General features: G+C 40.1%; 3 protein-coding genes and 1 long non-coding RNA gene across 23 annotated transcripts; all 4 read right to left on the bottom strand.

The window, feature by feature from the left end:
- Window positions 1–48,764: 48,764 nt before the first annotated feature.
- Window positions 48,765–51,818, bottom strand: LOC118242425 (uncharacterized). The gene is made up of 4 exons (XM_081698037.1): window positions 51,611–51,818; window positions 51,464–51,519; window positions 50,565–51,376; window positions 48,765–49,172 (listed from the first exon to the last, which is right to left on the bottom strand). The coding sequence occupies exons 1-4, from the start codon at window positions 51,628–51,630 to the stop codon at window positions 48,765–48,767; spliced, it is 1,296 nt and encodes a 431-aa protein (XP_081554163.1). The 5' UTR covers window positions 51,631–51,818.
- Window positions 51,819–55,331: 3,513 nt separating this feature from the next.
- LOC118242396 (uncharacterized) lies at window positions 55,332–125,329 on the bottom strand. Of its 20 annotated transcripts, none has more exons than XM_081697953.1 (21): window positions 125,157–125,329; window positions 123,296–123,385; window positions 122,726–123,082; window positions 121,147–121,248; window positions 120,947–121,042; window positions 119,113–119,205; window positions 118,161–118,235; window positions 116,634–116,765; window positions 115,981–116,070; window positions 114,507–114,575; window positions 113,696–113,788; window positions 112,833–112,916; window positions 112,219–112,257; window positions 112,058–112,096; window positions 72,335–72,373; window positions 67,798–67,890; window positions 67,209–67,307; window positions 63,738–63,756; window positions 63,574–63,631; window positions 63,010–63,078; window positions 60,457–60,976 (listed from the first exon to the last, which is right to left on the bottom strand). In XM_081697953.1, the coding sequence occupies exons 1-20, from the start codon at window positions 125,209–125,211 to the stop codon at window positions 63,013–63,015; spliced, it is 1,788 nt and encodes a 595-aa protein (XP_081554079.1). In that variant the 5' UTR covers window positions 125,212–125,329; the 3' UTR covers window positions 60,457–60,976; window positions 63,010–63,012. The 20 variants fall into 20 exon arrangements, 16 of the variants coding, with proteins under 16 accessions (XP_081554073.1, XP_081554079.1, XP_081554066.1 ...); XM_081697940.1 differs by having other exon boundaries at window positions 123,296–123,640; window positions 125,157–125,328; XM_081697941.1 differs by lacking the exon at window positions 60,457–60,976 and adding an exon at window positions 61,455–61,590 and having other exon boundaries at window positions 123,296–123,640; window positions 125,157–125,328.
- Window positions 72,691–85,576, bottom strand: LOC113569062 (uncharacterized). Its single transcript, XM_081697969.1, has 12 exons — window positions 85,306–85,576; window positions 83,537–83,881; window positions 82,967–83,323; window positions 81,300–81,401; window positions 81,092–81,187; window positions 79,259–79,351; window positions 76,320–76,409; window positions 75,160–75,228; window positions 74,661–74,773; window positions 74,332–74,424; window positions 72,867–73,564; window positions 72,691–72,744 (listed from the first exon to the last, which is right to left on the bottom strand). The coding sequence occupies exons 1-9, from the start codon at window positions 85,358–85,360 to the stop codon at window positions 74,760–74,762; spliced, it is 1,221 nt and encodes a 406-aa protein (XP_081554095.1). The 5' UTR covers window positions 85,361–85,576; the 3' UTR covers window positions 72,691–72,744; window positions 72,867–73,564; window positions 74,332–74,424; window positions 74,661–74,759.
- On the bottom strand, window positions 92,161–92,867 carry LOC145651386 (uncharacterized). The gene is made up of 3 exons (XR_014117310.1): window positions 92,660–92,867; window positions 92,513–92,568; window positions 92,161–92,425 (listed from the first exon to the last, which is right to left on the bottom strand). It is a non-coding gene; the product is annotated as an uncharacterized LOC145651386 (long non-coding RNA).
- Window positions 125,330–144,179: the final 18,850 nt, after the last annotated feature.

Below are 144,179 nucleotides of genomic sequence, written 5' to 3'. Positions count from 1 at the left end.
TTCGGGATCAGGTGTTATTTCCAGCCACACCATGGCCACACCTAATCTCCATTGATCCCCTTGCGTGGGTGGACCAGCCTTTCTACATCCCTTGAAATAGATGTAAGAGATGTATTTTCCATTCTTATTCCATCTCAGAGTGTCCGTAGCGAGTTGCATTTCATAGAGATTGTTCTGTCCGGGCTGATATTTCCTCCCCTCATTAGTCTATATAATAGAAATAGGACAATCCTCTCTTTCAGGCAACCCTCTGCTAGCTACACTAGTTCATTAAATCTTTGGATGGGCTACTTTGAACCATAGCTAAACAGTTCTTTGGGTTGTGCAAAAGTTCTCTCCTCTGATCCCAGTTCTTTCCATTGTTGTTTTGTTTATTATTATTTGATTGATTTATTTTCTCCCTCCATTGTCATATTGTCATTAAAGTTTTCTACATTTATTAATAAAGTTGTTCATCGTGGCAAATATATTTGAAGCAATGGTATTTGGTAACTGCACAAAATATGAACTAATTTAGAAATTAGACTGATACTGTTAATAAACCTTATGTGCTTTACAAATACTAGTTCTTATTTTCTCTATATTTTAGGGTGGTGCCCCCATTCCATAATTCATAGATTATACATTTTTGCTACACTGCCTTAAGTCTGTTACCCAAGTTCCTTGTGAGTATTTTGATCTCTGCTAATGGTTGTGCATTTTGCCCTCTGGTCTGTATTGGTCTCTGCACTTGGCTCCTAGTCTGGCATTGTTACAATTATAAATGATGGGAAATCATATTTTAAAAGGTAAGCTATAATATAAATCAAGTTAGAACAGATGCTGTAGCTACAGAGCATTTAGATGGTATTCACATATAAACATGATGCCAGACTCCTGCCTGCTTCCTGTATCTCCTGTATGAATGTATCTCTTGTAATGTATCTCTTGTAACACATTGCATGTTTCAAATGCAGAGCTGCTTTTATCTATGTGAATTCATGCACTGAATTACTGCAGTTGATTTTCATCTAATAATTGTGTGCTTTTGTACCTAGTGGTTGCTTTCTCAAGGGATTTTTTTTTTTACCTGTGTGGAAATGTGGCATATAAAGGAAACCCAGTAAAGTTGATTAGTCAGGTGTTTACACGCCTCTGATAATGATACTAAAATTCTATCTGCTCACATGTAATCCAAAATAGGGAATCTCCAGCAGAGATATATAATGATGCATTCATATTTAAATACATTCGTGCAGATTATGAGTACATTTAAACAAATTATATTTCCCCCCAAACATACTGAACAGGATTAATTTATAGTTTGCATTGTTACAATTGTCACACCACCTTGATACAACTGTCTTTCACATGTATCATAATTATAATGTCAAATACGCATCCTTTTTATTGAATGTCACAGGTTCCACAACACCTGCACCTCCTCAGTGCTCCACCTCCCTTAAGTACTGACCCACGTCATTAACAACTACATATTAAAACCATGTGCACCATCTCAGCACTGCATAGTATGAACACTCCAGCTAGTGTTGTGACGGCTGAACTCCCTGGTGTATTGAGGGCTGAACTCCCCAGTGTAGTGAGAGCTGAACTCCTTGGTGTTGTGAGGGCTGAACTCCCTGGTGTTTCTCCAAACCCCTCCCTCCAACACTGACCACACCTTAGCCTATATTCTTCTGTGTGCTGTGTGTGAACACTGTTGGCAGGCTGGGAGGACTGCCCCCTTGTAAAGCAGATTCTTGCTTTATCAAAACAGATTTTAGCTGCTCTATGAAGAGCCCAGGAAAGTCCGAGAAACATTAGTTTTCACAGGGCAGCTATTTTAGTGAGAGCTATCAGGCTTCAGATTACATGATTTCTGCTAAGTAAAAAGTAAATGGGAAAAAAAAATCAATGACACAGTAAACACAAAAATACTGTACCAGTAATGTCAAGCTCTGCAAATCCCAGTACAGTCAGAATGAAGAAAAGTACATTATCAAAGATCATTTCCATCTTATCTACAAAAAGGGAAAGACACAGAAATACAGTTTAATTAGAAGTGTATTCATGCATAAAGGTCTGTGAGTCATACCCCATAAAAGTTTACAAGAAAATTCATTGTGTTTTCCCTGGTGTCATGTACTCCTTTGTTTTGATTTCATTCCTGGTTCAGCCCTTTGTGTCAATTTTGTTCCTGCCCTTGATTTACTCCACCTCATTAGTCCTTGTATAATTATACTCCATGTTTAGTGCTCGTGTTCAATGGTCATTGCATGATCATTAATGTTTTATTATGTTTAATTCTATGAATATTGTTTTAAAAACAACACTTTTTAAAAAGTCTGAAACATGCCAAAAATATTTTGGAAAAAAATGGTGCAGTATGCTGGTACATACGACCTCATGCATGCTGGTATGTTACCTCGTGTATGCAGTGCATCTTGGTAAAGTGTTGGTGAAGCAGGCAGAGATGCTCCAGGACAAACACACATCCTTCTAGCAAACACATACTGAAAAACACCACTACTTACCTTTTACAATTTCTCTCCCATCAAAAATGAGAAAAAACGAAAGCAAACTCATGAAAAACATAACTCCTAATCCGATGTCAAATAGCCAGTCTGCAATGACATATTGTAAAACACATTATAAGTGACCTTGAGTCTGTGAAAAGGGCTATATACATTTTTTAAAATTGTATGCATTAGTGGGCTTCATTTAAGATATTTTGAATCAATTTTATTTAGTTTTAAATAAGAAATTGAAAATGTATGACTTTTGCGCTTTAATTATAATTAGTGTACATTAGTGTACAACAACTCTCAGAACCCTCAGCAAGAAGCCACTCCTCCCTCCTTCATTAGATCTACTTTTTCTACCAATCATCCTCACCTGTTTCCCATTTCACCTCATTTAGCTGTGTTTATGCCTTTCTTTAGCCCATGGTGAAGTCATGTTTTCAGTGTTTCAAAGCCCTTTCTGTAGAGATACTCTGTCTGATTATTTACCTCAACTGAGACAAATGGTCATGATGTGCTTACATGAGCTAAAGCCCTTCATGAGGTCAGATAGATATACCAGGCCATTATGTCCTTTAACTCTGATGCTATCATCAGGTGTAAAATGCAATAATGGAGAAATAAGAAAAAAAAAAAATTACTGCTCCAGTACAATGTAGTTTACCACTGTGTTCATACTTCACCTATTTCAGTATTACACACTTATTAACACAATAGTTAATGGCTAATTATTTAGTTGAATTTAAAATTTTATGTATATATAGCACACATATACAAATACATTTATAATCATGTGTATCATTCTCTCTCTGTATGTGTCTGGAAACCTTATGTATTTCACTACAATTTTGTACCTTTCAGCAGTTTTGTAGCAGAGCAAAGTGAATCCGAGTGAGAGCAAATATAAGTGAGCACATATATTTTGCATACAAGTAAAGTAAATCTGAGTGAGAGTGCTGTGTGAATGTTACTCTCGCATTTTAAAAATTTGCTCTCAACTATTGGTAGTAAAATAACGCCACAGCCCAGGAACAAGCTCTGAATACAAGATCAATAGAGGCTGAGATCTACCACACCAGGAAGGACCCCAGATGCAGGCTGTACAAAGATACCCCAAAGACAGTCCAGCACATAACAGCAGGATACAAGATGCTAGCGGGCAGCATGTACATGGAATGCCATAACCAAGTGGCTGACACAGTATACAGAAACATCTTTGCTAAGTGTGGGCTGAAAGTTCTATGTGGGGGAGAATGACCGAGCTGTGGGAGCACAGGGCAACAGACAAACAGCAGAAGTGGAACATAGTGATAGATGTAGCAATCCCAAGTGACAGCAAAATCAGGACCAAGGAACACGAGAAGCTCAAGAAATAGCAAGGGCTGAGAAAAAAGCTGGAAAGGATGAAGGTGAAGACAACAGTGATTCCTGTGATAATCGGAGCACTAGATGTTGTGACCCCAAACTGGGCTAATGGCTCCAGCAGACCCCCAGGAACAACATCTGAGATCTCCATCCAGAAGAGTGCAATCCTGGAAACCATCAAGTTTCCAGGCCTCTGAAGGACAAAGAGACTGCATGGAGGAGGGTGAGTGGGGAATTACTATATATATATATATATATATATATATATATATATATATATATATATATATATATATATATTGATTCAAGCAGCATTTGTCAAGTACAAGTAATAATGCTGATGACAAAATGGATTCGGGTGCATGTTGCTTTTTCTTGGAGCAAGAGTGTTGCAAAAGTGCAGTACTGTTATAGCAGAGTGCTACAACAGCAGAGTGCTACCATAGCTGAGTGCTGTCATAGTGAAGTGCTACCATAACTGAATGCTGTCACAGCGGATTGCTACCATAGTGGATTCAGTGCTTGGAAGTACAGTGGAGAAGCATGGTACACACACTGTATGGAATGGATCAATCAATTTTAGTTATTTAGCACTAACAAACTCAGTAGTTCCTACATGAAGCACTAGCAGTTCATACAGTTTCCTTGCATGGTGCCTGGTAAGTGAGCACCAGTCATTTCAAATCAACCTACACTTCACTGGTAGCAAGTGAAATGAGGCCAGCACTGGGCTAATGTGCTCACTATGCCTGAACCCAGTGATAAGATGAGCAACTGAGTTTTGAATCAGCTGGAGCTTCTTCAATACTCTTTAACTGAGACAGGTAAATATGTAATTACAATAACACAAATGCATGAACCACTCTCTCTATAGCCTATATCAACAGTATGCATGTAATTTTTGCTGTATTCTGCAGTTTGCAAAAAACCCATCCCTGAACAAGTTTCTTTACTGCAATGAAAAACTTAACTAAGAGTCAAAAATTAATTTTCAGAGAAGTCCTGGCATGAGTGGACCAGGACCTGCCTGCATGTCTATTGAAAAAGATCATCTGGACCGTAAATCAGGACCTCTGTGTGGTCCTCATTTAATTTTAAAACATTAAACCCCAGAGCTCCAATATTAATTACATCATTTAAACCCACAGCACTTTACATTCCTCTATACTCAATCTTTATAGTTTTTACTAATAATGAAATACCATACAACTCCTTTACATAACGCAGTTCCAGAAACCACATCACTATTAAAGGAATTATTTAATATGTTATTTATTTCCCTCTTTCCTTTATATTTTCACTGGGCTACACCTATATCAAAGTCTGATCTTTTCTTTAGTACCCCTGGTGGACATTAGTTTCTCAGTACATATTTATGGCTCTGCGAAAAATGTGCTCAGAGGTACATATATCATATTAGACCAGGTTGGCTCTTGGTTGAGTTGCCTGAATAAACTTGACAATGGCATTCAGTGTATTGATTAATTTGATTCTGCTTCTGACACTGTGACATAGTGACAAATTCTTTCTAATGGCTAATTTAAAAGCTTACATTTTATTTCCTGTTGTCAAACCAAAAATTAATCTTCTTAAGTCTTAGGGCATTTTCTCTGTTTTTGAACATTTGTAAAGCTGCTTTGTGTCAACATCTGTTGTAAAAAGCACCATATAAATACATTTTTGATTTTTGATTTAATTGAATATTATGTTAAATGAAGCTAGGATTAAACAGACTAATCTAACATCATTGTTATGCATAAAAGTCTAAACATGACTGTTGTGCTTGTACACAGTGAAAAATAACTATGAATAATTCAAAAGTACTCTAATATAAGAAGAACTGTAGATGAGGTAAATGTATTTTCATAGAAATCTACAGTATTTTTTTTACTTACAAAGAGACTCATATATAGGTGCAGACAATTTGTGTCTCAGCACTAAAGCCAAGATGGAACCTGAAATTGAGAGAATAATAAATTACATTGACACAATCCTTGTTATCACTAAGGTGCTGGTTTGCTTTTATGGATAGTAGTATTATCATTAGAACTTGCAGGGACAAACTGGACAAGACATATCATTCAGTTGGATATTTTTGACTCTTCAGGATGCTTTGTGTTTTGGACTACAAAATTAATTCATAAGAAATAAACCCATCTAACAAAAAGGCATGTGAAGATAAGGAAAAATGACTGCATGTCATACATTAAAATACTGATATATACAGTATAATAACAGAATAATTAAATGAAAATCCTACCTATGAAGAGGATTATAGTCATAATTCCACCTGCAATCAACATGATTCTATTTACTGCAGGCAAATCACATCCCAACATTACATGTGAAAAAAAAAAAAAAAAATTAAAGTCCTCTGCATTAAATGCACTGATTTGTATTGTACTGCACACTGCAGGAAGAAGCATCACTTGCCACCATGCAAGGCAGGGAACTGTGTGGGGCCCCATGCCAGTAAGGAGCCCCCCAAGGGGGCTGACAAACTTTAAGCTACAGCAGCAGCAATGTGCAAAGTTTGCAATATGAATATGAGACCAGAATTATCTTAGGGGACCCAGGAATTTTTGCCACTGACCAGAGGCCCTGGCCAATTTTAGTGCTGTATTGCAACTGTCTGAAAAATGTGCAAACAAACAAAGGATAACACTAATTTATTAACACTAATTTCTTACCATATGTCATAATATTAACAATCCAAATCTGCCTAATTGAGAAATAGACTGCAGTCTGTAAACATTGGACAGTGAAGGTTTTGCACTGTGTTCCCACTCACTGGATTTGAAATGATCCAGCGATGATGAGTTTAATGTGCAGAATATGAGCTTTAATTCAAGGGTGTTTACTCAGTACAAGTACATGAACCCTAGTTGCGCTGTGTACACGTACATGAAGTATACATGTACAATAGTTGTAAGCATACATGTACAATAGTTGTAAGCATACATGTGCAATCGTTGTAAGCATACATGTGCAATCGTTGTGCTCTGTACACATTCATTGAACTCTGAATTAACACCGTGGAGTTCATTCAGTATTTGGTCCTTTCCTTTTCTCTTCTTTTTTCTTTCCTCATTTTATCACTTTGTTGCAGTTTCATCTTCATCCTTCAGGCTTTTTGTGCACTTTTTAAAACTGACCTTCATGTTCTTGAGACTTTCCATTTGTCTGCCTCATGTGGCTAATTAACCTTAGTTAACCCTCTGAGTGTATCCCTCTGAGTGGAGTTAACCTTAGTTAACCCTCTGAGGTTAATTAACCTTAGTTATCTCTCTGAGTGGAGTTAACCTTAGTTAACCCACTGAGGTTAATTAACCTTAGTTATCCCTCTGAGTGGAGTTAAACTTAGTTAACCCACTGAGCTAAATTAACCTTAGTTATCCCTCTGAGTGGAGTTAACCTTAGTTAACCCTCTGAGGTATCCTTCATGTATCCTTTTTCTCAAGCAAATGATTTTGATACACTTATTGTTTTAGTCGTGTCTGTTTGATTCTGATACACCTTCTGTTTTTGTTCTGTCTGATTCTGATACACACAATGTTAAGACTGTGTCTGATTCTGACACACCCAATGTTTTAGTTGTGTGACTGATTGATTCTGATACACAATGTTTTGGCTGCATAACTGATTGAATCTGATACACCTAATGTTTTAACTGTCTGATTCTGATACAACTAGTGTTTTGACCATGATGGTTTTTGTGTTTTCATTCTCTTGATGGCCTACTTATTGGTATTCACACATATTTGATCGTCATGTCGAGACACATCAGTTACAGCATCCAGATGCATTATGACGTTGGCAAGGATGCAGACACGTCTCCAATGAAAAAAGTATTTAATTGCAAAAAAGAAACAAAAACACGAATTAAACACAGCAATGATAAAATATGTATGTAAACACTTGCAAAGCACAGCAGACAATAACTGACAACTAATATATTAGACAAAGGGGTTTATATATACACACTGATTGGGGAGAGAACAAGGAACATGTAAAACAAGAAATGGGCTAACAAGGGCGGCATGGCAACATGTGAGGGAGAGGTACACCCATGCACATAGTAACATGTCAACAGAAACAATTAAACAGAAGCACAAAGCCATGTGGCAAAGATGGATCTGTTATTAACTCATTCTTTTTGTCATTCTCAGGGACCTGAATTAATAATGCTGCATCCAACAGAAAAAAAAAATAAATAAATAAAATGAGCTGTAGTTCAAGCTTTAATCTCAAACCTATTCATTCATTCAATGTGCTAGGTAATAAAAGCAAGCATCTTTCTGTGATCCAAATAGTCTCAGCCTGGCAATATTGTGTAAGTGATAAAACAACATTTTAACAACATGTTAATGTTTTTATATTTTAACACGTAAGATGTTAAAGGAAGCCAATAAATACAGAAAAGAATAGGCCAGAGAACAGAGCCCTAGGGAAAACCCTGCTGTACTGGAACAGAATGAAATTTCTCACCACTGATAAAGACAAACTGAAAATGACTGGAGAGGTAAGACTTGAACCAGTCAAGCGCACTACAACACAGTCCAGTCCACCTTTACCCACAGTCACGTTTGAGAATGGCGGATGATGTCAAAACCAGCACTCAACTCAAGCAATACAAGGATGTTAATTGCCCCTGTGAACATGCTGAAATGAGGACGTCATTCACGACCTGCCACTACAGCTCTTTCAGTACTCAATAGCATCCATATCTTTTCAGTAGAATGCTCTAAAAAAAATCATATCAAATGGGTTTGATTCCTAATTCTGTTCAGGGAATGTACCAGGCACATTTGCATATGTTTTGAGAATGTGGGATTATTTCAAACTTTTAGCAGTTCGTAAATGCTGCCTCAATAGTAGTGTTAAATCTTCATTATGACCAGAACACTGCTCTTTGTTTACTGAACAGTGATGTACTTTTACACTTAATCAATGCAAGGTGCTGTTGTCTGTGTTTATGGCAGCTAGAAATTCCAAGCTTGAAGACAAGGCTGAATAAAGATTCGATATGTATGTGATTTGTAGGATCACAGTATGTTTTGAAGGGACCTTTCCTGTAGAAAGAAAGTAAATATCATAGTGATATGAGGAGCAAAGGATGACAAACACTTCTTTAAAAGTACAGCAGAAACATGATCAGGTATACATATGATTGACCTCATGTTTACTACCAACTTGGAAATAAAATCAATATTAACAACAGTAAATCTTGACAAAAACCAACAACAGAAAAATCACTGACAGTGACACTGTTATTAGATGTGTAGTACCTCATGCAATTGGACTGTAACTCACTCACTTATTCACTTGTGGTCAACAAGCAGTAAATCTTTCACTTGTTGGTGCTACTGGGAAAAAATACAACATGGCTATTATGTCACAGTGGTGCATTATATCAATCCTTGTTTTATGTATTTCCATATCAGGTTTGGGCTTATGGGGCAGAGAATTTTGATGGATATTGAAATGCTCAAAGATATTTAGGTTTGTCCAGTAATATTCACAGGATATTTCACAGTGGTGATCTGTGTGCCTAAATGTAAATGTGGTGAGGTGTCGCTGGTCATCCTATTGTTCTGGGATTCCTATCCAGGTGTTTTATTACAGTTGTAATATTTAGTGGTTGGTAATTAGAACATAAATAGTGATACAGTTTTTTATTACAGTTTTGTTGTTTGAACACAGAACTCAACATGTACTTCAATTAATTTCTCTGAACATATATATGATTGTTACTTTGCAATAAATGTAATAATCATGTTAACCTACCTAAATAAACAACCACCTAGAACACAGGACATTCTAATGCGGTTAGTTTTTTAATTATTTGTTGGATATTCCCTGTAACAATAGAAGAAAATTGGAACATGAAAAAAATTATATATTAATAATATCACAAACAACATTTCATATTGACATACTGTGGTAGCAGGGGCATGGTCAACCATTGTCTGTGGGGCAGAGAGGCAGCCCTATTGAAACAGCAGGTGATTAAAATTGGTGGGGTTAATGCACCTGTGTGGGTATAATACCATCTGTGTGGGATTAATGGCACCTTTGTGGGGTTAATGCCACCTGTGTTTAGGTTGTTGCTACCTGTGAAGGGATAATAGAACCTATGTGGGGATAATGGTAGCAGTAGGGGGGCTTAATGTCTTTTATAAACATTACCTTTTACATTCAGTGCTCTGTAAAAATATTTGGGTTCTCATCCCCTTTATTACTTTTAGGAGCCTCTTCCCCTTACTGAGATGAGTCCTGTATATATCCAACTATGCCCTTACTCTGAGTCAGCCTGAGTCCTGTATATACCCAACTATGCCTTCACTCTGAGTCAGTCTGAGTCCTGTATATACCCATCTCTGCCATCACAAAAAATATGACATGGTCCATTCTTGGTCATATTTTTGTACATGTGGAAAATGCAGTCTATAATCTATTATAAAATGTTAATCAGAGACAGAAAATGCGAAGTGTTTTTTGAAGGGTACTATAAATCTATAGTAAACAGTAAATTACTCTAAATCATATGAAGGTGCTTATGTGAAAACAAAAAAATGTTTTAAACCTAGACATCAGTTAAATTATAATTTAATATAAGAAAATATTTCTTAAAACGTACCTTGAAAACTGTCTATAAATGGAGTAAAATTTAATAGTTGAACAATCCTTAGGAGATTAACTGCAGAACAAACAGCTACCTCATTGAAAAATCCTGAAGTAAAGGCAGAATCAGTTTTATCAGTGGTTATTCACATCTGAAATCAATACAAAAGATACAAAATCTATGGTTTTAAAGTTATCTCACAGCATAACTGTTGACAGGACTGTGTTACAAAACCTCATTAAAAGCACAGTGAATATAGAATATAATTTCTAGATGTGTTTCTAGATGTGTTCATGTGCAGTCATATTTGAGGCTGTTTGAAATTCAGGTGATAGAGATTAAAGACCTAACATATAATACATAAACATTATAAAGATCATATAAAAATGTAATTTGTGTATTATATTAAACTAAAATGTTAAAAATTAAGCATTACTTTAAGAAGTAATGATTAAAAGGGTCAGGATGGGTCCTATACAATACATCTGGTTATAAATCTGAACATACAGGTCATAGTGATTTGAACAGCATTCTGTCTGAAGGACAGAGGTACTCAGTGGCCCTGTGAGATATAAAATATACATGACTTTGGCCTTATCAAGTAATAGCAATACTGGCATGAACAGCTCACTGGCATGATTCATCCACTCTATGAGCAGTTGCAGATGGCCTGACATTTTCCAGCATGGCTGATATCATCAACAATAATATACCAAGTCCTGAGTTTCTAGGGTGCAAGTCCAAGTCAAGTCTCAAATCACATGAACAACAAAAAATGATGAGGTTGCTGGTCGTATAAACTAATGTTCATTCTTGATCATAAAATCATGCAACTTGAAAGCTAATGTCAAATGTATGCTGGTCTGCAAAGACATCTTCTAAATAATTCTCCTTTTATGCAGAAGAGTTCCATAATGCCCTCAAACAAATATCTAATAATAAAGCACTCAGACCTGATGGATTTCCTGTTTTCGAATCATTTATGGACCATATAAGCCCCAGTTTTTATTAAAATGGCAGAGGAAATTAAACAAAATATGTCTATTCTCTCCACTCTTCACAATTTTTATAGGACTATTAGCAGCCATTATTTGCCAAAATACAAATCAAAGGTAATTGGACACAAAACCCACAACACAAAATCTTTATATATGTAGACTATATTTTACTCTTTCTTCAAAACCCCATTTCTGCAATTCATGAAACTATCTAAATAATAGAGGAATGCTTGAAAATATCAAATTATTCAATTAACTGGACCAAATCAACCATCCTACCACTCAATATGAAGATGTCAGTTCAGCAGAAAATACTTTACTATTTGTTGATTGAGACTCAAGTTTTAGCGTGTGGCCAACAATGAATCATTCTAGAATTGTCATCAAAAGCAAGGGTGGACCACATATTCACTGATGCCATTTTGGTTTGGTTATGTTGTAGGTTACATTCATTTTAATATACTGATCTTAGTGAACTCTGGTCATTATTAGCATTGTGCTCATAATCATCACTCTTAAGCATGTTCTCATATCTTTGTTTATTCAATAAACATACCCTTAGTTATAATGCTTGTGATTTAAGATATTCTAATATTTGGTAGACGAGAAATAATCACATTGTTGAACTTACCACTTCTATCAGTTGACACCAAATTAATAATAATTGATAAAATAATTAAAATTAATTTATTTTCCCTGTTAATCAGGCTGGTGCCCCACTTAATCTTATCAATTCTTATTGACAATTTATTAAAGTGTTAAAATTGCTACACCATACTGCAAAAATATTTTTTCTTCATTAATCTATGTGTTGTTAGTGTGTACTGTGTGTGACGGCAGCAGAAAGGAGGGAGTGATAGGCAAGTGAAAGTCGGGAGAGTCTTGACAGCAGTACAAGCAATAAAAGCGTTTAGCAACACAACAAACATTAGAGGCACTTAGTAGCAGCAGCAGGCATAGGTGACTGTCGCCAACAGCAGGTACCTGTGAGTTTCAATAATAGAGGAGAACAAAAGAGGGTGAATGGGAAACAGGTTTAGAGGCAGTAACAAATTGGGTGATTGGGAACATATACACTACGTGTGTGTGTGTGTGTGTGTGTTTGGGGGGTGGTGTCCCTCCTCAGTGCACCGTGACCCTGCAAAGTTCCTGAGGTAACTGAAACAGTGAGAATCTGTGATCATACATCATTTCTATAATACATTATTATTGTGCTAAATAGGTGCTTTAAATATATATAAAATACAAATTTAAAAAGGATAAAAAAGGACGTACAATGAAAAAGGATGTAAAAAGGGCTTTACAATAACATGCTTTGTTACCAAGCTTGTCAAGTCCCTGGGCACATCCATTCAATGAAAATTAATTGGTGCTGGGACTGAAACGGTTGACCAAAGGTTTTGTTTCCATGTATGTCAAGCCTATTGGCATTGAGCAATACAAGACGTATCGGCACTATGGTTTAAAATATACTATGATTAATTAAAAAAAATATATATTTGTCTCATTGGAAAATGTATTTTGATGAAAAAGTAATATAACTTTCAAACAGATTTGCATAAAATGGCAAAAAAGAAAATGCTGCCATCCCAATTCCTATTTAGGCTAAAATACATCTGGATGCCTCTGGTAGTGCTTAAACATTTGTTCCAAAGCAAACATGTGAGCTTAACACTAGCAGCACCATCTTAGCACTGGCAGCACACTGTAAAGAATTTTCTTCTTTCTTGGCCAAGAGTGATATTTTTGGTGTTAAGAAGAAACTAACATTGCTACCAAAACTAGTACCTAACATCACTGGCTGTCTTGACTTGGCATGCCAGCATAAGTCTAGACTGAAATGTGACTAACATTAAAGACATAATTTCAGCATGTAGATGTTGTGATTAACTTGCAGTGAACACTAGGGCTGACAATACTGAACTTAACAATAGCACGGCTGCTAGTTACAATGTCAGTGTATGCTTGATTTTTATACTTTCAGACCATGCAAATGAACACCACCAGGACACACATGCCTAATAAAAACAGCTGCAAGTTCAACTGTCCAAACAAAACTGGTGCATTAAAATATTGTTCACTGTGCACAAAATGACATCAATTGTATATTTATTTATTTTTAAGTTCACAATATTTTAAACTTCAAATTTAGTGTGCCATTTTGAATTCTAGACACTAAAATAGCCAAACCATCTTAGGACAGGGGAAAAATGGTTTAAAATAGTTAAACTGTGTCCATTTTAGAATGTATTGAATATTGAATAAAGTAATTACCCTCAAGTTGTCCCCACAGGATGAGGGCAAAGAACATAACAATGTTTGGACAAAAGACAAGGCCATGCTGTATTTTTATCATGCGGTTATCTGAAGAAGATATGAAGAAGAACTGCATATATGTTCCTTGCAGTGTAAGAAAACATTACCAAAAACATCAACAATATTCAAATGAAGATCTCACTTAACGTCCTCTTTAATACCCAACCATGGTATGCAGATAAGCAGAAGGGAAATTCCACAGAAACAAACCAAAGTACAAAGAAACAGCTCCAGATTGTGGGTGGCAGATAAACCTGTGACAAAAACTCATTATTATTCGTAATTAATTGTTAATTTATACAGAAAATAGCCCCACTGAATATGAGGTCCCATTCACTGTAGGGCCCTGTAAAAACATCACACAATAATGTAAAGTAAATGTACAATAAAATGTTAATAAAGCTAACGTTTAAAGCAATTTAAGAACAAAGAGGTTATTTTGAGGGTGCCCCAATGTCAGCAGCTTCCTTCACCACACCTATGTGTAATTGTTATAATATTTTATAAGCCGTTCCTGTTCTTATGAATGTTGTCGATCATTGATGCTGTTACACTAATTTACTTTAGTTATGGTTAGTGCACTTTTATGTTTGAGATGGAATTCAACATAGAGACTGTGAAACTGAGATGGAAAAGTATCTATGTAAGAATCTATGGAGCAATAGGTGTCCTGTTATTCTGTAGTGCCTGTTCTTACCATGATTAGCACAGGATGTCAAGAAAGCATATGCTTAATTTAGACTAAGCTGAGGCAGCAATAATATATTAAGCCTTAGAAGAAATTGGATGCAACTAAAGGAAACCTGCAGTGAATGTCTAGAGTGCAAGTTGAAGGAAGTGTTGTGTGTGAGAGGGACTATGAGAGGAAGAGAGACAAGAGCCTCAGGGCTCCTGTCCTCACAGAGAACTCCATGTGTAAGACACATTTTTTTCTGCAGAAATAAATGCACTTCACTTGTATGTGGTGTATGTCTGTTTATTCCACATAACTTCTGACTCCCAAAATTCAACAATGTTCAGCTTTGTTTTATTTGTTTCATTAAACTCTTCAGTTGGAGACACAACACACACACAACAACCTTAGATAGGGCACACGCAAGGTGATCATTGCTCAAGTAAGGAAGTAGAATGTCTTTTAATAATTCAAGGAACAGATGGAATGACCATAGACATGACTGGACAAACTGATGGTATTTCTTTTTTACTGTCTCTATCCTCGCAGCACTACATGAACAATTTGACTCTGATCATCTGGTTACACCTTTTGGTGTTTTGAAACAGAGCAGTTTACCAGCTATTCATATTACTAGATTAGCAAATTTGAAAGGTCATATATGCAAAAATGTTTCTTTTAAACAATCTAATATCATATTTTCAGAAACGTCTTTCCATTAGTTTTGTTTATTTTTAAATAGACAAATATGCATTGTCAGGTCCCAGTCCTGTACATCACTGTTATCGTGGAGATGTTCACTTACCCAACTGCAGTACTTCCACAGCTGTGTTAGCTGAGAACGCCTCATGGAGAACTTCACATATATACAGGCCTTTGTCTTCAGTTTGGATGTTCTTCAGTCTAAGTGAGAAATTTCCTTTGTGGATTTCCTCAGCCCTGAAAAGCTCAACTCTGTGTTTATATCTCTCATTAGTTGACTCTTGAATTTCACCCTGTACAAAGAGCAACACTACAATATCTTGATCGATTTTTTTCCATGAGACCTGTTCAAGCTCCTCTGGGGGGATGTGGGAGTGTACAGAGCAGCTCAGAGTGCTGTCGTCCCCCACATATGCAGACACAACATGTCCTCCAGACACAGTTAAATACTCTGAAAGAACAATCATTTGATATATTTCAGTTCAGTACTTAATTTGAAAACCTCAGGTCAAACGGATACATTTCATATTAAATTGAGCAAATTCTAAGAAATATAATGTGACTCTAGAATAAATTAACTAGTGGGATAATGTCTAAAGCACAGTTAAGTCAAAAGTATGATTCACCCACCACTCATCTTTATTTCAATCAAAGTTTCATTAGTTTCCTGGTTTCTGTAAACAACACACTTGTAGACTCCTGTATCCTTAGTGGTCACATCTGTAAGTAACAGTGAGAAGTTTCTATGGGCAATCGCCTCACTAAAGAAATGTGCCATAGTCAGGACACATGACTCATTAAGAGAAATGCAACTTGGAAGTAAAAATAGACCTTTGGACAACTGGTAGCACAAATAGTATTGGACATATTCAAAAAGAGGTATTCTGTCATTTTAGGTGTATAGCCTGTTGTCACTAACACCTTAAACTGCTATGGCTGGGAAATACAGTTTTGTGCTATACTGTCATAACCATAGTTTGTAGGTCTGAAGCACCCCCTTTAGGCCATGAGAGGAGAAATGTCTCATGGCTCACATCCAGGCTCACATCCAGATACTACATTCACTGTATTTACTTCATAAAGACCTGAAAATTGAGTCTGAATATATTGCTTTATATACTAGGTAAGAAATGTTATGTTATTTTAGAGGTGCTATATTTTACTTTACTTCTAAACTCTGAGTCATGTAGGATACCTGCTGTGTTGTGATCTGTGATAACTATGAGGAAATTAGCCAGCCTGTATTAAGTTCAGTCTTTGCCATAAACATTTGCAAATGTGTTTTTAAAATGATTTTCTCTGTTTCATTGTGTCTGTGCTGTAAGCTTAAATTATACTGTCCTGCATAACTATTTTTAGCTCAACTAATTTCATGTAGGCTAATTAATTGCCCATGTAGGTGCAATATGCACAACACATGCGTCTGCAGTTTAGAACTGTGAGAGGTGAAACATAAGAGAGAAGTAAATTAATAATTTTTTTGAGTCAGAAGCCAGGACATTTCCTAGACTCTGTAAATTATTGTTCCAGTAACCATATTCATATATTTCACTATTGGGTTACAAATGCACATTTAGGACTACATCTCAATTTTGCCGCCACAACTGATGATACCTGTCCACAGCCTATTTCTGTAAATTTGATATATGTAAAGGTGCGCTAGGTGTTTTTATTTCATTTTATAAGTAGTACAAACTAACTGCAATATATGAAAAACATTAATTAAAAACATTTTAAATATTTTAGTAATAGCATCAGCACAAGTGCATTCTGTGCCTGAGAAAAGGCACTCTGGACCAGAGTGGATGTTGTTGCTATTGAAGATTGCCCACTTGGCTGCAGGTGCATTGGTCAAGATTGGAGATTTAGGATGTGGCAGCTATGGAGGTGAATGACAATAACATGAATGGACTAGAGTACTTTTAAAAGAAAATACAGTTTTGCTCTTTTAGTTAAAAATTATTAAATGGTAATTTAAAAGAATAATTGTATTAAGCAAGCAAAACTGGTTATCCAGATTACTCCAGTAAACAGGTAATTTATCATTGTAAAAAAACCAAAAAAACAATTTTAGAGTTAATTTTATCAAAGCAGTTTCATTGTTTGAGTCATATTTGGCAATTTAAAATTCTGGCTGTATAATTAATATTTAATTCATCATCTTCTCTAACACTTTTTGTGTGCTATCACAACAGATTAAATTTTTTCAACTTGAAACAGATGGGGTTTACTTGCAAACCAAGTACAGAAATATACACCATGGAGACCATGGAAATATACACCATCTTTTATCCTACATCAAACAAGTTTGATACTCAATAATAAATAAACTAATGAATAAACATATTTTACTGTTACACACTGTACAGATAATTCACTTTACATATAAATATTTCAGAAGCAATATGTTAATTTTATTCTTCAAAATTCAAAGTTGTATAGGTCTAAATATTATTTGCCCCAAATGAAGGTTCAAGGTTCAAATGTTCAAGGTTCAAATCAAGTACTCCAGCTAAATATCAGGTTCTTAAATTGGATAATTAAGATGCATTGGGACTGGAAATACTTGAAACTGCTGTATAATATGACAATGTACACACACACACACACACACACACACACACATCTTTTTTCTTTTTCACATGATAGCACAAGTACAGATTTGTCCAGGTCCTGACACAACAAATTATTGTTTTTATAAAATGAAATGAATCATATAGGCATAATATTTAATATACTGCCAGACAATACAAGAACAATGTGAAAAATTGCTCATTTAATAACTACAAAAACTGTATTGGAATAAGTGCTAGGTAATGTTACCTTAATGTCGCCTGTTGGTAAGTCATGAACTAACCAAAAGAACGAATAGATTACATTGCTGGTTCATAGTTTTTTACCTGGGGAAGTATGAAGAATAACAATATAGTGCTTTCAAGTACAGCGTGAGGAGAGAAATATGATGAGCATTGTGAAAAACATGCTGTCCAAAATTTGGCATTAGTAGTCTTCTGTTACAACTACAACTAACAACTGTCATCAGTAATGACAATGCCAAAAAAAAAAATCCAAACAAAAAAACGCCATGTGTCACCATGGGTAAAAAGCCTACACAATACATAGAAAGGCTAGTGTATGATTGGAATTTTGCATGATTGGATTTTTGGCACTTTCACTCCATTGGTCAGCTGCTTGAAAAGTCATTAGCTATTTTCTCTGGTGAGCTGCAGCAGTGGAAGTTTGACCTCTCTCCACATCAACGCTGATATTCACTCATGGGGAAGGCTTTTCTATAGGATCACTCATCTTTCAGGAGACTGCATTAGAAACATCATCCATTATACACAGCACTTTTAGATGTTATCAACATGTTTTTGATTTCACCACAACAGTCCTATGAATAAAATGGTAAAATATCCTGTTCAACATTCTTCTTACATGCTGCAAATATGACATTCCAGATGCCTTTTAAACATGAGCCTTATTGTCAGTTTTGGACAGTGTGCTTTATATTTTAATACAATAATTATGCCTTTTGTCTATGGTTAACATAAACCATGTGACCACTCTAGCTCCTACTCGGGGAAATATCAACTCTTTTGTCTTACACAGACATACATGTGATATCAACAAAGATCCAAAGTTCCACTACTTCAGTTATTTCTTTCCTTCAACGGCAGAAACATGGAACTCATGCAAATGTAGTCTGTGACACTGTATCATCTGTGTGAGCAGAACCCGGCCCATACACATCCTGGCACTTATCTAGTCTTAACACTTGTAAATAAAGGATTCTGTGGCACAATTTCAGCACCATTAGAACCATTGTGTTAAATGAGGCCCTAGCACGTCTACAACTCTATTTACCATCTGTAGTGGCAGCTTATGAAAAATATTCTAGGTGTGGCTCTTTGTGACATAATCAATTTCAGCAAGCATTCAATCAGTCTTTGACAGATGACATCAACCAAAGTGAATTTTGGGGTTAGTCACCATTTTTAGTCACCTCTAAGATGTTAAAAAAATGTCTGCTTTATCCTGCTTGCCACTTCTTCTTCTTCTTCTTCTTCTTCTTCTTCTTCTTCTTCTTCTTCTTCTTCTTATTCTGTACTGTACATACTTTACTGACATTTTCATAAATTGTATTCTTGATTTTTTCCTTGTCATCATACGCCAAATGAAGTTACCTAGCTTATGGAAACCAAATGTCATGCACATAGGGTAAGGTTTAGTGGTAGTGTGTGTGTGTGTGTGTGTGTGTGTGTGTGTGTGTGTGTGTGTGTGTGTGTGTGTGTGTGTGTGTGTGTGTGTGTGTGTGTGTGTTTTCAAAGTTGACAACTAAATACAAAGTTTGTCTTGGTATGTTTGCTTCTGCTTCTCCAGTTTATTTAATATGAGTTACTTACTTGAAAACTAGTGTTTAAACTAGTGTTTAAAACTAGTGTTTAAACTAGTGTTTACTGTACCGCTCACTGTATGTATACCTCCAAAATGGCGAATCAGTGATGTTACAGACTTCTCACACGTGACAGATAAAACTTAACACAAACTACTAGTGCTCTGTGAAATAGGCTGTAATTATATAATTGGCTTTAAAAACCCAAAGACTAATAATAAATATGCTCAGATAGAAGGTACAGTATGCATTACATTACATTTCAGACTGAGTATTGTTCAGAAACATATACTAGCAAACATGTTAACCAAAAATTAGGAATTTCTAGAGATTCCAATATTGATGGATGGTGTCTTATGCTACATACACAGAAATATAATTGCTATATATGATTTTATGTATGATGTGTAGATTAGTTTGTGGCTTCCAAAAATTAGAGCAACCCTGTGGGAGTTAAGAATTTTAGCTCATGCATCTTTTTATTTTGAAATGTAAAGCTGTTTTTATTAACATTCACAGTGAAAAACAATTGAATATTTTGTTAAATAAAGGAAAGCATTTTTAAACAAATATAAGGCTTGAATTTTAAATGTTAATACTGTTAACTGCCTTACATCATCTTGCTATAAATTTAGTATCAAAAAGAAAGGTCCTACTTACACATTACAACTGCCTAAACTATGTGTAAAGCGATTGATTTTGTCTTAGCACAGTTTGCCAGAACCACCACTAGAACACAGCTAGCTAGCTAACGTTAGCCAACAGTTAGGAAACAAGTTAGGTAGCTAATATTTCAGCAAATGATAGCTAGCTCAGTTCGCCATAACAACCACTAACTTAGCTACCCCCCCCAAAAAAAAAGACTGCTAGAGAATTAGTGTTAGCTAACAATTAACTCACTATCAAGACCCCAAACCTATATTTCACTAGCTTAGTTAGTTCATTGATACATTGGTTCATTAGTACATGAATAGCCAGCCATCTTAGCGAGCGTTTCAGCAACATGTAGTTTCTCCACCAAAGTTCTCTCAATTGGATTTTAAAGAAGGTATCTTATTGAATTTGGGCACAGCTGAAATGCCCTTTCTTGATTAATCAAATTAATCACTGTCAATGTCATATGACTCTGCTCCAACAATGACTGATTCTGCGATAAATGAAGTGCACTGATTGGTTAAATTTATGTCTCTATGTGTGTATCTCGTGTCAGCAATTGGCTGCCTTGCTGCTCTGACTGGACAATATTTCTATGCCCCAGAAGAAACAAGACAAAGCAGGAAGCTAATTTTTCATAATGTAATTTATATTACGTTATTGTGCATTTGTAGCACACTAGAATTTAAAATAAGTAGTTATTGATTATTTTAAATATGTTTATTTTAAAAATGAAAATAATTACCACCAGTGAGGATGGCGCTCTATTGGCCAGCTGCTACTGACCATCTGACTGACTAGATCTTTTTTTATTTTTTGTCAGGATTAATCATCTATAGCCTTACATGAGAAAAGGTAACTATGGTCTGCATGATAAATACACTACAGAAGTCTATAAAATGCGTTTTTACTGTAGTGTCACTGTGACTAAAATTGTGACTATGGGATACATCTTACCTCTGCAAGATCCACTGGCTTTGAGGTAGAGCACAATAAATCTTTTAGTTCTTCTTCATTGTCTTCTTCCTTGTCACCTTCGTTTTTGTCATTTTCTCCTTTGTCTTTCTCTGTGTTTAAGAGGTAATTTGAACTGAGTTGTAAATTATAGATATTTAATATAAACCAGTTATCTTGATGGTAACTACCATACCAAGTACTTTTATATAAAACTTAATTCTAATAGAATTTTCACAAAAATGCATTCTTAAATGAGAAACGTAGCATTCTGTGATAGTTTGGCGCTGTGTTAAGGTGGTGTGTGCTACTAGATGTTATGATGCTCTGTTGCCAACAGTGCTCACTAATACACACCCATCTGAGCCAGCTGTTACAGTGGGGTCCATTAAGTTTCATTAACCTGTAAAACATGCTTTTAAAATAACAGATTTTACAAGCTAGTGGATTTTAGCCCTACTATACTAATGAACAGACAAATGTTAAATCATTAACTGCACTGCATTTTGAACATTTGTCTCCTTGCTATCTGACCATGCCCTACTTCTGTAACCCTGCCCCAATTTAAGTGTAAAATGTTTGTGTGTGTGTGTATATATATATATATATATATATATATATATATATATATATATATATATATATATATATATATATATACACACACACACACACACACATACTACCAGATGTTGAGGGCAGCTATGAGTACCACAGAATCCCCCAGGCAAATGGGAATCATGAAGAGGCCACAAGGAAAGTAGTTACAGCCAAACACCTACCTTAGAAGTCATCTGAATGCGAAAAAAAACAAGAGTCGAGCTATCAACACATATGCCCTGCCAGTCCTCAGTTACCCCACTGGCATAATAAGGTGGCCAAAGGAGGAGATAGAAGCCACTGACATCAAGGCAAGGAATCTCCTCACAATGAACGTAGGGTTTCATCCCAAATCCAGCACTCTGAAACTACACTAAGCAGCAGGAGCACTATTCACGATGAAACAACCAAAATCCAGGAGTACACCAGGAAGATGGCCCCTCAGACAGCAGAAACAAAAGGTGGATGGAAATGAGGAGGTATAGGGACTATCATGGGAGGATAAATCACTGCATGGAATGTACAACCAGCAAATAGTGGATGTGGCTGATATGGAAAAATCCTACCAATGGCTGGAAAAATCTGTATTGAAAGGCAGGACAGAGGCACTTATCATGGCAGCACAGGAGCAAGCTCTGAATACAAGATCAATAAAGGTTGGGATCTACAATACCAGGAAGGACCCCAGATGTAGCGCTGTGTAAAGATGCACCTGAAAAAATCGAGCACATAAACTGCTCCTCTTTTATGTGAAATGCAGCGTCATGTTCTGGAGAAACTTTATTTCAGTACCCCCTCTCTGTAAATTAGGAGCACTCACTCTGCAGTTGTACCTACAGGGCACCAGCCCTAATTTCAGTCAATTCTCCTCAGAAGTTAATTGGCTGGTGGTGACTTCTTCTCTCCATTCTTCTCTACATTTTGTTCCATATTTCCTGTTTTTTTAATGCCTGGATATTTAATGTAACTATGCTACATCTGATGAATCTTATTCATAAGTATTTGCATAGTGCGAACATGTCACTCTAAAAAATATGCAAGATGCTCCAGTCTAGTACAGTACAACTGTTTTCAGAGGATAATAGTGCCAGCAGTAGTGAATTAAAAATTATAGTTGACTGTAAAAATGTAAGAGCGCCTGCTAGGTGCAGCTATAGAGTAGGGTTAGGTAAATTCACTAACTACTACTAATAATAATTAACTTTATAAAATGATCACTCTGTGTACAATGGAAACTTAAGGTCAGTAAAAAAGGTCAACCACTAAACAAATCACAGAAAGATGTCTAAATTATGTGCTGACCAACCATCTACCTCCTATGCAATAGGAAGAGATACACTGAAGAGATATGAACAAAAGTATTGGTACATACCTCTTTATCATGGAATTCAGGTGTTTCATTCAGTCCTATTGCTGTAGGTGTATAAAATCAAGCACCTAGTCTGGATTTACAAGCATTTGTGAAAGAATGGGGAACTTGAGTGTGGTACTGTAATAGGATGCCACCATTGCAAAAAGGTAGCTTGTGAAATTTCTTCCCTCCTAGATATTCCATGATCAACTGTGAGTGGTATTATTGAAAAGTTGAAGTGTTTAGGAACCACAGCAGCTCAGCCATGAAATGGCAGACCACAAGTTACAGATTTTGGTCACTGATTGCTGAGGCGTACAGTGCGTAAAAGTCACTAACACTGCTGATTCAATAACTGCAGCGTTCCAAGTCTCCTCTGGCGTTAACATTAGCACAAAAACTGTGCCAGGAGCTTTGTGGCATGGCCTTTCTTGGCCAAGTACCTGCATGCAAGTCTTACATAACCAAGAACAATGCCAAGTGTTGGATGGAGTGGTGTAAGGCATGCCACCACTGGACTCTGGAGCAGTGGAAAACTGTTCTATGGAGTGAAAAATCACGCTTCTCTGTCTGCCAGTCTGATAGATGAGTCTGGGTTTGGCAAACATTACCTGCCTGACTGCATTGTGCCAACGGTACGGATTGGTGGAGGAGGGATGATGCTATGGGGTGGTTTTTCAGGGGTTGGCCTAAGCCCCTTAGTACCAGTGAAGGGAAATCTTAATGCTTCGGCATACCAAGACATTTTGGACAATTGTATACTTCCAACTATGTGGGAACAGTTTGGGGAAGGCCCTTTTCTGTTCCACTCATGACTGTGCCCCAGTCCACAAAGCATGGTCCATAAAGGTATGGTTGGGTGAGTTTGGTGTGGAGCAACGTGACTGGCCTGCACAGAGCTCTGACCTGAACCCATCAAACAGCTTTGAGATGAACTAGAATGAAGACTGTGAGCAAGGCCCTCTTGACCAACATTAGTGTCTGACCTCACAAATGCTCTTCGGACACTCCAAAATTGTGTAGAAAGCCATCCCAGAATAGTGGAAGCTGTTGTAAAGGGAGTACCAACTCCATATTAATGCCTATGGATTTATAATGGCATGTCATAAGAGCTCCTATAGGTGTAAAGTGTAGGTGTCATAATAGCTTTGTCCATATAGTGAAGATGGGCATATAGCTGGAGATATGTTTATAAAGACATTCAAAAACTGTACCTCTTAATAAAGACCTTAAAAAGGAGCAGGAAGCAGCTGCCTCTTCCTTCACCTTCCTTCACACTGTTTGGAACATTTATACTAAGGAGTATATTCCATAGTAGCCTTGCTTGCCATAGTATCTTCTTGTCATCTTTAAAGTATCATTGGATTATCCTCTGTTGGATTGTCCTTTGTTACCTCATCAGTACATCACAAGCTGCACCCTGCATCTTGTTGAGGGCGAACACACGCAAAGTAAACGCCTGGGATATGAGAACTGACTGAATCAACGTCTAGGGAAGCCATACTAAGAACGAGTAAATAAACAGGCAGCATACATAAATGAATAACATAATACCATAGAAACAAATACAAACTCGAACGAAGGCAACATCAGGTTAACAGGAGAAGGATGAATAGCTCTCTACTGGAGTAAAACAGAAACTAAGGAAAATAAACACAAAGGCATAATTTAACAGAAGAGTATCAGCAAAACATAAAACCTATAAACATGATTAACGATCATAACGGAATACAAGGACAGGGAAATATACTGAACAGGGATACTTATCTAGACAAGCATCTAACTAGACTCAAACAGAGACACTTGTAACAGAACTAAGGGAAAGATCAGAGAGTTCAGAAAAGACAGGAGATTAAGGGAAAACTGGAAAATACTTGTGAATGCGAACAGAGAACATAATCTGAAGCAAAGAGAAGGAGCACAACAGCCTATGGAGGAGAGATTGATGAGCAAACACAAGACTAGAAAGCAAGGCTTAAATATTAACATGAACGAAGACAAACAAGGTGCAGCTGGAGCGAAAGGGCAGAGACAGGGGACCATAGAAACAGACGTTAGCAGGAAAACAAGGAAGTGATTCATGTAGCCAGGGAAACCGGAGATGCGCCGGTATGTGAGCATGACACATCTGCATGTTAATTATTATTTCAGTTCTATATTTCTCAGTGATCTAAATACATTTATTTAAAATTATCTTTATATAATTTTATATAAATATTGTGTTTGCTTATTTTATATTTCATTGCTTGGATTCGTATGCCTTTGGCTTCTCCTCCTGATTTACTGTTTGCTTTCTCCCTTGTTGGTCTGGCTACTATATGTCTCTTGAATATATTTTCCCATGTATAATAGTTCAGTAGGAGTGGCTGCCTTTTTGTTAGGGTGTGGGATTGTCTCTGTTTATGTCAGTGTAGTAATTGAAGTCACTATCTTTTTGTTATCTTAGTTGGATGTCTTTTTGCTTCTTTGGTTTTGTTGTGTTGGCCTAGGCCTCTCCTCAAGCATTTGCAGCAGTTTCTTGTACATTTCTGTATCTGAACACCAAACTTGTAAATACACTTGAATTTTGCCATCATTCTCTTTGTCTGGCTTGCATTTCATTATCTTTTGTTGTTACTGTTATCAATCAAACCCTATGTTATGGGTTCCCAGTCTAGACAGTGTCATAACAAAGGTCCTCTAGAATAATTAGTATCATGTATTAATATACATATAGCATGAGCCTGTCATATTAGTTAAATGACCAAATAAAAACAGTTCTTGGTTGTGAACTCTGCTGGACATTAACAAAGATCCCATATCCTCCTGCACTACTTACTTCTGGTCTGCTTCCCTCAACACCTCTTCAATACCTGATCAGGTCTAATTAGTGGAACACCTGAGTATGATTAGTGAATTCCTGGGTCTTATTACTGAACATCTGGGCCTGCATATTATAAACCCCTTTATCTGATTAGTGGAAACATGAGTATGATTAGTGCAACACTAAGGTGTTACACTAGACACAATAAGGAATTAATGTCTCCTGCAAAACAATCCTATAAATTGTCATAAGAAGTAGAGCTTATGTCTACTAGGCCTTCTGTGATTATTCATGTGTTTTGATGTTTCTGTATAATTGTCTCAGGCTACCTTTTTTTCTGAGGACTCCACCACATAGATTGCAATAATATAGCTGATGGCAAAAACCCATTCAAACGGAAGGAGAATCACTTGCAGATCTTCAATTGTTCGTTTACCATTTCCTAAAATGGAATATAAACAAATGAGAAAAATGTGTCGCTGGAATTGGAGAAAGCACATTCATGATATCATAATAAATTAGCATGAATACATTTTCAATAATATTGATAACTAATTAATTATTCTACTATGATGAAGGTTAATATAACAGATTATTGTTAAAAACTATATTTCCAATGAGTCTGCTGTAAATAAATAAGAAATGTTTAAAATGTACACTAGCTCCAAAAAACAAACAAAAAAACTACTCTGATATATGCACCATACACTGATGCTCAGCAACAAGTATGTTTTTAAAAACATAAGTCCCTTCAGTTTGCTTAAAGGATTTTAAATTTAAAAAAATGAGACAACTGCGTACCAAAGTGCAAAAAAGTAGATCATCAAAGGGACAGGACAGACCAGGAGAAAAAAATAATTGCTTGGTAGTCTGGGATGAGTTTAACACTGGTGCTTGAAATAAAGTACAGGTGTGTGTGATTAAAGTATGAGTGCGTGTGATTGAAGTATAGGTGTATAATTGAAGTACAGGTGTGTGAAGGAAATACAGGTTTCAACATCTTTCACCCAAAGAAATCTGAGAAGCTGAGATTTCTGATTTTTGGAAGGAAAACAAAACTCAGACACACACAAATGAGCTTGTCTGGATTTTGTCAGTGAACACACAGACTGGTTCGTTTGGGTTTTGTCTGTGAACACAGACTGGTTCATCTGGATTTTGCCAGTGAACACCATTTACTTACTTGTTAAAAGGATCAGCTCAGATGATAGTGTTATGGAGTTCATCAAAAAGAGAACTGCTGTTGCACACATACACAGTTTAAATACCAAAGCTGTAATACAAGACCAAAAAAGAGAGGTTCCAAATACAATCCAGAATTTAAAAAAATTAAAAATAAAAAAATGTCTGTCTTCAATCCACAACACTTTTTGAAAAGGATATAGATAGATACTTTATGCATTTTATAGAATATATATACTTTATGCATTTTTAGGACACTCCATTGAATATCTCACTAACAACAATAGAAAATGGTCTACTAATGCAGGTCTTTGTGATAAGCCTAGTTATAAGCCTAAGGGAAGGAGGAAGTTTGTTCCTGGGTCTGTAAGAACAACAAAGCTTATGCGAGAAGAAACTAAGAAGTTTAACTTTAAAAAGCTAATAGCCTCTCACTAAGTCAATAAAAGTCCTAATCTTATTTTATTTTCTAGTTTAATTCCTTAACAAGTGTGTATTCATCTGAAGTCACTCATTAACTTCTGGACACAATAATGGGATTTCTAATTTCAGGTAGACGAGAAATAATAAAACTTGCAACTTTTATGAGTTGAGATCAATATATTCAATAATTAAATAATAATTAAAATGAATAGATTTTCCCTTATGATCTGGGTAGTGCCCCAATTAATCATATCGATTTTGATTACCAATTTATTAATCTGTTCACATTGCTACTTTTAAAAAGCTTAAAAACAGATTTAGAACTGTTGCAGTTGGCCCCTCCCTGGTCCTGTGCTTTATTTTGGCTTTATTTCCTGCTTTTCATTTCCATGTTCTTCTTTGTTTAGTTTTTTTTTTATGTTCTGCCCCCTTGTTTGGTTTCCCTGTCTGTCATTAGTTACACATGTTTCTAGTTCTTGTTTCTAGTCTCCTTGTTAGTCTATATAAGACCTGTGTTTGCTGTGTTTCTCTGCTGGTCATTTGTACCTAGACCATGTCATGTTCAATGTACATTTCCAATGCCTATGTAGTTTGCTTGTTTTCCTAGCCTGTGTCTTTATGTTTATTATCTCTTGTGGATCAAACAGTCTCTGTATTTCAGTTTTGGACTGTTCTACTGACCCTGATCACAGATTTTAAATCTCTTCTCAGTGTTTGCATTCACCTGCCTATTGTTCTACTTTCCAATAACAGTATTGGAAGTATTGGACTAGGAAAATCGAAGCTGACTACTGCCAAACTGTTCATGTTGATTGATAGACTCTATGCAGAGAACTCCATCTGGTGATTTTAGTTCTTTTATATAGAGCAACTCTTGTCACTAGGGTAGTACAGTCTAATAGCGCAGGCATATCTGCGGTGGAAGCACACCTCTTGAAACACTGGGCAAGGGTCATGAGGGACCTTGGGCCCACACAGTGATGTTTTGAGAGTATTTATGTGAACTGCACTTTATAGAACATAGCTGGATCATCACTTTAGTATCACATCAGTCGTGATGAAGTGCTTTGAAAAGCTAGTCAGAGACTTCATCACATCTTCACTGCCAGCCTCCATGGACCCACTGCAGTTTGCATACCGCCACAAACACTCCACTGACGATGCAATTGCACATCTGCTACACACTACACTGACTCACCTGGACGAAGGGGGAGGAAATTATGTTAAAATGCTATTTGTCGACTACAGTTCAGCATTTAACACTATCATCCTCTCCCTACTCACTACTAAGTTGGGGGATCTAGGACTGCATACATCCCTGTGCGACTGGATCTCCAATTTCCTAACAGACAGACCACAATCAGTACGGGTGGGCAACTGCGCCTCATCCACCCTCACCCTCAGCACTGGAGCTCCTCAGGGTTGTGTCCTAAGCCCCCTGCTCTACTCACTGTACACCTACGACTGCACAGCCACTTCCAGCTCCACCATCATTGTTAAGTTTGCTGACGACACCGTTGTCATGGGTCTGATCTCGGAAAATGACGAGAGGGCCTACCTGGAGGAGATTAAACACCTGGAAAACTGGTGCCAGGAAAATAATCTCCTCCTAAACGTCAGTAAGACAAAGGAGCTGATCGTGGATTGCAGCAAGAAGCAGGAGCGGCACTACCAACCTGTGAGGATCAGTGGAACCACGCTGGAGAGAGTAGATAGTTTCAGGTACCTTGGTGTTCACATCTCGCAGGACCTGTCCTGGTCGCGCCATACCAACTCTCTGGCAAAGAAGGCTCGTCAGCGTCTTTACCACCTCAGACGCCTAAGAGACTTCAGACTGCCCTCCAAGGTACTGCGGAACTTCTACACCTGCACTATCGAGAGCATCCTCACGGGGAACATCACAGTCTGGTTTGGGAACAGCACCAAGCAGGACAGACAAGCACTCCAAAGGGTAATGCATTCAGCAGAGCGCATCACTCACACGGAACTTCCTCACCTGCAGACCATCTACTACAAGCAGTGCCAGACCAAGGCCAGGAGGATTGTGAAGGACCCCATCCATCCCAACAATAGACTCTTTTCTCTGTTGAGGTCAGGGAGGCGCTTTCGCTCCCTGAAGACCAAGACAGAGAGGCTGAAGAGGAGCTTCTTCCCACAGGCCATTCGGGCACTGAATCAGGGAAACTGATAAACTGTGGGGCCCACCACCACCATGTAACATAACTGCATATCTGTATATATATATTTATATTCAATTACCTTGTTACACAACAACTGTAGATATGTTATTATACAAAATGGATCTGTACATTCTGTAGAATGTGTTCATATATACACAACCATATACGTTGTACATTGTGTTTATAATCATAATATACATATATTGTACATACATTGTTAATATATTTTGTACATGCATAGAATGTATATATTTATCTTTGCATATATATATTTCACATATAGAGAATATATATATTTCTCTACGCACCCCTGTTTTCTTTTCCTCAGTTTGGACAGAGCACTCTCCACCATTTCACTACGAGTTATACTGTGTATGACTATGTATGTGACGAATAAACCAAACTTGAACTTGAACTCGATTGTTGTGGACATCCTAGTGTAGCTGAGGAGACCTTCATGGAGGCCAGGACTACCAATGTAAACACAACCCTGAGATTTCTCGAGGGATTAGACGTAGAAGTCAGCAATGAATACATTTTAAAACGGTTCTTTTCAAATGGGTGTAAACTTTCTCTCTAATAGGCCAATATTCCATAAACATTTATTGACTATGGGCTACTTAATGGACTATAAGAGTCTGACAGCCTTTGGGGAGTTATGAAACATCATTGGACAATATATGCATACTAGAGAAAATGCATCTTGAAAAAGAAAGTTTTGCATATGTAATACAAAACTGCACACCCAGAGTGAGACATTCACTGTACTGCCAGTCTCCACAGTAACTTCAAGACAGAAGCAACATAGATCCTCAGAATCAATATTTGTAAATGCTAGATTTCTTAGCTACAGCAGGATACTGCTTTCTTTTTAATGGGAAAAACTGTATGAAAAACTGCTGTCACTGTAGAACATTTGGATGCTTTTCACATATAAACATGATGCCAGACACATGCACATTTATAAATGTTATTTCCTATAGAAATCTGAATGTAAACAACTGTTTTATCTCTCATATATATTCGGAGTGAACTACTGCATTGTGTTTTATTTTCCAAATATTGTGAGTTTATACTTCCTGGTTGCTTTACAGAAGCTGTATGAAAAAGAAAAAGTTAGCGTCAAGCGTTTACCAGCAAACCTACAGCTTTGTAGATTAGTGGTAATGCAAGTTACAATTATGATAAATCCCATTCAATTATATCAGAATTATAATCAAACTGTGTTCCCTCCACCCCCCACACAAACCCTACCTTACTACCGTGTGTAAATCAGACAATAGTTGTTGCATGCACTTTCTTTACAGTATACTGCACTAAATATGCATAAGTATTACACTGGCACCATATCCAATACAACATACTGTGTAAGCATTAAGTTTATATTGGACCTTGGTTCAGCTTTAAGTCCATTTCACCATTCGCTCCAACTCAGTATTATTGGAGAGTAAACAGTGAGAAGTCCAGTCGCAAATCAGAGCAAATCAGGTTTTGAATTACACACTGAATCCTGAAGCAAAAGGAAAGGAAAAAGGAGGAAAGGAAAAAAATCAAAACACCACAATAAATTCTGAATGCTGTACCAGTAAACCACCATTCTGTATTTGACAGTAAAATCACAATGAAGAGAAGTACATTCTGGAAGATCAGTCCCGTCTTATCTACAAAGGGAAAGAGACAAACATTTACACCGTTTAACTGACACAGTCATGCAAAGCTGTGTAATTCTATGAGTAATACAATAAAACTGCAAATTTCAATATACAGCATATACCAAGTGTTTGAGAACTTGGCTATATAAATGAATTATTTTAACTATTCAAATTGTGCAAGGCAAGTTTCTTTATTTAGCACATTTTATGCACAGAGCTAATTTTAAAGTGCTTTAAATAAGCCTGAACTGTGTGGCTAAGAACAGTATTTCTTCAGCCTGTGCTGGTTAGCATTCTAAAAGCAGCAGTGTCTGAATTAGCTGCAGGTATATAATGGTGTTTGGGGTTAGGGATAACAGTCTCTGAATAGACTGCAAGTGTCTAATGGTGTTTGAGGAGGCTTGTAAGGAGACCAGTCTGTGGGAAAGCATGAATGACTTAGTCTAGATCCTGTCTGGATATCAAATCACTTCATTTATGTTGTTCACTTCAGTCACACACATCAGTGATGTAAGTGATGTGTGTTCAGATCCATCCTGGATGCTGACTCTCATTACCCACTGAGTGCTCTGATATTTTGCACAAGTCATGTTGAATTGGCATCAGCGGTTGGCCATGAGGTAGGTTTTTGATTGGCTGTTCAATCTAACGTTTACCCAAAATAAGATACTATTGTCATAAGTTGCATAAGGGTTTTTGTTGCATTGTGGCTTGACCTACCAAGGAAGTGTGCTAGGCTAACATATTTTGCTACATGCTGCATGGTTTTGTTGTGCAATTTAGAGAACTGGTGGAACATTTGTCTTTAGTGGTAGCTCAGTGGTTAAGGTGCTTGACTTCTAATCAGAAGGTTATAGGTTCAAGCCTTCTGCCACTGTTGTGTCCCTGAGAAAGGCCCTCAAGCTGATACTCACTCATAATTGTAAGTTGCTTTGGATAAAAGTGTCAGCTAGCTGATGTAAATTTGTCATTACCTTGATGTGATGATATGCAATTTTATGGAAGGAAGGAGCTCAAGAAGAGGAGGAAGTTGCTCACAACTCACTATACTGATTATAAGAAGCCTGTAACTTCAGGAAGCACTCATTTCCTTTTGTGTTATTTTTGTTTTTGCTGGTGCAGAATGTACGTGTGTCATTCATCAGCTGTTTGGTGTGTTTGAGTGTAAATATACACAGGTGATAAGGGCAACAAGGGGCAATGGAAGGTGATCATCAGTCACTAGAAGTTGTTGTTAGTTGATCAGTGTCAGTGTGGTGTGTCCTTGTTCTAATAGTGGAGATCACAGTCAGAGTGTTTGGCAGAGCTGGGTGTTTGGCTGGGAGTTGCTGCTTCCTGGGTTGTTTATACCAGTTATCAGGCTCTTTGCTTTACACACCATAAACCACTACTGCCTCAGTTTGTCTATCTGTGCTGACCTCAGAATGGCTTGAATTATTCTTGTTTGTGCTAGGCAGTCTATCACAGTTGCGCTTTACCAAAAGTGCTTAAAGTATTTGAGAAAATGTTTGAATAAACTACATTTTATCTCATGCTTTATTGTGTATCTTTCCTGGTGTATTATTGGTAATGCAAGAATGCAAGTATCATCTAGTGCAAACACAGCCTTCTAGCAATCATCATACTTAAAAATCCTGTTACATACCTTTTTCCTCTCCTTTCCAGTTAACAATAAGGAAAACTGAAATTAAACTCAAGCCAAAGTGAGATTCTCTTGATAACCGAAAAAGGAATTCTGCAAATTACAATATATTAAGTTATCTCATTAAACCCTGTAGTAAAATATTCAACATTAAAACACGGTATGGTTTTGTGGCCCCTATTTAAATCCCTCTTTGGTTGCAGTGTTGAACAGATCCGAGAGCTGAAGTAATTCTTGACTGGGGATTTACACCTCTGTTGTTGCAGTGTTAAACTGACCTGAGAGCTGTAGCAGTTCCTGACTGCGATTTTGGACTTCTTTTTTTTTTTAAAGATTCTGTTTCAATTTTCTCGCCATTTCCTCCATGTTGGACGTGACTGCAGCTTGTAAACATTGTACCCTGGTGTAAATGACACAGGGGTCATAGGTCACATACTCTTACATGCTCACCATTCACCTTCTCCATCATTTTTGTGTTTTATTGTGGATGGGGGACTTCTGGAAAATGGATTGAAAATGCTACTGAAGCCAAAACACAAGAACGGCGTTTTACAATTTACTTGTGTTGGTGTGGATTAAAACGGCGTTTTCTAATTTACTCATGTTAGTCTGAGCTAAAAGAGCATTTTCCCATTTATGGACGAGGCCTCAAAGCACCATTACAGTTCTAAACGACTCTGGTATGTCCAAGATTCCACACAGAAACCACAGAAGGTAATGCAGCAACAGTCTATTAGTCAGTATCACCATGAGCTTCATAGAGTTCATCCTGGTCTGTAGCCTTCAGAGATTCATGGCCTCTCATGATGTCGAAACTCTCACCAGTTAGGAAGGGTTTGCAAAGAGTGAAGTGTCTCCGGAAACTACAACCTTACTATTACAAGCAGTTTTGTGACTGAAACTTCACTATGGTTCAGTATATGGTATCACGTGCTAGGTCAGAACTGGCAGAGAGTGGAATGTAAGTAACAAATGGTGTGGGAAAACTCACATGGCAAATAATAGAGCCTTGTACTGACAACAAACTGTTTAAAGTCCAGATTTCATATTCTGACATTCTGATGAGGGTTAAATGCTATAGAAAACCAATTATTAAACAACCAAGTCAAAAAACACTCTAGAATCCTTTACAACTATTCAAGAGCCAGAACTTACATCTCTGATCTCATGTTCAAAATCCTTCACTTGCTTAATAGGTTCATTGTCCACACACTCTTTTAAGGAAATCTGAAGTAATTGAACCTTTGCTAAATTGAATAAACTCCTCCTTCACCATTGGCTATGTATCTAAATAATTCAAATTGTCAGTTATCAGACCATATAAAAAAATTGTAACCTTGACCCATGTCAGCTGTCAAACTACAGGCCAATCTCAATGGACATGCTGATGTTCCAGGGTCCCTTCATGCCTGTGGTTCCTTCTGGCTGTATCCTTTTAGCTATGCTGCCATAGCTAGATCTGCCGGAGTTCCTCTTTGCACATTATAGTTCCCTAGTTGACACACTCTCATACCTGGACATGTCTAATAATCTAGTCTCTCTTTCTGCCGAAGTACACCTACACCAGATGTCATGATGTTACTGAGTCTCAACCTATCTCAGCTGCCATGGCTACTCCCACCACCCCCTGATGTCCCCTGCTGTAGCCCACCACAGCTCCATCCCCAGCCAACTACTTCTCCATTGCCCTTGATGGATGTTCATTTGCAGGATGTGTATCGAACATGCCCACTCCAAGGCAACCAGACTAGGACTTCTAGAAAACTGAACTAGACAATAATTGCATGGGTTTTTTTTCATTTTATTATTATTTATTCATTTTTCTCTTTCACTATTTATTCTGCTCCTTATTGTCAATATTGTTAATATTGTGGTGACTGTTGGGCCAGAGGAGGATGGGCCCCCCCTTTTGGGTCTTGGTTCCTCTCAAGGTTTCTTCCTCATGCTCTAGAGAGTTTTTCCTTGCCACCGTCATCCTTGGCTTGCTCACTGGGGGCTTGGACTCGAGCATTTGTAAAGCTGCTTTGTGACCACAAAAGCATAATATAATATAATATAAATAAATTTGACTTTGACTTTTGACTTTGCCAGATTCTCCTCCTGGGCTTCATGATCGAAACAGCAACAGTTTACAGTGGGAGATGCAGTGCTGCTCCATGATAACAGAGAGGATAAGAGATGGACATCAGGAGTGGGGACCAATCAGTGTGGGTTTCTTACACTGTGGTTTTTGGTGCTACAGAGGTATGGCAATGTCATGCCAATCAGTTTAAACCCCATCAGAACCAAACCACCCCTCAAAAACCTATGGATTCAGAGACAGCATTGTCATTTGAAATGGTTGCAGTGCCCTCGATTGCCCAGACATCACTAGTTGTCATTCTGCTCACAACATCTGGAAACACGTCTGGTGTTACACTCACTTACTCCAATTGATCATCATGTGTTATCGGATACCTCCTTAGCAAAAGAAATCATTATCCATTATCGCATTTGAAGAATTAGACACTATGGGACTGCACTATGAATGTTATGGGAAAGTAATGGGCTGTATGTAGTAATGGTAGAGAACCGGTTCTGCTATAAAACCAGTTCTGTTCACCGTTCACATTATGTGTGAGTGCCACCATTATATGTTAATAAACGTTTGTCACTGTCGAGGGAGTCTGTGCATCCTGCTCCGTGCCCTGCGGCTCTCAGCCGTTACAGTTGTGCTTGTAGAATGAGTGAAAGATGACTATGAATGATTCAAATGTACCCTCATAAAGAAAAGGTATAGACAAGATAAATTAATTTTCACAGGAATCTACAGCATTTCATTTTTACTTACCAAGACATTGAAATAGGGTGGGTCATAGGCAATTTGTGTTTCAGTTTTAAAGCCAAGACAAAACCTGAACTTAAGAGAACGATAAATTACATCAACATAGTTGTTGGTATCACTGAAGTACAGGTTTGATTTGACTGTTTATGCACTTAAACAGTAATATTATGACACTTCTAGTCCCTTTGAACTTAATTATCACAGTCTCCCATACTGTACATTCCTTATTAGTGTATCCTCATTTTCACCGTTCAAAATTGTTTTTCTTCTTGCTATATTTTCTGTATCTGTATTTCCAATTTTTTCAGCATTGGACTACGACCCCGACTACGATTATAGGTTTACCATCAATAAATTTGGCACATCTACATGACTGACTGTAATCCGACTCCTCCCAATCCCGCGTTACAGTACCACATTTACTCCCTGATAACTTTTATAGAGCTAACTGGACAAAGGCCAAGGAATTTCTAGTGCTCTAGCCAACATGTTAATTCATGTATATTTCTACTGTTTATATGTGCATAATTAAAAGAACAGCAACAGCTCAGTGAGAAACCATTTAGCTTAAGCCTTTTTACTTGCTGAATGATTGTTTTATATCCTCAGAGGTTTATTAATACAACATAAACCCATATAACCAACAGGCATGTGCAGACAGAGGAAAGAAATATGACCACAGAAAGACCTGACAGGCTACATAAGCAAATAGCATGCTCAAATACTTCATAATAACTTATAACCATGAAAAACCTACTTATAATGATGACTACTGTTATAACCCCAACAACAGGCAGTATGATTTTGCATTCTGCATCCCAGACATGCCAAAGCACTAGAGGAGAAAAAAGGAAAGAAATCATAAATGAAAGTCATTCTACAGTTCTACAATTATACAGATTACTGGTACAGATTATACCTGTTACGAATATATCTGTAACTTATTACAAAGGATTTACTATATTAAAATAACTTAAATAAACTACTTTCAGAAATGCCATCAAGATAATTTTTACTTAAGCTGTATGAAGTCATATGAAACAACTACTGTATCCACAAAAAAGAAACACCATGTGCACATAGAACAAATCCCCTGTTCAGCATATCAGATTGAAGGGTATTTAAATCTATTTTAGCTGAACAATACAGACAATACAGAAGCACAGAATGGTAGCAAAAAAAACATTATAAGTGGGTTCTGCAGTCAAAGGTCTCCATTAATTTCTTATTTTCATTTATTTATTTTTTTTTGCTGCCCTGACATCCAGAGGTTTTATAGACCTCCAAACTTCATATGGCCTTCAGATTAGTTGAATAACAGTGCGTAGAGAGCTTCATGGAATGGGTTTCCATGGGTGAGCAGTTGCATCCAAGCCTTACATCACCAAGCGCAATGCAAAGCGGTGGCATGGAATGCATGGAAAGCATGCCACCACTGGACTCTAGAGCAGTGGTGACATGTTCTCTGAATTTCTCTGAAGACACTTCTCTGTCTGGCAATCTGATGGACAAGTCTGGGTTTTGCAGTTTCCAGGAGAACGGTACTTGTCTGACTGCATTGTGACAAGTGTTAATTAGGTGGAGGGGGGGATTAAGCTGTGGGGATCTTTTTGAGGAGTTGGGCTCATCCCCTTAGTTCCAGTGAAAGGAACTGTTAATGCTTCAGCATACCAAGAGATTTTGGACAGTTTCATGTTCCAAACCTAGTGGGAACAGTTTGGTGATGGTCCCTTCCTGTTCCAACATGACTGTGCACCAGTGCACAAAGCAAGGTCCATAAAGACATGGATGAGCAAGTTTAGTGTGAAAGAACTTGACTGGCCTGCATAGAGTCCTGACCTCAACCTGATAGAACACCAGTAGACTTAGAGTGGAGACTGCGAGCCAGGCCTTCTCGTCCAACAACAGTGTCTAACCTCACAAATGCACTTCTGGAAGAATGGTAAAAAATTCCCTTTAACACAATTCTAAACCTTGTGGAAAGCCTTCCCAGAAGAGTTGAAACTGTTATAGCTGCAAAGGCTGGACATCATATTAAACCTTATGGATTAAGATTGGGAAGTCACTCAAAGTCATATGTGTGCGAAGGCAGACGAGCGAATACTTTTGGCTATATATATATATTGCCAAAAGTATTCTTTAAGAATACTTTTTTGGCTCTTTAAAAAAGCCTGTAATGACCATTTAATGGACGTAAAACAAACCAGTGTAGACCTTGTCAAGATAGGTGGCATTGTGTTTTTATGGAATTTATCTGACACGGTAACACTCATTTGTTTTGTCAGTAGGGGTGTGTGTGTGTGTGTGTGTGTGTGTGTGTGTGTGTGTGTGTATATATATATACATAAATGTAGTACTCATGTAGTCCTACCTGAATAAATAACGAGGAGCATCAAAGGACCTTCTACTACCGTTGACAGTTTAATTCCTGAAATAAAAAAAGAAAATTAATTCCACCTCTTTTAGATCACAGGCACCCTGGCATCCTGCTGTAGAGTTTCTGTTCATGGGTCTCTCATTCAATGCGAGCCATTCAGGCTCTGAGACAATAGAGCAGCCCCACACCATTATACTCGCTCCATCACGCTTCACACCATTATACTCCCTACATCATGGAGTGGCTCCAAGTATAATGCTGTGTACTTTTACCAAAAAGTTACATTTGTCTTTCATCCGTCCCCAGAATATGGCACCAGTAGTGATGTGAAACATCTGGTTTGCCTTTAACAAGCTAGATGACAGTAATGTTTTTAGAGAGCAGTGGATTCTTCTGTTGTAATCACCTACTGGTTATTGTTTTTATTCAGTGTGATTCTGCTGTGAAGTGCTGGAAACCAAAATCTCACGTTTTTTATGCCTAGGCAAATTTAGCTCTTGATTGATTGATTGAATTTATGGGAATAATATTACATATAACACTGCAGCACAGCCATTATACTAAAAATCACTAAGGATTTAAACACAGTGAAGCCCTAAAGCTTATTTCTATTGTTGTGGAGCACAAAACAGCAATACAATATGTAACAGCCAGACAACAGGCTTAACCATTTGTGTTTGGAACTTTAAAAATATCTAAATCCTATGCCATATATTTCTCATAATTCTATACATTATAACTCATGAACAGATAATAAACTCATCAGCCAATATGAGCAAACAGTTTTCATGGCTCCTGCTTTATTGGATGTAAATACCAGCAGAGAAACAGGAGACTTTATCTAAAAGACTCCAGTGGGCCAGACACTTATGGGGGCATACCTATGAGACAGGGGCCAGACATCTATGAGACAGGGGGCCAGACACCTATGGGGGGGGGGGGGGGGGGAGACATCTATAAGAAATGGCTGAGGAGCATAGCTATTCATCAAAACTGTAGTCATTCTGTTGAGCTACCTTAACTGAGAACCTCTAACATCTTAGTTATGGCCCTCGGTGTGCAGTGTGCATACCTTTAGAAGTGAATGGAGAATAATACCCGAGTCGAAGAATCCTCATCAGATTAACAACTGAACAAACAGCTACTTCACCAAAAAATCCTGAAGCAAATTAAAATCAATTTTAAGTCAATATAAAGTCAGTATAAAGATATAAGCATTTGCAATGAGCTTTGAAAGCACTGAGACAGTTTAGCTGCTCATATGCTTCTGAAGTCAAAACCTTATTAAAAGACACAGTGATTGATTCTTGAGCTGCAAACTGCTGGCGTTAATTTAACTGTAATTTTTTAAAGTGTGTTCAGATGTGCTCATGTGCTGTTATAGTGAAGCTGAAGATGACTGGAAGAATGAACCTTAAGATGCTTTCCTAATACAGAAAGCCACACAAGTATGGTAAATGTAATGTGGGTACCATGGTACCATCTACTCAGTTTATATTCTTTACATATAACTGAGGTGCATTCAGCCCTGACTAGTAGCAGCACTTTAAACTCAATTCTGTAACTATTTGGAAGCCAGTATAAACATTTCAGGACTGGGGAAATATGCTCTCTCCTTTTAGTTTTAGTTAAAACTCTAGCAACAGTATTCTAAATGAGCTGTAGATGGGTAATGACCTTTTGGGCAGTCCAGTTAAAAGGCCATTATAGTAGTTCACCCCCAAAGATTAAAAGTGTGGATGAGCTTCTCTGGACATCAGATTCTTAATTCTGGTCATATTTTTTAAAGATGATCAAAGGCTATTTTGATGATGTCTTAGATGGGACTAATGAATGTGAGGTCTGAGTATATTAGAATGCCAAGATTTCAGACTTGGTCTTTGGTTTTTAAAGCTTGAGAACTGAGATGTTCTCTAATCCAAATTTTCGTCTCCTTGTTGCCAAACACAACAATCTTGGTTTTGTCGTTATTTTGTTGTAGGAAAAGTACATTTTATCCAGCAAATTTTGCCTATATTAATTGACATTTGTATATATTTATGGACATTTGTAAATACTGGAGGGTATATAGGAAAATGTTTTGTTTAATATATATTATTTTTATTGTACTATATATTGTTTCATTAACCACTAGCCATCAGTTTTATAGTTGTGTTCTATATGCTGTATTTTCTGCAAGCTAGCTAGATATCTCTCCCCTGTCACATAATAGCTACCAATTGGGGAGGATGCAGTAAGCTTCCTCCAAGATACGTGAAGCCCGGCACCACGTCTTCACAAGCTGCTGCCTTTACTGCAACATAGCAGCTGAACACACTCGAAGGAGAGTGCTAACTGCTCTCATCAGCAAGCACCTGCAAACAGACATCCCTGATTGGCTAATTTCACTGTGACTGACAGGAGACAGAGTTATGCCATCCCTCCCACCAGAGTTCAGTGTCGGTTCTACTCCAGAAGGTTGTAGCACAATGAAGGCTCAAACCAGCATCGCCATGACAATGGGCCAAACGCCAGTGTATCTTTAATTAGACAAATATACTATGTCAGGCCTCAGTCCTATACATCCCTGTTACCATAAAGATGTTCACTTACCCAGCTATAGTACTTCCACAGTTGTGTTAGCTGATAACGCCCCATGGAGAACTTCACATATATAGAGGCCTTTATCTTCAATATGGATGTTCTTCAGTCTAAATGAGAAGTTTCCTTTGTGGATTTCCTCAGGTTTGAAGATCTCCACTCGGTCTCTGTATTTCTCATGGGTCGACTCTGGTTTAATCTGACCCCTTACAAAGAGCAACACTAATATTTTGATCCATTTTTTTTCCATGAGACCTGTTCCATCTCTTCTGGGTGGATGTGGGAGTGTACAGAGCAGTTTAAAGTGGTGTCCTTCCCCACATATGGAAACACAACATGTCCTCCAGACACAGTCAGATACTCTGAAAAGAAAATCATTTGAAATATTGGTGTGCAGAACTTCATTTTAAAATTCAAGTCATATAATTTCATAATCCATCATTATTAATCAGCTATATAAATCTAGAATCAATTTAAGAAGTGCAATAAAGCATAATCAAATCAAAATTCTTTCCACAAAATGTTTAAACTATATGAAAAAAATAATTCACCCACCACTCATCTTTATTTCATTCAAAGTTTCATTAGAGTTGTAAAGGAAATACTATGTGCTTCAGTGATTCACATACATTCAGCAGTATCCTGTTCCCTAGCAAAAATGTTTATGTAAGCAAAGAACTTTAAGGGAGTGAGACAATAGATCAGATAAGCAGGAAAATGTCTCTCGTTTTATTGCCTGCAACTGCTTTATTGCTTGCAATTAAGAGATGACACTCAAGCAGATTGTTACCAGCCGGCCTGAAAGAGATAAGCAATGCTTAAAGCTGATTGGTGTATGAGCCATAGCAACAAGAGGCAGGAAGTCCGTGATTGGTCAAGGCATACAGTTAGACTTGTATATCAAGCAATGCTCTGTATGACTCGGGGCTTCTCGTGGTAGTGAGCCCCACACTCTGTGGAATCTTTCTTTTCTATTAAAACCTTTTTTACTTATCATCCACATCTAACTCCCCGTTTCATTGAATTTCCACCACAGACTCCTGCTTCCACAGTAGACTCCTGTATCCTTAGTGGTCACATCTGTTAGTAAGAGAGAGAAGTTTCCATGGCCGATCTCCTCAGTAAAGAAATGTGCCCTATCACGGTAAGCCTGGTCCTGAAACTCTGGTCAACTCTCTCCATCTTGGAACAAATGCGCTAAAGTTTCTGAGTCTGTTCTTCTCCACTCCACTTCCAGCTCTTCCACTGGTATGGGAGTTTGAACATAACAGGGCAGCATCACAGATCCTCCAGGCTGGACAGCCAGAGGACCAGAGGGGCCCAACACATGGAGTCCTAAAATAAATGAACATAAAAGCAAGGTTGATAATGTTCCATTTAAAATATTTATAAACAACCATGCTTCAAGTCAATTGCTGCATGCATTTTAACGTGGGCGCTAAAGGCTCAAATGTTAGCATTTACATCCCGGACACTAACAACCCTCCAGTTTACAGCGCAGTTACCAGCCAGAATCTAAAATAAACTAACAAAAAGGATAATGTTTAAAGCTTACCATCACAGATGACAACCACTGACAGAGCAATGCAAATGATCAGGATTGTCTTCATGTTTGGGACGCTTTCTGTCCGTTTGAATGGTGAAAGCTTTTACTTTCACTTTCCTACAAATAAGAATAATGTGTGACAGTGGATCAGATGTGGATTTTCCTTGAAAGTACCGAACTATTGAACAACTCGTGAAACATCATGTGAAAAACATTGAGAAATGTTACCCAGTTTGCTTGAATGTGCGAATAATAGACAGAACCCCAGCTGACCATTAAGTACACAGCACCCTTCACCATAAGCGTCAACAGTGTGGCAGATATCCAAAGGAAGAATGTGACTGGCTGTCTCAATCTTATTTTCTGAGAAAAATGATCTGGAGTTCTACCATTTTGCAGGCTGTTATGCTAGATACAGTGGTGCAGAAGTAGCCCAATAGTTCAGTAGGGTGTTTTTTTTTTTTTTGGTCTTATTGTTTATCTAAACACTTCAATGCATTCATTCATATTGCCATGTTATTAAATGTGCAACATCTTTAAAAGCTGTTAATACAGTAAAGGAAAGGATACCAAACACAATTTAAAATAAATTGTATCAAAAGTCTGAATTATGTGTGTCCCACAGTCAAGAAAACATGTGGTTTTGCATTCTTGTGTTCTCCTTTCCCTACTCTCTCTTTCTTAAAGTGATCTGTCTCTGTTCCCCATCTCCATGTTAATGTGATCTCTCTCTCTCTCTCTCTCTCTCTCTCTCTCTCTCTTTCTCTCTCTATTTATCTCTCTCTCTCTTTCTTCTTCGTCAATGTGGCCACGCCCTCCCTGTGTCTTACACCTGCTCCTCATTGTGTCATTATGTGTATAGAAGTCTGTTGTTTACGTGTTTCTGTTGTCAGTTTGACTCCATTAGTGTATGTGTCTGAATGTGAACGTTACATGTAAAATAAACGTATGCTTATGTTCAACGCGACTCATCCCTGCATCCTGCTTAGTCTAAGATAAGATGTTAGTTTTTTTTAAAAGCATCAGTCTAGTATGAAATAATTACCTGGTATGTTTGTTGGGGGGTCCGTGGTCTGGGGGATCTGGGGTTGTTGGGTAGAGATTCCTAGCGCTGTCTCTTGGGTCTGTTTTTCTCTCTTGGGTCTAACTCTTGTCTTTAATGCTTTGAGTGGCACGGTCTCCACTTTGGAGGTCGCTCAGGCCTTTGCCGTAGTTTCCCCAGGGCTTGGGATTCCTCTGGCCCCTTTTTTCCCACTGGCCTCTTTATAGAGATTTACTGGCTTGTTAATAGAGTCACACTGTGTTGAAACAAACCTTTTTCCCCTCACACAACCCACCTTGCAAGAACTTGTGTAAATCACCCAGCAGTTGTTACATACTTTTAAAGTATACTGTACTATTGAAATATGTGTCAGCATAGTACAATATCAACAATACAACAGAATGTGTCAGCATAAAGCTTGTACTAGACATGTATTTGGTTTTAAGCTTTGGACAAAAGTGTCTGCCAAATCAATACATTTAAATATAAGAAGGAGTCATACCATTTCACTTTCTTGCACATTCAATGCAGCTTGGTATTTTAGGAGAAAGTAAAGAGTGAGAAAAAAAGACAGTAGGGACAATTAAGTATATGGATGTAGAGTTGATCTCCCCATCTCTGCTGGAGATCCTGAGAAACATGGGATCTTAAGAAGTGGTGTAATAGTGGTGTCCTGCCATTCAAAATACATGCAGATGTAAAATGAAGGATCTGACAGCTATCTTGGGACAGAGATGCATATGATACAGCATATGTAATATACAGGACGATTTTAGAACTTCTGTTTGGACAGTATTATTGCCCCCAGCAAAAATGAAAATTGTATTAGTGTGGCACTAAAGTTTCTTTCCTTAGAAAAAAAAGCTGTTTTTACCCCGACGTTGTCATCAGGAACACTAGGACACAGGTAGGTTTGGGTCCAAATGCAAAAGGCTTTAATGCATTCACAATACCGATAGGGACTGTATGAGGGGTTTGTAGGATCAGCATTAGTAACCAGGAGATCACGATGCAGAGAGTAGTCAGTCAAATCCAGGGTCAGAACCAGTAGGCAGAGTCCAGAGTGAACTGAAGAGCTAGGAGCGAGGTGTAGTCTGGGGAGGAAACAGAGATCAGCAGCCAGAAAAATCAGTAGGAAAAGAGAATGCTTGGTATGCATACTATTATGGCAATACATCATGAAGAGGTTTCAAGTTTCAAAGTTTCAAAGTTTTATTTGTTGCATATATAGTCATACATGGTATAACTGGCAGTGAAATGCTTTTTGTGACTACTCTGTCCGAGCTGAGGGGATACAGGGATACAGGGATAAATACAGTATATGTATAATATAATATGTATATATATATATATATATATATATATATATACACAATGTACAATGTAAAATGCAAGGGGCTTAGAACACAATCCTGAGGAGCTCCAGTGCTGAGGGTGAGGGTGAATGAGGCACAGTTGCCCACCTGTACTGATTGTGGTCTGTCTGTTAGGAAGTTAGAGATCCAGTCACACAGGGATGGATGCAGTCCTAGATTGTCCAACTTAGTAGTGAGTCTGGAGGAGATGATGGTGTTAAATGCTGAACTGTACTCAACAAACAGCATTTTAACATAATTACCCCTCCTTTTGTTCAGGTGGGTCAGAGTGGTGTAGAGCAGATGTGTAATTGTGGAGCAGTTGTGACGGTATGCAAACTGCAGTGTGTCCATGGAGGCTGGTGGTGAAGAGGTGATGAAGTCACTGACTAACTTTTCGAAGCACTTCATCATGACCGATGTGAGGGCAACAGGGCGCTAGTCATTGAGGCTGGAAGGTTGAGGTTTCTTCAGGACAGGGTCGATGGTGAATCGCTTGAAGCCGGATGGGACGATACCGAGCGTCAGGAGAGAGTTTGAAGATGTCAGTGAATACCGGGGCTAGCTGGTCTGTGCAGGCTTTGAGGACACTACCGCAGATGCCATCCGGTCCCGCTGCCTTCCTGGTATTCACTCTTTTGAACACTCTCCTCACATCACTCTCCATGATGATGAGAGGGCGCTGGCCTATGGTGGGCTCTGTGCATGCGCCGTTGGCTGTGCCAAGAGCACCATTAGTGTTGTTAGCGCTAGTGCTGCTAGCATGACCGCTGCTCGATGTAGCCTCAAAGTGAGCGAAGAATGTTTTTAGCTCGTTCGCCAGAGACTCATCCGCACTCATCAGTCTGGAGGCTCCTGTAGTCCATGATCGTCCGCAGTCCCTGCCACGGGCATCTAAAGTCACTCTGCTGGAACTGTGACTCTAGTTTCCTCCCGTAGCGCCGCTTCGCCTCTCTCACCACCCTGCGCACTCCGTATGCCACAGACTTGTATTCATCCATGTTCCTGCTGACGATTCCCACGTTGTAGGCAGCAGTGCAAGAGTTTTTGTCCACCCAGGGTTTCTGTTTGGGAATCATCTTGATGGATCGTGTCGTCCACCAGTTTCCCAATGAACCCTACTACTGCCTACATAAACTCGCTGACATCATCAGTGCTGCACCAGAAAATGTCCCAGTCCACATCATCCAGAGCATCCTGCAGAGCAGCCACCGATTGGTCTGTCCAGTGCATGACCTCCCTCTGAACCGGAGTTTCCCATTTCTGCCTTTGTTTATATTTTGGTATGAGGAAGATGGCCGCAGGGTCCGATTTACCAAATGGTGGATGAGCTATTCATAACAGAACCCCCCGCGACAGGTGCATCCACAGATGGCCGAGAAAAAACTAGCCTCGGCCTACCCCGGCCTCTGGGACTTGGACAGTATGTTCCCTGAAGGAAGCCATGATTGTTCCTCTGGTTCATACCCCTCTCAATCAATTAGGTATTACAATTGACCCATACGCCTGTGAGAATCCAGGATCTCACTTTAAATAGGAAGCAGGAGGATTGACAAGAGCAGAGCCTGTAGAGAAAGGGCTATATTGAACTGGTTTTAGCAAGGAGACATGGAAGGTCAGAATGATACAATGTAACCGGGGGCTTATTTTACTGCAAGAAGACCCTGATCTCATGTTACATGTAGATACTCATACTCGCTGACCTGTATGGAACGCAGCTGTGGGGCGTCAGCGGCAGTTTGCAAACATTTGTGGGACAGGATGGTTCAGTTTAATTGAACAGTTGCCACTTTCCAGTTCTTGGCTCTGTTGTTGAACTAGTGTTGAACAAGTTGTTGAACTAGTGACATGCCAGAGCAGGGATGTCAGTAGAGGTGTCATCCCATGGGAAGAAGGCTGGCTGAAACACACTGAAAAGGAGTTATTTGTGTGGATGAGTACTTTAGTGAATTACGTGCATATTCTGCCCAAGGGAGCTATTGAGACCAGTTAGAATGAGTAGTACACTAGTTGCCTGAGGAATCATCCTAATTCCTGGTTTGTCCTCTATGCTGCTCTGTTGGACTGGGGATGATGACCTAAGGAAAGGTCTTGATGTGTCTCATGACGAGTCTCTCGAAGCACTTCATGATAATGGATGTGAGTGCGATGGGACGGTAGTAATTGAAACACGACAGCATGGGTTTCTTAGGCACGGGGACGATGGTGGTAGTCTTGAAGCATATTGGGACCACGGCACAGCTCAGAGAGATATTGAAGATGTCTGTCAGGACATCTGCAAGCTGGTCAGTACATTCTCTGAGCACATGACCCGGGATGTTGTCTGGTCCAGCAGCTTTCTGTGGGTTAACTCCACGCACATCAGCCTCACATCAGCCGCAGTCAGGCAGAGCACCTGGTCATTTTGCAGAGGGATGCATAGAAGTCATTCAGTGCATCTGGGAGGGTGACATCACTGTCACAGGAAGGTGATGTTTTCTTGTAGTCAGTAATGGCCTGGATGCCCTCCCACATGCGCCGTGTGTCACCAGTGTCTTTGAGGTGTCCATGGATCCTCTGTGCATGTGCACGCTTTGCTTCCCTGATCGCACGTGACAGTTTGGGTTCTCAGTAGCATGCACACCTCAGCAGTCATCCATGGCTTCTGGTTGGGGCGTGTGGTGATGGTCCTGGAGACAGTAACATTATCAATGCACTTGCTGATGTAGATAGTGGATGCTGTTTACAGTAAGCAGCTCATGCTCGAGTTGAGCCTTATAGGAATTTACTAAAGAGGTCCTCTATTACACTGCAGTTTGGGGATTCATATTTTGCAGACACGCTCGTATGAACAGGTTCCTGTCTGTCTCAGAGGTTGATCCAAGGCCCACCCGCTCAGCCCAGTCCTTAGTAAAACAGGAGAAAAGCCCCGAGCACAGCTCATCAGGCCCATATCTCTCCAAGAGGCCTGCACTTTAAGTAGGAATTGCCTCAGCAACTGAAAAGGTGTCAACGTTAGTGTGCCATTGCTATTCATATTTGGGAGGGTGTCATTGCTAACCAACTCCTCCTCAGTAAACCTGGGCTTTAAATATATCAGAACAGTCCAAAAATCAGGTTGTTAATTGAGCATATTTGGTGCCTTCCTCCAACACATCCAAAATTAGTCTGCATGAAGATTAGTCTGATCAGGTAAACTGTCACAAATATTTTTAATATCAGTCATGTTAGGAGGCATAACTACACACTCTCACCCAGCATCATGAATAGAGCAGAAATATTCATGGGGGGCTGGAGCCATGGTCCAAAGTCTCACCCTGCTGTCAAGAGATGTGGTTAGGATAGAGGGCTGGTGTGGGCTTGCCACCCACACCTCATCCAGAAGCCCCCCTCTCAGCTTCCTGATTTAGCTCTGATGCATCCATGGCCTTTGGCACAGAAACACACAAACCAACTTGATTTCTTCTAAATGCTATTTATTCTTTGAGAGTCTTTGTTGAGACTGGGGTTAACTGAAAATGAAGCCAAGAACACCATTGCTGGACCATAAAAGAGCTTGTGAAAACTGTGCTAGAAAAATGCCCATCAAATAAAGAATCATGGATCTCAGCAGAGAAGTTGTGGCATGGCTTGTTGCCACACCCGAAGAACCACTGCTTTCATCACCTTGCAAAGCTAGATTGAATTAATGCTGACCCTTGTGCTCCTTCAGACTGCAAGTAACCCATACAAATGAAGCAGGCAATATTACAAATACTTTATTCAAGTAACAAAACCAGAACCATTTTGAGAAAGACCATTACACTCAGTATCCCATTTAGACTGCATCAAACAGCCTCAAATTGGAACAGACGCTAGTGGTTTTACATTTGCCTCCAATAAGGAATCCTTGTCCCACCCACTGGAGTACATGCTTAAGAGCCCTTTGTCAATCCATATGCTGGATGAGGTTTGATCAACCTGTAAAACCCAAGTATAAAACATTGGATTTGTGAGGAGATTGACCTTCTGCATCTAGGATTGGGCAGCCTGTACTGAAAGCTGTTAGTGGCTGGAGAACTGGCCTTTTGAGACATCATGGGAATTCAGAGGTCCAGGAAACCGTTGCCTTTCATGTGCACCACCCCCTTCTGCCCGACGACTAGTAGAGGTCACACCAGAAGCCCACATTTGGGAACGGGCAGCCAGTCCGAACGGCTGAACCTTACTCGAGAAACGGGCAGCCTGTCCTGACCCCTGGACGGTGCTCAACAAACGGGCAGCTTGTCCTGATGCTTGGAAGTTGGGTACAACATGAGAATCCAGATATCCAGGAAACCGGTGGCTTGAACGTGCATCATTCCCTTCAGACTCACGATTGGTAGAGGTCACACCAGAAGCCCACATTTGGGAACGGGCAGCCTGTCCCAAAGCTTGGACAGGCCTTGAGGAGTGGCCAGCCTGTCCAGACACCTGGATGGGGCACAATGAAGGGGCAGTGGACAAATCATGGGAATATAGATTTCCAGAACCGCTTCTGGTCTTACATGGAACCATCCCATCAGATTCATGGATTGTGGAAACCAAACCAGGAGGCCACAAGCGGGATAATGTATTCTGATCTGAGGGCTGGTGGGGGCTGCCGGGGTGGCCTGCCTGGCCCGAGGGCTGGTGGGGGCTGCCGGGGTGGCCTGCCTGGCCCGAGGGCTGGTGGGGGCTGCCGGGGTGGCCTGCCTGGCCCGAGGGCTGGTGGGGGCTGCCGGGGTGGCCTGCCTGGCCCGAGGGCTGGTGGGGGCTGCCGGGGTGGCCTGCCTGGCCCGAGGGCTGGTGGGGGCTGCCGGGGTGGCCTGCCTGGCCCGAGGGCTGGTGGGGGCTGCCGGGGTGGCCTGCCTGGCCCGAGGGCTGGTGGGGGCTGCCGGGGTGGCCTGCCTGGCCCGAGGGCTGGTGGGGGCTGCCGGGGTGGCCTGCCTGGCCCGAGGGCTGGTGGGGGCTGCCGGGGTGGCCTGCCTGGCCCGAGGGCTGGTGGGGGCTGCCGGGGTGGCCTGCCTGGCCCGAGGGCTGGTGGGGGCTGCCGGGGTGGCCTGCCTGGCCCGAGGGCTGGTGGGGGCTGCCGGGGTGGCCTGCCTGGCCCGAGGGCTGGTGGGGGCTGCCGGGGTGGCCTGCCTGGCCCGAGGGCTGGTGGGGGCTGCCGGGGTGGCCTGCCTGGCCCGAGGGCTGGTGGGGGCTGCCGGGGTGGCCTGCCTGGCCCGAGGGCTGGTGGGGGCTGCCGGGGTGGCCTGCCTGGCCCGAGGGCTGGTGGGGGCTGCCGGGGTGGCCTGCCTGGCCCGAGGGCTGGTGGGGGCTGCCGGGGTGGCCTGCCTGGCCCGAGGGCTGGTAGGGGCTGCCGGGGTGGCCTGCCTGGCCCGAGGGCTGGTAGGGGCTGCCGGGGTGGCCTGCCTGGCCCGAGGGCTGGTAGGGGCTGCCGGGGTGGCCTGCCTGGCCCGAGGGCTGGTAGGGGCTGCCGGGGTGGCCTGCCTGGCCCGAGGGCTGGTAGGGGCTGCCGGGGTGGCCTGCCTGGCCCGAGGGCTGGTAGGGGCTGCCGGGGTGGCCTGCCTGGCCCGAGGGCTGGTAGGGGCTGCCGGGGTGGCCTGCCTGGCCCGAGGGCTGGTAGGGGCTGCCGGGGTGGCCTGCCTGGCCCGAGGGCTGGTAGGGGCTGCCGGGGTGGCCTGCCTGGCCCGAGGGCTGGTAGGGGCTGCCGGGGTGGCCTGCCTGGCCCGAGGGCTGGTAGGGGCTGCCGGGGTGGCCTGCCTGGCCCGAGGGCTGGTAGGGGCTGCCGGGGTGGCCTGCCTGGCCCGAGGGCTGGTAGGGGCTGCCGGGGTGGCCTGCCTGGCCCGAGGGCTGGTAGGGGCTGCCGGGGTGGCCTGCCTGGCCCGAGGGCTGGTAGGGGCTGCCGGGGTGGCCTGCCTGGCCCGAGGGCTGGTAGGGGCTGCCGGGGTGGCCTGCCTGGCCCGAGGGCTGGTAGGGGCTGCCGGGGTGGCCTGCCTGGCCCTCTTGGGAATCTAGATGTCCATAACGGCTACGGCTTTTACATGCTTCATGCTGGCCAGGTTGAGGGCTTGTGGACGTTACACCAGAACCCCACAGCTGGGATTCCTGAGACCACACTGCACTCTGGAGGCTGGATGTTTGCCCTTTCTTTGACAGCTGAAAAGGAGTGGTCCCATACAGGTGCCTGCTGCTACTTTGTTGAGCCCCCCTAGCAATCTGCTGCCTGTCAGAAGTGTATGGACTTCGAAATCCTTGAGCACTGGAATCGGTGTCTACACCATCAGAAGACCCATGGTACAAACGTCCTTGTGGAAAAAGGCGACTGGACAGAGGAGTATTTAATGCAACATTGCCACCAGTGTGTTCATGGGAAGAGGGACCCTGCAACTGGGTTTGGGTTACAGTTTCAGGAAGCTTCTGACCACTTTGGAGAACCGACTGGTAATATCCTGCTGTCCCAATTTCAGTCAGGTCTTCTGAAAAACCCTTTCCACTGCTGGAAGCCCACCTTGACTTGGCAGCTTCGTTCTCACTAGATTCTAGGCCTTGCTGCAAAAACGGGGAGCTACTTTCCATGGATGCAACACTAGAAGGCAAGTCTCCCATATCAGTAGCATTTCCAGGCTGACCTAAAGGATTTTCATTCCACACTTGCAGGACAAAGGAGAAAAAGCAAGGTTACATTCAGAACATTTGAGCAAGCACAAGAGAACCAATATCTTTCTCCAGTCTCATACCTCTATATCCCTCTGCATCTTTTACTAATAATAGTGCAGTGAGAAGTAACCAAAACCTACAAGACAAAAGAGCATTTGTTCATGAAGATAACTCCCTGTCAGTGTCAGACAAAATACCAGCACAAATGATCCACACCATATGTTTACCTCCTGCTCCACCACATCATGCCTCTAGACAGGATGACCCCAAACCCAGGGTGTAACAGCACCTTTGTCTCTCTCTGAGACTCACAGGCAAACAGATGCTTCCCTTCCTGCTTGTGTTCCTCTTAAGCCTCTCATTAAAGTTAACCTGATAAGGATCACCTGGTCAAACTCTTTTCAGCTGTTATATAAGCAGTTACAGGAACTGAGGCATGACCGACGCTGAAAAAAAAAAAAAAAATAGTTGGTGATAGTAAAGTATAACTGTGACATTGGTTTAGTACCAGAGACTGATTGTAGAAGAGTTAATGTGCAATTAATTTGTTTGTTTGTTGTATGGGTAACTGTGTGCCAATTTCACTTCTCTTTGTTTATGGCTGGTGAGTATTTTATTTTGCCAAATGTCCTTTACTAAGCTTATCATCCAAATTTTCTACAGTTCTATATTTGTTTGTTTGAAGAGTTTGGTGCTATTGCCTGTCTTTTTGCACATCTTGATTATAGTTGTATATAATTGTAAATTATAGTAACATTTTTATATCTATCTAGGTTTCTCAAGAAATTCTGGACAAAGCCACTTTTATGGATTCACTGCCTCTGTAAAAAAACCAAAAACAAACAAAAAAAACCCAACTATTAAAAACCATTCAGAATTCTAATTTGTGGGTAAACCAAGAGTGAATCCTCAATCCTGTAGTCATATGAAATGCACTGGTGAAAAATATTTAAGATTGCTTGACTGTGTGGAAATGGTACATTAGCAAATGAAAGTAATCAAAAATGTTGAAACGATGTATAACTCTTTATAATTTGAATCACATCATTAATAAATCTTCTGCATGCAGTTTTAAGAACATTCTCATTCCAGATTTGACTGCCATTCTGAAATTTGGCTTTAGTTTAGCTCAAGGAAACTTGCTGCATAGTAGGTTAGCTTCACAGTGTATGTTGCAGTAGCAACTATCCTACACTTTTGCTGAGCGAAAGGACCAGTTTACATGCTCTTGATCTCATTTAGTAATTCACTGAAATAAACAATTTTAAACTTGGGGGGAATTAATTTTTTTTTTCTTTTTTAGAACTTCTTAACTCGCCCAGCTCTGTGATGAAGACCTGTGTATTTCTCTTCTGAATTACATTTCAAAAGGCGGATCACATGACTGGTACTTTGCAACAGCTCTTGACATCCACTTCTCAACTTGCTCCTTTACCTATTTTTATTCAAAGTCTCATTTTGTGATTCAAACGTTCCATGAACTCAATTTTTAATTTGAACGATAACTATACTTAAAGTGACCAGTACTTCAGGTTCGATCTCCTCAGGTTACCCTCCGTCCTCTGTAGCCGCATCAATCCGGGGAAGTCGAGAGACACTGACACCAGTGTGAATCAAGAGAGTTCCACTTTATTGAGGAAAGCACAAAGTATACATGTGTCCTATATGTACTATCTAATCTACAGGATGATGGGGGCGGGGGGGAAGTCAGACATGTTCTAAGAGTCTATGTAGAAAGCAAAGAAGCAAGGCTAATACAGATTAGATGTTCACTGCATGAACAAGCAGGAGCTGTCCCTGTACCAGCCATTAGCTACTCCTGTGCTTAGAGAGAAAAGGAGGGGTAAAGGAGACAAGAGGAGGGAGCGGATGATCTCGGGAGACCGTCAAGCCGTCATGGCTGATGAGCAGAGACCTTGTGTTGGGTGCCTGAAGACAGAAAGGCTCCAGTGTCTAACACTCCCCCTTTGATTCCAAGAGGAATCATATATCAGTATATAGACTTTGCTCATACACAGGCACCAAGGCAACATTTGCATGATTAATCACAGTGGTGTGATTACAGGAGAACACGAGTTTATAAAACAAGATCATGGGAGAACATGTGTTTATAAACCAAGATCCCTGAGGTCCAATAAGGTCTGTCAGCCAACTGAACCAAGAATCATCAGCAGCTGGAGGCTCAGCAGTAGCGGCCTTCGTGTCAGTAATGTTCTTATAGTAACTAAAGATGTCAAAGCAACACGTTTCGTTAATGACCTAGCAGCCGCCTCCCTCCTTTGCCAAGAGGAGATCTAGGGCCAAGCGGTTTTGCAAGACAGCGGTTTGGATTTTATCTACTTCATCATTGAACAATGCCAGGGTGTTTTCAGTCCTATTGACTAAAGTAAGCACCTGCCATGCCAAGTCATTAATTTTGTTAAGTGCTGCAGTAGTTCCTCCTCCCAGGAACAAACTCCAAACCAAGTTTGCTCCAGGGTTAGTCCATGGGTTGGCCAGTATGTTCCCATCATACCTATTAGGGGGGGCCAGGAATTACAAACCATTTATTAGCCCTGCCCTGCGGTAACATGATCGACCGAGACCGGTACCCAGGGTGTATGGAACGCCTGACATACCAGACAATCCTTCTCTGGCTCTACCTCTCCTGCCGCTACCAGGGAGACCACACAGGCTAAATTACCATTACATTGCCGTTGATGAGTCTAAAAGCACTCCAGCCCCCTTTTGTACCCATCGAGACTGAAAGTAATGCCAATATTATCACACAGATGGGGCCCATTATTCATACAGTAAGGTTTTGCATACAATTATCAGGAAAACAAGGAGAGAAAGGACCAAAGAGTCTGCAAAGGATGTTAATAGGCAGATAGGATAGCTATCAATTTAAAATACCAATTTATAATATCAACAGGGCCAAGGAGTACTTCCTCTGTGTGGTGCAGCCGAGGGGCAGTCCCCCAGCATAACAAATTTTGTATCATATGTGAATGTGTTAAGGTGCATTTGGCTTGGCGGACGTGTCAGCTACTGGTAATTTCTTCGGCGGGTTGGCGTGTATCCACTGTACCGATCCCGATGTTAGCACAGCAGTTCGAGTCACTGCGATCACGGTTGTTGGGGTTCCGTACGCAGCTTCACCAACTTTCTGAGGGTTCAATGATTTGACTAAAACAGTGTCACCTGTAGTAGGCTTGTCTGTGGGAAGAGGGAGAGCACAAGAGACATTACCACGCACACTGTTCAATTTCTCAATCAACATTTAGGTGTAGTCTGCCAGGATCACGTCCGTGTCACGTGAATGAGAAACACCTGGGTTACCTCTGACCCATGGGGTAAATTATCCAGCAAAAATTAACTCAAATGGTGCCAATTTGGTGGTGGCACTGGGCGTCATTCTGATCTGACATAACATTGCTGGCAGTAGATCTATCCATTTCTTTCCTGTTTCCATCATAGCCTTTGTTAACATTTCTTTCAATGTATGATTAATTCTCTCAACAATGCCAGATGACTGAGGGATGTGAAACTTCCAGTCAAGAGTTAGGTAGGTGCATAGTTTCTGAGTTACCTTAGAAATGAAACAAAGTCCCTGATCTGAATCTATTACCTGAGGCACACCATACCTCTTTATTATCTTCTTGGCTAGGATTTTAACCACAGTGCAGCGTCTTCCTTAGAACAAGGAAACGCCTCAGTCCACTTGGAAAACCTGTATACAATCACTAGCCGATACTTCAACTGACCACAAGGTGGCATGTGAGTAAAGTCTATCTGTAGTCACTGAAAGGGATATTCAGGAGCCTTACCCTGGTTGCTTCTAGCATAGGTTAAACAGCTATCTAGGAAGAGTTTTATAGTTTTACATGTTTCAGGTATACAAAACTGCTTTTGAATGTTAGCCGTCACCCCCCCCCCCCCCCCCCCTTTGTGCAATATGTGAAATCCTGTGAAAAGGACGCACAAGAAATGGCAAAACAGATATAGGAAGGGCGATACACCCCTCCGGGTCACAGATTAGACCATTTTTATCATGACTACATCTTTGATCAGCCCAATGAGAGCAGTCCAGTCATGTACCCTGAGTCTTTAAGAAATGCAAATCGATATCAGTAGACACCGAGCAATGAGAAAACATGGAGACAGCTTCACATGTCGACGATACAGTGTATGGGCATGAGGGGGCATTAACAGCTGCCCAAAGTGCAACCTCATCTGCCAAGGCATTGCCAGTGTCTGTGTCAAATCCAGAGATCGTGTCCTGACCCCTGACCTTTTCGACAGTCAGCCGAGCTGGTAGTGTACATGCAGACAAAAGTGCAGACACTAATCCTGAATTAGAAATAGGCTTACCATCCGAGGTGCAGCACCCCCTGGAGTGCCAAATCTTACCGAAATTATGAGCAACCCCAAACGCATGACAGGAATCAGTATACATGGTGACAACCTGATCCCAGGATAGATGACAGGCCCTGGTCAATGCCATCAGTTCAGCTGGTGAGCAGACCTGTAAGGGCAGACAGAATATCCGCAGGGAAATTCGGAGTCAGACGGTGTAAAACATGAGGCATCTACAAAAATGTGATAGGCGTGCTAGCGAGATCAGAGTGCATGCTCAACGACTCAAGAATAGCCTCCATTCAGTCATGGGGCACAGAGTCAGCAGAATGATTTAGCGATGTCAAAATCGATTGTAACAGACTAGCAGATGAACTCAGGGTTGTGTGTGATTTAATGGTTCTGAGTGGCGCAGAGGATGGCCTCAAAGCCTGAACGGTGCTGTGCCATCATGTGCTGTGTTTGAATGTTATTGAGAATAATAATAACTTGATGTGAAGTGTGAAGAACCATGGTATGAGACAGTGCCAATTTCTCAGCGTCAGTGACTAGCAGGGCCGAGGCAGCCCTGGCGCGTAAGCAGGCCGGCATGCTTGAACGACCGAATCAAAAGTTTTGGAAAGGTAGGCCACAGGGCCATAACTGCCACCATGCTCTTGACCCAGGATGCCCACGGCTATGGAGCCGTTTTCAGAAACGTAAAGGTGGAAGGGCAGATTATAATTCAGCAGGCCAAGCGCTGAAGCAGAGCACAAGGCCGATTTCAGAGTCCTAAATGATGCATGGTTTCAGTCCAGACCAACGTATCAGGACAGTCTTTTCCACAGCCCTGCCTGTGGACTTTATCATGAAAGGAACAATCCAGCACCCATTAAGCAGACCCAGGAAACTCAACATGTGTTGCTAGGCTGGCCCATCACGTCTGTAAACATAGAGATATTTGGTCTGGAATGGATCGTCATTTTGCCCTGTTCAAAAGAGAGAGAGAGAGAGATTCATTTTAAACATTAAATCATGACCCAACAGGTTCAATGGAGAACCAGGAATAACTACAAACCGATGCATCAAAAGAATTGAGGGGTCATCTGGACTTCTAACGGACAAAGAGTGCATTTTAGGACAGTTCACAGGGACCCCCAAAATTCCCACAGAACTAACGGACGAACCAGAAACCGGACCAGTGTAACAGTGCGAGCTAAAGGATGAATAGGTGGAACCGGAGTCCACCAAAAATGAATAAAAATGATTATCGATCAGCAGATCAATAAGGGAAGTGAACGAAAATCACCAGGGGTGAGCAGGGATGTTTGGGAATAGGCAAAAGATGGAGCTCGCTGCTGTGGAGAGCACGTGTGCAAGTTTGAGTGTATACTGTACAGGACATCACATAATCCCATATGTCATCAACCAGGGACTCCCACCAATACTTCCTCAGCAATAACTGGTAGTATGTGTAACCCCCAGATGTCCACTACACAATGAAGTATGTGCCCATCTCACAGGGTCACCTCTCAGGACTGTGGGTACATATTGTCTCCCTGGGGGTGACAAAAAGGAAAAGACGGAACTGGTTGATCTGGTTTAATCTCCCGAAAGCCTCCTCAGCCTATGTATTTCATCTTAGTCTCCTGTTAGCCTGCCCCTTGAGAAGATTGGTTAAGGGTGAAGCTATTGTGCCAAAATTCCTGATAAATTTTCTATAAAAATTAGCAAACTGCAGGAACCTTTGTAACTCCTTAATGCTTACAGGTACTTGCCAGTCTACAACAGCAGTAAGCTTTTCAGGATCCATTGAGATATTCCCCACAGAAATAGCACAGCTTAAGAAGGTTAGGGATGTCCAACGGAACTTACATTTAGCCTTGGCATAAAGGTTGTGTTGGGCTAGAACAGCAGCCACGTGTTGTAGATGTGGTAAATCTACATATTGTCGATATACACAATAAGGAATCTGTCTATCATATCATGAAACATCTCATCCATGAACACCTGGAATACAGGACTATTGGCCAGGTCTTACGGCAGTACCAGATACTCTGTGTGCTGTGACAAAACAAGCCTTCCACATAGCTCCTTGCAGCTTTTCATGTGCAAGGGAGATCAAGGGCAGGGGAAAAGAATACTTCATGGTTACCTCATTTAATACTCTGTAATCAATGCATGGTCGTAAACACCCCTCCATTCTTCTCCACAAAGAAGAATCCAGCTGCGAGGGTCATGTGGACAGTTTTCTATTAAGTCTAGGAATGGTTATGTGACTGGTTTCAGCTTGATTGATGGGTTAAGTAAATACCCCATATCATGTGAAATAAAACATTTATTAGAAGATTTGTGTCACAGTACACTGAACAATTTTGCGCCCTCAAACAAAACTGTCTACAAACAGTGTTAAAGCAGAAAAATAAATTGGAGGTTTTCAGATTACAATTACATTTATGGCATTTGGCAGACGCTCTTATGCTAAGCAACTTACAAACGTGCTTTGTCATTTACTCATAAAATGTATACTAGCCAGTACAGTGGGTCAGTGTTCAAGATACCATTGAACTAGATAAGCTTGGAGTGTAACGCGAGGAGGCAGAGCAGGATGCGTGGACGAGTTGTGTAAAACACAATTAGACGTTTATTCCAATGCACAAGATGACGTAGCTTACAGGCTATCATGGGTTAAACATTGACTACAAGTAACGTTTAAACGAGACCTTAAATATGACAACGATGAAGAACGAGAACTAGTTGTGAGACATGGGGGGGGGGGGGGCGTGGTCCTACAAACGAACACACATACACACACACGGAGACGTCTGGGAGGAGGGGCCGTATCGTGACATGGAAAAAAACTTCTCATTAACTATCATCAAAATAAAGAATCTCATTATCTATCATCAGAATAGACAGAATAGAACAGCAGATAATGTTTATAAATTAATATTTCCATGTCGTGTCTTTGTTTTCCTTTACTTCCTTGTTTCATTCCTTGGTTTTGTTTTCTCCGCCCCTCGTCTGTTCCTCAGTTCCAGTCGGTGTTTTGGTTGTCCCTGCTATGTTCATCTTCGTCTGATTAAGCCTCGATTGTTCTGATTATTTAAGCTTTAGGTTTTGGCTTCTATTTTGTCAAGTCACGTTCTTCTCAGTCATGTTTATATTATGCTCCTAGTACTGTCGTCGCCATTTCTTTTCTATTTACTCCGGTCATGTATTATGTTACTCCCAGTGTTACCCCTTTGCCTCTTTGTATTTTGCCCTTATTAATAAACCGCTTCCTGCATTTGCGTTCTGCCTCTTGCCTCGTTCCTGCTGGAACTGTAACAACTGTAAATAAATTAAGATCAGGCCATTATTGAGTCCCAACTTCCTCCAGACATTACTAGCAACATGCGTTCAGATTTCTTCAGTATAGAGATTAGAATTAAGCAGCACATTTTCATCAGTTACAACCAAAAGGGCTTCTGAGGCTATGGAGTCTGAAGGTCTCGTCCTGCATTATGGAGCTCAGTCCTGTTGGGAATATCAATCTGTATGTTGTACTCTACACCAACCATGTGTGGACTGTAGATTCATTTGCAAAATTTTTAACAGCCAGAGGGGATCCCTTACTAAATATAAGCAATGTGTCTTAAAACAGCTTTGCTCTCATTTAACAACAAATAATAAGCATTAAATAACATGCACTTGCTGACCTTTGACCTGCCTGTGGTTGTTCTTGTTCTCATGTTATGCTCTAATTAAGCATGAACTTGAGTAGCATTCTAATGTAATAAAGTTAACATGCCTTATGCAAAGCACCTACCTCAGCGCTGGCTGTAATCAGACCTGATGATGTGAATTGTAGGTCTCTGAAGTGTAGGTCTCTCACACACAGAAAGGACAAACTGACCAGGCTCCACTATAATATTAACATGTGTACAGTCAAGACACTCAAGCCATAGTTAAACTCATAGGTTCTATGGCACCTCTTTGCAGTGTTGGTAAGTAATAGCCACTGCTAGTCAGCTTGCCCTAGAGAGTTCATCTCAAGCTTTCGCTTGTATGAAATGAAGTTCATCTTAATAAATTTTGAAAACCCAAATTCCCAGCCGCCTTAGTATTAGTTTGAAAGAGGCTGATCTGTTTCAGACAAAAATGCACCAATGTAAGTTGGCTGGTGGGTGCAGAGAGCCAGGTTTATGTGCAGACCAAACATGTCTCCTCATGTCATAACTGTCTGATGCCATTACCCGAAACCCAATACAGGAATTCATAGACGGGGTAGGGAAGAGGAACCCAAAGAGAAGGTTGAAGGTGCTGAAATGTCTTTTGTCCACCCTGTGCCCCCTTAACTTTTGATGAATGGCTTCAACTGCTTTCTGTAAAGTGAGACGCCCACCTGACTCGGGTATGGTGGGGGCCGGCTGGGGACATTTTGTGAAATCTGGTTCAGATCAGCAGGTGCTGGTGTTGAGGAGTGTTGGATCTACCATCTGCACAAAAGCACACCCCACTGTCTTTGCTGCCCCCTGATCACAGAACCAGGTGGCATCTGAAGGCAGCTGGCAAACAAGCCCAATTTTGACAGATGCCCGAGATCCACTGAGCATGCTGCAGTCTAGGAGATACTCGGACTGACATATTTTCCCTTGTGCCATAGTGTTGCTGTAACCAGTAGTCAGAACAAATGCAAGAGCCATAAGTGGCTCTGATTAGCAAATAATAACAATCACTCACTTGCCAATTTGTAGGAACAACCAGTGCATCTTGTAAATGCACTGGAGTGTCAGCACTTTAATCTGTTTTATTAATAATAATTTTTGCTAGTTACACAATTTCACATTATATCTGAAATATCAAATTGGATTGTAGTTACCTGGCTTAAATCAACTTCTGAGCTCTCCTTAAAGGAAAATAACACAAGTTGTTTTTTTTCTGCATTTGTGGTCCCAGTTTGAGAGGAGCAACAGACTGCACTGCAACATTTGCATTAGAAACTTTTGCCATTTTCTCCCATACTGGTCAAAAGCATATGACCTGACTAGTTAGTGTGGGCAGTTTTAACATACTGAAAAAAAATTCAATTTCTCAACAAACAGGAACATGAAATGAAGTACAATGACATTATTAATGCTTATACCATAACAATTATAACACATATACAGTTATAGACGCAAACGCGCTAGATAGTTGTCTGTGAGCCAGGAGATTTCTGTGTGGTTATACAGAGGAGCAGGAGAAACACAGCAGGCTACACTGCTGTCAGCTTCAGCTATAGTGGGCATGACCTGTAAAACACAAGATGGACTGTATGAGTGTGGATGTGTATAATACATTGATGCTAATGAAGAAACCATAGAGTGTACAAATACAAACCCTTCCACAGTTTGCATCATTGAAAAAACAACAAAAAAAAAAACAACAACAACAACAAAAAACTGTTCTACATTGAATACATTTCACTTGGTTCAGATATTCTTATTCTGTTTTCCATTGTGTTAATTTGGCTAATATTCCTTTGTCAACAACAGTAATTCAACTCAAGTTTGTGGAATATTCTAGGACCCCCACACAGATCACAGATGGTTCACAAACACTGAACACCTTGTACATTCATGATGCAAACTTGGATTAAGCAAATTCAGTTTAATTCATTTCAGTAGTTATTTGTCTAATACTTTTACAATAGACATTGTCACAAAACAGCATTACAGAAATTCAGTTCCAGACCCCTCAGTAACAAGCCAGAAGTGAAAAGGGACAGACTAAATCTCCGAGTTGATAGGAGGATGAATCCTGACGAGGCGAGAGCCTCGCAAGAGGAAGTCGTTCTCCTCTGGGATGTAGCTGAAAGGGGGCTTTTGATGTGAAAATGACAAAAGTAGGATGAAGTGTGATTGGCCTGAAGGTACACAAGGGTGAGAAAATACTGATTTAACCGACCATAGTTCGTTAAATTAAACTCTCAACACTGATTGTTGTACTCTGCCATGGTGGATATGTTCAGTATAAGGACAGAACATTGCTGTGCTGTGAGATCTGATATTATCTGAAGTATAATTATTCAAAATGGAGTCTATAGGTGTAGTGAGGAGCTCAAGAGAGTTCAATGATGGGAAGAAACTGTTCCTGAGCCAAGTGTTCTGGAACTGATACTCCTGTATCTGTAGGAGGTTATACAGAGTGTCGCTTGGGTGGGAGGGGTCCCAAGTGATGCTATACACAGTGCTGATTATTATTATTATTATTATTATTATTATTATTATTAAGTTACATTTATTCAGTTCCTTTCTCAAACTCAAGGACACTTTACAGTCAGATATCACAGACTGTCAATGGCGGGTAGCTGTGTCCCAATGACTTCACACCTTCCTCTTCTGTCATTAAGATTGCATGTGTGCTCACTGGGAATGACCTTGGTGATGTATCAGGTACCAGCTACAGGACCACAATATTCATATTCATTTTTTAAAACATGTTTTATTCATATTCATTCAATATTTATATATGCTGATTTATTGTGTGGGCTTGAACCCAGGTCAGCTGGGTGATGACACCAACTGCCTACTGGGTGAACAGTTAGATCTTGGATCAGGTAAAACAAAAGGAAAAAACTAAACACCACAGCGAGCGTGGAAAAAGGGAGAACAAAGGATGCCACGGGAAGAAATGGCAACCCTGATGAACTGAGGAAAACCAAACTAAAACTTCCCAAACAAAACCAGAAAACAGGGAGGAACTAAGGGAAGCCTCGGAAGAGAGACAGACTCGAAATTGGAGGAGACGTGTAAAAACACGGACACCCTCGCAGCACAGAAGTAAGGTGAAGCACAAGGGGGAAAACTGGAGAGGGAAGGGGACGTGTAAAAGCAAAAACAACTTCAAAGACAAGAAGTGAGGTGTAGCACAAGGGCTCAGAACTTTGGCAAAGACCCAGCACTGAATATTTGGGTCACTGGGCTTATATAAGGTCTAGCCCAGCTGTTGGGTGTTAAGCCTGATTAGTGGTGTGCGTGACTTGAGGCCTCCCTCTGGTGGCCGGAGGGGGCCTCAGCCTGGCACCAACCCTTACAATTTGTACCAGCATTACACATTTATTTATATTCACATGTATACGCTGATTCATTTATACCTGCTTTACACATTTATTGATACAGTATTTATATGAATACGCTGATTCATGTATACCTGCCTTACACATGTATTTATATTTACCTGTATATGCTGATTCATTTAGATGCACGAATATTTTGTCAGCTTTATACATACGCTTTCTTGGGGTTAGGAGTTATGAATAGGGTTAATGTGGACTACATCTCACCTCCTAAGACCTCTGCTGAGAAGCAGGAACAGCAGGATTCTCCAATTCATGGTTTTCTACTGGTGGGTCCTGTGTTTAAGGGAAACATGAAATTTCGATGGTATTATTTGTATTATTGCCATTTGAAGTTACATGTAATAAAAGGAAACTGAGTAGCATTTTCTGGCAGAAATAAAATTACATCCTTTTGAATATATATGACAGTAAAAAAAATATATATATATCATAAAGAAAACAACTACTTATTTGAATTTCATGAAATTTAACTATGTAGAGCAGTGACTGCAAACCCTCTAGTGGTGCATGAGGAAGTATAAATAACGTTGTTTTAGTACCCATATGTTAGAAGAGGGATTCTAAGTATATATATATATATATCCCAAATAAAATTGAGTTTCAAATGGGGTTTTCTAGCAGTCCTGCTCAATCCAGCCAATCACATTCTGTGCCTTCTGCAAGTATGCCCTATCAGTTTGGGGGTCTATATGCATTCTAATTTTGCATCAATAGTATATATAAAATTGGGTTTACTGCTCCTTTAATATTCTATAGTGACGTACTTACCCTTGATGTCTGTGTACGTCTGCACAAATGACGCCAGTAGTTTATGTGTTTTTTTAATCTAATAGTGACACCATAAAGAAGTAGTAAATAAAGGCAAATATTTACATTAATAACAAACAAATCTTGATATAATCTTCAACAATGTTTCAACAATGTAAACTTACCTTTCTTTTTCCTTCCTCCCTGTGTGACACAAAGAGTAACAAATTTAGATTAAGTGGCATTTAGACATTCTGGGTACACATAACAGTAAATTGATCAGCATATGCACATGAAGGCCTATTCCACAGTTCGGTATAATTTGAACTATGATTAGGTTTACAGTAGTTTTTTTAGATTGTGTAGCAGGCAAGACGGGGAGTTGAATTTGTGGGCAAATTGCAGCAGAATCCAAAGACATTACCAACAGACAGAGTAAGGCAGGGAAACAAGTTAAATAGAGCAATCCAAAATACGACAGGAAAAAAGGCAGAAAACATAATAATAAAGCATCAGTTCATAATCAGGAAATGAATGATAAAAGTAATAGTAAAAATAAGATTTCATAAATGGAAGATAGAACAAGAGGCAATCAGAATCAAAGTAAATAGGAACCCACCAGTCCCCAGAATTATAATCACACCTGTTCTTAATTACTTTGATTCTTGTTAATATAGCTTCTTGTTCTGTCTTTCTGGGAAACAGGTCCTGGCAGGTGTTACAAGTATAAATGAATTCTTATGAAACATATATAAAACAAATTCCCCACTTGCCCTCCCCTGGGTGGTCTTTTTGCTTCAAGTGTGGGTCCTCTACCAAAGGTCTGTGAGCTTGAGGATCCTGTGTAGTATTTTAGCTGTTCCAAGGACAGCACTCTTCTGGAGCTCTTGAATATTGTTCATGGGACCTGCTGGAGCCATTCTTCCACTTTGGGGGTCACAGCCCCTTATTGCTCTGATAATCACAGGAACCAATGTCACTTTCAACTTCCAACTTTCAACATCTCTAGCTCTTGTTTCATCCCTTGGCATCTCTTGGCATCTTTTCATGATGTTCCTGATGTTGCTATCACTTGGGCTTGTTACATCTATCAGTATGGCCCTCTTCTACTGTTTGTCCCTCACTACTATGTCCAGTTGGTCATTACCATTTTGTCAGTCTCTATCTAGATATCCTACAGGATCTTGGCATGGTCATTCTCCACTGCTTCTGTGGGTGTATCCCACTTAGACCTTGGTACATCCAATCTGTACTCAGCACAGATGTTTCTGTATACTATGCCTGCCACTTGGTTATAGAATTCCATATATGCACAGTCTCAGTGCTGGATTTGGTGTGAAACCCTTTGTGTATTGTGAAGAGTATCAGGACAGGGCATCTCCTTGGTAAATCCTGTACTCAATGGTGACTCATTCTATTGGCCTGAAGTTGGCCCCTAGGGACATCTTACACAGCTCAACTGAGTTCTAATAAAAGCTCTTAGAGTCCTGTTGATGTTATACAGCCTCAAGCATTCCAGGATTGACTGAATCATAGGCTTTCATATAGTGAATCCAGGTGACGCACAAGTTGGTCTTACAGTCTCGAGTGACTGTTTTATCCAGCAGTAGCTGAGGCTTAGCTCCTCTGGTGTTCTTGCCAGTGCCTTTTTGGGCCCTGCTCATGTATTAAGCCATGTGTCTACTCATCTAAGCCACAATGATTCCAGACAGGAGCTTTCATCTTGTTGAGGCAGGTTATTGGATGGAACTCAATCAAATCAAAATCAAAATTGATTTCTATTTTTATATTTACTTATAATAGCCATTAAGGGCAACAGAGAAGCAGTTGGCTTGGGTGGAGGTGTGGTGGGCTATGGGAGGGGACATCAGGGAGTGGTGGAAGTAGTGAGTGGTGATTAGGCCTAAAGGGAACTGCCCTTTTCTGGGGGTCCTTCAGGATCAGGACTGTCTGGCCATTCAGGGTGGGTTATATCCATTAGCATCTGATTTATTTGTGTTGCCAGGTGTATATGAAGAGCAGTCAGCTTCTTCAGCCAGTAGGCATGGACCATGTCTTGGACCTGTCCAGTTCTTCATACTTGAGACCCTGCCTGGATGTCTGCTAGTGTGATGCTTACTGGATCCTGTTCAGGGAGGTTGCTGTGGTCAGCTCTCGGGTTCGATAACCTCTGGACAATGTTGTGTGATACCTCCTTCTCCTTTATGCCATTCCAGTATTGTTTAGTCTCCAGCTTTGGGGGGTCTGTTCTCATGCTGTTACACTGCCACCAAGAGGGCACTTTGGATGGCCCATCGGAGAATATCCTGTTTATTCTCATGGCTTCTACTTCTCTTTGTATCTCTTCATGATCCGTTAATCTGTTAATCTCCAAGGCCTCAGGTATGGACAGATTGTTGCACTTCTCAGTTACATTTATCACACCTTTCTGCATTTATGATATCTGGCTGACTTTCTGTGTTGCCTTTATCTTGGCCTCTAAGTATCACTGATACTGTAGCATATATCAGTTGGTTGGTCTCAGTGATGGTCACAGTAGTGGTTGTCTGTAGTGCTGCATTCACATCTTCCAACAGCCTCTGAGGAGCCTTCTTGGTCTTGGTAGTCTGCTATGACCGATGTCAAGGTTAGCCTTGATCTCAGGTAAGCAGTTCAGGTCAGCAGGAGGTGTTGAGCTTAGTGCATAGGTTCATTGGCTCTTGGTTCCCAAAACTGGTGTGTGTAGATGATGATGATATAATTTCTCCTCTAACCTGGCTCCACCTTGCCATAGCATTTGTGTTGTACCTTGTCAATTTCTAGTTGTGACAGCATTTGCTGCTTTTAGATGTTAGAACACTGAGTTAGTAGTTGTTTCGGTGTTAGTCTAGATGATTTGAAGCATCCAAAGTTACACATTCTCTGCATATTCCCTGTCGCACTCAGCTCACTTGTAGAGTAGCATTCCAACAGTCCTCTGTTCTCCACTCTTGTTCATGAGTGCCTTGTATTGATTCCAGTAACCCACTTTTTATCAGATTGCCTTGTTCCCCCAACATCTGACACAGACCTTGTCGACCTGGGTGGCATCCGAGCCAGTATGACTCTCTTATGCTCATCTCTCATTGTTATTGAGGTAGGCGGACAGCAATAAGGAACTTGCGTAAGGGACCACACTGCAGATGCCCTGGTCAAGGCATCAAACCTCTGGCTGGCTAGCTCCGTGGATTACACCACTGACTTCAGTAGAGGCAGTCAGGATTTTAAATCACAACATATATCTACGTATTTTTTAATGAAATATTACTTGCACTATACTTTGGCTATAACCAGTGAATTTTTAACAAAAAGGATGGCCAAAAAAGTAGTCAATCTATGTCAATATATGTGTACATTAGAATGCCGTCATGTAATCAGGTTCCCTGGAAGTAAGAAGCTTAAGATATGGCCATGGATTTAATTTAATGCATCTTAGTGTTAATACATTTTCTTTACCTGTGAATGATTGACTATTTAATATGCAAGAAAAAGTAACAAAAATGTTCATAATCAGTATTGTGATTTTGGTTGAACCCTTTCTTTACTTCAGTCCAAAGCAGCTTAGTTTCTCAGCTGATGCTATAGCTCATTGTGTATGTCAGCACTCAGATTGGGTCATGTTTATATATTATACTTACAGAATGCAGATATTGCTAAAGCAAGACAGCATATGGCAAAGACACATTCAGATGGCAGAAGAATCACTCTCAGATCCGTCAGTGTGCGTTCACCATTTCCTAATGATTGAAAGAGAAACGGCGATCACTAGGACTTTCTTTAAAGAAGATTTTGTGATTGTAGAACATGCACTCTTCAACCGATAAAACACAATTATGTAAAAATATGATCATATCTTCATGGAAATGCTGCTATGAACAGACTGATACATGAACAGACTGAAACATACCAAAGGTATTCTGATCTATTAATGTGAAGCTGCAATTTGCTATAATATAAGAAAGTATATGTCTGCATAACAATAATAATAATAATAATAATAATAATAATAATAATAATAATGAAGAAGAAGAAGAAGGAGAAAAATAATACTAAAATATAATACATGTATAAGATTACAAATCAACACTTAACAGTTATGAACTGTAATTCAAAGAGTAAAGCAACATTTTGTTTAATTTTCATAGGTTACATAAAAGTGCCATTTATACATACACACAATTATACTAATTAGTAAAGGAAACAATTTAAAATGCAGAGCTCACACACGTGTTTTCAGGATCAGTTCTGCTATTAATGAGATGGAGTTCACACAAATGAGCCCGACTGCTCCAAGCATGTATACAATTGTATATAATTGCCCTGTAATATCATGCAAAAGAAAAAAATTATTAAGATCTAATTTTCTGAAGAAAACACTGACTTGCTAAAATAGTTCAGTTAATCACACAATCAATGGGTTAAACACACACATGAGGTTTAATTTGGAGCTCAATAGTGAAACTGCTGAAGTTGGATGTCTCCTGATGTCTCCTGATCAGTCCTGATCTGACCATCAGGCTATTGTTACAGACAGAGCAGCATATTTCTGAAACCTTGTAGAAACAAATAAATAAGATTTGATTTAATGCACTTTGAACCACTATAATGAAAACACTATAATGGACACACTATAAGGTCATTTATAAGGTCACACTATAAGGTGCGTGTGTGTGTGTGTGTGTGTGTGTGTGTGTGTGTGTGTGTGTGTGTGTGTGTGTGTGTGTATAAATGATTATCATACACGATATAACATTACTCTGCAAAGGTTGTAGGCACCCATGAAATTACATGGCAATAAGTGTTCCTTTACAGGTAAAACAATCATATAAGAACAATATAACAATAACATATAACAATAACAATATAACATAACAATAACAGCAACAACAATAATAATAAATATCTTGGGCATGACGTTAAACTGCATCCAACAATGAATACACAAACAAGAATAAACCCATGCCACATTGCATAGGTAAACAAGGGTCACGTACTCCAGTGACTGCTGAACAAGCTGTAGTAGAAAAATCAGCTATTGATTGTCCTGGTCCTCATGTAGTTACCTAATCAAGCCTCAATCTCAAGATGATCTATATTTTATGGCATCATCTACACAGGCAAAGTCCACCATATGGCTAGTAAATCAACAAGACTAAAGTGGGCTATGTAGGAGTACTACTATGCTGTTGAGAACAAGTTTGTTTACCACAAGGAGATGGATCAATAAAAAGAAGCTCCAGCTGCTGATGTCCAATGACAGTGTCCCACACCTGAAACCATAGTTATGCTAGAGAATGTCAGAAACAGCATCTGTAATTACCATCGCAGTCCCCTCGGAAGGTGACTCAAGACCCGAAATCAGACCAAGAACAATCAGCAAGCTGCATGATACCGTCTCATTAGCCATAACAAACCATTAGCTTAACAACCATGCCTTACAAAGGCAATTTGTGAGCAAATAGCAGCTGTGAATCAAGTTCAAGTTCAAGTTCATGTTCAAGTTCAAGTTCAAGTTTGGTTTATTTGTCACATACATAGTCATACACATTATAACTCACAGTGAAATGGTTGAGAGTGCTCTGTCCAAACTGAGAAAAAAGAAAACAGGGGTGCATAGAGAAATATATATATCAGGCCCTCTTTGATATCCAAGAATGACAAAGTTAACCTCACTTCACCAAGTCAAAAAGCTGATGTAAGCAACAGCTACCGTTAATGCCAGAGACTAAAAATCATGACATGAACCCAGAGATTAATCAACTTGGAAGAGAAAGAACCGGAACAAAATCAATAAGCATCTGAAAGACCATCCTTAGTGAACTGAAGAAACGAGTCAAAAGCAAACAAGTACACGCCCAGGCCAAGCTCATATTTCACTGAGCAAAAATGCAGAGCATTTGCATTGCATTTTTTAGATTTCGCTCATCTCTACCAAGAAATAAAAGTGAAGCTTCAGGCCACGACTCAGCGACTGAGGAGGTCCACAATGAGAAGAGAGCAGTTCTGATAAAACAAGTTCTTTGGTGAGGATGCTAAGAAATACTACCAGGAGCTCAAAGGTCAGAAGAAGTCCTCATAGAACCACCAGCAAAAGAATGAGTCAAGGAATTCTGGCATGGAATCCTGGAAGACAGCATTGCCCACAACATATAGCAATGTGTAATAAATGTCTAAAATCACCATTTGTACAATCGTTTACTGAGTAAAAGTGTCTGTCACTCTAATTTCGCAAAATCTTAGAGGGCCTAAAATGTGACTGAACAATATATATATATATATATATATATATATATATATATATATATATATATATATATATATATATATATATAAGCTTCATGGAGTATCAATATGTCAAGCTTCATGTGTGCAAGAAAAAAATGTCCTTAAAACAACTATAACCAAAAAATTGCAAAAAACAAAAAAGTCTCAACTGCACAGAACCGTATTTAATATGGTGAAAAACATATGCATTGATCACCAGTTTACTTTCACACAAAAAAACTAAGTAAATATTTACTAAAGGACTGTAAATTGTGTCAAACAAAAGTCATGACTATTGTATTATAACATTGTAAAATAACATTAATTTAGCCATTGATCTCTGTAATTTTCATATTCTTCTTCAACAAAGTAATCAAACCCCTAAGGCTCTAAACTTCTGCAGCAGTTATCTTTTTGGACAACATTTTAGCTAGCTAACTAGATCTCAAATCAGCGAGGAAGGAAATGTTTCTGACTTGAAGGGTTAATAGTTAATGATTTCATGATTGTTTATTGGTCACACAGACTGACACACAAATTATGACACACAATGTTAATAAACCTCAAATCTGAATATTTACGTGAGGTTTTGGCTTTCTTAGAAGAATATCTATGTGTGCATAAATATTGCGCAACTATTATTGTGCAGAATTATTATGCAACTAAATGAAAAACTGACATTTTCCCATCTCACTTGTCGATTTTCATCTATTAAAGTGAGAATAATAAACAAACAACTCAAAATTTACAAATAAACATTTCTGACATTAAAAAAAAATCAGTGACCCATATAGCCACCTTTCTTTTCTTTTCATAAGCCTCCCATTGATTCGGTCAATCTGTTGACGATCAACTTTTTGTGCAGCGGCAACCATAGCCTCCCAGCAACTGTTCAGAGAGCTGTACTATTTTCCTTCACTGTAAATCTCCCATTTAAGAAGAGCCCACAAATTCTCAATAGGGTTTAGGTAAGGTAAGGGCCATGTCATTATTCTTTCATCTTTAAGGCCATTACTGGCTAGCCATGCAGTGGAGTACTTCGATGCACGCGATGGAGCATTGTCCTGCATAAAAATCGTGGTCTTCTTGAAAGGTGCAGACTTTTCCCTGTACCACTGCTTGAAGAAAGTGTCTTCTAATAGGTTTGGCAATAGGTTTGGGAGTTGATTTTGAGTCCATCCTCAACCCAAAAAGGTCCAACTAGCTTTAATAATATCAGGCCATAGCAGTACCCCCACCTCCACCTTTCTCTGTCTCTGACTCGATGTGGAGCTCTGTGCCCGTTACTGATCCAGCCATGGGCCCATCCATCTGGCCCGTCAAGAGTCATTCTCATCTCATCAGTCCATAAAGCCTTTGAAAAATCTGTATTCAGATATTTGTTGGCCAAGTCTTGATGTTTTACCTTATGTGTCTTTTTCAGTGGTGGTCAGGTTTCAGCCTTCCTTACCTTGGCCATGTCTACACCTTGTAGGTCACAGTTTAGGAATATGACAGCACTGGAGGATAATGGGTTCCTGGATACTTCATGTTTGATTTTTCACAAATCCTTGGCAGTTAATTTGTGTCTTTTTTTCCTCAACACATTTTTTGTGACTCTGTTGATTATTTGCAACAAACGTTTGATGGTTCTGTGATTATACCCCAATATCTTAGCAATTTTAAGAGTGCTGCATCCCTCTATTGACCCCTTTGGCCCAAGGAAAAGAAGCTGCCTAATAATTTTGCACACCTTGATATAGGGTGCTGATCTCCTTATGTCACATCCTCCCTCATTACACAAATACACATCATCTGATATGTTTAAATCCAAAAAGCATTCAAGTTTATACAGCTTGGAGTTGGGAAATATGTATATGCTCTCCAAAATATCAATATTAGCAGTCCCGGGAACACAGACTAGGATAAGCTTCTAATGAAATAAAGTTTTTAATGAAGTAAAAACAGATAAAGGTAGTTAAAGAGCAAGTTAATGGTGAATTGGAGAGCAAGCAGAGAATGTGTAATCTGGAACTGAACAATATATAATGTATAAATAAATCCTACTAAAAAGTAAGACATTTTTATATTGTTTCTTTTCAGTGGAAACTACAAGTAGGTGTTGTATCCAGACTTTAGTGCCTGTAACACAGTGCACTTTTGATTTGTAAAAAACATGAAAACATCAAACACACTAAAACACAATGAAGACCCGCATCTTGTCCACGAACAGAACGAGAACAGAACTTAAAATCAGGAGAAAAAACAAGAGAAAAGATTTTTTAAAAATAAATACATTTTTAAGTCGTCAAAGTTGAAAGAATAAACTTGGAAGAATTTTACATGGTGCCACATTTTGTTTAAGCAAGTAAATATATACTTTTAGCACCATCTTCTTGGGTATTTAAGATTTTGTAAAGGAATACACACACACACACACACACACACACACACACACACACACACACACACACACACACACACATTTATTTCCCTTTGAAATATTTGCAGTAGTACTTACCTGGTGATTGTTCTGTCTCAGTGTCATTAGAATTAGATCCTGTGTTGGAGTGAAGCATAAAGCATTGTGCATTAGATTTAATTATGCATGCAAAAAAGCAGGACATGTGAAAATAAACTTTAACCCATTGATTTCTCACATGCCTTGGCACTCGCTTTGTTCTATATTTTAAATAAAAGCTAATTAGGAACATTTCCAGACACAATATAACATTCCAAAGAGGTTCACTGTAGATTAATGTACAAAGAGTTAAAATAATGCAGTTATTAATCAATGTAGAACAGTGTTTTATTCTGAAATTTTTATTCTGAATTTTTTTTTAAATTCTATTTCTGCTGGTAATTTATTTAACCTTCAAAACAGAGGGAGTTTGTGCATTCGCTGTGTCTCATCATAATTAGAATTAGATCCTATGAATGAGAAATTAAATGCGAATGAAATGTACCATTCCACAAAAAGATGTACTGGGGTACATATCCAACTCCAAAGGTAGGGGGCTTTTATGCCCTCAACAGAGGGCATTTATACTTACCCCATACTAGCCAAGTCCTGGTGTTGATAGAATTCGATTCTGTGTTAAAGCGAGATGTGTGAAGGAAAAAGAGTTAAATTAATAGTGGAGCTCATGGGAGTGAATAAAATGTGCAAATTCACTACAAATGAATATCCTGGGAAACATAAGCATCAGAGGTAAAGTTAAAATATGGAAAATGAATATTAGCCCATAAATCATCTAGGGGAAAATACTAATGTGTCTATGAATGACAGATTCAAATACACAGGCCATGAGCCAAATAAAAGAGTTGAAAGTTATGAACTAATTAACTCAGTGTCTTTCTTTCCTTTTATAATGACATAACAACCCCTAGGTGGTGTGCACGATGAGGCAGAACACACACCACCTGAGTAAGACATGTTTAAAACAAAGACAAGAAGAAGTGAAACCAAAACATAAACAAATGTCCCATGCTCAACCACCACTGCATGCTAGCATGTACCTGCAGGGGGATGGCACCGTGACAATTACAAAACAAATCTACCACTTGAATATACAGATTAACTCAGAATTTCAGGCATTCATGTGTAAATATAGCTGCATAATTACTGAAAAATATGTGAACATGATCAAAATAACTAATACTGTACCACGTAAATGATCAAGATATTTAAAGCATGCAGTCAAAGACAAAATGTGGAGATACTTAGTAGCACAGGTCAATGCCACACGTTCTGTAAAGAGGAAAAATATTCGATTAAGATTAAATATATTTAATCATTAAAATAGAATGATCTGAAATATGTAACTACAAAAAAATTAAAAGGAAAATATTGCTTGGAAAAAATATTTGAAAAAGTCATTACTAAATTTGTACTGGATGATCCTTATGAACTTAAGAAATACTAAAATGTCATACAGTCACATGCTATGTGCATTTTAAAAATGTTTATTGGTTATAACCAAAGTAATGCATGTAGCATTTCATATGCATTTATATGTAATGAAAATTTTCATAAGCATTTATATGTAATGAGCATTTGCATATGTCTCAGAAGCAGATAGCAGTGCTTTTGTCCTGAATGACCAGAAACAATGTGAGAGGGAACGTTATCAGGCTAAATTCTCAAATTATTGTAAATTATTACTTTACCTGTTTCTTCTATGAAGAATGTTAGAAATTTTTAATAAATATGAATTGTCAAACATCTCTATAATTTTATAAATACCTAATATGTTATACACCGAATATATAAATGAATCATGCTCACTCATCAATATTCCTACAAATGTTTTTTTTGTTTTGTTTTGTTTTTTTATTTTTTATTTTTTATTTAGGGTTAAGAACTCTTTGATCATCCATGTGGACTTATCTTTAATACCCTGATTAAAGAGTCAACATGTGGCTGCTGGTGTAGGAAAGTGAGATGTTAGGATCATCCAGTACAAAAGCATCACATTCTCCAACATTCAAAAGTAATGAAACAGGATTTATATCTACCTTTATCACCTTCCAATAATTCATTATGAAGATAGACTGATATTACTGTACTTAGGATCTCCAAGATACACAGAACTGATATCCAGAGCAAAACTGCAAAAGACAAAATGCTATAGAAGGTTTTGGCACAAATTGCAAAGTTTTGTTTATGTCCAGTCATAGAAGACCAGGCTTTTGAATGGAGAATGGCCTATAAATCTGAAACTGATCTGGTAAAATTGAGATTAAATTAAAATGGCATTAAGGATTTGCCTTCGTTGCCTGAAATAAGGAAAAAAAATATTCCATTATGTCCACAACAAGAGGGGAAAAGGTTTGATAGCACCAACCTTCTTAATGGCAGATCCTACGGTAGTGGATCACCTCTTCTTTTCTGTGAAGCATCATAGGTGCTGCCTCAAGTGATCACCTCTTGTAGCCTGTCATGATCACCTCTTGTAGCCTGTCACATTTTAATTTATTGTTAATTTATAATGACAATTTTCATGATTTAATTTATAGTTTTACAAGCTGCCATGGTAGAAGAAAAAAAGAAAAAAGAAGCAAACATTTATATTTGTTGGCATAGAACATCTGGATTTGGCCCTCTAACTGACATGCTCCCCTGGTCTACCCCTTCACCCACATGCTGAGATCCACCACATGGCTTTGTGTCTGTTGTCATTTTGTTGGTGTGTCTCCATGTACTTTCTGTCTACATTTACATTTCCCACATATTGCCTGATATGTATGAATCATCTAAAAGTTCCTTGAGAATAAACTTGCATTTACACTTGGCAAATTGATTATACTATTCAGAATACACAAACTATTAATAGATGTACTTACATGGAACCCCCTGCTGAAAACCTAACCAGCATAGAGGCAGCAACAAAATAAATCCCAGGACAATATTGGCTGAAAATAAGAAAAATAAGAGAATCATGCTTTTGTTATTTATTGTTTTTACTATTGTCAAAAAGCCAGGTTGCTTTATGCAATACTATTATAAAGCTAGTGTCCTTTTTCTTGATTCATAAAGTATTTGTCCTGACCCGATATGAACAGCATGTCCTAACTTTGTATGGAGGGATTTTGGTGGCTTTAATATAAATAAATACACACAAAAAAAAAAAATTTAAATGATCATTGTTACGAACCCCAGGAACAAACCTCAGCCTTGCATAGCCACACCCACTGGCACTCACCTCCAATCTGACTCACCTGGATTCTAGCACACACCTGATTCCCATTCCCCTCATTACCACCTCCTTTATAAGCTTCTCCTCCCCGTGTACACGTCACGAAGTATTGCTTTACTTATGTGGTGTACCAAGCGTTTCCTTATCCTGTGTGTCTTCCCGGTTATCGACTCCTGCCTGCTTTCTAGATCTCATCTCCTGCCTGACCCTTGGACACCTCCCAGATGCTACACTGTTTCGATGCCGGACTGACACGACCACACTTACCTTACCTGTCTGATTGGATCGTCTTCTGTGTGTGTGCAAACATTTTTCATTATATTAAATTATTATTTCATTTAATTAAATTACTTTTCAATAACTTGAATTATTTATTATTATTAAATGTTTTAAATGTTTTAAATTACTAAATTAATTATTTAAGTTAAAGAGAACATTATGCTCAAGAAGTTCACATCCATTAATAATTAAATTATTAATGAATTCTCATTTTAATAATTTATTTATTTACTTATATTAAATATTCATATTCTTTCATAATATTCCCCCAATTCCCTTCAGACATTCATATTCTGGTACAACAATAAATAGTAACTTCAGTAGCTAATACATAAACTAATAGGCTACAGCCAAATGCAGTCAGATATATAAGTAGGAAAATGTATTCTGAATTTTCAGATTATTTTAAGTGAAGTGTTTGCCACAGAGAATATTTGTGTATACAATGGTTGAAAATAATATGGTTGTATATATTGCAATTAAGCTTGGCTCAATGCACAACAGTAAGTAAACTAAATGATAACTTACCTATACTTTTCAAAGAATACCAAGTCATAATCATGAATATCCTAAATAAATTGTTTATGCATATACAGGTATATATGTTGTTCGGGGATCCTATAAAACAACAAAAAATACATATTTTATACTGCAGAGCAACAGAAGGATAAGAATAAGCACCCACCTACTATGTGACTCTGCAAGGTAAAGTGTTTCTGATGAATAACAACAGTGACTCTACTTGGTGATGTGTTTCTGGTAAGCATCTCTACTGTAACTCTACATGGTAAGGTGTTTCTGTTAAAGTGGCTGATGAATGTATAAGCTGTCAGTTATTTCCATTCTAGGCTTTTCTCTGTGTAAACTGAGCATCCATACATTGTGTTTATCCATAGCTGGAATGGTTCACTCGTTAACTCATTCACTATTCACTATACAGTGTTTGCTACATAGTGAACTGATTAGAGGACAACCAAAAACCTTTTTGGACACTATGTTTGGAAATGCTGCTCAAAGTTATATAATACTTTATGACAATAAATGGTCATCTTTTTATCATATTAATGACATTTCATCTTTTGGTCCTCTTGTACTTCCTATTTACTTTAGCCCTACATTGCTCCTATATCTGATCTCTTTTATTTCCATTATTTTGTAAAAATAAAGTAAACAAAACACCTTTATGATGGAAGCTCAAGAGGAACAGCAGAAGCAGAAAAAAGAGCTGGGATGCCCAAGACAACACCATAACAACACTATCAGTAGTGCTCTGGATGGCTTCATATTTATGCCAGTTATGCACAACCAAACCGAGAGCAAAATAAAACAACATCTTTTAAATCATATATACTCAAAGCTGAAGCAGAATAAACTTAACAGATTAATGCATTTATTGAACTGTGTAAGCCACTCTATACTTTAATGAACAGCTTGTTTCTGACATGTCATCAAGACTGGTATGGCTTGCACAGGGTTTAAGACATGATTAAGTCAGTTGATTACTGATGGGGGAATGGGGGTAGAGGTAGGAGTGGGGGGGAGTGATGCAGGAGTGCAGGTGAGAGTGGTGGTGGGGGTAGGGTTACTCTGTTACTCTAGGGTTACTCTGTTTACTCTAGGGTTACTCTGTTTACTCTAGGGTTACTCTGTTTATTCTAGTGTTACTCTGTTACTCTGGGGTTACTCTGTTTACTCTGTTTACTCTAGGGTTACTCTGTTTACTCTAGGGTTACTCTGTTTATTCTAGGGTTACTCTGGTTACTCTAGGGTTACTCTGGTTACTCTAGGGTTACTCTGTTACTCTAGGGTTACTCTGTTACTCTAGGGTTACTCTGTTACTCTGTTTAATCTTCATCTCATTTGTCTATGAACCCATGTTCCAGGAATCAACTGACTTTTACATCTATGTTTTAACAAACTGTAACCAGGTCCCTTATGTTCCTAACAAGTACGTTCTGTCATGAAGAGTGGCGTGGCTTGTACTGTGTTTAAGACATGCCTTAAAAAAAGCTGATTACTGGGTAACTGTGGTCTGTATAAAGCATATAACACAATGCATCTCACGTCTGTCAATGATAATAGTTCGCTGTAAAATACTTTGTTGATTAAACCTAGATTTTCCATCCTAACTGCAGACACTCTGTCACTAATATAAGCCTTCCTGCATTAAACTGTAGAGCAGTTACTGACTAAACAGAGTCTCTTATGTTAACAGGAACTATCTACCCAGTGTCTGGGAAATGTTTACATATACAACTATTCATACATACTTCTATAAAACATCGAGGTAGCACATGCATTATGGGGGAGACAGGCATGTAAGAGGCTAATAGCATTTTAACCAAAAGACATGCAGCACAATTCACTGTTGGTAAGAGTTAAGAATACCAAATGGTCATGACGGTTATTGATGCATGTGTATTTTGCATGTGAACAATTTTTAATTTTAGATTTTCTGTTTTATAGAGTTGACTATTTTAATTTGCAAAGCAATGATACATGAATCATTGTAGATCAGTGGAGGAAATCCAGATTTAATCTGCTAAAAGTTATATTTTATGTTATAGTAATAGTTGAAGTAAGAAAATATTGAAAAGGATGTTTGACACTGGATACCTTTGCAAGGTACTGTTCAGTTCCAATAACAAGCTGTGGTTTAGCACAAAAGAAATTAATTGTTTAAATTTCATTATATAATTTGGCCCAAAGATTTTGGTCACAAGATATAAGTAAGACAAATCAGTGCATTCAGAACATTCAGTTCATATTATTTTGAAAGTTGATATTGATAGATGTTATAAAAAAAGTCTGTTTATATTTATAGATACACAAACTGTTGGCAAGCAGCACTAGAACTTTGTGTTCTTGAAGAGAAAGATAAGAATTTGCTCAATCAATTTAGCGATCTAGATGCTTTAAATACTAATAATATTTATGATGATTTAAAAATACTAATAATACTACACAGCAATAGCTAACTTTCAAAAACTTGGTTGGTCAGAGTTGCTTCGTTGAGTGTTTAGTGTTGTTTCTGTGCACACCACTGTAGTTGGTCCATTATTCTTAAAACAGTCAAATTTAAATGTTTTTTGCATTTTGGAGCACACAAGGATCATAGAAATTACTCAAACATCTACAGCAAGTATCAAATTACACTACAGAGAATTATTTACATTTAGCTGACACTTTTATCCAAAGCAGCTTACATTTATGACCCTTGAGGGTCAAGGGCCTTACTCAGGTGCCCAGCAGTAACAACTTGGTAGTGGTGGGGCTTAAACCAGCAACATTTCGAATACAAGTCAAGTACCTTAACCACTGACCTACCTGCAGCTAATAAGGTGACAATGATTGTAGAGATAGGGTAGTTGTATTCAAAGTAACAGAGTAGTTGATAAAGTGCATTTCTTTTTATATATATTCATTAACTTCCATCATTCCCTGAAAGACTGCTTTATATAACATACCCGGAAATGTCTTGAAATGGGAAATAACCCAAAGCAGGGAAAGAATCCTTAAAAGATTCAGAGATGAACAAGTAGCCACCTCAGCAAGAAACCCTGCAGAGAAACCAAATAATTAAATGTTAGTGATAAGCCCTTCACAGTCAAAACAGAGTGTTACAGCAACAAAATGAGCTTGGGTGGACAACCACATCAGGCCTTTGTGTGTGTCTCTGTAACCCAAAACTAAATGACATAGTCCAAGAGCAGTGAGCTAAGAAATAACTAACAAAATATACAGCAAGGGATAAAGAAGTGAAGTGAGTGGCAGAGGAATTCAGATTGATCAGTGAGAAGCAACAACTCATTCTGGCCAGAGTCCTCACAGGAAACATCTAAACACACTTTAGCATGGGAGTTGATGGAGATGGTAATGGGCTGTTCATTAAAATGTTCATGCATAGTCTTTAATCTCATCAGGAGGGTGAGGAACACATGCAGATGAAGCGCAGATGGACGGTCATCCTCTATCTATTAAACTTGCTAACACATTGTGAAATATTACAATAGTTATGTAAAAGTTAGCTATGTTCAGTTAGTCATTTGTGCGATAGCATTAATGTGTTAATGTGTTAATCATTTCACACTGGTAATTTTTCAGTCAATTTTGCATGTTCTAAAAGACTAGTGTAGTACATCAGTTACTGCTTTTGTTGGAAAGACCATTCCTAAAGGTATGCTTCATTAAGGAGTGACAACACATGCTACATCTGACATCACCAACAATAGTTCCAGAAATACATTGGAGCGAATGTAGCCAGTGACTGTTCCTCGTTATTCACATTTCTTGTGCAATGGCGTCCTTGACCTGATGTATGTTGATTACCTGCTGTACATTTTAGTTAAGAGTACATGTTTGGCCATTGTCAATGTTTGCTTGAGATCTAACTTAGAATTGACTGTTATAAACACATTACGGTATTAGCCTACTGAGTTGCTAATTTTATACTCTTATTATTCCTCACTAATGATGTTTGTTATGTTATCTTGTCAAACTAGTTTTAGAACTTCACATGCAAGAATATAGAAGGACTACCACATTCTCCCCTTCTAGAGGGCAATGATGGAAACCTAATTAATTAATGCATATTCATATTGCATAGCAGATTCACTGTGAATATATTACTCTATACGAATGACTAGCACTGATGATGATGGAATGATTATATGAATGTATGCTCTGTTTTCTTATTCCAGACCGTACTTCTCATGCTCCATACTTCACTCTTCATATCCTCTACATACTTCTCACTTCATATTTTACACCTCAAATACCTAACCTTTTGTCTAAAATGAATAAACCTGAGCCTGTGTGTTAATGTGCATAGTGAATGTGCTGGTGTGCAAACATGCCTAATGTGTTGCATTGCTGAATTTTATTAAAGAGTTGAATATCACTACTAACACTCCAGTGTTCTGACTGACACTCTGAAGGAGGACAAATCGCCCCTTAGAACCTGCCTCATTATGCAGTCCACTTGCCTTACCTCTATCAAACAGCTTTATCTAGGTGAATAAGCAAATTTCTTGCATTTTTCAAACAGCCAGGAAATGAAAATGAGATTATTACAATTTTCAGCTGACCTAGACATCTGTAGTACTGGCAAAAATTAAGGAACCTCTCCAAGTTTTCATCTCTAACAAGAAGTTACTATTATTGCATGTTTACCGATTTATGAATCAAGCGATATCAAAATGTTAAAATTTAACAATATATCCTGTTTTTGCTATATTGATATTATTACAGTTAACATAACAATAACTAAAAAGTATAAAATATTAACTACAAATACCTACCCTCAGTCACACCCCAAAGAATGAAGGCAAGGGCCAAAGCAATGGTTGGACAGCAGACAAATGTGCACTGTAGAGCCAAGTCTGATTTGGTGTTTTCTGTAGAGGAGATAAAACATGTGCATACAACTTCAAAGCGTCAACTTCATTAATGTTTCATAATGTTTCATAACTTCTTAATTTTAGGAATAATCAAATCAACCTGACTTACTGTTATTTTTTATAGAAGTGTATGCTGCGTAACCTAGCACAAGTAAAAGTACAAATGCCAGGATACAGAAACACAACACCCCTGTATGCATATTGGAAAAACCTGTGTGGCACAGAAATCAGTGCTTATACAATGTCATTCAAATGTAAAAATGAAAAATGTGAATGAAAAACAGAACCACTCCTGACTTGTGTAACTCTATTTTCTATTATACTAATTTGTGCTTCTAGCTGTGTTTGTTTTTCAAAATTTGCATGGTGATGCTACTTTTTGAAATGCCAGGCAATGCATTAACAATAATATATATATATATATATATATATATATATATATATATATATATATATATATATATATATATATATATATATATATATATATATATATATATATGTGGGCTACAACTAACAACTATCTTGGTAGTTAAAATATCTATTGATTGTTGAGGCGACTAATCAGCTTTTCAGATTGTAGGTTTCACAACTAATAAGTGGATCTTATTTATGTAGCAGATTTTAAATACAGATTGATGTTTTAGGCATGTGCTAACTAATACTAAAGGTTATAAAGATTAATATTTATATGTCTTTGTATATTTCTGGTTTTGTAAGACAAAAAATATACATCCTTTTCAATTTCAGTATCCATTTTTTCTGTCAAAATTTAAAAGAAGGACAAGCAAAGTATCAGCAAGAGAATAACAAAACTACAGCACTTTTCCTTAATCACATAAACCAGCCATCTAAATGTCAAAGAAATAAAGAGGGTGATGGGATGAGAGGACAAACATAAACACACCCACAAATGATTTGAATTAATTTGAATGCAACCCACATTGGGCAAGCATGCACAGAGTTGCAAAATGTTTTGTGATTTAGAAACTTGTGCACTCAACAGCAACATTGTAAATGACACTGTGCAACTGTAAATGTTGCCATGACAACAATGCATTGTTTAAGATGGCAAATTTAGAGCAGTAATGAATCCGCCATACAAAGAAAAAAAATTATCTCAGTACAGAACCTGAGAATGTTCTGCATTAAACTAAGTGGAAAACTGCACTCACACTGCTACTGTGATATTAACAGACATTTCCTTACCATTCCCACAAGAATGTCAGAAAGTAAATATTTTCTTTCTTGTTTTAATACCCTTGGATTAAGTTACTAATATTCCAATTCCATTGCAATTATTTTGTATGTTTGATGGCATTAATTTATTGATCAAGAAAAAAGTATTTCAGAATGTAAAATGTTATAGCTCATAACATGGATTAAAGTGGCTAATTTTAACATTAACACTAGATAGCTATCTAGCTAACTAATTTATCGAGAAGACTCTTCATCATCCATGTTCTTCCACTTCAGATGCTCCAGCGTAACTGATGTCCTTGAGTAGATGGAGCTCAGATATGCAGGGATCCCTGACAGTGCTTCTGGTTTAAACAGATTATGGTTTAAACAGTGTTGGATTCTGGCTTGCTACTGTTTTTACCCTCTTGCTGTAAAATCATTAATGGAGTCATAGCTCCTGAGCAGATGGATATTTGTACATTCCTCAAGTCCCAGCAGTGATTCACTACATATCTGTTATGCCATGTTGTGCTCCAGCTCCCCTACATCACCCACATGCTTTGCACCACACCGAGAACAAAAATGCTTACTCACCCAGCTGCTGTACTTCCACTGTGGTGTTAGCTGATAAGTCTTCATGGAATACTTCACATATGTAGAAGCCTTTGTCTTCAGTCTGAATGTTCTTCAGCCTAAGCGAGAAGTTTCCTTTGTGGATTTCCTCACGGCTGAAGAGCTCAACTCTGTCTCTGTATGTTTCATGGATTGACTCTGGCACAGTCTGACCATTTATAAATTGCAACACTACCATGTCTTCATCTGTTTTCCTTTTCTTCCATGAGACTTCTTCAAGCTCCTCAGGAGGGATGTGGGAGTGTACAGAGCAGTTCAGAGTGCTGTCCTCTCCCGCATATACAGAAACAACATGACCTCCAGCCACAGTCAAATACACTAGAAGAATAATCATTTGAAATATTAAAGTTCTAAAGTCTCAGATAAAGTCTCAGTTGTTAAGTCTCAGATCAGACAATAAAATTGCACAATATATTCAGTTAATTCCTAGCTCTAAAAACTAATAAATATAATATTTAAAGTATAGACAACTTCATTTTTCAAGAGGACAATTTAAACTGTGTGACAACAATTGTGTGAATATTCACCCACCACTCATCTTTATTTCAATCAAGGTTTCATTAGATTCCTGGTTTCTGTAAACAGCACACTTGTAGAGTCCTGTATCCTTAGTGGTCACATCTGTAGGTAAAAGAGAGAAGTTGCCACGGGCAATGTCCTCAATAAAGAAGTGTGCCCTATCATGGTAAGCCTGGTCCTGAGACTCTGGTTGACTCTCTCCATCTTGGAACAAATGCACAATCGTTTCAGAGTCTGTTCTTCTCCACTCCACTTCCAGCTCTTCCACTGGTATGGGAGTTTGAACATAACAGGGCAGCATCACCGAGCCTCCAGGTTGGATAGCCAGAGGACCAGAGGGGCCTAACACATGGAGCCCTAAAATAAATTAAAATAATAGCAATTTTGTTAATGTGTCATGTTCCATTTAAAATATTTAAACAATCATTATTTGACTCACTGGCTGCATGCACTCTATTCCCTTGTACATCTTCCTTGTAATTTACAGTGCAAATTAGTTGAGACAACTTGGCCGATGACAATGTTTGGTTTACAGATTTGCATATTAAATGTCCAAAGGTATAATATTTTCCTAAGGCTTCACACACATTGTCATATAGTCGAACAGACTATGGGGCATCAGCCTGTATATGCTAATGAGCTGGAGAGAGGACAAGCAGAGGTTTGTCATGAGTGCTAAAGGCTGAAATGGTGGCATTTACATCCCTGACACTAACAACCTTCAAGTTTACAGTCCAGTTACCAGCCAGCAATACCAGAATTTAAACCAGTAGCCCTCCAGTAGATAACATGCTCCTCTTTAACCACCAGACCATTTGTATTCAAATCCGGTCCTGCATTTTGTAACCCCTTGTAGTTCATTAAATGATTATTGTAACTTGGGCACTTGTCACACTCCTAAATGAAGAGGGTGGAAACTCTGTAGGACCTGGAGGACTGGGATCTGAATACCACTGTACTCTAGTACATAGAGAGAATAGAGAATAGAGAATAGAGAGAATAGGCTATGCAGTATTACAAACATCAGGTTCATTAAATGAGTCCTCATGAACAGCTGGACATGCTGATTAATACTGTTCCTTGAAGTTTGGTTTTCTTAGTTGTTATGTGGATTGTACATGTTATGTGGATGTGTGTCTGCTAGGCCTACCAATTCAACTGCAGTGATAGTGTAGTATATGTGGCATTAATCAAATATATCTACCTGGCACAACTACACATTATATTCTGGCTAATATCATAAGATTCCACTTATTTTCAGGGCAAACGTGCCACTATGCCAATATTTCGTAGCACACGTTTACTACAATGTAAACATTTCTATTGATGCCATTAAGTCAACGTCTTTCTTATAACTTTCGTTTTCTTTAACTAGATTAAAAGTTGTTTCAGAATTAAAATTCTGGGGTTATACAAACTTAAATGAAAAAAAGGGTTATATAAAAAAAGATATTACATCGGATGTGTTTAAATATTGTGAACAAAAGACTTTAGATGCACATTGAAATCTATGACCATAGCGATTGGTTGTTTTCTGTGTTTCTTAACGTGCACATTTAGTGATTTTTTTTCTCTTTTCTCTTTAGAGATCTGACTTTTGTTGTATTATGCGCTTAGTTACTGATTCTACTAGCTCACACGGCGCGTTCAACTCGTTGTAGAGCTGGGGGGCGTTACCCATTGTGTACGTCGCCACGTTTAACACTTCTCGCCGTTTATACAGTTTAGTTTAAATCTAAAATAAACTAACAAAAAAGAATAATGTTTAAAGCATAGCGTACCATTAGAGAGAACAACGACCGACAGAGCAAAGCAAATAACGAGGCTCGTCTTCATGTTTGAGAAGTTAGCGGTCTTGCCATTTGAACGGTGAAAGCTTTTACTTTCGCTTTCCTACAAATACGCAGAATGTTATACTGAGTGGATTAGAATAGACAGAATTCCAGTCGACCATTAACTACACAGCACTCTTCACCGCAAGCGTCAAGGAAGAATGTGATTGGCTCAATCTTATTTTCTGAGAAAAAAAAAAAAGATCTGAAGTTCTGCCATTTTGCAGGCTGTAATGCTAGATACAGTGGTGCAGACGTAGTCCATTAGTCCACTAGGATGTTTTTTTTTTTTTTTTGGTCTGATTGTTTATCTAAACACTTCAATGCATTCATTCATATTGGCATGATATTAAATGTGAAGCATCTTTAAAAGCTGTTAATACAGTAAAGGATACCAAACACAATTTAAAATAAATTGTATCAAGTCTGAATTATTTGTGTCCCACCGTCAAAAAAACATGTGGTTTTGCATTCTTGTGTTCTCCTTTCCCTACTCTCCCTCTCTCCCTCTCCCTCTCTCCCTCTCCCTCTCCCTCTTCCTCTCCCTCTCTCCCTCTCCCTCTCCCTCTCCCTCTCCCTCTCCCTCTTCTATTCCCCCCCTTGTGTTAAATTTATTGTCTGTGTTCCCTCCATCTTTGGTCACCTCTCTTTCTCTCTGTTCCCTCCCTCTTTCTCTCTGTGTTGGTCTTCATGGAGCGAAAGCGCTTCCCTGACCTCAACAGAGAGAAGAGCCTATTGTTGGGATGCGTGGGGTCCTTCACAATCCCCCTGGCTTTGGTCTGGCACCACTTGTGATAGATAGTCTGCAGGTAAGGAAGTTCCATTTGAATGATGTGCTCTGCTGAACGCACCAGCCTCTGGAGTGCTTGTCTGTCCTGCTTGGTGCTGTTCCCAAACCAGGCTGTGATGTTCCCTGTGAGGATGCTCTCAATATTGCAGGCGTAGAAGTTCCGCAGCACCTTGGAGGGCAGTCTGAAGTCTCTTAGGTGTCTGAGGTGGTAAAGACGCTGACGAGCCTTCTTTGCCAGGGAGTTGGTGTTGCGGGACCAGGACAGGACCTGTGAAATCTGAACTCCTAGGTACCTGAAACTGTCTACCCTCTCCACCGTGGTTCTGTTCCTCACAGCTTGGTAGTGCCGCTGCTGCTTCTTGCTGTAGTCCACAATCAACTCCTTTGTCTTGCTGACGATTATTTTCCTGGCAGCAGTTCTCCAGGTGTTTAATCTCCTCCAGGTAGGCCCTGTTGTCCAAGATCAGGCCCATGACGACGGTATTGTCAGCAAACTTGACAATGGTGGTAGAGCTGGAAGTGGCCATGCAGTCGTAGGTGTACAGTTAGTAGAGCAAGGGGCTTAGAACACAACCCTGAGGAGCTCCAGTGCTGAGGGTGAGGGTGAATGAGGCACAGTTGCCCACCTGTACTGATTGTGGTCTGTCTGTTAGGAAGTTAGAGATCCAGTCACGCAGGGACGGATGCAGTCCTAGATTCTCCAACTTAGTTGTGAGTCTAGAGGAGATGATGGTGTTAAATGCTGAACTGTAGTCAACAAACAGCATTTTAACATAATTACCCCTCCCTTTGTTCAGGTGGGTCAGGGTGGTGTGGAGCAGATGTGTAAATGTGGAGCAGTTGTGACGGTATGCAAACTGCAGTGTGTCCATGGAGGCTGGCAGTGAAGAGGTGATGAAGTCACTGACTAACTTTTCGAAGCACTTCATCACGACCGATGTGAGGGCAACAGGGCGCTAGTCATTGAGGCTGGAAGGTTGAGGTTTCTTCAGGACAGGGTCGATGGTGAATCGCTTGAAGCCGGATGGGACGATACCGAGCGTCAGGAGAGAGGTTGAAGATGTCAGTGAATACCGGGGCTAGCTGGTCTGCGCAGGCTTTGAGGACACTACCGTAGATGCCATCCGGTCCCGCTGCCTTCCTGGTATTCACTCTTTTGAACACTCTCCTCACATCACTCTCCGTGATGATGAGAGGGCGCTGGCCTATGGTGGGCTCTGTGCATGCGCCGTTGGCTGTGCCAATAGCACCATTAGTGTTGTTAGCACTAGTGCTGTTAGCATGACCGCTGCTAGATGTAGCCTCAAAGTGACTAGTTTCCTCCCGTAGCGCCACTTCACCTCTCTCACCACCCTGCGCACTCTGTATGCCACAGACTTGTATTCATCCATGTTCCTGCTGACGATTCCCACGTTGTAGGCAGCAGTGCAAGAGTTTTTGTCCACACAGGGTTTCTAGTTGGGAAACATCTTGATGGTGGCTCTTGGGATCGTGTCGTCCACCAGTTTCCCAATGAACCCTACTACTGCCTCCATAAACTCGCTGACATCATCAGTGCTGCACCAGAAAATGTCCCAGTCCACATCATCCAGAGCGTCCTGCAGAGCGGCCACCGATTGGTCTGTCCAGTGCATGACCTCCCTCTGAACCGGAGTTTCCCATTTCTGCCTTTGTTTATATTTTGGTATGAGGAAGATGGCGGCATGGTCCGACTTACCAAATGGTGGATGAGCTATTCATAACAGAACCCCCCCCCCCCCCCGACAGGTGCATCCACAGATGGCCGAGAAAAAACTAGCCTCGGTGTACCCCGGCCTCTGGGACTTGGACAGTATGTTCCCTGAAGGTAGCCATGATTGTTCCTCTGGTTCATACCCCTCTCAATCAATTAGGTAATACAATTGATCCATACGCCTGTGAGAATCCAGGATCTCACTTTAAATAGGAAGCAGGTGGATTGTCAAGAGCAGAGCCTGTAGAGAAAGGGCTATATTGAACTGGTTTTAGCAAGGAGACATGGAAGGTCAGAATGATACAATGTAACCGAGGGCTTATTTTACTGCAAGAAGACCCTGATCTCATGTTACATGTAGATACTCATACTCGCTGACCTGTATGGAACACAGCTGTGGGGCGTCAGCGGCAGTTTGCAAACATTTGTTGTGACAGGATGGTTCAGTTTAATTGAACAGTTGCCAAATTCCAGTTCTTGGCTCTGTTGTTGAACTAGTGACATGCCAGAGCAGGGATGTCAGTAGAGGTGTCATCCCATGGGAAGAAGGCTGGCTGAAACACACTGAAAAGGAGTTATTTGTGTGGATGAGTACTTTAGTGAATTACGTGCATATTCTGCCCAAGGGAGCTATTGAGACCAGTTAGAATGAGTAGTACACTAGTTGCCTGAGGAATCATCCTAATTCCTGGTTTGTCCTCTATGCTGCTCTGTTGGACTGGGGATGATGACCTAAGGAAAGGTCTTGATGTGTCTCATGACGAGTCTCTCGAAGCACTTCATGATAATGGATGTGAGTGCGATGGGACGGTAGTAATTGAAACACGACAGCATGGGTTTCTTAGGCACGGGGACGATGGTGGTAGTCTTGAAGCATATTGGGACCACGGCACAGCTCAGAGAGATATTGAAGATGTCTGTCAGGACATCTGCAAGCTGGTCAGTACATTCTCTGAGCACATGACCCGGGATGTTGTCTGGTCCAGCAGCTTTCTGTGGGTTAACTCCACGCACATCAGCCTCACATCAGCCGCAGTCAGGCAGAGCACCTGGTCATTTTGCAGAGGGATGCATAGAAGTCATTCAGTGCATCTGGGAGGGTGACATCACTGTCACAGGAAGGTGATGTTTTCTTGTAGTCAGTAATGGCCTGGATGCCCTCCCACATGCGCCGTGTGTCACCAGTGTCTTTGAGGTGTCCATGGATCCTCTGTGCATGTGCACGCTTTGCTTCCCTGATCGCACGTGACAGTTTGGGTTCTCAGTAGCATGCACACCTCAGCAGTCATCCATGGCTTCTGGTTGGGGCGTGTGGTGATGGTCCTGGAGACAGTAACATTATCAATGCACTTGCTGATGTAGATAGTGGATGCTGTTTACAGTAAGCAGCTCATGCTCGAGTTGAGCCTTATAGGAATTTACTAAAGAGGTCCTCTATTACACTGAGTTTGGGGATTCATATTTTGCAGACACGCTCGTATGAACAGGTTCCTGTCTGTCTCAGAGGTTGATCCAAGGCCCACCCGCTCAGCCCAGTCCTTAGTAAAACAGGAGAAAAGCCCCGAGCACAGCTCATCAGGCCCATATCTCTCCAAGAGGCCTGCACTTTAAGTAGGAATTGCCTCAGCAACTGAAAAGGTGTCAACGTTAGTGTGCCATTGCTATTCATATTTGGGAGGGTGTCATTGCTAACCAACTCCTCCTCAGTAAACCTGGGCTTTAAATATATCAGAACAGTCCAAAAATCAGGTTGTTAATTGAGCATATTTGGTGCCTTCCTCCAACACATCCAAAATTAGTCTGCATGAAGATTAGTCTGATCAGGTAAACTGTCACAAATATTTTTAATATCAGTCATGTTAGGAGGCATAACTACACACTCTCACCCAGCATCATGAATAGAGCAGAAATATTCATGGGGGGCTGGAGCCATGGTCCAAAGTCTCACCCTGCTGTCAAGAGATGTGGTTAGGATAGAGGGCTGGTGTGGGCTTGCCACCCACACCTCATCCAGAAGCCCCCCTCTCAGCTTCCTGATTTAGCTCTGATGCATCCATGGCCTTTGGCACAGAAACACACAAACCAACTTGATTTCTTCTAAATGCTATTTATTCTTTGAGAGTCTTTGTTGAGACTGGGGTTAACTGAAAATGAAGCCAAGAACACCATTGCTGGACCATAAAAGAGCTTGTGAAAACTGTGCTAGAAAAATGCCCATCAAATAAAGAATCATGGATCTCAGCAGAGAAGTTGTGGCATGGCTTGTTGCCACACCCGAAGAACCACTGCTTTCATCACCTTGCAAAGCTAGATTGAATTAATGCTGACCCTTGTGCTCCTTCAGACTGCAAGTAACCCATACAAATGAAGCAGGCAATATTACAAATACTTTATTCAAGTAACAAAACCAGAACCATTTTGAGAAAGACCATTACACTCAGTATCCCATTTAGACTGCATCAAACAGCCTCAAATTGGAACAGACGCTAGTGGTTTTACATTTGCCTCCAATAAGGAATCCTTGTCCCACCCACTGGAGTACATGCTTAAGAGCCCTTTGTCAATCCATATGCTGGATGAGGTTTGATCAACCTGTAAAACCCAAGTATAAAACATTGGATTTGTGAGGAGATTGACCTTCTGCATCTAGGATTGGGCAGCCTGTACTGAAAGCTGTTAGTGGCTGGAGAACTGGCCTTTTGAGACATCATGGGAATTCAGAGGTCCAGGAAACCGTTGCCTTTCATGTGCACCACCCCCTTCTGCCCGACGACTAGTAGAGGTCACACCAGAAGCCCACATTTGGGAACGGGCAGCCAGTCCGAACGGCTGAACCTTACTCGAGAAACGGGCAGCCTGTCCTGACGCCTGGACGGTGCTCAACAAACGGGCAGCTTGTCCTGATGCTTGGAAGTTGGGTACAACATGAGAATCCAGATATCCAGGAAACCGGTGGCTTGAACGTGCATCATTCCCTTCAGACTCACGATTGGTAGAGGTCACACCAGAAGCCCACATTTGGGAACGGGCAGCCTGTCCCAAAGCTTGGACAGGCCTTGAGGAGTGGCCAGCCTGTCCAGACACCTGGATGGGGCACAATGAAGGGGCAGTGGACAAATCATGGGAATATATATTTCCAGAACCGCTTCTGACCTTACATGGAACCATCCCATCAGATTCATGGATTGTGGAAACCAAACCAGGAGGCCACAAGCGGGATAATGTATTCTGATCTGAGGGCTGGTAGGGGCTGCCGGGGTGGCCTGCCTGGCCCGAGGGCTGGTAGGGGCTGCCGGGGTGGCCTGCCTGGCCCGAGGGCTGGTAGGGGCTGCCGGGGTGGCCTGCCTGGCCCGAGGGCTGGTAGGGGCTGCCGGGGTGGCCTGCCTGGCCCGAGGGCTGGTAGGGGCTGCCGGGGTGGCCTGCCTGGCCCGAGGGCTGGTAGGGGCTGCCGGGGTGGCCTGCCTGGCCCGAGGGCTGGTAGGGGCTGCCGGGGTGGCCTGCCTGGCCCGAGGGCTGGTAGGGGCTGCCGGGGTGGCCTGCCTGGCCCGAGGGCTGGTAGGGGCTGCCGGGGTGGCCTGCCTGGCCCGAGGGCTGGTAGGGGCTGCCGGGGTGGCCTGCCTGGCCCGAGGGCTGGTAGGGGCTGCCGGGGTGGCCTGCCTGGCCCGAGGGCTGGTAGGGGCTGCCGGGGTGGCCTGCCTGGCCCGAGGGCTGGTAGGGGCTGCCGGGGTGGCCTGCCTGGCCCGAGGGCTGGTAGGGGCTGCCGGGGTGGCCTGCCTGGCCCGAGGGCTGGTAGGGGCTGCCGGGGTGGCCTGCCTGGCCCGAGGGCTGGTAGGGGCTGCCGGGGTGGCCTGCCTGGCCCGAGGGCTGGTAGGGGCTGCCGGGGTGGCCTGCCTGGCCCTCTTGGGAATCTAGATGTCCATAACGGCTACGGCTTTTACATGCTTCATGCTGGCCAGGTTGAGGGCTTGTGGACGTTACACCAGAACCCCACAGCTGGGATTCCTGAGACCACACTGCACTCTGGAGGCTGGATGTTTGCCCTTTCTTTGACAGCTGAAAAGGAGTGGTCCCATACAGGTGCCTGCTGCTACTTTGTTGAGCCCCCCTAGCAATCTGCTGCCTGTCAGAAGTGTATGGACTTCGAAATCCTTGAGCACTGGAATCGGTGTCTACACCATCAGAAGACCCATGGTACAAACGTCCTTGTGGAAAAAGGCGACTGGACAGAGGAGTATTTAATGCAACATTGCCACCAGTGTGTTCATGGGAAGAGTGACCCTGCAACTGGGTTTGGGTTACAGTTTCAGGAAGCTTCTGACCACTTTGGAGAACCGACTGGTAATATCCTGCTGTCCCAATTTCAGTCAGGTCTTCTGAAAAACCCTTTCCACTGCTGGAAGCCCACCTTGACTTGGCAGCTTCGTTCTCACTAGATTCTAGGCCTTGCTGCAAAAACGGGGAGCTACTTTCCATGGATGCAACACTAGAAGGCAAGTCTCCCATATCAGTAGCATTTCCAGGCTGACCTAAAGGATTTTCATTCCACACTTGCAGGACAAAGGAGAAAAAGCAAGGTTACATTCAGAACATTTGAGCAAGCACAAGAGAACCAATATCTTTCTCCAGTCTCATACCTCTATATCCCTCTGCATCTTTTACTAATAATAGTGCAGTGAGAAGTAACCAAAACCTACAAGACAAAAGAACATTTGTTCATGAAGATAACTCCCTGTCAGTGTCAGACAAAATACCAGCACAAATGATCCACACCATATGTTTACCTCCTGCTCCACCACATCATGCCTCTAGACAGGATGACCCCAAACCCAGGGTGTAACAGCACCTTTGTCTCTCTCTGAGACTCACAGGCAAACAGATGCTTCCCTTCCTGCTTGTGTTCCTCTTAAGCCTCTCATTAAAGTTAACCTGATAAGGATCACCTGGTCAAACTCTTTTCAGCTGTTATATAAGCAGTTACAGGAACTGAGGCATGACCGACGCTGAAAAAAAAAAAAAAATAGTTGGTGATAGTAAAGTATAACTGTAACATTGTTTTAGTACCAGAGACTGATTGTAGAAGAGTTAATGTGCAATTAATTTGTTTGTTTGTTGTATGGGTAACTGTGTGCCAATTTCACTTCTCTTTGTTTATGGCTGGTGAGTATTTTATTTTGCCAAATGTCCTTTACTAAGCTTATCATCCAAATTTTCTACAGTTCTATATTTGTTTGGTGCTATTGCCTGTCTTTTTGCACATCTTGATTATAGTTGTATATAATTGTAAATTATAGTAACATTTTTATATCTATCTAGGTTTCTCAAGAAATTCTGGACAAAGCCACTTTTATGGATTCACTGCCTCTGTAAAAAAAACAAAAACAAACAAAAAAAACCCAACTATTAAAAACCATTCAGAATTCTAATTTGTGGGTAAACCAAGAGTGAATCCTCAATCCTGTAGTCATATGAAATGCACTGGTGAAAAATATTTAAGATTGCTTGACTGTGTGGAAATGGTACATTAGCAAATGAAAGTAATCAAAAATGTTGAAACGATGTATAACTCTTTATAATTTGAATCACATCATTAATAAATCTTCTGCATGCAGTTTTAAGAACATTCTCATTCCAGATTTGACTGCCATTCTGAAATTTGGCTTTAGTTTAGCTCAAGGAAACTTGCTGCATAGTAGGTTAGCTTCACAGTGTATGTTGCAGTAGCAACTATCCTACACTTTTGCTGAGCGAAAGGACCAGTTTACATGCTCTTGATCTCATTTAGTAATTCACTGAAATAAACAATTTTAAACTTGGGGGGAATTAATTTTTTTTTTCTTTTTTAGAACTTCTTAACTCGCCCAGCTCTGTGATGAAGACCTGTGTATTTCTCTTCTGAATTACATTTCAAAAGGCGGATCACATGACTGGTACTTTGCAACAGCTCTTGACATCCACTTCTCAACTTGCTCCTTTACCTATTTTTATTCAAAGTCTCATTTTGTGATTCAAACGTTCCATGAACTCAATTTTTAATTTGAACGATAACTGTACTTAAAGTGACCAGTACTTCAGGTTCGATCTCCTCAGGTTACCCTCCGTCCTCTGTAGCCGCATCAATCCGGGGAAGTCGAGAGACACTGACACCAGTGTGAATCAAGAGAGTTCCACTTTATTGAGGAAAGCACAAAGTATACATGTGTCCTATATGTACTATCTAATCTACAGGATGATGGGGGCGGGGGGGAAGTCAGACATGTTCTAAGAGTCTATGTAGAAAGCAAAGAAGCAAGGCTAATACAGATTAGATGTTCACTGCATGAACAAGCAGGAGCTGTCCCTGTACCAGCCATTAGCTACTCCTGTGCTTAGAGAGAAAAGGAGGGGTAAAGGAGACAAGAGGAGGGAGCGGATGATCTCGGGAGACCGTCAAGCCGTCATGGCTGATGAGCAGAGACCTTGTGTTGGGTGCCTGAAGACAGAAAGGCTCCAGTGTCTAACACTCCCCCTTTGATTCCAAGAGGAATCATATATCAGTATATAGACTTTGCTCATACACAGGCACCAAGGCAACAATTGCATGATTAATCACAGTGGTGTGATTACAGGAGAACACGAGTTTATAAAACAAGATCACGGGAGAACATGTGTTTATAAACCAAGATCCCTGAGGTCCAATAAGGTCTGTCAGCCAACTGAACCAAGAATCATCAGCAGGTGGAGGCTCAGCAGTAGCGGCCTTCGTGTCAGTAATGTTCTTATAGTAACTAAAGATGTCAAAGCAACACGTTTCGTTAATGACCTAGCAGCCGCCTCCCTCCTTTGCCAAGAGGAGATCTAGGGCCAAGCGGTTTTGCAAGACAGCGGTTTGGATTTTATCTACTTCATCATTGAACAATGCCAGGGCGTTTTCAGTCCTATTGACTAAAGTAAGCACCTGCTATGCCAAGTCATTAATTTTGTTAAGTGCTGCAGTAGTTCCACCTCCCAGGAACAAACTCCAAACCAAGTTTGCTCCAGGGTTAGTCCATGGGTTGGCCAGTACGTTCCCATCATACCTATTAGGGGGGGCCGGGAATTACAAACCTTTTAGCCCTGCCCTGCGGTAACATGATCGACCGAGACCGGTACCCAGGGTGTATGGAACGCCTGACATACCAGACAATCCTTCTCTGGCTCTACCTCTCCTGCCGCTACCAGGGAGACCACACAGGCTAAATTACCATTACATTGCCGTTGATGAGTCTAAAAGCACTCCAGCCCCCTTTTGTACCCATCGAGACTGAAAGTAATGCCAATATTATCACACAGATGGGGCCCATTATTCATACAGTAAGGTTTTGCATACAATTATCAGGAAAACAAGGAGAGAAAGGACCAAAGAGTCTGCAAAGGATGTTAATAGGCAGATAGGATAGCTATCAATTGAAAATACCAATTTATAATATCAACAGGGCCAAGGAGTACTTCCTCTGTGTGGTGCAGCCGAGGGGCAGTCCCCCAGCATGAAATCGTATAACAAATTTTGTATCATATGTGAATGTGTTAAGGTGCATTTGGCTTGGCGGACGTGTCAGCTACTGGTAATTTCTTCGGCGGGTTGGCGTGTATCCACTGTACCGATCCCAATGTTAGCACAGCAGTTCGAGTCACTGCGATCACGGTTGTTGGGGGTCCGTACGCAGCTTCACCAACTTTCTGAGGGTTCAATGATTTGACTAAAACAGTGTCACCTGTAGTAGGCTTGTCTGTGGGAAGAGGGAGAGCACAAGAGACATTACCACGCACACTGTTCAATTTCTCAATCAACATTTAGGTGTAGTCTGCCAGGATCACGTCCGTGTCACCTGAATGAGAAACACCTGGGTTACCTCTGACCCATGGGGTAAATTATCCAGCAAAAATTAACTCAAATGGTGCCAATTTGGTGGTGGCACTGGGCGTCATTCTGATCTGACATAACATTGCTGGCAGTAGATCTATCCATTTCTTTCCTGTTTCCATCATAGCCTTTGTTAACATTTCTTTCAATGTATGATTAATTCTCTCAACAATGCCAGATGACTAAGGGATGTGAAACTTCCAGTCAAGAGTTAGGTAGGTGCATAGTTTCTGAGTTACCTTAGAAATGAAACAAAGTCCCTGATCTGAATCTATTACCTGAGGCACACCATACCTCTTTATTATCTTCTTGGCTAGGATTTTAACCACAGTGCAGCGTCTTAATTAGAACAAGGAAACGCCTCAGTCCACTTGGAAAACCTGTATACAATCACTAGCCGATACTTCAACTGACCACAAGGTGGCATGTGCGTAAAGTCTATCTGTAGTCACTGAAAGGGATATTCAGGAGCCTTACCCTGGTTGCTTCTAGCACAGGTTAAACAGCTATCTAGGAAGAGTTTTATAGTTTTACATGTTTCAGGTATACAAAACTGTTTTTGAATGTTAGCCGTCACCCCCCCCCCCCCCCCCCCCTTTGTGCAATATGTGAAATCCTGTGAAAAGGACGCACAAGAAATGGCAAAACAGATATAGGAAGGGCGATACACCCCTCCGGGTCACAGATTAGACCATTTTTATCATGACTACATCTTTGATCAGCCCAATGAGAGCAGTCCAGTCATGTACCCTGAGTCTTTAAGAAATGCAAATCGATATCAGTAGGCACCGAGCAATGAGAAAACATGGAGACAGCTTCACATGTCGACGATACAGTGTATGGGCATGAGGGGGCATTAACAGCTGCCCAAAGTGCAACCTCATCTGCCAAGGCATTGCCAGTGGCCGTGTCAAATCCAGAGATCGTGTCCTGACCCCTGACCTTTTCGACAGTCAGCCGAGCTGGTAGTGTACATGCAGACAAAAGTGCAGACACTAATCCTGAATTAGAAATAGGCTTACCATCCGAGGTGCAGCACCCCCTGGAGTGCCAAATCTTACCGAAATTATGAGCAACCCCAAACGCATGACAGGAATCAGTATACATGGTGACAACCTGATCCCAGGATAGATGACAGGCCCTGGTCAATGCCATCAGTTCAGCTGGTGAGCAGACCTGTAAGGGCAGACAGAATATCCGCAGGGAAATTCGGAGTCAGACGGTGTAAAACATGAGGCATCTACAAAAATGTGATAGGCGTGCTAGCGAGATCAGAGTGCATGCTCAATGACTCAAGGATAGCCTCCATTCGTGGGGCACAGAGTCAGCAGAATGATTTAGCGATGTCAAAAGCGATTGTAACAGACTAGCAGATGAACTCAGGGTTGTGTGTGATTTAATGGTTCTGAGTGGCGCAGAGGATGGCCTCAAAGCCTGAACGGTGCTGTGCCATCATGTGCTGTGTTTGAATGTTATTGAGAATAATAATAACTTGATGTGAAGTGTGAAGAACCATGGTATGAGACAGTGCCAATTTCTCAGCGTCAGTGACTAGCAGGGCCGAGGCAGCCCTGGCGCGTAAGCAGGCCGGCATGCTTGAACGACCGAATCAAAAGTTTTGGAAAGGTAGGCCACAGGGCCATAACTGCCACCATGCTCTTGACCCAGGATGCCCACGGCTATGGAGCCGTTTTCAGAAACGTAAAGGTGGAAGGGCAGATTATAATTCAGCAGGCCAAGCGCTGAAGCAGAGCACAAGGCCGATTTCAGAGTCCTAAATGATGCATGGCTTCAGTCCAGACCAACGTATCAGGACAGTCTTTTCCACAGCCCTGCCTGTGGACTTTATCATGAAAAGAACAATCCAGCACCCATTAATCAGACCCAGGACGTCTGTAAACATAGAGATATTTGGTCTGGAATGGATCGTCATTTTGCCCTGTTCAAAAGAGAGAGAGAGAGAGATTCATTTTAAACATTAAATCATGACCCAACAGGTTCAATGGAGAACCAGGAATAACTGCAAACCGATGCTTCAAAAGAATTGAGGGGTCATCTGGACTTCTAACGGACAAAGAGTGCATTTTAGGACAGTTCACAGGGACCCCCAAAATTCCCACAGAACTAACGGACGAACCAGAAACCGGACCAGTGTAACAGTGCGAGCTAAAGGATGAATAGGTGGAACCGGAGTCCACCAAAAATGAATAAAAATGATTATCGATCAGCAGATCAATAAGGGAAGTGAACGAAAATCACCAGGGGTGAGCAGGGATGTTTGGGAATAGGCAAAAGATGGAGCTCGCTGCTGTGGAGAGCACGTGTGCAAGTTTGAGTGTATACTGTACAGGACATCACATAATCCCATATGTCATCAACCAGGGACTCCCACCAATACTTCCTCAGCAATAACTGGTAGTACGTGTAACCCCCAGATGTCCACTACACAATGAAGTATGTGCCCATCTCACAGGGTCACCTCTCAGGACTGTGGGTACATATTGTCTCCCTGGGGGTGACAAAAAGGAAAAGACGGAACTGGTTGATCTGGTTTAATCTCCCGAAAGCCTCCTCAGCCTATGTATTTCATCTTAGTCTCCTGTTAGCCTGCCCCTTGAGAAGATTGGTTAAGGGTGAAGCTATTTTGCCAAAATTCCTGATAAATTTTCTATAAAAATTAGCAAACTGCAGGAACCTTTGTAACTCCTTAATGCTTACAGGTACTTGCCAGTCTACAACAGCAGTAAGCTTTTCAGGATCCATTGAGATATTCCCCACAGAAATAGCACAGCTTAAGAAGGTTAGGGATGTCCAACGGAACTTACATTTAGCCTTGGCATAAAGGTTGTGTTGGGCTAGAACAGCAGCCACGTGTTGTAGATGTGGTAAATCTACATATTGTCGATATACACAATAAGGAATCTGTCTATCATATCATGAAACATCTCATCCATGAACACCTGGAATACAGGACTATTGGCCAGGTCTTACGGCAGTACCAGATACTCTGTCTGCTGTGACAAAACAAGCCTTCCACATAGCTCCTTGCAGCTTTTCATGTGCAAGGGAGATCAAGGGCAGGGGAAAAGAATACTTCATGGTTACCTCATTTAATACTCTGTAATCAATGCATGGTCGTAAACACCCCTCCATTCTTCTCCACAAAGAAGAATCCAGCTGCGAGGGTCATGTGGACAGTTTTCTATTAAGTCTAGGAATGGTTATGTGACTGGTTTCAGCTTGATTGATGAGTTAAGTAAATACCCCATATCATGTGAAATAAAACATTTATTAGAAGATTTGTGTCACAGTACACTGAACAATTTTGCGCCCTCAAACAAAACTGTCTACAAACAGTGTTAAAGCAGAAAAATAAATTGGAGGTTTTCAGATTACAATTACATTTATGGCATTTGGCAGACGCTCTTATGCTAAGCAACTTACAAACGTGCTTTGTCATTTACTCATAAAATGTATACTAGCCAGTACAGTAGGTCAGTGTTCAAGATACCATTGAACTAGATAAGCTTGGAGTGTAACGCGAGGAGGCAGAGCACGATGCGTGGACGAGTTGTGTAAAACACAATTAGACGTTTATTCCAATGCACAAGATGACGTAGCTTACAGGCTATCATGGGTTAAACATTGACTACAAGTAACGTTTAAACGAGACCTTAAATACACGCATGACAACGATGAAGAACGAGAACTAGTTGTGAGACATGGGGGGGGGGGCGTGGTCCTACAAACGAACACACATACACACACACGGAGACGTCTGGGAGGAGGGGCCGTATCGTGACATGGAAAAAAACTTCTCATTAACTATCATCAAAATAAAGAATCTCATTATCTATCATCAGAATAGACAGAATAGAACAGCAGATAATGTTTATAAATTAATATTTCCATGTCGTGTCTTTGTTTTCCTTTACTTCCTTGTTTCATTCCTTGGTTTTGTTTTCTCTGCCCCTCGTCTGTTCCTCAGTTCCAGTCGGTGTTTTGGTTGTCCCTGCTATGTTCATCTTCGTCTGATTAAGCCTCGATTGTTCTGATTATTTAAGCTTTAGGTTTTGGCTTCTATTTTGTCAAGTCACGTTCTTCTCAGTCATGTTTATATTATGCTCCTAGTACTGTCGTCGCCATTTCTTTTCTATTTACTCCGGTCATGCATTATGTTACTCCCAGTGTTACCCCTTTGCCTCTTTGTATTTTGCCCTTATTAATAAACCGCTTCCTGCATTTGCGTTCTGCCTCTTGCCTCGTTCCTGCTGGAACTGTAACAACTGTAAATAAATTAAGATCAGGCCATTATTGAGTCCCAACTTCCTCCAGACATTACTAGCAACATGCGTTCAGATTTCTTCAGTATAGAGATTAGAATTAAGCAGCACATTTTCATCAGTTACAACCAAAAGGGCTTCTGAGGCTATGGAGTCTGAAGGTCTCGTCCTGCATTATGGAGCTCAGTCCTGTTGGGAATATCAATCTGTATGTTGTACTCTACACCAACCATGTGTGGACTGTAGATTCATTTGCAAAATTTTTAACAGCCAGAGGGGATCCCTTACTAAATATAAGCAATGTGTCTTAAAACAGCTTTGCTCTCATTTAACAACAAATAATAAGCATTAAATAACATGCACTTGCTGACCTTTGACCTGCCTGTGGTTGTTCTTGTTCTCATGTTATGCTCTAATTAAGCATGAACTTGAGTAGCATTCTAATGTAATAAAGTTAACATGCCTTATGCAAAGCACCTACCTCAGCGCTGGCTGTAATCAGACCTGATGATGTGAATTGTAGGTCTCTGAAGTGTAGGTCTCTCACACACAGAAAGGACAAACTGACCAGGCTCCACTATAATATTAACATGTGTACAGTCAAGACACTCAAGCCATAGTTAAACTCATAGGTTCTATGGCACCTCTTTGCAGTGTTGGTAAGTAATAGCCACTGCTAGTCAGCTTGCCCTAGAGAGTTCATCTCAAGCTTTCGCTTGTATGAAATGAAGTTCATCTTAATAACTTTTCAAAACCCAAATTCCCAGCCGTCTTAGTATTAGTTTGAAAGAGGCTGATCTGTTTCAGACAAAAATGCACCAATGTAAGTTGGCTGGTGGGTGCAGAGAGCCAGGTTTATGTGGAGACCAAAAATGTCTCCTCATGTCATAACTGTCTGATGCCATTACCCGAAACCCAATACAGGAATTCATAGACGGGGTAGGGAAGAGGAACCCAAAGAGAAGGTTGAAGGTGCTGAAATGTCTTTTGTCCACCCTGTGCCCCCTTAACTTTTGATGAATGGCTTCAACTGCTTTCTGTAAAGTGAGACGCCCACCTGACTCGGGTAAGGTGGGGGCCGGCTGGGGACATTTTGTGAAATCTGGTTCAGATCAGCAGGTGCTGGTGTTGAGGAGTGTTGGATCTACCATCTGCACAAAAGCACACCCCACTGTCTTTGCTGCCCCCTGATCACAGAACCAGGTGGCATCTGAAGGCAGCTGGCAAACAAGCCCAATTTTGACAGATGCCCGAGATCCACTGAGCATGCTGCAGTCTAGGAGATACTCGGACTGACATATTTTCCCTTGTGCCATAGTGTTGCTGTAACCAGTAGTCAGAACAAATGCAAGAGCCATAAGTGGCTCTGATTAGCAAATAATAACAATTACCAAATAACACAGAAAACATCACTCACTTGCCAATTTGTAGGAACAACCAGTGCATCTTGGTAATGCACTGGACTCTCAGCACTTTAATCTGTTTTATTAATAATAATTTTTGCTAGTTATACAATTTCACATTATATCTGAAATATCAAATTGGATTGTAGTTACCTGGCTTAAATCAACTTCTGAGTTCTCCTTAAAGGAAAATAACACAAGTTGTTTTTTTTCTGCATTTGTGGTCCCAGTTTGAGAGGAGCAACAGACTGCACTGCAACATTTTCATTAGAAACTTTTTCCACTTTCTCCCATACTGGTCAAAAGCATATGACCTGACTAGTTAGTGTGGGTGGTTTTAACATACTGAAAAAAAATTCCATTTCTCAACAAACAGGAACATGAAATGAAGTACAATGACATTATTAATGTTTATACCATAACAATTATAACACATATACAGTTATAGACGCAAACTCGCTAGATAGTTGTCTGTGAGCCAGGAGATTTCTGTGTGGTTATACAGAGGAGCAAGGAGAAACACAGCAGGCTACATTGCTGTCAGCTTCAGCTATAGTGGGCATGACCTGTAAAACACAAGATGGACTGTATGAGTGTGGATGTGTATTGTACATTGATGCTAATGAAGAAACCATAGAGTGTACAAATACAAACCCTTCCACAGTTTGCATCATTAAAAAGGGGGCTTTTGATGTGAAAATGACAAAAGTAGGATGAAGTGTGATTGGTCTGAGGGTACACAAGGGTGAGGAAACAATGATTTAACTGAGCATAGTTCGTTAAATTAAACTCTCAACACTGATTGTTGTACTCTGCCATGGTGGATATGTTCGGTATAAGGACAGAACATTGCTGTGCTGTGAGATGTGATATTATCCGAAGTATAATTATTCAAACTGGAGTCTATAGCTGTAGTGAGGAGCTCAAGAGAGCTCAATGATGGGAAGAACCTGTTCCTGAGCCAAGTGTTCTAGAACTGATACTCCTGTATCTGTAGGAGGTTATACAGAGTGTCACTTGGGTTCAAGGGGTCCCCAGTGATGCTATACACAGTGCTGATGATGATGATGATGATTATTATTATTATTATTAAGCTACATTTATTCAGTTCCTTTCTCAAACTCAAGGGCACTTTACAGTCAGATATCACAGACTGTCAATGGTAGGTAGCTGTGTCCCAATGACTTCTCACCTTCCTCTTCTGTCATTAAAATTGCATGTGTGCTCACTGGGAATGAAACCCATGACCCTGGTGTTGTATCAGGTACCAGCTACAGGACCACAATATTCATATTCATTTTTTAAAATATTTTATTCATATTCATTCAATATTTATATATGCTGATTTCTTTGTGTAAGGTGGGCTTGAATCCAGGTCAGCTGGGTGATGACACCAACTGCCTACTGGGTGAACAGTTAGATCTTGGATCAGGTAAAACAAAAGGAAAAAACTAAACACCACAGCGAGCGTGGAAAAAGGGAGAACAAAGGATGCCTCGGGAAGAAATTGCCACCCTGATGAACTGAGGAAAACCAAACTAAAACTTCCCAAACAAAACCAGAAAACAGGGAGGAACTAAGGGAAGCCTCGGGAGAGAGACAGACTCGAAAGGGGAGGAGACGTGTAAAAACACGGACACCCTCGCAGCACAGAAGTAAGGTGAAGCACAAGGGGGAAAACTGGAGAGGGAAGGGGACGTGTAAAAGCACAAACAACCTCAAAGACAAGAAGTGACATGTAGCACAAGGGCTCAAGCACCTAACATTACCAGCTAGGCACTTGGCTCAGAATTTTGGCAAAGACCCAGCACTGAATGATTGGGTCACTGGGCTTATATAAGGTCTAGCCCAGCTGTTGGGTGTTAAGCCTGTTTAGTGGTGTGTGTGAGACTTGAGGCCTCCCTCTGGTGGCCGGAGGGGGCCTCAGCCTGGCACCAACCCTTACAATTTGAACCTGCATTACATATTTATTTATATTCACACATATACGATGATACCTTTGATCTGTGTTACACATTTATTTATATTTACATTTAAATGAATTCTTATGAAACATATATAAAACAAATTCCCCACTTGCCCTCCCCTGGGTGGTCTTTTTGCTTCAAGCGTGGGTCCTCTACCAAAGGCCTGTAAGCTTGAGGATCCTGTGTAGTATTTTAGCTGTTCCAAGGACAGCACTCTTCTGGAGCTCTAGAATATTGTTCATGGGATCTGCTGGAGCCATTCTTCCACTTTGGGGGTCACAGCCCCTTATTGCTCTGATAATCACAGGAACCAATGTCACTTTCAACTTCCAACTTTCAACATCTCTAGCTCTTGTTTCATCCCTTGGCATCCCTTGGCATCTTTTCATGATGTTCCTGATGTTGCTATCACTTGGGCTTGTTCCATCTATCAGTATGGCCCTCTTCTACTGTTTGTCCCTCACTACTAGGTCCAGTTGGTCATTACCATTTTGTCAGTCTCTATCTAAATATCCTACAGGATCTTGGCATGGTCATTCTCCACTGCTTCTGTGGGTGTATCCCACTTAGACCTTGATACATCCAATCTGTACTCAGCACAGATGTTTCTGTATACTATGCCTGCCACTTGGTTATAGAATTCCATATATGCACAGTCTCAGTGCTGGATTTGGTGTGAAACCCTTTGTGTATTGTGAAGAGTATCAGGACAGGGCATCTCCTTGGCAAATCCTGTACTCAATGGTGACTCATTCTATTGGCCTGAAGTTGGCCCCTAGGGACATCTTACACAGCTCAACTGAGTTCTAATAAAAGCTCTTAGAGTCCTGTTGATGTTATACAGCCTCAAGCATTCCAGGATTGACTGAATCATAGGCTTTCTTATAGTGAATCCAGGTGACGCACAAGTTGGTCTTACAGTCTCGAGTGACTGTTTTATCCAGCAGTAGCTGAGGCTTAGCTCCTCTGGTGTTCTTGCCAGTGCCTTTTTTGGCCCTGCTCATGTATTAAGCCATGTGTCTACTCATCTAAGCCACAATGATTCCAGACAGGAGCTTTCATCTTGTTGAGGCAGGTTATTGGATGGAACTCAATCAAATCAAAATCAAAATTGATTTCTATTTTTATATTTACTTATAATAGCCATTAAGGGCAACAGAGAAGTAGTTGGCTTGGGTGGAGGTGTGGTGGGCTATGGGAGGGGACATCAGGGAGTGGTGGAAGTAGCGAGTGGTGATTAGGCCTAAAGAGAACTGCCCTTTTCTGGGGGTCCTTCAGGATCAGGACTGTCCTGCCATTCAGGGTGGGTTCTATCCATTAGCATCTGATTTAATTGTGTTGCCAGGTGTATATGAAGAGCAGTCAGCTTCTTCAGCCATTAGGCATAGACCATGTCTTGGACCTGTCCAGTTCTTCATACTTGAGACTCTGCCTGGATGTCTGCTAGTGTGATGCTTACTGGATCCTGTTCAGGGAGGTTGCTGTGGTCAGCTCTCAGGTTCGATAACCTCTGGACAATGTTGTGTGATACCTCCTTCTCCTTTATGCCATTCCAGTATTGTTTAGTCTCCAGCTTTGGGGGGTCTGTTCTCATGCTGTTACACTGCCACCAAGAGGGCACTTTGGATGGCCCATCGGAGAATATCCTGTTTATTCTCATGGCTTCTACTTCTCTTTGTATCTCTTCATGAACTGTTAATCTGTTAATCTCCAAGGCCTCAGGTATGGACAGATTGTTGCACTTCTCAGTTACATTTATCACACCTTTCTGCATTTATGATATCTGGCTGACTTTCTGTGTTGCCTTTATCTTGGCCTCTAAGTATCACTGATACTGTAGCATATATCAGCTGGTTGGTCTCAGTGATGGTTACAGTAGTGGTTGTCTGTAGTGCTGCATTCACATCTTCCAGCAGCCTCTCAGGAGCCTTCTTGGTCTTGGTAGTCTGCTACGACCGATGTCAAGGTTAGCCTTGATCTCAGGTCAGCAGCTCAGGTCAGCAGGAGGTGTTGAGCTTAGTGCATAGGTTCATTGGCTCTTGGTTCCCAAAACTGGTGTGTGTAGATGATGATGATATAATTTCTCCTCTAACCTGGCTCCACCTTGCCATAGCATTTGTGTTGTACCTTGTCAATTTCTAGTTGTGACAGCAGTTGCTGCTTTTAGATGTTAGAACACTGAGTTAGTAGTTGTTTCGGTGTTAGTCTAGATGTTTTGAAGCATCCATAGTTCCCACATTCTCTGCATATTCCCTGTCGCACTCAGCTCGCTTGTATAGTAGCATTCCAACAGTCCTCTGTTCTCCACTCTTGTTCATGAGTGCCTTGTATTGATTCCAGTAACCCACTTTTTATCAGATTGCCCTGTTCCCCCAACATCTGACACAGACCTTGTCGACCTGGGTGGCATCCGAGCCAGTATAACTCTCTTATGCTCATCTCTCATTGTTATTGAGGTAGGCGGACAGCAATAAGGAACTTGCCTAAGGGACCACACTGCAGATGCCCTGGTCAAGGCATCAAACCTCTGGCTGGCTAGCTCCGTGGATTACACCACTGTAGAGGCAGTCAGGATTTTAAATCACAACATATATCTACGTATTTTTTAATGAAATCTTATTTGCACTATACTTTGGCTATAACCAGTGAATTTTTAACAAAAAGGATGGCCAAAAAAGTAGTCAATCTATGTCAATCTATGTGTACATTAGAATGCCGTCATGTAATCAGGTTCCCTGGAAGTAAGAAGCTTAAGATATGGCCATGGATTTAATTTAATGCATCTTAGTGTTAATACATTTTCTTTACCTGTGAATGATTGACTATTTAATATGCAAGAAAAAGTAACAAAAATGTTCATAATCAGTATTGTGATTTTGGTTGAACCCTTTCTTTACTTCAGTCCAAAGCAGCTTTGTTTCTCAGCTGATGCTATAGCTCATTGTGTATGTCAGCACTCAGATTGGGTCATGTTTATATATTATACTTACAGAATGCAGATATTGCTAAAGCAAGACAGCATATGGCAAAGACACATTCAGATGGCAGAAGAATCACTCTCAGATCCGTCAGTGTGCGTTCACCATGTCCTAATGATTGAAAGAGAAACGGCGATCACTAGGACTTTCTTTAAAGAAGATTTTGTGATTGTAGAACATGCACTCCTCAACCGATAAAACACAATTATGTAAAAATATGATCATATCTTCATGTAAATGCTGATATGAACAGACTGCTACATGTAGCAAAGGTATTCTGGTCTATTAATGTGAAGCTGCAATTTACTATAATATAAGAAAGTATATGTCTGTATAACAATAACAATAACAATAATAATAATAATAAAGAAGAAGAAAAATAATAATAAAATATAATACATGTCTAAGATTACAAATCAACACTACTTTAAACAGTTATGAACTGTAATTCAAAGAGTAAAGCAACATTTTGTTTAATTTTCATAGGTTACATAAAAGTGCCATTTATACATACACACAATTATACTAATTAGTAAAGGAAACAATTTAAAATGCAGAGCTCACTGACGTGTTTTCAGGATCAGTTCTGCTATTAATGAGATGGAGTTCACACAAATGAGCCCGACTGCCCCAAGCATGTATACAATTGTATATAATTGCCCTGTAATAGTATGCAAAAGGAAAAAATTATTAAGATCTAATTTTCTGAAGAAAACACTGACTTGATAAAATAGTTCAGTTAATCACACAATCGATGGGTTAAACACACACATGACGTTTAGTTTGGAGCTTAACAGTGAAAGTGCTGAAGTTGGATTTCTCCTGATGTCTCCTGATCTGACCATCAGGCTATTGTTACAGACAGAGCAGCATATTTCTGAAACCTCGTAGAAACAAATAAGATTTGATTTAATGCACTTTGAACCACTATAATGAAAACACTATAATGGACACACTATAAGGTCATTTATAAAGTCACACTATAAGGTGCGTGTGTGTGTGTGTGTGTGTGTAAATTATTCTCATACACTATATAACATTACTCTGCAAAGGTTGTAGGCACCTATGAAATTACATGGCAATAAGTGTTCCTTTGCAGGTAAAACAATAATATAAGAACAATATAACAATAACATATAAAAATAACAATATAATATAACAATAACAGCAACAACAATAATAATAAATATCTTGGGCATGACATTGAACTGCATCCAACAATGAATACACAAACAAGAATAAACCCATGCCACATTGCATAGGTAAAGAAGGGTCACGTACTCCAGTGACTGCTGAACAAGCTGTAGTAGAAAAATCAGCTATTGATTGCCCTGGTCCTCATGTAGTTACCTAATCAAGCCTCAATCTCAAGATGATCTATATTTTATGGCATCATCTGCGCAGGCAAAGTCCACCATATGGCTACTAAATGAACAAGACTAAAGTGGACTATGTAGGAGTAATACTACGCTGTTGAGAACAAGTTTGTTTACCACAAGGAGATGGATCAATAAAAAGAAGCTCCAGCTGCTGATGTCCGATGACAGTGTCCCACACCTGAAACCTTAGCTATGCTAGAGAATGTCAGAAACAGCATCTGTAATTACCATCGCAGTCCCCTTGGAAGGTGGCTCAAGACCCGAAATCGGACCAAGAACAATCAGCAAGCTGCAGGATACCATTTAATTAGCCATAACAAACCATTATCTTAACAAACCGCGCCTTACAAAGGCAATTTGTGAGCAAATAGCAGCTGTGAATCAAGTTCAAGTTCAAGTTCAAGTTCGGTTTATTTGTCACATACATAGTCATACACAGTATAACTCGGAGTGAAATGGTTGAGAGTGCTCTGTCCAAACTGAGGAAAAAGAAAACAGGGGTGCATAGAGAAATATATATCTTTGATATCCAAGAACGACTAAGTTAACCTCACCTCACCGAGTCAAAAAGCTGATGTAAGCAACAGCTACCGTCAATGCCAGAGACTAAAAATCATGACATGAACCCAGAGATTAATCAACATGGAAGAGAAAGAACTGGAACAAAATCAATAAGCATCTGAAAGACCATCCTTAGTGAACTGAAGAAACGAGTCAAAAGCAAACAAGTACACGCCCAGGCCAAGCTCATATTTCACTGAGCAAAAATGCAGAGCATTTGCATTGCATTTTTTAGATTTCGCTCATCTCTACCAAGAAATAAAAGTGAAGCTTCAGGCCACGACTCAGTGACTGAGGAGGTCCACAATGAGAAGAGAGCAGTTCTGATAAAACAAGTTCTTTGGTGAGGATGCTAAGAAATACTACCAGGAGCTCAAATGTCAGAAGAAGTCCTCATAGAACCAGCAGTAAAAGAGTGAGTCAAGGAATTCTGGCATGGAATCCTGGAAGACAGCATTGCCCACAACATATAGCAATGTGTAATACATGTCTAAAATCACCATTTGTACAATCGTTTACTGAGTAAAAGTGTCTGTCACTCTAATTTCACAAAATCTTAGAGGGCCTAAAATGTGACTGAACAATGACTTATATATATATATATATATATATATATATATATATATATATATATATATATATATATAAAGCTTCATGGAGTATCAATATGTCAAGCTTCATGTGTGCAATTAAAAATGTGCATTAAAACAACTATAACCAAAAAATTGCAAAATACAAAAAAGTCTCAACTGCACAGAACCGTATTTAATATCGCGAAAACATATGCATTCACCACCAGTTTACTTTCACACAAAAAACAAAGTAAATATTTACTAAAAGACTGTAAATTTTGTCAAACAAAAGTCATGACTATTATATTATAACATTGTAAAATAACATTAATTTAGCCATTGATCTCTGTAATTTTCATATTCTTCTTCAACAAAGTAATCAAACCCCTCAGGCTCTAAACTTCAGCAGCAGTTATCTTTTTGCACAACATTTTAGCTAGCTAACTAGATCTCAAATCAGCGAGGATGGAAATGTTTCTGACTTGAAGGGTTAATAGTTAATGATTTCATGATTGTTTATTGGTCACACAGACTGACACACAAATTAATCAATGACACAGAGTGGTTAGATGGATAAGGCTTGAGTGACACACAAGCACGCTAATCACATGGTGTGAGGCAGATGATGTGTATCTTAACCAATATCTATTCTCTATTGTTAGCAATATGTTGATACATTTTCTTATTTTAATAGCTAACTTCAGATTCTATAGTATAAGGTTTCAGTGATATAGGATATAATGTTTTTGTGTATAGTGTCGTGGAGCACAATTATTAGGCAAGTTGTATTTTTGAGGATGCATTTTATTATTGAACCACTACAGTGTTCTCGGTCAATCCAAAATGTTAATAAACCTCAAATCTGAATATTTATGTGAGGTTTTCGCTTTCTTAGAAGAATATCTATGTGTGCATAATTATTGGGCAACTATTATTGTGCAGAATTATTATGCAACTAAATGAAAAACTGACATATTCCCATCTCATTTGTCGATTTTCATCTGTTAAAGTGAGAATAATAAACAAACAACTCAAAATTTACAAATAAACATTTCTGACATAAAAAAAAATCAGTGACCCATATAGCCACCTTTCTTTTCTTTTCATAAGCCTCCCATTGATTCGGTCAATCTGTTGACGATCAACTTTTTGTGCAGCGGCAACCATAGCCTCCCAGCAACTGTTCAGAGAGCTGTACTATTTTCCTTCACTGTAAATCTCCCATTTAAGAAGAGCCCACAAATTCTCAATAGGGTTTAGGTAAGGTAAGGGCCATGTCATTATTCTTTCATCTTTAAGGCCATTACTGGCTAGCCACGCAGTGGAGTACTTCGATGCACGCGATGGAGCATTGTCCTGCATAAAAATCGTGGTCTTCTTGAAAGGTGCAGACTTTTCCCTGTACCACTGCTTGAAGAAAGTGTCTTCTAATAGGTTTGGCAATAGGTTTGGGAGTTGAGTTTGAGTCCATCTTCAACCCAAAAAGGTCCAACTAGCTTTAATAATATCAGGCCATAGCAGTACCCCACCTCTACCTTTCTCTGTCTCTGACTCTATGTGGAGCTCTGTGCCCGTTATTGATCCAGCCATGGGCCCATCCATCTGGCCCGTCAAGAGTCATTCTCATCTCATCAGTCCATAAAGCCTTTGAAAAATCTGTATTCAGATATTTGTTGGCCAAGTCTTGATATTTTACCTTATGTGTCTTTTTCAGTGGTGGCCAGGTTTCAGCCTTCCTTACCTTGGCCATGTCCACACCTTGTAGGTCACAGTTTAGGAATATGACAGCACTGGAGGATAATGGGTTCCTGGATACTTCATGTTTGATTTTTCACAAATCCTTGGAAGTTAATTTGTGTCTTTTTTTCCTCAACACATTTTTTGCGACTCTGTTGACTATTTGCAACAAACGTTTGATGGTTCTGTGATTATACCCCAATATCTTAGTAATTTTAAGAGTGCTGCATCCCTCTATTGACCCCTTTGGCCCAAGGAAAAGAAGCTGCCTAATAATTTTGCACACCTTGATATAGGGTGCGGATCTGCTTATGCCACATCCTCCCTCATTACACAAATACACATCATGTGATATGCTTAAATCCAAAAAGCATTCAAGTTTATAGAGCTTGGAGTTGGAAAATATGTATATGCTCTCCAAAATATCAATATTAGCAGTCCCGGGAACACAGACTAAGATAAGCTTCTAATGAAATAAAGTTTTTAATGAAGTAAAAACAGATAAAGGTAGTTAAAGAGCAAGTTAATGGTGAATTGGAGAGCAAGCAGAGAATGTGTAATCTGGAACTAAACAATATATAATGTATAAATAAATCCTACTAAAAAGTAAAACATTTTAATATTGTTTCTTTTCAGTGTAAACTACAAGTAGGTGTTGTATCCAGACTTTAGTGCCTGTAACACAGTGCACTTTTGATTTGTAAAAAACATGAAAACATCAAACACACTAAAACACAATGAAGACCCGCATCTTGTCCACGAACAGAATGAGAACAGAACTTAAAATCAGGAGAAAAAAACATGAGAAAATATTTATAAAAATATATACATTTTTAAGTCGTCAAAGTTGAAAGAATAAACTTGGAAGAATTTTACATGGTGCCACATTTTGTTTAAGCAAGTAAATATATACTTTTAGCACCATCTTCTTGGGTACTTAAGATTTTATAAAGGAATACACACACACACACACACACACACACACACACACACACACACACACACACACACACACACACACATTTATTTCCCTTTGAAATATTTGCAGTAGTACTTACCTGGAGATTGTTCTGTCTCAGTGTCATTAGAATTAGATCCTGTGTTGGAGTGAAGCATGACACATTGTGCATTAGATTTAATTATCCATGCAAAAAAGCAGGACATGTGAAAATAAACTTTAACCCATTGATTTATCACATGCCTTGGCACTTGCTTTGTTCTATATTTTAAATAAAAGCTAATTAAGAACATTTCCAGACACAATAGAACATTCCAAAGAGGTTCACTGTAGATTAATGTACAAGTTATTAATCAATGTAGAACAGTGTTTTATTCTGAAATTTTTATTCTGAAATTTATTTTAATTCTATTTCTGCTGGTAATTTATTTAACCTTCTAAACAGAGGGAGTTTGTGTTTACCTTGCATTCGCTGTGTCTCATCATGATTAGAATTAGATCCTATGAATGAGAAATTAAATGTGAATGAAATGTACCATTCCACAAAAAGATGTACTAGGGTACATATCCAACTCCAGAGGCAGGGGGCTTTTATGCCCTCAACAGAGGAGATTTATACTTACCCCTTACTAGCCAAGTCCTGGTGCTGATAGAATTAGATTCTGTGTTAAAGCGAGATGTGTGAAGGAAAAAGAGTCAAATTAATAGTGGAGCTCATGGGAGTGAATAAAATGTGCAATTTCACAACAAATGAATATACTGGGAAACATATGCATCAGAGGTAAAGTTACAATATGGAAAATGAATATTAGCCCATAAATCATCTAGGGGAAAATACTAATGTGTCTATGAATGACAGATTCAAATACACAGGGCATGAGCCAAATAAAAGATTTGAAAGTTATGAACTAATTAACTCAGTGTCTTTCTTTCCTTTTATAATGACATAACAACCCCTAGGTGGTGTGCACGATGAGGCAGAACACACACCACCTGAGTAAGACATGTTTAAAACAAAGACAAGAAGAAGTGAAACCAAAACATAAACAAATGTCCCATGCTCAACCACCACTGCATGCTAGCATGTACCTGCAGGGGGATGGCACCGTGACAATTACAAAACAAATCTACCACTTGAATATACAGATTAACTCAGAATTTCAGGCATTCATGTGTAAATATAGCTGCATAATTACTGAAAAATATGTGAACATGATCAAAATAACTAATACTGTACCACATAAATGATCAAGATATTTAAAGCATGCAGTCAAAGACAAAATGTGGAGATACGTAGTAGCGCAGGTCAATGCCACACGTTCTGTAAAGAGGAAAAATATTTAATTAAGATTAAATATATTTAATCATTAAAATAGAATGATCTGAAATATGTAACTACAAAAAATTAAAAGGAAAATATTGTTTGGAAAAAATATTTGAAAATGTCATTACTAAATTTGTATTGGATGATCCTTATGAACTTAAGATACACTAAAATGTTATACAGTCACATGCTATGTGCATTTTAAAAATGTTTATTGGTTATAACCAAAGTAATGCATGTAGCATTTTTATATGCATTTATATGTAATGAAAATTTTCATAAGCATTTATATGTAATGAGCATTTGCATATGCCTCAGAAGCAGATAGCAGTGCTTTTGTCCTGAATGACCATAAATAATGTGAGAGAGGACATTATCAGGCTAAATTCTCAAATTATTGTAAATTATTACTTTACCTGTTTCTTCTATGAAGAATGTTAGAAATTTTTAATAAATATGAATTGTCAAACATCTCTATAATTTTATAAATACCTAATATGTTATACACCGAATATATAAATGAATCATGCTCACTCATCAATATTCCTACAAATGTTTTTTTTTTGTTTTGTTTTGTTTTGTTTTGTTTTTTTATTTTTTATTTTTTATTTAGGGTTAAGAACTCTTTGATCATCCATGTGGACTTATCTTTAATACCCTGATTAAAGAGTCAACATGTGGCTGCTGGTGTAGGAAAGTGAGATGTTAGGATCATCCAGTACAAAAGCATCACATTATCCAACATTCAAAAGTAATGAAACAGGATTTATATCTACCTTTATCACCTTCCAATAATTCATTATGAAGATAGACTGATATTACTGTACTTAGGAACTCCAAGATACACAGAACTGATATCCAGGTCAAAACTGCAAAAGACAAAATGCTATAGAAGGTTTTGGCACAAATTGCAAAGTTTTTTTATGTCCAGTCATAGAAGACCAGGCTTTTGAATGGAGAATGGCCTATAAATCTGAAACTGATCACCAAGCAAACGTGAAGTCCCTGGTAAAATTGAGATTAAATTAAAATGGCATTAAGGATTTGCCTGTGTGTGTGTGTGTGTGTGTGTGTGTGTGTGTGTGTGTGTGTGTGTGTGTGTGTGTGTGTGTGTGTGTGTGTGTGTTTGTGTGTGTGGTTTTTGTATACATGGGTGAGGTAGGCTGTATGGCCAATGCATGATCACCTCTTGTAGCCTGTCACATTTTAATTTATTGTTAATTTATAATGACAATTTTCATTATTTAATTTATAGTTTTACAAGCTGCCATGGTAGAAGAAAAAAGAAGCAAACATTTATATTTGTTGGCATAGAACATCTGGATTTGGCCCTCTAACTGACATGGTCCCCTGGTCTACCCCTTCACCCACATGCTGAGATCCACCACATGGCTTTGTGTCTGTTGTCATTTTGTTGGTGTGTCGCCATGTACTTTCTGTTTACATTTACATTTCACACATGTTGCCTGAAAACGTATGTAATATGTAATGAATCATCTAAAAGTCCCTTGAGAATAAACTTGCATTTACACTTGGGAAACTGATTATACTATTCAGAATACACAAACTATTAATAGATGTACTTACATGGAACCCCCTGCTGAAAACCTAACCAGCATAGAGGCAGCAACAAAATACATCCCAGGAAAAAATTGGCTGAAAATAAGAAAAATAAGAGAATCATGCTTTTGTTATTTATTGTTTTTACTATTGTCAAAAAGCCAGGTTGCTTTATGCAATACTATTATAAAGCTAGTGTGCTTTTTCTTGAATCATAAAGTATTTGTCCTGACCCGATATGAACAGAATGTCCTAACTTTGTATGGAGGGATTTTGGTGGCTTTAATATAAATAAATACACAAAAAAATAAATAATTAAAATGATAATTGCTATGAACCCCAGGAACAACCCTCAGCGTTGCATAGCCACACCCACTGGCACACACTTCCAATCTGACTCACCTGGATTCTAGCACACACCTGATTCCCATTCCCCTCATTACCACCCCCTTTATAAGCTTTTTCTTCCCGGTTATCGACTCCTGCCTGCTTTCTAGATCTCGTCTCCTGCCTGGCCCTTGGACACCTCCCAGATGCTACCCTGTGTTTCGATGCCTGACTGACACGACCACACTTACCTTACCTGTCTGATTGGATCCTCTTCTGTGTGTGTGCAAACATTTTTCATTATATTAAATTATTATTTCATTTAATTAAATTACTATTTCAATAAATTGAATTATTTATTATTATTAAATGTTTTAAATGTTTTAAATTACTAAATTAATTATTTAAGTTAAAGAGAACATTATGCTCAAAAAGTTCACATCCACCAGAGTCACTAGGTGGGACAGATTTTGATGGCATGGTATGACTGCTGTGTCTGAGTTTGGCAGATTATAAATCATAGTCACTGCATCCCTTAACAGTCTGGGCAGCTTTTAGCTATTCTGCCTACACAGCTTAACCAATCAAACTGAAAACATCAGACTTAGGCCTGTCCACCTGTCCAACCATTGATGGATGATGTTTACATCAGTTATTTTGTGGTGCACAGTGAAAAATGCATCCATGACATAAATAAATAAATAGTTAAATGATGACAAATTATTTTTAATTAAATAATTAATTAAATATTCAAAGTGAATGTTTAAATGACAATTAAAGGAATATCAATAAATTGTATAAGCTTCTGTTGAAATGTGAGTTTAACCTGATTAATTAAATTATTAATGAATTCTCATTTTAATAATTTATTTATTTACTTATATTAAATATTCATATTCTTTCATAATATTCCCCCAAATCCCTCCAGACATTTATATTCTGGTACAACAACAAATAATAACTTCAGTAGCTAATACAAAAACTAATAGGCTACAGCCACATGCAGTCAGATATATAAGTAGGAAAATGTATTCTGAATTTTCAGATTATTTTAAGTGAAATGTTTGCCACAGAGAATATTTGTATATATAATGCTTGAAAATAATATGGTTGTATATATTGCAATTAAGCTTGGCTCAATGCACAACAGTAAGTAAACTAAATGATAACTTACCTATACTTTTCAAAGAATACCAAGTCATAATCATGAATATCCTAAATAAATTGTTTATGCATATACAGGCATATGCGCTGTTCGGGGATCCTATAAAACAACAACAAAAAATACATATTTTATACTGCAGAGCAACAGAAGGACAGAATAAACACCCACCTACTATGTGACTCTGCAAGGTAAAGTGTTTCTGATGAATAACAACAGTGACTCTACTTGGTGATGTGTTTCTGGTAAGCATCTCTTCTGTAACTCTACATGGTAAGGTGTTTCTGTTAAAGTGGCTGATGAATGTATAAGCTGTCAATTATTTCCATTCTAGGCTTTTCTCTGTGTAAACCGAGCATCCATACATTGTGTTTATCCATAGCTGGAATGGTTCACTCATTAACTCATTTACTATTCACTATACAGTGTTTGCTACATAGTGAACTGATTAGAGGACAACCAAAAACCTTTTTGGACACTATGTTTGGAAATGCTGCTCAAAGTTATATAATACTTTATGACAATAAATGGTCATCTTTTTATCATATTAATGACATTTCATCTTTTGGTCCTCTTGTACTTCCTATTTACTTTAGCCCTACATTGCTCCTATATCTGATCTCTATTATTTCCATTATTTTGTAAAAATAAAGTAAACAAAATACCTTTATGATGGAAGCTCAAGAAGAACAGCAGAAGCAGTAAAAAGAGCTGGGATGGCCAAGACAACACCATAAAAAAACTATCATTAGTGCTCTGGATGGCTTCATATTTATGCCAGTTATGCACAACCAAACCTAGAGCAAAATAAAACAACATCTTTTAAATCATATATACTCAAAGCTGAAGCAGAATAAACTCAACAGATTAATGCATTTATTGAACTGTGTAAGCCACTCTATACTTTAATGAACAGCTTGTTTCTGACATGTCATCAAGACCGGTATGGCTTGCACAGGGTTTAAGACATGATTAAGTCAGTTGATTACTGATGGGGGAATGGGGGTAGAGATAGGAGTGGGGGGCAGTGATGGGGGAGTGCAGGTGAGAGTGGTGGTGGGGGTAGGGTTACTCTGTTACTCTAGGGTTACTCTGTTATTCTAGGGTTACTCTGTTTACTCTAGGGTTACTCTGTTTACTCTATGGTGACTCTGTTACTCTAGGGTTACTCTGTTACTCTGTTTAATCTTCATCTCATTTGTCTATGAACCCATGTTCCAGGAATCAACTGACTTTTACATCTATGTTTTAACAAACTGTAACCAGGTCCCTTATGTTCCTAACAAGTACGTTCTGTCATGAAGAGTGGCGTGGCTTGTACTGTGTTTAAGACATGCCTTAAAAAAAGCTGATTACTGGGTAACTGTGGTCTGTATAAAGCATATAACACAATGCATCTCACGTCTGTCAATGATAATAGTTCGCTGTAAAATACTTTGTTGATTAAACCTAGATTTTCCATCCTAACTGCAGACACTCTGTCACTAATATAAGCCTCCCTGCATTAAACTGTAGAGCAGTTACTGACTAAACAGAGTCTCTTATGTTAACAGGAACTATCTACCCAGTGTCTGGTAAATGTTTACATATACAACTATTCATACATATTTCTATAAAACATCGAGGTAGCACATGCAATATGGGGGAGACAGGCATGTAAGAGGCTAATAGCATTTTAACCAAAAGACATACAGCATAATTCACTGTTGGTAAGAGTTAATAAGAATACCAAATGGTCATGATGGTTATTGATGCATGCGTATTTTGCATGTGAACAATTTTTAATTTTAGATTTTCTGTTTTATAGAGTTGACTATTTTAATTTGCAAAGCAATGATACATTAATCATTGTAGATCAGTGGAGGAAATCCAAATTTTATCTGCTAAAAGTTATATTTTATGTTATAGTAATTTTTGAGGTAAGAAAAGATTGAAAAGGATATTTGACACTGGATACCTTTGCAAGGTACTGTTCAGTTCCAATAACAAGCTGTGGTTTAGCACAAAATAAATTAATTGTTTAAATTTAATTTTATAATTTGTCCCAAAGATTTTGTTCACAAGATATAAGTAAGACAAATCAGTGCATTCAGAACATTCAGTTCATATTATTTTGAAAGTTGATATTGATAGATGTTACAAAATATTTAATTGCCCCCCATTGTTGAGTAAATAGTATTTTGCATACATACCTGAATAAATCACTGCAGTTATTAAAGCATATCCTTGAGAAACTGCAGTTTTTTTTATAAATCTTCTGATATTCTCTGTAATAGAATAATGTCAGAGGTTAAAACCATCATGAGCAAAATCATAAAATGACTCACTGTGAATCTGTCATCTCAATATGAAACAATTTCCAGATCTTCCATCTGAGTCTTAATGTAGACTTAATGCACTTGGATCCCAAGCATTGCTCATGGATTCATAGGTTAATTACATAGTCTACATAAATAATTTTTATGAGAATGGAAGTATAAGCTTAGTCTGTTTTTATTTATAGATACACAAACTGTTGGCAAGCAGCACTAGAACTTTGTGTTCTTGAAGAGAAAGATAAGAATTTGCTCAATCAATTTAGCGATCTAGATGCTTTAAATACTAATAATATTTATGATGATTTAAAATACTAATAATACTACACAGCAATAGCTAACTTTCAAAAACTTGGTTGGTCAGAGTTGCTTCGTTGAGTGTTTAGTGTTGTTTCTGTGCACACCACTGTAGTGGCTCCATTATTCTTAAAACAATCAAATTTAAATGTTTTTGCATTTTGGAGCACACAAGGATCATAGAAATTACTCAAACATCTACAGCAAGTATCAAATTACACTACAGAGAATTATTTACATTTACCTGACAATTTTATCCAACGCAGCTTACATTTATGACCCTTGAGGGTCAAGGGCCTTACTCAGGTGCCCAGCAGTAACAACTTGGTAGTGATGTGGCTTAAACCAGCAACCTTTTGAATATAAGTCAAGTACCTTAACCACTGACCTACCTGCAGCTAATAAGGTGACAATGATTGTAGAGATAGGGTAGTTGTATTCAAAGTAACAGAGTAGTTGATAAAGTGCATTTCTTTTTATATCTATTCATTAACTTCCATCATTCCCTGAAAGACTGCTTTATATAACATACCTGGAAATGTCTTGAAATGGGAAGTAACCCAAAGCAGGGAAAGAATCCTTAAAAGATTCAGAGCTGAGCAAGTAGCCACCTCAGCAAGAAACCCTGCAGAGAAACCAAATAATTAAATGTTAGTGATAAGCCCTTCACAGTCAAAACAGAGTGTTACAGCAACAAAATGAGCTTGGGTGGACAACCACATCAGGCCTTTGTGTGTGTCTCTGTAACCCAAAACTAAATGACATAGTCCAAGAGCAGTGAGCTAAGAAATAACTAACAAAATATACAGCAAGGGATAAAGAAGTGAAGTGAGTGGCAGAGGAATTCAGAATGATCAGTGAGAAGCAACAACTCATTCTGGCTAGAGTCCTCACAGGAAATATCTAAACACACTTTAACATGGGAGTTGATGGAGATGGTAATGAGTTGTTCATTAAAATGTTCATGCATAGTCTTTAATCTCATCAGGAGGGTGAGGAACACATGCAGATGAAGCGCAGATGGACGGTCATCCTCTATCTATTAAACTTGCTAACACAATGTGAAATATTACAATAGTTATGTAAAAGTTAGCTATGTTCAGTTAGTCATTTGTGCGATAGCATTAATGTGTTAATGTGTTAATCATTTCACACTGGTAATTTTTCAGTCAATTTTGCATGTTCTAAAAGACTAGTGTATTACATCAGTTAATGCTTTTGTTGGAAAGACCATTCCTAAAGGTATGCTTCATTAAGGAGTGACAACACATGCTACATCTGACATCACCAACAATAGTTCCAGAAGAGACATTGGAGCGAATGTAGCCAGTGACTGTTCCTCGTTATTCACATTTCTTGTGCAATGGCGTCCTTGACCTGATGTACGTTGATTACCTACTGTACATTTTAGTTAAGAGTACATGTTTGGCCATTGTCAATGTTTGCTTGAGATCTAACTTAGAATTGAATGTTATAAACACATTACGGTATTAGCCTACTGAGTTGCTAATTTAATACTCTTATTATTCCTCACTAATAATGTTTGTTATGTGATCTTGTCAACCTAGTTTTAGAACTTCACATGCAAGAATATAGAAGGATTACCACATTCTCCCCTTATAGAGGGAACTGATGGAAACCTAATTAATTTATGCATATTCATATTGCATAGCAGATTCACTGTGAATATATTACTCTATACGAATGACTAGCACTGATGATGATGGAATGATTATTTGAATGTATGTTCTGTTTTCTTATTCCAGACCGTACTTCTCATGCTCCATACTTCACTCTTCATATCCTCTACATACTTCTCACTTCATATTTTACACCTCAAATACCTAACCTTTTGTCTAAAATGAATAAACCTGAGCCTGTGTGTTAATGTGCATAGTGAATGTGCTGGTGTGCAAACATGCCTAATGTTTTGCATTGCTGAATTTTATTAAAGAGTTGAATATCACTACTAACACTCCAGTGTTCTGACTGACACTCTGAAGGAGGACAAATCGCCCCTTAGAACCTGCCTCATTATGCAGTCCACTTGCCTTACCTCTATCAAACAGCTTTATCTAGGTGAATAAGCAAATTTCTTGCATTTTTCAAACAGCCAGGAAATGAAAATGAGATTATTACAATTTTCAGCTGACCTAGACATCTGTAGTACTGTCAAAAACTAAGGAACCACTACAAGTTTTCATCTCTAACAAGAAGTCACTATTATTGCATGTTTACCGATTTATGAATCAAGCGATATCAAAATGTTAAAATTTAACAATATATCCTGTTTTTGCTATATTGATATTATTACAGTTAACATAACAATAACTAAAAAGTATAAAATATTAACTACAAATACCTACCCTCAGTCACACCCCAAAGGATGAAGGCAACAGCCAAAGCAATGGTTGGACAGCAGACAAATGTGCACTGTAGAGCCAAGTCTGATTTGGTGTTTTCTGTAGAGGAGATAAAACATGTGCATACAACTTCAAAGCGTCAACTTCATTAATATGTTTCATAACTTCTTAATTTTAGGAATAATCAAATCAACCTGACTTACTGTTATTTTTTATAGAAGTGTATGCTGCGTAGCCTAGCACAAGTAGAAGTACAAATGCCAGGATACAGAAACACAACACCCCTGTATGCATACTGGAAAAACCTGTGTGGCACAGAAATCAGTGCTTATACAATGTCATTCAAATGTAAAAATGAAAAATGTGAATGAAAAACAGAACCACTCCTGACTTGTGTAACTGTATTTTCTATTATACTAATTTGTGCTTCTAGCTGTGTTGTTTGTTTTTCAAAATTTGCATGGTGATGCTACTTTTTGAAATGCCAGGCAATGCATTAACAAATATATATATATATATATATATATATATATATATATATATATGGGCTACACCTAACAACTATCTGGGTAGTTAAAATATCTATTGATTTTTGAGGCGACTAATCAGCTATTCAGATTGTAGGTTTCACAACTAATAAGTGGATCTTATTTATGTAGCAGATTTTAAATACAGATTGATGTTTTAGGCATGTGCTAACTAATAATAAAAGTTATAAAGATTAATATTTAATTATATGTCTGTATATTTTTCATGATCCATTTTTTTCTGTCAAAATTTAAAAGAAGGACAAGCAAAGTATCAGCAAGAGAATAACAAAACTACAGCACTTTTCCTTAATCACATAAACCAGCCATCTAAATGTCAAAGAAATAAAGAGGGCGATGGGGTGAGAGGACAAACATAAACACACCCACAAATGATTTGAATTAATTCGAATGCAACCCACATTGGGCAAGCATGCACAGAGTTGTAAAATGTTTTGTGATCTAGAAACTTGTGCACTCAACAGCAACGTTGTAAATGACACTGTGCAACTGTAAATGTTGCCATGACAACAATGCATTGTTTAAGATGGCAAATTTAGAGCAGTAATGAATCCGCCATACAAAGAAAAAAAATTATCTCAGTACAGAACCTGAGAATGTTCTGCATTAAACTATGTGGAAAACTGCACTCACACTGCTACTGTGATATTAACAGACATTTCCTTACCATTCCCACAAGAATGTCAGAAAGTAAATATTTTCTTTCTTGTTTTAATACCCTTGGATTAAGTTACTAATATTCCAATTCCATTGCAATTATTTTGTATGTTTGATGGCATTAATTTATTGATCAAGAAAAAAGTATTTCATAATGTAAAATGTTATAGCTCATAACATGGATTAAAGTGGCTAATTTTAACATTAACACTAGATAGCTATCTAGCTAACTAATTTATCGAGACGAGTCTTCATCATCCATGTTCTTCCACTTCAGATGCTCCAGCGTAACTGATGTCCTTGAGTAGATGGAGCTCAGATATGTAGGGATCCCTGACAGCCCTTCTGGTTTAAACAGATTATGATTTAAACAGTGTTGGATTCTGGCTTGCTACTGTTTTTACCCTCTTGCTGTAAAATCATTAATGGAGTCATGGCTCCTGAGCAGATGGATATTTGTGCCTTCCTCATGTCCCAGCAGTGATTCACTGCATATTTGTTATGTCATGTTGTGCTCCAGCTCCCCTACATCACCCACATGCTTTGCACCACACCGAGAACAAAAATGCTTACTCACCCAGCTGCTGTACTTCCACTGTGGTGTTAGCTGATAAGTCTTCATGGAATACTTCACATATGTAGAAGCCTTTGTCTTCAATCTGAATGTTCTTCAGCCTAAGCGAGAAGTTTCCTTTGTGGATTTCCTCACGGCTGAAGAGCTCAACTCTGTCTCTGTATGCTTCATGGATTGACTCTGGCACAGTCTGACCATTTATAAATTGGAACACTACCATGTCTTCATCTGTTTTCCTTTTCTTCCATGAGACTTCTTCAAGCTCCTCAGGAGGGATGTGGGAGTGTACAGAGCAGTTCAGAGTGGTGTCCTCTCCCGCATACACAGAAACAACATGACCTCCAGACACAGTCAAATACACTAGAAGAATAATCATTGGAAATATTAAAGTTCTAAAGTCTCAGATAAAGTCTCGGTTTTTAGGTCTCAGATCAGACAATAAAATTGCACAATATATTCAGTTAATTCCTAGCTCTAAAAACTAATAAATATAATATTTAAAGTATAGACAACTTCATTTTTCAAGAGGACAATTTAAACTGTGTGACAATAATTGTGTGAATATTCACCCACCACTCATCTTTATTTCAATCAAAGTTTCATTAGATTCCTGGTTTCTGTAAACAACACACTTGTAGAGTCCTGTATCCTTAGTGGTCACATCTGTAAGTAAAAGAGAGAAGTTTCCACGGGCAATGTCCTCAATAAAGAAGTGTGCCCTATCATGGTAAGCCTGGTCCTGAGACTCTGGTTGACTCTCTCCATCTTGGAACAAATGCACAATCGTTTCAGAGTCTGTTCTCCTCCACTCCACTTCCAGCTCTTCCACTGGTATGGGAGTTTGAACATAACAGGACAGCATCACCGAGCCTCCAGGTTGGATAGCCAGAGGACCAGAGGGGCCTAACACATGGAGCCCTAAAATAAATTTAAAATAATTGCAATTTTGTTAATGTGTCATGTTCCATTTAAAATATTTAAACAATCATTCTTTGACTCACTGGCTGCATGCACTCTATTCCCTTGTACATCTTCCTTGTAATCTACAATGCAAATTAGTTGAGACAACTTGGCCGATGACAATGTTTGGTTTACAGATTTGCATATTAAATGTCCAAAGGTATAATATTTTCTTAAGGCTTCACACACATTGTCATATAGTCGAACAGACTATGGGGCATCAGCCTGTATATGCTAATGAGCTGGAGAGAGGACAAGCAGAGGTTTGTCATGCGTGCTAAAGGCTGAAATGGTGGCATTTACATCCCTGACACTAACATCCTTCCAGTTTACAGTTCAGTTACCAACCAGCAATACCACAATTTAAACCAGTAGCCCTCCAGTAGATAACATGCTCCTCTTTAACCACCAGACCATTTGTATTCAAATCCGGTCCTGCATTTCGTAATCCCTTGTAGTTGATTAAATGATTAATGTAACTTGGGCACTTGTCACACTCCTATATGAAGAGGGTGGAAACCTGGGATCTGGGATCTGAATACCACTGTACTAGACTATAATAGAGAGAATAGGCTATGCAGTATTACAAACATCAGGTTCATTAAATGAGTCCTCAAGAACAGCTGGGCATGTTGATTAATACTGTTCCTTGAAGTTTGGATTTCTTAGCTGTTATGTGGATGGTACATACACAGATGGCAGGATAAAGGTGATGATCTGTAGACAAAATGAGGCTCTAAGGTATTTGTGTAGAGGTATAATGGACAGATATCGTGTTTACGGTATTATGACTTATATTTAAGGTGCATCATTGTCCTGTTTGTTTTGTGTGTCTGCTAAGCCTACAAATTCAACTGCAGTGATAGTGTAATATATGTTGCATTAATCAAATATATCTACCTGGCACAACTACACATTGTAGTGTGGATAATATCATAAGATTTCACTTATTTTCAGGACAAACGTGCCACTATGCCAATATTTCGTAGCACACGTTTACTGCAATGTAAACATTTCTATTGATACCATTAAATCAAAGTCTTTCTTATAACTTTCGTTTTCTTTAACTAGATTAAAAGTTGTTTCAGAATTAAAATTCTGGGGTTATACAAACTTAAATGAATAAAAGGGTTATATAAAAAGGATATTACATCGGATGTTTAAATATTTTGAACAAAAGAATTTAGACGCACAATGAAATCTATGACCACAGCGATTGTTTTTTTTCTGTGTTTCTTAACGTGCACATTTAGTGATTTTTTTTCTCTTTTCTCTTTAGAGATCTGACTTTCGTTCTATTATCCACTTAGCTACTGATTCTACTGGCTCAGACGGTGCGTTCAACTCGTTGTAGAGCTGGGGGGCATTAGCCATTGTGTACGTCGCCACGTTTAACACTTCTCGCCGTTTATACAATTTAGTTTAAATCTAAAATATACTAACAAAAAAGAATATTGTTTAAAGCATAGCTTACCATTAGAGAGAACACTGACCGACAGAGCAAAGCAAATAACGAGGCTCGTCTTCATGTTTGGGAAGTTAACGGTCTTGCCACTTGAACGGTGAAAGCTTATACTTTCACTTTCCTACAAATACACAGAATGTTATACTGAGTGGATTTGAACGTGCCAAAAATAGACAGAACTCCAGTGGACCATTAACTATACAGCACTCTTCACCGCAAGCGTCAAGGAAGAATGTGATTGGCCATCTCAATCTTATTTTCTGAGAAAAAAAAAAAGATCTGGAGTTCTGCCATTTTGCAGGCTGTTATGCTAGATACAGTGGTGCAGATGTAGTCCAATAGTCCACTAGGGTATTTTTTGGTTTTATTTTTATCTAAACACATAGTTCAATGCATTCATTCATTTTGGCATGATATTAAATGTGAAACATCTTTAAAAGCTGTTAATAGAGTAAAGGAAAGAATACCAAACACAATTTCAAATAAACTGTGTAAAAAGTCTGAATTATTTGTGTCCCACAGTCAAGAAAACATGTGGTTTTGCATTCTTGTGTTCTCCTTTCCCTACTCTCTCTTTCTTAAAGTGATCTGTCTCTGTTCCCCCTCTCTGTGTTATGGTGAATCCCCCCCCCCCCCGTTAAATTTATTGTCTGTGTTCCCTCCATCTTTGGTCACATCCTCTCTCTTTCTCTCTCTCTTTCTCTCCTTCTGTCGTTGTTTACACGTTTGTGTTGTTGGTTTGACTCCATTAGTGTGTGTGTTTGAATGTGAATGTTACATGTAAAATAAATGTATGCTTATGTTCCATGTGACTCGTCCCCGCATCCTGCTTAAACCTCCAATGTTACAAATTTTACATTTTGGTATCATATGTTATCTGACAGAGTGTTCAATTAAACTCTGTAAGAGTTCATTCAATACTAATTATCATGCTCATCCTGAAGTGGATCATGTAATCTAGAGCATAGCAGGACTGGATTGAAAATAAATTAAAGTTTTCAAAAAACCATAATTTAACATTTTTATATCAGTTGAAATATATTTCACTATGTGACCCCACAGCACCTAGTCCAGAGTATATGGATAATTTACACCATGTAATCCCACAGCACCTAGTCCAGGGAATAAAGTTGATATATACCATATGACACCATAGCTCATAATACAGGGTATATGTGATATCAGCAAAGAGCTAAAGATCCATTGCATCTCAAATTCACAGGCACCAGATATTCAGGTTCATGTTCTTGTCTGCTCTGAGTTGAAGATAAGATGTTAGTTTTTTTTAAAGCATCAGTCTAGTATGAAATACTTACCTGGTATGCTGTTTGTTGGGGGGGTCCGTGGTCTGGGGGATCTGGGGTTGTTGGGTAGAGATTCCTAGCGCTGTCTCTTGGGTCTGTTTTTCTCTCTTGGGTCTAACTCTTGTCTTTAATGCCTTGAGTTACACCTTCTCCACTTTGGAGGTCACTCAGGCCTTTGCTATAGTTTCCCCAGGGCTTGGGATTCCTCTGGCCCTCCTTCCCACTGGCCTCTTTATAGAGATTTACTGGCTTGTTAATACAGTCACACTGTGTTGAAACAAACCCTTTTTCCCCTCACACAACCCACCTTGCAAGAACTTGTGTAAATCACCCAGCAGTTGTTACATACTTTTAGAGTATACTGTACTACTGAAATATGTGTCAGCATTGTACAATATCAACAATACAATAGAATGTGTCAGCATAAAGCTTGTACTAGACATGTATTTGGTTTTAAGCTTTGGACAAAAGTGTCTGCCAAATAAATACATTTAAATATAAGAAGGAGTCATACCATTTCACTTTCTTGCACATTCAATGCAGCTTGTTATTTTAGGAGAAAGTAAAGAGTGAGAAGAAAAGACAGTAGGGACAATTAAGTATATGGATGTATAGTTGATCTCCCCATCTCTGCTGAAGATCCTAAGAAACTTGGGATCTTAAGTGGTGTAAAGGTGGTCTCCTGCCATTCAAAATACATGCAGATGTAAAATGAAGGATCTGACAGCTATCTTGGGACAGAGATGCATATGATACAGCATATGTAATATACAGGACAATTTGGAACTTCTGTTCTGACAGTGTTATTGCCCCCAGCAAAAATGAAAATTGTATTAGTGTGGCACTAAAGTTTATTTTCTTAGATAAAAAGTGAACTGAAGGGCTAGGAACGAGGTATAGTCTGGGAAGGAAAAAGAGATCAGTAGCCAGAAAAATCAGTAGGAAAAGAGAATGCTTGGTATGCATACTATTATGGCAATACATCACGAAGAGGTTTCAAGTTTCAAAGTTTCAAAGTTTTATTTGTCGCATATATAGTCATAGATGGTATAACTCGCAGTGAAATGCTTTTTGTCACTGCTCTGTCCGAGCTGAGGGGATGCAGGGATACAGTGATAAATACAGTATATGTATAATATAATATGTATATATACATATATATATACACAATGTACAATGTATATTTATATGTATATATGTGTATATACAAAGTGTAGAATTACCAGTTGCAATTTACAATTTATAGTTTACAATTTACAAGATAGTTGTCAAGATGTTATTGACATCATACGCAGTGCACAGAGTGGTCCCCACAGTTCATCAGTTGCCCTGATTCAGGGCCTGAATGGCCTGCGGGAAGAAGCTCCTCTTCAGTCTCTCTGTGTTGGTCTTCAGGGAGCAAAAACACTTCCCTGACCTCAACAGAGAGAAGAGCCTATTGTTGGGATGCGTGGGGTCCTTCACAATCCCCCTGGCTTTGGTCTGGCACCGCTTGTGATAGATAGTCTGCAGGTCAGGAAGTTCCATTTGAATGATGTGCTCTGCTGAATGCACCACCCTCTGGAGTGCTTTTCTGTCCTTTTTGGTGCTTGTAGCCTCAAAGCGAGCGAAGAATGTTTTTAGCTCATTCGCCAGAGACTCATCCGCACTCATCTGTCTGGAGGTTGGGCTCCTGTAGTCTGTTGTGGAATTTTGAACAAACAGCAAGTCAGATGTGATTAAGAGAGTAATTTAATAAGAAAAAGATCACAAAGTTTGGCTCGCCTCAGATAGGGAGCCCCGAGTATACAAAAGCATGGCTAGTTATACTACTCCTGTTCTGTTCTTTTAACCAATCATCTTTTCTCAAGCAGCTCTTCTTCCCTTTGTTGCTGTGGCTATAAGCCAATCAGCTCTTGGCTTGGTTTGTTCTCCAAACCAACCCAAACTGGTTCCAAACAGTGTGGGTTGTGTGTCAAGTTGACCTTGATGTTAACAGTTCCTGATACATGTTCAACTTAATCAGCAACAGGCAGATACAAATGTGCAGACAGCATTATTAATTTGGCAACAGAAGGATCAGCATGATTATATATGAATCACATAATACATAGTTTCATAACATTTTCCATCACATTTCCCCCCTTTGATTCTTATACGATCATTTGTTAATTATCAGAGAATACTTTGTGCAGATGCAAAGTGTTATCCTCATCCAGGTCCTCTTCAGTGACCTGAATGAGTTGGTATCTAGTATCCATGTTCATGCGAATAGTACTAAGCATACACTGGCATAACAAGGGTCCACAACATATAATCAAGGCAAGTAGTAAAATGGATGGGATCATCATAATTACAATACTTTTCCATGTTAAGAATAGAGATCCCCGTTTCCAGTCCCAAGGTCTCACTCCAGCTTCTTCAACACGAAGTTGGTCAGCAATCTTACTCATATGGTCCAAGGCCATGGAGATATTACCTCCAGGTGCATCATTGGGCAGTATGTACGTGCAACAATGGTCGCCTATCATTGAGCACACTCCCCGCTCCTTAGCGAGGAGCATGTCCAAGGCCATGCGGTTTTGTGTCGTCAGTAGTACTTGGAATGGTCCTCTCCACCTGGGTTGGCTCCACCGCTTCCTCCTGAAGTCTTTTATCAGCACCCAATCACCTGGCTGATGCATGTGGAGGGGATTGTCTGTCACCTCAGGAAGGACTGCCTTCACCTGCTTAGACACATGGGAGAGAGATTTGTGCAGAGACACACAATACTGCAAAAGCGATTCATTGATCAGGTTAGTATCCCAATCGGGCGGACCTATCCCCGTGTTGGGAGACCGTCCAAACACTATCTCAAAAGCTGATAGTCCTGTTCGTGCCTGCGGCCTGGTTCGACATTGCCACAGGACGAGGGGAAGGCATTTTACCCAATTCATGCCTGTTTCCTGCATTAATTTAGCTAGACCCCCTTTAATGGTACCGTTTGCCCGTTCTACTGCCCCTGCACTAGCAGGGTGATAACTGCAGTGTTTTCTCATATCCACTCCTAGGTATTTAGTCAGAGCCTTTAGCCCTTCATGTACGAAGGGTGTTCCATTGTCACTAGACACTCGTTGTGGCAACCCCCACCAGGGAATAATTTCCCTCAGTAGCACTTTTGCTACTGCATCACTATCTTGTTTCCCTGTTGGGAAGGCCTCCACCCACTTACTGAACATGCACACACATACAAGCATATATCTCTACCCTTCTGCTGGTGTTAGTTCTACAAAATCTATTTGCCAATGTTGAAACGGTTCACTGGGCGGCGGGTGTCCGGCGGGTGCGTGTTTGGTATGATTGTCTCCGTGTGGTGTATTTTGTGCACATACCAGGCACCGGGAACAAAGATTTTGGGTGTGTGTGTTTATTCCTGGTGCATACCAATGTCTTGTTATGCTCTCCACTATCCCCCCTTTGCTCATGTGACTTCTCCCATGAGCAATCTCAATTAGTCCTTTCATATAAGAAGTGGGGAGACATGGTTTGCTCATATCCGGGTGTACCCATATTCCTCCTATTTGTTTACATCCCCCTTTTTTCCATTTTGCGTAGTCTTGTGGAGTGGCTTGTTTTTGTATGTCTTTGGTAGTTATTCTGGTTTCAGTGTCTGTTTGTGCCATTTGTGGTTTGAGCGGTTGTAACGCTGTGAGTTGAGCTACTTTATCCGCATAGGCATTCCCTTTTGACGCAGTGTCATCTGCTTTTGTGTGTGCAGCGCACTTTATGATTGCTACTTCCTTTGGTAGTTGGATTGCTTCCAACAGCTCTGCTACTAGGTGGTGGTTCTTTATCTTTGCTCCTGAGCTGGTGAGAAAGTTGTGATGTTTCCAAATGGCCCCAAAGTCATGTGCCACTCCCCAAGCATACCGGGAATCGGTCCAGACATTCACGGTCTTATCTTGTGCTAGCTTACATGCCTGTATGAGTGCGACAAGTTCAGCTGCCTGCGCTGAGTAGGTAGATGGGAGTGGTTCTGCTTTCACCACTTCTGTGTGTGACACGACGGAATATGCTGCTCGGTTAGTGCCTTGAGAGTCACGTCTGGCTGAACCATCCACAAACAATTCCAGGTCCGCATTAAGTATTGGTTCCTCCTTTAAATCTATTCTGGGAGATGTTGCAATTTCTAACACTTGTTGGCAGTCATGGGGCTCTCCCTCCTCCTCTGTAGGCAATAGAGTGGAGGGATTTAAACTGGGAATGCTTTCACAGTCACGTTTGGCATGTCTAATAAGGCTGTGTGGTATCTGAGCCACTGCTGAGTGGATAAATGCGCTACCTTTTGGTCCTGTAATACTCGTGATACTGCATGGGGAACGTGTAGGGTTAGATTGGCATACCCTACTATATCTCTGGACGCTACTAGAGCCCTCTCCGCTGCGGCTACTGCTCTTATGCAACAATGGCAGGCCTGCTGCAACTGCATCCAGCTTTCCTGAGAAGTAGGCTACTGGCCTCTGTTTGTCCCAGTGTTTTTGCGTTAAAACGCTTGTCATGTATTGTCCTTTCACATCTACTGTCTGCTCAAATGGTTTATTGGGATCTGGAATGCCTAAGGTGGGCATGACCTGTAGTAATTGCTTCAGTGCTGTAAAGGCTGTTTTGGCTTCTGGCGTCCATTCTAACTGAAAGGAATTCAACCCCTTGGTCGGTATTATATTCCTGAGTGGCCCCTCATGCTCTGCATAAGATGGTATGAACATTCTACAATAGGAACACATGCCTAAAAAGGACAGCAGCTGTTTTTTCGTCGTGGGCTTTGGTATAGTCAAAATGGTATTTACTTCGTCTTTAGTCAGCATGCGCGTTTGTTCAGTAATGTCATGTCCTAAAAGTGCACTTGCTGCTTACAAAACTGTAATTTGGATTTGGATGCCTTATGGCCTTCCCCTGCTAAATGATGTAGCAGTGCCACCGTGGCTTGTTTACACGCTTCTCGTGTTTTCCCACAAATCAAAAGATCATCAACGTATTGCAGCAAGGCTGTTCCTTCAGGGAGCTCTAAAGCTTCTAGGCTTCGGTGTAAGGCGGCGCTGTAAATGGTTGGTGATTCACAATACCCCTGACACAGTCTCGTAAATGTGTATAGCTTTCCTTCAAAAGTGAAAGCAAACCAAAATTGACTATCCTTGTGCACAGGTACACTAAAGAAAGCACTGGCCAAATCAACTACACTGAACCACTTACTGTCTGGTGGGATCTGAGAGAGAATGGTGTGCGGGTTTGGAACTTCTGGGGCTCTAGGGTGCACTGCCGCGTTGACAGCCTGCAAATCGTGCACAAATCTCCATTCATCTCTCCCTGGTTTCTTAACTGGGAAAATTGGAGTACGTACCGGTGAATCTGGGCACGGCACGATTACTCTTGTTTGTTTTAATGATTGGAACACTGGCCTAATACCCTCCGCTGCCTCTGGTTTCAGAAGGTATTGGTGCTAGTGTGGTCTATAATCAGATTTTGGGGTGATGTGGACAGGCTCACATCCTTTTAAGCCCACATAATTTTTTCCCTGTGCCCATAACCCTGCAGGAACTGTTTTCAGTTCCTCTTCCTCTTCCTCTGAGAGGGTAACAGAGGCTGCCATAATTACCATATTTGGACTCATGAGCTCGACCCCCCCTTTTACAGTTTAACCTATACGGGGCTGGCATTTTCCACACCCCTATGCTTGGGCTGTACATGATTTCACACTGGGGTTCTTTTATCCAATCAGTTGCGCTCAACACGCATTTTGTCCACAACCCTACTCTCTGCCAGTCTGGGTCAGCATGTGCGCTAGCCAGTGACACATGAGGTGCTGCATGTGAGATGGAATATAAAGATTTTTGTTTAGCTGAGAGCTGCACCACTCCCGCAGCCCACTCGCAATCCCATGTTATAGCTGTGATAATCAATCTGTCACTGCCCCCTAAGTCAAATTTCTGTTCAAAATCAACATCAGATCCCTCATGGACCTTCATTGTGCAGTGAATAGAGTCACTTTGTTTGACTGTCAGCTCACCAGGTAGCGTGTTATTAACTTCAGTCATAAAATGTGTTAGTACTTCCCCAGCAGTGCACTGCAATTCATACACGTACAAAGGGACTCCTGCCTCTAGCTGGACTCCCTGTGTAGGTGTTTCCCACGTGACAAATAACCCCTCTGGGTTGCTGCTAATTGTGCAGCCAAGTTTACACATTAAATCTCTAGCTAACAAATTAATTGGACAGGTTTCTGACACCAAAAAGCTGTTTGAATTGACTGTTTCCTAAACTACATCGGAGAGGCTCGGACATCCTTTCATCAATGGGATGACCTCCCACTCCAATTACTGTTATCCCATACCCTGGTCTCATTCTACATTCTATTAAACCTTCTCTCAACCCCGAGTGGGTGGCACCACTGTCAACCAAAAACTTAACATTTTTCCCTCTATGTTCACAATCACCTCGGGGAGGCCTCTTGACCCCTTACTAATCTGCTGTACTAGTTGGTAATTTAAATTTGTTACTTCCCTTTTGTCGTCTTCTCTCAGTGGTCCGTTGCTGTCCTGCCTCTCCACCGCCTGTCAGTCTAACTTGACTTCTGCAATTGTGGTGTCGACGTCTTCGTCCTCCCCCTCGGTACAGTCTCTTGCAAAATGTCCGAACTTCCCACAATTGTAGCACTCTTTCCCTTCTAGTCCTTTTCCTCGGCCTCTTCCTCTCCCTCGTCCATGTCCACGTCCTCTGCCACGTCCATGACCTCTTCCTCTGTCCCCTATTGTCTGGAGCATGGTCAGCATTGCCTGATGAGTGGTGTCAGCGCGCTGGCGCTCCCGTCTAGCGTCCTTCTTACCCAGGATGGTTTCATGATGCTTGCCGTGTTCTTCAATAGTCCACAAAGGGGCTCTACTATAGCCTATGCAGTTTTTTCTAAGGAAGCTTTTTCTCAAATGAGCTTCCCATGCCCCTACTTCTCCGGGGCCCGCTGCATGTTGTGCTGGTGCATTAATTCCACAGTGATCAGTATGGATGCATGTCAAACGAACGAGGAAATCAGCGACGGGCTCATCATCTCTTTGCTTGCATGCTGCTATCATATCAGTGTTAACAGTTGTTGGGTATGCTGCTTCCACTCTTTCGATGAGTCCTCTTATCATCTCTCTGTATGGGCCGTTTAGGTCAGGTTGGCCTTGGGGCGGTGCATTCCACTCAGGCAGATCGAGACGGACATCTCCATTCACCCAGCCTCTGTCAATGTGGTTATACTGCGGTCCGAGTTGAATCATCAGCAACCATCTCAATTCAGCCTGAGTTGGACTGCAGGACTGCACGAATGCTATCAGTTCTTGTCCGAAGCGTCGTCCGCCGATGTCACCTGGCTTGCTCAGGCCGTCGGCCGCTTTCATGATGTTGTCTGCAGTCCAGTGATGGTGGACCATAATCACTCTCTCAGGTCCAGATACCTCCACCATCGGGAACTGTGGGGCATAGCCTGTCTCAGGCTCTGCAGATGGCTTTATAGTGGTGTGACTTCGAGTGTGATGAGCCACTGGTGAGGTTATTGCCTCCAGTTGTCGTCTTGGTTCGTCATATGGAGACGGCTTTGATGTTAGCGATGAAGTCCCTGGCTCAGGATATGGAGGTGGATTTGTTAGCACTTGTGGCTGTTGAATCAGCTGGGGGCTCTTGGCGGGGCGGCATCGAGGTCAGGATCAGCTAAGGAAACACACTGAAACACTTCATTATTACCTTTTCTATGCCCTACCTGCTGCTTCTGTCTTTTTTCAGCTTCCTCTAACCACATTTTTGCCTTTTCCAGCATATCTTCACTGTTCTTACCAAAATATTTCCGTGCTTTCTTATCAGCCTCCCTTGGTTTAACCTTAACCTTGGTTTAACCTTAACTCTTTCAATCAATTTAAGTAAATATGCAACACTCAAAGTCCCCGATACATTAAACCCATAGTATTTAATCCAAAATGGGACGTGTTTATTTACATGTTCCCCATAGTCTTTACTCATTTGGAAGAACAGGCTACTGGAAAACTTGTCTTTGCTAAATTCATATTCCCTACTCTGTCCTTTACCCATTGTCATGTCGTTTTTTTTTTTCTCTTTTTTTTATAAGGGTAAAGAGGGTACTAATATTTTATTTTTATTTTATTTTATTATTTTTTTTCTTTTCTCTCTGTTAATCACGTCTCCGACGTTGCTTTAATTTAGTTCTGCTCCACCAATCCGTGCTGGTTAACAGAGTTTTCACCTCTTACAGGGCGTCCTGTCGACCCGGGTCTATTCTTTAACACTCGTACGTCTACGCAATGTGCCTAACTCTCTTAGGCTGACGGAGTCCCAGACTCCAGAGTCCTCTTGACTCTCTGAGCACTAGTATCTCTTATACTACGCTGCTTTACAGGCCCACCCCAGGGCAAACTCTGGCGGAGCTCTATGTATCAGACTTCTCTAAGGATTAAATTACTGTAATTCCACCACTTACTTTCTGTTCGTTGGATCAGGCGGAGTACACCACCAGAGTCTAGCAGGACGTCACTCCCTGGTTAGGTACTTTCCAGTATTCTTGTCGGTTTCCCTCTTTCTCCAGCTCAGTTTTCTCTCTGAGGAGCATCCTCGAAGTTTAGTCACCGCTGCTCCGCGTGGTACCCCTCGCTGATCCTGCCGACTACGCCAATTTCTGTTTCTGTCAGACGTGATTAAGAGAGTAATTTCATAAGAAAAAGATCACAAAGTTTGGCTCACCTCAGAGAGGGAGCCCCGAGTATACAAAAGCATGGCTAGTTATACTACTCCTGTTCTGTTCTTTTAACCAATTATCTTTTCTCAAGCAGCTCTTCTTCCCTTTGTTGCTGTGGCTATAAGCCAATCAGCTCTCGGCTTGGTTTGTTCTCCAAACCAACCCAAACTGGTTCCAAACAGTGTGGGCTGTGTGTCAAGTTGACCTTGATGTTAACAGTTCCTGATACATGTTCAACTTAATCAGCAACAGGCAGATACAAATGTGCAGACAGCATTATTCATTTGGCAACAGAAGGATCAGCATGATTATATATGAATCACATAATACATAGTTTCGTAACATTTTCCATGGAAGTCCATGATCGTCTGCAGTCCCTGCCACAGGCATCTAGAGTCACTCTGCTGGAACTATGACTCTAGTTTCCTCCCATAGCGCCGCTTCGCCTCTCTCACCGCCCTGTGCACTCCGTATGCCACAGACTTGTATTCATCCATGTTGCCGCTGATGATTCCCATGTTGTAGACAGCAATGCAAGAGTTTTTGTCCACCCAGAGTTTCTGGTTGGGAAACATCTTGATGGTTGCTCTTGGGATCGTGTCATCCACCAGTTTCCCAATGAACCCTACTACTTCCTCCATAAACTCGCTGACATCATCAGTGCTGCACCGGAAAATGTCCCAGTCCACATCATCTAGAGCATCCTGCAGAGCGGCCATCAATTGGTCTGTCCAGTGCATGACCTCCCTCTGAACGGGAGTTTCCCATTTTGGTATGAGGAAGATGGCGGCATGGTCTGACTTACCAAATAGTGGATGAGCTATTCATAACAGAACACCCCCCCCCCCCCCCCGCCCCCGACAGGTGCATCCACAGATGGCCGAGAAAAAACTACCCTCAGCCTACCTTGGCCTCTGGGACTGGGACAATCTGGATAGGCAGCATGGAAGTCAGAGATGACTGAGTGGTCCAGTATGTTCCCCGAAGGTAGCCATGATTGTTCCTCTGGTTCATACCCCTCTCAATCAATTAGGTATTATGATTGACCCATACGCCTGTGAGAATCCAGGATCTCACTTTAAATAGGAAGGCTGGCCATCTATATTCAGAGGAGAAGGAGGATTGACAAGAGCAGAGCCTGTAGAGAAAGGGCTATATTGAACTGGTTTTAGCAAGGAGACATGGAAGGTCAGAATGATACAATGTAACCGGGGGCTTAATTTACTGCAAGAAGACCCTGATCTCATGTTACATGTGGATACTCATACTCGCTGACCTGTATGGAACACAGTTGTGGGGTGTCAGCGGCAGTTTGCAAACATTTGTTGTGACTGGATGGCTCAGTTTAATTGAACAGTTGCCACTTTCCAGTTCTTGGCTCTGTTGTTGAACTAGTGTTGAACAAGTTGTTGAACTAGTGACATGCCAGAGCAGGGATGTCAGTAGAGGTGTCATCCCATGGGAAGAAGGCTGGCTGAAACACACTGTAAAGGAATTATTTGTGTGGATGAGTACTTTAGTGAATTATGTGCATATTCTGCCCAAGGGAGCTATTCAGACCAGTTAGAATGAGTAGTACTCTATTGCCCGAGGAATCATCCTAATTCCTGGTTTGTCCTCTATGCCGCTCTGTTGGACTGGGGATGATGACCTAAGGAAAGGTTGACAATAATATTAAGCCATCTACAAAACTGTCTCCAATATTGAGAGGTAAATTGTATTCCTCTGTCAGACACTATGTCCTCAGGTAATCCAAAAAACCCTGAAAACAAAAGTAAATATAGCATCTGTTAGAAACTGGTTCAAAGTGACCAGTCCTTGAGGTTCGATCTCCTCCAAATTACCTTCTGCCCTCCATCCTCTGTAGCCAGATCCTTGGAAGTCAAGAGACACTGACACTAAGGTAGTGAATCAAGAGAGTTCCACTTTATTGAGGAAAGCACAGAGTATATATGTGTCCTATATCTACAATCTACAGGAGGATACAGAAAAGTGATGCATGTTCTAAGGGTCTACTTAGAAAGGAATGAGACAACGTTAGTATAGATTAGATGTTCTCTGCATGAATGAGTCACGAGCTGTTCCTGTGCCCACCATGAGCCACTCCTGTGCTTAAAGAGAGACAGGGAGAGAGAAAAAGAAAGGGAGGGGTAAAGGAGACAAGAAGAGGGAGCGAGCGACCAGCTCGTGGTCAAGCCGCCATGCCGCTTATAGGCAGAGACCTTGCGTTGGGTGCCTGATGACAGAAAGGCTCCAGTATCCAATACTCCCCCCTTTGATTCCAAAGGAATCACATATCAGTATATAGACCTTTCTCATATGCAGGCACCAAGGCAACATTAGCATGACTAATCACGGAGGTAAAAATGTGAGTTATGAAAGAAGACAGCAGTGACAATAAACAGGGTCCACAAATAAGAATCAACACAATAATCAGGAGTATGGTAAAACATATGTTTATGAGCCAAGATCCCCAAGGACCGACAAGGTCAGTTAAACAACTGAACCACGAATCATCGGCGGGTGGAGGCTCAGCAATAGCGGTCTTCATGTGCGAAATGATGTCAGTAATGATGTTATAGTAACTAGGGATGTCAAAGCAACACATTTCATTAATGACCTTGCAGATGCCTCCCTCCTTTGTCAAGAGGAGATCTAGGGCTAGGCGGTTCTGCGAGACTTCCTTAGATACATTTAACATAAACCCTACTCCCATATTGATTTGACAGCCTGATGAATTATGATTAAGTGCTGTTGCCATAACATTACCTACCAGGACCAGTACCCAGGGTGTATGGAATGCTTGACACACCAGACAGTCCTTCCCTGGCTCTACCTCTCCTGCCACTACCAGGGAGACCACACAAGCTAAATTACCATTACACTTTTGTTAATGACTCTGAAAGCCTACTATCCCCCATTTTGTACCTTTTGAGACTGAAAATAATGTCAATAAATAATAATGCCAATATTATCACACGAATTCAAATAGTAAGGTTCTACATGCACTTATCAGGAAAACCAGGAGAGAAAGGACCAAAGAGTCTGCACAAAGATGTTAATAGGCAGATAGGATATCTATCGTTATAATACCAATGTTAAAGTGTATTCACATACAGGGCCATGGAGTATTTCTTTGGTGTGTGGTGCCACCAAGGGGCAGTCCCTCAGCATGAAATTATATCACAAATGTTGTACTATATGTGAATGTGTTAAGGTGCGTTTTGCTCGTCGGACACGTCAGCTACCGGTGCTTTCTTCAGCTGGCTGGTGTGTATCCACTGTGCCGATCCCGATGTTAGCACAGTGGTTCGGGTCACTGCAATCATGGTTGTTGGGCGTCCGTAAACAGCTTCACCAATTTTCCGAGGGTTCAATGATTTGACCAAAGCAGTGTCACCTGGAGTAGGCTTGTCTGCGGGAAGAGGGAGAGTGCAAGACAGATTACCATGCACACTGTTCAATTTCTCAATCAACATTTGGGTGTAGTCTGCCAAGTTTACGTCCATGTCACCTGAATGAGAAACACCTGGGTTACCTCTGACCCATGGGGGAAATTATCCAGCAAAATTAACTCAAATGGTGCCAATTTGGTGGTGGCACTGAGCGTCATTCTGATCTGACATAACATTGCTGGCAGTAGATCTATCCATTTCTTTCCTGTTTCCATCATAGCCTTTGTTAACATTTCTTTCAATGTATGATTAATTCTCTCAACAATACCAGATGACTGAGGATGATAAGAGATGTGAAATGGCCAGTCAAGAGTTAGGTAGGTACATAGTTTCTGAGTTACCTTAGAAATGAAACAAGGTCCCTGATCTGAATCTATTACCTGAGGCACACCATACCTCTTTATTATCTTCTTGGCTAGGATTTTAACCACAGTGTGGCGTCTTCCTTAGAACAAGGAAATGCCTCAGTCCACTTGGAAAACCTGTATACAATCGCTAGCAGATACTTCAACTGACCACAAGGGGCATGTGCATAAAGTCTATCTGCAGTCACTGAAAGGGATATTCAGGAGCCAGCAAGGCATCATGTTTGGCTTGTGTTGTACCCTGGTTGCTTCTAGCACAGGTTAAACAGCTATCTAGGAAGAGTTTTATAGTTTTACATGTTTCAGGTATACAAAACTGTTTTTGAATGTTAGCTGTCTCCCCCCTTTGTGCGATATGTGAAATCCTATGAAAATGACGCACAAGAAATGGCAAAACAGATATAGGAAGGGCGATATGCCCCTCCGGGTCACGGATTAGACCATTTTTATCAAGACTACATCCTTGATCAGCCCAATGAGAGCAGTCCTGTCATGTACCCTGAGTCTGTAAGAAATGCAAATCGATATCAGTAGGCACCGAGAAATGAGAAAACATGGAGACAGCTTCACATGTCGACGATACAGTGTATGGGCATGAGGGGGCATTAACAGCTGCCCAAAGTGCAACCTCATCCGCCAAGGCCTTGCCAGTGGCCGTGTCAAATCCAGAGATCGTGTCCTGACCCCTGAGCTTTTCGACAGTCAGCCGAGCTGGTAGTGTACATGCAGACAAAAGTGCAGACACTAGTCCTGAATTAGAAATAGGCTTATCATTCGAGGTGCAGCACAATCTGGAGTGCCAAATCTCAAAGAAGTCATGAGCAAACCCAAATGCATGACGGGAATCAGTATACATGGTGACAACCTAATCCCAGGATAGATGACAGGCCCTGGTCAATGCCATCAGTTCAGCTGGTGAGCAGACCTGTAAGGGCAGACATAATATCCACAGGGAAATTCCGAGTCAAACGGTGTAAAACATGAGGCATCTACCAAAAATGTGATAGCCGCCTTCGAGCGGCGTGCTAGCGAGATCAGAGTGCATGCTCAACGACTCAAGAATAGCCTCCATTCAGTCATGGGGCACAGAGTCAGCAGAATGATTTAGCGATGTCAAAAGCGATTGTAACAGACTAGCAGATGAACTCAGGGTTGTGTGTGATTTAATGGTTCTGAGTGGCGCAGAGGATGGCCTCAAAGCCTGAACGGTGCTGTGCCATCATGTGCTGTGTTTGAATGTTATTGAGAATAATAATAACTTGATGTGAAGTGTGAAGAACCATGGTATGAGACAGTGCCAATTTCTCAGCGTCAGTGACTAGCAGGGCCGAGGCAGCCCTGGCTCGTAAGCAGGCCGGCATGCTTGAACGACCGAATCAAACGTTTTGGAAAGGTAGGCCACAGGGCCATAACTGCCACCATGCTCTTGACCCAGGATGCCCACGGCTATGGAGCCGTTTTCAGAAACGTAAAGGTGGAAGGGCAGATTATAATTCAGCAGGCCAAGCGCTGAAGCAGAGCACAAGGCCGATTTCAGAGTCCTAAATGATGCATGGCTTCAGTCCAGACCAACGTATCAGGACAGTCTTTTCCACAGCCCTGCCTGTGGACTTTATCATGAAAAGAACAATCCAGCACCCATTAATCAGACCCAGGACGTCTGTAAACATAGAGATATTTGGTCTGGAATGGATCGTCATTTTGCCCTGTTCAAAAGAGAGAGATAGAGATTCATTTTAAACATTAAATCATGACCCAACAGGTTCAATGGAGAACCAGGAATATCTACAAACCGATGCATCAAAAGAATTGAGGGGTCATCTGGACTTCTAACGGACAAAGAGTGCATTTTAGGACAGTTCACAGGGACCCCCAAAATTCCCACAGAACTAACGGACGAACCAGAAACCGGACCAGTGTAACAGTGCGAGCTAAAGGATGAATAGGTGGAACCGGAGTCCACCAAAAATGAATAAAAATGATTATCGATCAGCAGATCAATAAGGGAAGTGAACGAAAATCACCAGGGGTGAGCAGGGATGTTTGGGAATAGGCAAAAGATGGAGCTCGCTGCTGTGGAGAGCACACGGGGTGCAAGTTTGATTGTATACTGTACAGGACATCACATAATCCCATATGTCATCAACCAGGGACTCCCACCAATACTTCCTCAGCAATAACTGGTAGTACGTGTAACCCCCAGATGTCCACTACACAATGAAGTATGTGCCCATCTCACAGGGTCATCTCTCAGGACTGTGGGTACATATTGTCTCCCTGGGGGAGACAAAAAGGAAAAGACAGAACTGGTTGATCTGGTTTAATCTCCCGAAAGCCTCCTCAGCCTATGGATTTCATCTTAGTCTCCTGTTAGCCTGCCCCTTGAGAAGATTGGTTAAGGGTGAAGCTATTGTGCCAAAATTCCTGATAAAGCTTCTATAAAAAATTAGCAAACTGCAGGAACCTTTGTAACTCCTTAATGCTTACAGGTACTTGCCAGTCTACAACAGCAGTAAGCTTTTCAGGATCCATGGAGATATTACCGAGAGAAATAGCACAGCCTAAGAAGGTTAGGGATGTCCAATGGAACTTACATTTCTTAGCCTTGGCATAAAGGTTGTGTTGGGCTAGAACAGCAGCCACGTGTTGCAGATGTGATAAATCTACATATTGTGGATATACACAATAAGGAATCTGTCTATCATATCATGAAACATCTCATCCATGAACACCTGGAATACAGGACTATTGGCCAGGTCTTACGGCAGTACCAGATACTCTGTGTGCTGTGACAAAACAAGCCTTCCACATAGCTCCTTGCAGCTTTTCATGTGCAAGGGAGATCAAGGGCAGGGGAAAAGAATACTTCATGGTTACCTCATTTAATACTCTGTAATCAATGCATGGTCGTAAACCTCCTCCATTCTTCTCCACAAAGAAGAATCCAGCTGCGAGGGTCATGTGACAGTTTTCTATGAAGTCTATAATGGGTCGTGTGACTGGTTTCAGCTTGATTGATGGGTTAAGTAAATACCCCATATCATTGAAATAAAACATTAGTTAGAATATTTGTGTCATAGTACACTGAACAATTTTGCACCCTCAAACAAAACTGTCTGCAAAGAGTTTTAAAGCAGAAAAATAAATTGGAGGTTTTCAGATTACAATTAGATTTATGGCATTTGGCAGACGCTCTTATGCTAAGCAACTTACAAATGTGCTTTATCATTTACTCATAGAATGTTTACTAGCCAGTACAGTAGGTCAGTGTTGAAGATACCATTGAACTAGATAAGCTTGGAGTGTAACGCGAGGAGGCAGAGCAGGATGCGTGGACGAGTTGTGTAAAACACAATTAGACGTTTATTCCAATGCACAAGACGACATAGCTTACAGGCTTTCATGGGTTAAACATTGACTACAAGTAACGTTTAAACGAGATCTTAAATACACGCATGACAACGATGAAGAACGAGAACTAGTTGTGAGACATGGGGGGGCGTGGTCCTACAAACGAACACACATACACACACACGGAGACGTCTGGGAGGAGGGGCCGTATCGTGACATGGAAAAAACTTCTCATTAACTATCATCAAAATAAAGAATCTCTCATTATCTATCATCAGAATAGACAGAATAGAACAGCAGATAATGTTTATAATTTAATATTTCCATGTCTTGTCTTTGTTTTCCTTTACTTCCTTGTTCCATTCCTTGGTTTTGTTTTCTCCGCCCCTCGTCTGTTCCTCAGTTCCAGTCGGTGTTTTGGTTGTCCCTGCTATGTTCACCTGCGTCTGATTAAGCCTCGATTGTTCTGGTTATTTAAGATTTAGGTTTTGGCTTCTATTTTGTTAAGTCACGTTCTTCTCAGTCATGTTTATATTATGCTCCTAGTACTGTCGTCGCCACTGCTTTTCCGTTTACTCCAGTCATGTATTATTTTACCCTCAGTGTTACCCCTTTGCCTCTGTGTATTTTGCCCTTTTCCCTTGTTTTAATAAACCGCTTCCTGCATTTGCGTTCTGCCTCTTGCCTCGTTCCTGCTGGAACCATAACAACTGTAAATAAATTAAGGTCAGCCCATTATTGAGTCCCAACTTCCTCCAGACATTAGTAGCAAGATGCGTTCATATTTGTTCAGTATAGAGATTAGAATTAAGCAGCACACTTTCATCAGTCACAACCACAAGGGCTTCTGAGGCTATGGAGTCTGAAGGTCTCGTCCTGCATTATGGAGCTCAGTCCTGTTGGGAATATCAATCCGTATGTTGTACTCTACACCAACCATATGTGGACTGTAGATTCATTTGCAAAATTTTTAACAGCCAGAGGGGATCCCTTACTAAACATAAGCAATGTGTCTTAAAACAGCTTTGCTCTCATTTAACAACAAATAATAAGCATTAAATAACATGCACTCGCTGACCTTTGACCTGCCTGTGGTTGTTCTTGTTCTCATGTTATGCTCTAATTAAGCATGAACTTGAGTAGCATTCTAATGTAACAAAGTTAACATGCCTTATGCAAAGCACCTACCTCAGCGCTGGCTGTAATTAGACCTGATGATGTGAATTGTAGGTCTCTGAAGTGTAGTCAGATTTCTCTCTGTGATTGAGTAATTGCTCTCCCTTGCACTTACTTGCTAATTGTTTGCACTTTTCCTGAGCCAGTAGTACACAGCCAATATCCTTCACCTGTTCACATTAGTAAATACAATCAGAACTTGCTCACTCATGTTTGCTCACCTTATTCAGATAGAAGGGAGAGCCTGAAAGCAAGGACTCTGGATATTGTTTCATCAGAATAAGTAGACAGTGAGGAGTAAGGAAGAGACTTAATAAAGGAAACTTTCATGCTCTCACACACAGAAAGGACAAACTGACCAGGCTCCATTATAATATTAACATGTGTGCAGTCAAGACACTTAAGCCATAGTTCAACTCATAGATTCTATGGCACCTCTTTGCAGTGTTGGTAAGTAATAGCCACTGCTAGTCAGCTTGCCCTAGAGAGTTCATTTCAAGCTTTCGCTTGTATGAAATGAAGTTTCCATGATTTCTTCATCTTAATAACTTTTCAAAACCCAAATTCCCAGCCGTCTTAGTATTAGTTTGAAAGAGGCTGATCTGTTTCAGACAAAAACGCACCAATGTAAGTTGGCTGGTGTT

The sequence above is a fragment of the Electrophorus electricus genome, chromosome 15, assembly GCF_041902795.1.
Source record: "Electrophorus electricus isolate QZ-2024a chromosome 15, ASM4190279v1, whole genome shotgun sequence".
Classification (NCBI taxonomy): Eukaryota; Metazoa; Chordata; class Actinopteri; order Gymnotiformes; family Gymnotidae; genus Electrophorus; species Electrophorus electricus.
Note: the sequence above shows the minus strand (reverse complement) of the source record. Positions and strands in the feature narration are given on the sequence as shown.

What these genes read in the sequence shown, in the direction of transcription:
- LOC118242425 (XM_081698037.1), bottom strand. Translation starts at nt 51,630, where the DNA reads ATGATGTGGTGGAGCAGGAG. An exon ending in ATGATGTGGTGGAGCAGGAG is followed by an intron (nt 51,520 to 51,610) that starts GTAAACATATGG and finishes TTTGTCTTGTAG; the next exon opens with GTTTTGGTTACTTCTCACTG. An exon ending in AGATGCAGAGGGATATAGAG is followed by an intron (nt 51,377 to 51,463) that starts GTATGAGACTGG and finishes TTGTCCTGCAAG; the next exon opens with TGTGGAATGAAAATCCTTTA.
- LOC113569062 (XM_081697969.1), bottom strand. Translation starts at nt 85,360, where the DNA reads ATGAAGACGAGCCTCGTTATTTGCTTTGCTCTGTCGGTCGTTGTTCTC. An exon ending in TCTTTGGGGTGTGACTGAGG is followed by an intron (nt 79,352 to 81,091) that starts GTAGGTATTTGT and finishes GTTTCTCTGCAG; the next exon opens with GGTTTCTTGCTGAGGTGGCT. An exon ending in CCATTTCAAGACATTTCCGG is followed by an intron (nt 76,410 to 79,258) that starts GTATGTTATATA and finishes GTTGTTTTATAG; the next exon opens with GATCCCCGAACAACATATAT.
- LOC118242396 (XM_081697940.1), bottom strand. Translation starts at nt 125,211, where the DNA reads ATGAAGACGAGCCTCGTTATTTGCTTTGCTCTGTCGGTCAGTGTTCTC. An exon ending in AGTGGAAGTACAGCAGCTGG is followed by an intron (nt 121,249 to 122,725) that starts GTGAGTAAGCAT and finishes TGTGCCACACAG; the next exon opens with GTTTTTCCAGTATGCATACA. An exon ending in TTTTCAGCAGGGGGTTCCAT is followed by an intron (nt 113,789 to 114,506) that starts GTAAGTACATCT and finishes TGTCTTTTGCAG; the next exon opens with TTTTGACCTGGATATCAGTT.